This window comes from Dryobates pubescens, chromosome 4 (genome assembly GCF_014839835.1).
Source record: "Dryobates pubescens isolate bDryPub1 chromosome 4, bDryPub1.pri, whole genome shotgun sequence".
Classification (NCBI taxonomy): Eukaryota; Metazoa; Chordata; class Aves; order Piciformes; family Picidae; genus Dryobates; species Dryobates pubescens.
Window position 1 is genome coordinate 21178137 of NC_071615.1, and position 121923 is coordinate 21300059.

The 121923-nt window shown below is 44.8% G+C and overlaps 5 protein-coding genes across 7 annotated transcripts; 2 read left to right on the top strand and 3 right to left on the bottom strand.

Moving 5' to 3' along the window:
• The first annotated feature begins 3155 nt into the window (after positions 1–3155).
• On the top strand, positions 3156–25736 carry NPHP3 (nephrocystin 3). Its single transcript, XM_009898389.2, has 27 exons — positions 3156–3607; positions 3943–4068; positions 5273–5423; positions 6852–7004; positions 7461–7594; positions 7833–7993; positions 9932–10079; positions 10647–10721; positions 11262–11438; positions 11847–11950; positions 12650–12764; positions 13632–13775; positions 14859–14956; positions 15392–15494; positions 16023–16105; positions 17019–17157; positions 17658–17822; positions 17928–18025; positions 18790–18912; positions 19258–19447; positions 19588–19829; positions 20242–20317; positions 21390–21517; positions 22402–22642; positions 23198–23323; positions 24131–24246; positions 24405–25736. Exons 1-27 carry the CDS (start codon positions 3254–3256, stop codon positions 24583–24585), a joined length of 3951 nt encoding a protein of 1316 aa, XP_009896691.2. The 5' UTR covers positions 3156–3253; the 3' UTR covers positions 24586–25736.
• UBA5 (ubiquitin like modifier activating enzyme 5) lies at positions 25734–34265 on the bottom strand. Of its 3 annotated transcripts, XM_009898340.2 has the most exons (12): positions 34074–34265; positions 32860–32905; positions 32683–32772; positions 31490–31599; positions 30992–31078; positions 30232–30316; positions 29308–29412; positions 29020–29147; positions 27812–27947; positions 27284–27359; positions 26483–26589; positions 25734–25945 (listed from the first exon to the last, which is right to left on the bottom strand). In XM_009898340.2, exons 1-12 carry the CDS (start codon positions 34217–34219, stop codon positions 25862–25864), a joined length of 1200 nt encoding a protein of 399 aa, XP_009896642.2. In that variant the 5' UTR covers positions 34220–34265; the 3' UTR covers positions 25734–25861. The 3 variants fall into 3 exon arrangements, with proteins under 3 accessions (XP_009896642.2, XP_054016900.1, XP_054016901.1); XM_054160925.1 differs by lacking the exon at positions 25734–25945 and having other exon boundaries at positions 26407–26589; positions 34074–34264; XM_054160926.1 differs by lacking the exons at positions 25734–25945; positions 32860–32905 and having other exon boundaries at positions 26410–26589; positions 34074–34169.
• A 337-nt stretch (positions 34266–34602) lies between these two features.
• Positions 34603–56970, top strand: ACAD11 (acyl-CoA dehydrogenase family member 11). Its single transcript, XM_009898339.2, has 20 exons — positions 34603–34759; positions 37689–37788; positions 38022–38147; positions 39083–39244; positions 39666–39830; positions 40343–40490; positions 41011–41132; positions 42650–42756; positions 42898–43021; positions 43374–43451; positions 43820–43958; positions 44068–44175; positions 44661–44759; positions 51826–51892; positions 53426–53511; positions 53644–53715; positions 54310–54464; positions 55687–55803; positions 56090–56199; positions 56637–56970. The coding sequence occupies exons 1-20, from the start codon at positions 34623–34625 to the stop codon at positions 56749–56751; spliced, it is 2337 nt and encodes a 778-aa protein (XP_009896641.1). The 5' UTR covers positions 34603–34622; the 3' UTR covers positions 56752–56970.
• On the bottom strand, positions 45820–49953 carry ACKR4 (atypical chemokine receptor 4). The gene is made up of 2 exons (XM_009898338.2): positions 49808–49953; positions 45820–47055 (listed from the first exon to the last, which is right to left on the bottom strand). The coding sequence occupies exons 1-2, from the start codon at positions 49936–49938 to the stop codon at positions 45978–45980; spliced, it is 1209 nt and encodes a 402-aa protein (XP_009896640.2). The 5' UTR covers positions 49939–49953; the 3' UTR covers positions 45820–45977.
• Positions 56971–57664: 694 nt separating the features above from the next.
• DNAJC13 (DnaJ heat shock protein family (Hsp40) member C13) lies at positions 57665–106442 on the bottom strand. The gene is made up of 57 exons (XM_054160927.1): positions 106424–106442; positions 103065–103145; positions 100068–100143; positions 99464–99613; positions 99051–99092; positions 97772–97972; positions 93340–93546; positions 93152–93247; positions 92910–93001; positions 91858–92024; positions 91679–91758; positions 91430–91599; positions 90532–90631; positions 90174–90281; positions 89463–89618; positions 88700–88756; positions 87350–87471; positions 86128–86203; positions 85299–85394; positions 85003–85146; positions 83847–83861; positions 83297–83379; positions 82324–82477; positions 80149–80252; positions 79912–80071; positions 78838–78900; positions 78438–78539; positions 78180–78284; positions 77589–77791; positions 77091–77175; positions 76457–76611; positions 76027–76072; positions 75654–75808; positions 74860–75061; positions 74036–74151; positions 73097–73175; positions 72389–72524; positions 71684–71868; positions 70610–70684; positions 70318–70437; positions 69683–69862; positions 68984–69151; positions 68365–68478; positions 67928–68044; positions 67240–67417; positions 66381–66472; positions 65962–66061; positions 65482–65556; positions 65207–65319; positions 64877–65046; positions 64487–64529; positions 63271–63444; positions 62491–62670; positions 62148–62288; positions 61574–61717; positions 60772–60871; positions 57665–58474 (listed from the first exon to the last, which is right to left on the bottom strand). Exons 1-57 carry the CDS (start codon positions 106435–106437, stop codon positions 58377–58379), a joined length of 6765 nt encoding a protein of 2254 aa, XP_054016902.1. The 5' UTR covers positions 106438–106442; the 3' UTR covers positions 57665–58376.
• Positions 106443–121923: the final 15481 nt, after the last annotated feature.

Below are 121923 nucleotides of genomic sequence, written 5' to 3' on the forward strand. Positions count from 1 at the left end.
CAGTACTCGAGGTGCGGCCTAACCAGTGCAGTGTACAGGGGCAGAATGACCTCCCTGCTCCTGCTGGCCACACTGTTCCTGATGCAGGCCAGGATGCCATTGGCCCTCTTAGCTGCCTGGGCACACTGCAGGCTCATGTTCAGTCTACCGTCGACCAGCACCCCCAGGTCCCTCTCAGCCTGACTGCTCTCCAGCCACTCTGACCCCAGCCTGTAGCTCTGCATGGGGTTGCTGTGGCCAATGTGCAGAACCCGGCACTTGGATGTGTTAAATCTCATGCCGTTGGACTCTGCCCAACTGCCCAGCCTGTCGAGGTCCCTCTGCAGAGCCTCTCTACCCTCCAGCAGGTCAACTCCTGCGCCCAGCTTGGTGTCGTCAGCAAATTTACTGATGATGGACTCGATGCCCTCGTCCAGATCATCAATAAAGATGTTAAAGAGCATGGGGCCCAGCACTGATCCCTGGGGCACACCACTGGTGACTGGCTGCCAGCTGGATGTGGCACCATTCACTACCACTCTCTGGGCTCGGCCCTCCAGCCAGTTCCTAACCCATTGCAGTGTGGTCCCATCCAAGCCATGGGCTGACAGCTTGGCCAGGAGCTTGCTATGGGGAACGGTGTCAAAGGCCTTGCTGAGGTCCAGGTAGACTACATCCACAGGCCTCCCCACATCCACCAGGCGGGTCACCTGATCATAGAAGGAGATCAGGTTGGTCAGGCAGGACCTGCCCTTCCTAAACCCATGCTGGCTGGGCCTGATCCCTTGGCCATCCTCTAAGTGTTGTGTGATTGCACTCAGGATGACCTGCTCCATAATCTTTCCTGGTACTGAGGTCAGGCTGACAGGCCTGTAATTCCCTGGCTCATCCAACCGGCCCTTCTTGTGGATGGGTACCACGTTGGCCAGCTTCCAGTCAGCTGGGATCTCTCCAGTGAGCCAGGACTGATGAAAAATAATGGAGAGTGGTTTGGCCAGCTCATCTGCCAGCTCTCTCAGCACCCTAGGATGGATCCCATCTGGTCCCATGGACTTGTGGGGGTCCAAGCTGCTGAGGAGAGCTCCTATCACTTGCTCATGGAACAAAGGGAAACCATGCAGCTCCCTGGCTCCCTCTGCCAGTTCTGCAGGCCAGCTGTCTGGTAGACGTTCTTTCCAGGTAGTAAAAACTGAGGTAAAGAAGGTGTTAAGTACCTCTGCCTTTTCCTCATCCTGTGTTACAACATTTCCTTCTATGTCAACCAAGGAGTGGAGGTTGTCCCTGCCCTTCCTCTTGCTATTAATATATTTATAGAAGGACTTTTTGTTGTCCTTCACATCAGAGGCCAGTTTAAGTTCCAAATATGCTTTTGCCTCCCTAATTTTCCTCCTACATGCCCTAGCAACCTCTTTAAACATTCCATGGGTTGCCTCACCTTTCTTCCAAAGATGATACACCCTCTTTTTTTCCCTTAGTTCAATTAAAAGTTCATTACACAGCCAGGCGGGCCGTCTGCCCCGGCGGCTCCTCTTCCGGCACATTGGCACAGCCTGCTCCTGAGCCTTCATCAGCTCTTTCTTGAAGCAGGTCCAGCCCTCCTGGACCCCTTTATTTTTAAGGGCTTTCTCCCAAGGAACCCTTTGAATTATTTCCTTGAGCAACCTAAAGTCCGCCCTCTGGAAGTCCAGAGTGGAGGTCTTCTTGCTGCCCCTCTTAGTTTGACCAAATACCGAAAATTCTATTATTTCATGGTCACTGGCCCCTAAACAGCCTCCGACCACCACATCACCCACCAGCCCTTCCCTGGTGGTGAAGAGGAGGTCAAGCAAAGCCTTGCCCCTGGTAGGCTCACGCAGCACCTGGGATAAGAAGCTGTCCTCCATGCAGTCTAAGAACCTCCTAGACTGCCTCCTCTCCGCTGTGTTGAGATCCCAGCAGATGTCAGGCAGGTTGAAGTCGCCCATAAGGACAAGGTCAGGAGATCTTGAGACAGCCTTAAGCTGTCTATAGAATGCTTCATCGACATCATCCTCCTGGTTAGTTAAGGTAAAGAGCACATATCCCCAAAACTCTGAATTGTTACTTAGGGAAATGGTACTACACCTTTTCTCTGTTGTACACAAAAGTAATTTCACCCTCCAAGAGATTTTTTATTGTTATGAGTTCATGCTTGTATCATTGTATCTAAGCTGCTGGTGGTGGTGGGGTGTTTTGGTTTTGTCTTGTTTTTATTTTGTTTTGCTTTTTGTTATTTGTTTGCTTCCCCCCCCCCCCCCCCCTTCTGTTAACTGGAGATGGTTGCCTCAGTCATGCTAACAAACCTGGCACATATATGAGGGAAAACCTGCTTTAAAGTAGCAATATTTTTGTTATGCCAGTGGTAGGGCAGGTTCTGACCTTGGCAACAGAGCTCAGGGATCTTGAAGTCCCCAGCATGGGTGAAGGAAGCAGAGTAACACATGGGGTTTTCTTGAAGAGGCAGAGAAAGAAATGGCAGTAGGACAATTTAAGGCATAGCTAACCTATGACTGACTGATTTCTGAAAGGGAAGGCCTTCAAATAGAGAATTCATGAGCTTTGGGTGAAGCCTAGAGAAGCACAAGGTTCAGGCACTTCACTTGGGCATGATGTGTCACCTTTATCCTGCTTGCACTGCTGCGTGGACTCACTACCACCTCAGCCCTTCTTCCGAGTATGGCAACTGATCTCAAATGTCACAGTTCCTAGGGGGTTCGGGGCAGGTGTGGGGCTCTGCTCTCTAAGGAGAAAAGGGATGGTGCCAGTGGGAACGGGAGGGTTTGCCGTGCGCTCACGTTACTTTTTAACAACAAAAACCTAACAGTCTCCTCACTTTACCTCAGAGGAGCGGCTTCCTGCTCTCCGACGGCCTCCGCGGCCAGTCCCTCCCGCTCACCGCCGCCAGCGTCAGCGCCGGCTCCTGCCTCCCCTCCCGGGCTGCTCCAGCCGCGCTCCCTGGGGGGAGTCGCCGTAGGACGGAGCGAGAGGAGGGAGGCGGCCCGCGGGGCGGTTTCCTCCTGCTTTCCCTTCCTCGTCCGGCCGTCGCCGTCAGCGGACCGTGTCCCGCGGCCTCTTCGGCTCGGCCGGAGCCGGGGGTGCGGTGAGGGGTGCTGTGAGGGGTGCGGGCCGGGGCAAGGCGGGAGCAGCAGACCCTCGGCACGCGCCGCCTCAGGCATGTCCCCGCCGCCAGGGACCGCTGGCCGCCCCAGCTCCTCCTTTCGGTGTTAAAAGCTTCACACAACGGCATCCCCCTGCTATGGGGACGGCGTCGTCCCTGGTGAGCCCGGCGGGAGGGGTCGGGGAGGTGATCGAGGACACCTACGGCGGTGGCGGGGGCGAGGCCTGCGAGATCCCGGTGGAGGTGAAGCCCAAGGCCCGGCTGCTGCGCGGGTCCCTGCGGCGCGTGGGGGCCTCGCGGCCCGGCGGCCTCATCGGGGCCAGCTTCAAGTCGACGGCCTCGGTGCAGGAGCTGGAGTGCGTGGCCGAGTATGAGCGCCTGAAGAAGGAGTACGAGATCTTCCGTGTCAGCAAGAACAACGAGGTGGCCTCCATGGTGAAGAAGGAGGCCAAGCTGGACAGGGAGAACAAGCGGCTGCGTGCAGAGCTGCAGGTAGCTCCTCCTGCCCTCTCAAATAAGGGCTCTTGCAGCCAAGATGCGATGGGCTTGTCCTGCTTCCCAGGAAAGCTGTGACAGGGAGGTGGTGGGTGTGATGGCTGTGATGACTGTGCCTTCCCAGGAATGCCAGGTGCTGGGGAGGTGGTGCATGCCATCCTGATGAGCCGCTGCCTGTCATTGGTGTGTGCCAGGCTCGGGATGGGGACTGGCTGGTACGTGGCTGGAGAGATGCAGGGTGCTGGGATAATGTAGTTATACCTGGAAAATAATCTAAAACCTTTCAGCAGCGATTGCCTTCACTCAGAAAATGTTGTGGTAAATGTTTTCAGGCGCTTCAGAAAACTTACCAGAAAATCCTTCGAGAGAAGGAAAGTGCATTAGAAGCTAAATACCAAGCCATGGAGAGAGCTGCTACCTTTGAACATGACCGAGACAAGGTCAAAAGACAATTCAAGGTATGGCTTGACTTTTCCTGGGAAACTCACTAAAAAGAAGAGAACTGGCACTTGGTCACATTCCCCCAGTGAACTCTTCTCTGATAGCTTTCACGAGGACCCCTCCTTTTTAAAAAAAATATTGGGAGTATCATATTGGTATCTGACCCTTTTAAGATAATTCTACCAAGGCTGTTCTGTGAAACTACAAGAATAACTTTTTAAATATTAAAAGGAGAATATGCAGTGATGCCTCTTAAACTGCATTCCTGTATTATTTGAACACAGAAATGTGTTCATGTTTGAGAGTGACAGGACAACCTGGGCTGCAGCCTGACACATGCTGTAGAATTCCATTCTTTCTGAATAAATGCTGTATATAGCACTGTGATGTTGAACACTTTCACTTTGCCTTAAAGGTAAGTGTGTACTGCTACATCTCATCCAACTGCTAAAATATGGTAGCCAAAGACAAAAGCCTGTGCACTTTCTGGAGGGATGACTTGAAAGGCCAAGCTGATGCTTCTGCTTTTAGCTTGCTGCAGATATTGATACATCTGCCTTCCAAAACAGGGCAATAGGTTCTGGGTTTGCACTGCTTCCAAGATTCCTGATGTCTTTAATTGTAACTGGTGTTAATGTTTGGCAGAGATATAAAAAGAGGATGTGGTTTTGATCTTGTTTAGGAAAACGAGACTTGAAGATTTCATCTCCTCGAATTTAACTCTAGGCTTGTGTTTTCTTGCCCACATGATGGTAGTATTTTACAAACAGGACAGCTGGCAATGCTTCATCATTTTCTGTCTTAGGAAGTTTACATTTGCACAACAACAAAAAGTAAATGTGAGATTATATGTCTATGTAGAAATAGTACAGGGAAGAATAAAAGGGTACCTTGCATATGGTGATTTTAAAAGACAATAAACAATAAAGATTAAGAAAGTTATTTGCCATTTTTAAGAACTAAAATGCAGACTTCCATCTTTCAGAACAGCATACCAAGGGTTAAAATGGTAATGTTTTAAAAATACATAATTTTAACCTATATTTTCCTGCTCATTTGTAGGCTTCTGATGCCTTCTTGTGCATATTTTCATGCCTCTTCTGCTAGATGAATGCTAGAAACTTACTTTTCCAATTGAAAGTGGGTAACATGAATTCAGGAACGGATACTGAATTTTAAAAGATTTATGGTTTGCATTCCTTTTTTCTTTCCTGCTCATAGATTTTTAGAGAAACTAAAGAAAATGAGATTCAGGACTTACTGAGGGCCAAACGAGAGCTAGAAGCAAAACTTCAGAGACTCCAGGCCCAAGGAATCCAAGTGTTTGATCCTGAAGAGTCTGATTCTGATGACAACTGTACCGATGTTACGGGTGAGAATGTAATCTCTAGCATTTTCTGTTGACTTAAATCTCTGAACAGTAAACCAAAGACAAGTATGTTCTTTTGAAAAAAAAAATATTAATCCTAGTGAAGAGCAAAAAAAAAAAGTAGGCTACAAGGTAAAAGCAGCTGACGTGGTTTAGGTTGTAGGAATCCCATGTTTGTGGTCTTAAGAATAAACAGGCAAAGAAAATAGCACTGTCTAGACACAGTGATCTCAGCTTTCTTTTTTAATTGCTCCATGTTCAATTCTGATTCTTCTAGTCTTTTCTGATTTTTTTGATTCTAGATCTGAGAAACCATGTTCCAAAGGACCCTAAAAGTATACCTGAAGCTAGAGGGAATCTTAGACAGACTTACAGTCTATGGATGATGAAGTAAGCCAGTCTCAGCTCCTGTACTGCTCAGGATAGCGTAATTAGATGTTTAACAAACATCAATTGATCAAAACAGGCATTTTACTGAAGACATTTCTTTACAGGGAAGCCTTAGCAAAACTTTGTATAAGCTGTAAGAGGTATTTGATAGCATCAGAAGGATCCAGATAGGTGTGATCAGTCCATTGCCTTTGATTCAATGTGGAGCAGCAACTGTAGCAGACAGTAACTTACCATCATTGCTTCTCGCACCATGAAGGGCTGCTGAGGCAAAACTGCCAGCAAGTGCTGTTGCTTTCCCTCTGTTCTGCTCATTGAGGCACATCAACCATAGCATTGTGTCAGAAGTATAAATATGCACTCTTTAAAGGTAGAAAATACTGTTTCAAAATGCAGTGATTGGGTCTTTGTTAGTAATTATGCATTGGATGACATGTAGTGACACAGATAGGCTTGTTGTCTTGTATGTATTTTTTTCTGTTGTCTTTTGTGTTAATTTTTCTATTCATACTTACCTTTTTCTATGTCTTTTTAATTTCCTGATTTTCCTCCATGAAAGATTTATTTAGTGTCCTAAATGTTGTATACGGAATGGCAGAAATTCAACCCAAGCATATCATGAAGAGATACCGTGGAAGCTCTTCCACAGTGCAGTGTATTTCAGTCCTGACTTATAGCCCCTTTATGTTTTTTTAGTGCTGGAAAATTCCTGAAGAAAAGATGGCAGTTTTGTGACTGCAGCAGTACCATGAGCTGCTTTCCTGATTTGTGATGCAAGTCAGCATTTGAACCCAACAGACATGAGCAATCTAATTAATAACAAATATTAGCAGAAAGCCTCATCCTTCAGCAGCATGGCTGCTCATTCACTGGAGGCAGTTGCCATTTAGAACTGCAGCACACAAAGGTGTGAGCAAATCTGCTAAAAAAGAAACTGTGGCCAGTGTCATGTGGCAGTAGGTGTCCTCTGGAGTATTAAAGACTGATAATTTCACTTGTTTAGTAACAACAAAGAGGGTTTTCTTATTTTCCAATTCTCAGCTGCTGGGGCACAATCCGAATACTGGAATGGAGGAGCTCTGGGAAGTGAGCCATCCATGGGGAGCATGATGCAGCTTCAGCAGTCTTTCAGAGGGCCTGAATTTGCTCATAGTTCCATAGATGTTGAGGGGCCATTTGCAAATATAAACAGGGGTAAGTAGAGGTGGTTTGTTCTACTGGGATTATAGGTGTCTATGTCCTTTCTCTATCTACTCTTAAATAGTTTTGTTCTCTTTTAGATCCTTTTCTGTCTATTCTTGGGTAGTTTGACAAAAGGGTTATTTAGAATACTGTGCAAAAATAAAAGGAGCTGGAGCTGGAGCTGGAGCTGTACACCCTAAGTCACGTTCAGTGCATTTGGTGACCACAGTACGTGCAGCAGTGATTTTAGCAAGCAGCACGTATTGAGCGGTGCTTCAGGGTGGGCAAACCAAATACCATTTTGTTGCTTTCTCTAAATTCAAATAAATAAAACTGAAATAGTTAAGTAAAGGTGTTAATACTTCCTGAAATAAAATGTAGTATTCAAAGTAGTGTAGTGTGGAGAGGTGATGACTTACCTGTGGTGCAGTGCAATCAGGTTTTGTTTCGGATTTTTTTCATTGGCAGATGACTGGGATGCTGCTGTTGCCAGTTTATTACAGGTCACTCCTCTGTTTTCTCACTCTTTGTGGAGTAACACAGTGAGATGTTTTATTATTAGTACTGATGAGACTCGACCAGAAGTGGACATCTTCACTAGAGTGAGTACCTCACAAACTTACACACTGTTTTGTTTCCGCTGCGATGCTGCTTCAGAAACCTGTAATACATCTTGAAAGCTTTAGTAAGCGTAACCTAATCTCAGTGAATTCAGGGAAAGTGTTGTTAAGGACTTCAGGAAAGAGACGCCTTAGAGAAAAGAAACTGAGCTCTCTCTAGTAGGTGCTTGGTGCCCTGCAGCTTCAGTACTAAAGCTCCATTATTCAAATGTGCTTTCAGAACTACTCGCCCAAACTCCTCAGGGTCTGTGAAGCATTGGGCTACTTCTTTCAAGTTGTTCATTTTCCATCAGAGAGCGACAGGCCACTTAAAGATGTACGGAAATGGGAAATTGAAAAAAGTTCAGTGGTTCTTTTGCTCCTGCATTTAACCTTGCCAAGGTAAGTATTTATCAGACTGTAAAGCAAATAGAGACTGGTAACTTACGTGCAGTGCTTGGCTTAATAAAATGGATGTGATGCTTTGCTCAGTGCATTTCTGAAGCTAGTGTCTTCTAAGTGATACTCCTTCCAACTTTAGGTTTGCTAGTGCAGACAGTTAAAAGAATAGATCTGCTTTATGTCACTTCCTTCTGCTTGTCGCTACAGATTCCCTTAAAATAGAGCATTAAAGATCTCTTCATATTACAGAAATGCTTTGCTTTCCAAGAACAGTTCTGTGTATTGCTGGAGTCTTAGAAATCCAAGTTGGCTGGTGTGAATGTCCTTGATGGTTTTCATGTGCTTATCTAGGATTACACTTCTCTGTAGCATTTTGATTTTGATTCTGTCACATCATTTTCTGTCTTTGGCTGGTTTTTTGACTGATTTTGTGGTACCTTATGCTAGCTTTCTACAGCTTCATTCACTGAAGTCTTGATGCTTTATGACAAATGGTGTTGCAATGTGTTCTGTTTGTTCTGTGAGTAGCTTCCTAATCTTCTAGAAGAACAAACACAACTTAAAAAAGGAAAAATGCCAAGCTACAGATACTTTTAGAATCCTGTTAGAACTGGTTCTGTTAATTTGGGGCAGAAATTGTCTTTGTTGTTTAAGGGAGGAAGGGATGTCCTTTTGCTGAAGAAGAGAAAACATGGGATTAGATCTGTGAGGGTCACAGAGTGGTCATTCCAAAACATATGTGTGAATGTAAAAACCTGAAAATACTGGTATGCCTTAAGTTCCACACTGGGGGTAGATTCTGAACTCCAGGGATTTCACTGTTATGTTAGAGCTCTTGTATTTACAAGACCTCCTGTTTCTGTAAATAAAACATCTGTCTACAGAGAATTAAAGGCTTGTTTAAGATACTGGCTGCTAAGATTTACAGCAGTGGGGCGCTTCAGGGAGCAGACAGGTACCGCAGAAGATGTTGATTTGTTTTCAGAGAGGAATGCGACATTTTATGTTCTTGGAAAAACAGTGTCAGCCACTGCAGGTATATTGGCACTCCAAGGAGATACTGTTGCCAAATAACCCAGTTTTATGCATGTGGGTCACAAATGTTTGAAATACACACGGAAAAACATCCTGGAAGGAGTGTTCCTGCCAACAGTATTCACTTGGAGAGTGTCTCTTAGAAAAATTGTAATGAAAATTGTAGTGCTCACATAAAGAACAACATACCTGAGAGATCCTGTCTGCTGTTGTTAGAATCCCCAAGTTGTGGAGTTCCTTCTGTGGAACGACAGTTGATAGCTGGGAATGATGATCATGGATATCATTCGCATGTATAAATGCAAAGTACTTTTGATATTGGAGGTGGGTAATTCACCTGGTATAGGTGATCCGGCTTTGGCAGGGGGGTTGGGCTGGATGATCTCTCGCGGTCCCTTCCAGCCCGGAACATTCTGTGATTCTGCAATTCTCCTTTTCAATTACAATAAATTAAAAGACCGTCCTACATCCAACAAATACTGAAGGACTTCTAAAAATGGCAAGCAACAGAACAAAGTCTTCAAATAAGTGGTGGCAGAGCATGTTTGTTATGCTCTCTAATCAGCTGTGAATCCATGCTCTTTCCATGCAAGGCAGTTATCTTTCACTCTGCATATTGGTGTGGCAGGATGATCAATTTTTAAATTGAAAAGCAATAATCATAAAAAATAATAAATATTTTTAATGTTCTTGGTACAGGTAGTATAAATTTCTCTCTCAGCTTAAGATAAGCTTCAGAGCTTATCTTAAATTCTCTGCTGAAATATTTGCTAGCCCTTTGTTGTAAGTACCTATGACTTTTGCATTAGATTTTGCAGTGAAACCCCTCTTTGGAGCTTGTGTTGATTAAACTGTTTGCTACAGCAGTGTAATATAGCACAAGAATGCTGATTTCCAATCTAGTTGTTTGTTGGAGGACTGTGAAGAAGCTTTCTTGAGAAATCCAGAAGAAAAACCCCGACTGGTTTACCACAGAAAGGAGGATGGCAGAGTCAGTTCAGTTGCAGTGCAGCAGTTACTTGAACAGATTTCTTCTGTGAACAAAACAAAGGTATGGATTGCAAAGGTTGTTGGGTTTTAAATGTCTCACTTCCTGCCATAAAGAACGTTGAGTGTTGGTAGTAGTCCCAGACTTGAGGAGGATTTGCGCTGCACCCATTGCTCTGGACGCTCATTATATGAACCTGAAATTCATGAGTGCTATGAAATTTTCATTAGCAGGGGATGATAAAAGCCACTGCATTTTCACTGCAAAGAGACTCCCTGTGCTGTAAGGACAGAATTTCTCACCTGTTTTTAGCCATTTATGTGGCAGTTCTTTTATCTGAGGTCTATCTGTAGCCACTGAAGAGACAGCAGTACACCTCCAGAGTGATCCATCCCATCTGAAAATAATCAGTTGCCCTTTATTTCCCTCCAGAGAGGGAGGGAGAACAGCTGGCACTAGATGCCCAGCTTTTAAAACCTTAGGTAAAGCGAATACTACCTAAGGAGTGCAACAGAATGCAATTTAAATGTGTTTCAGAATGTTTGTTCTAAGTCCTAAATAGGCTCAGTACAGTGTTCCCTGTACTAGGCTCAGAGTTGCAGCATGCTTTGCTTTTCACTTTTTTTTCAGATGATTGATCATGTTGGAAGTGTGGAGGAAGGAGCATATGAAATCTATAATTGTGTGGAAAAGATAATTAAACAGGTAGGGTACATAGTGCAATTCAGCCTTTTTTGTTCCTGCTCTTGATTTATTATGTTAAATTATGTAACTGTGACTGCTTTATGCTGCTTAGATGTAATTCAAAGAATCTCTTTGTGTTTTGTCATTATTATCTGGCAAGCAAAGAAATCTGCAAGTAGAAAACAAAACTCAAAACTGGGCAGTGCTTTTATGCACAAAAGGAGAAATAACAGGGGAAAAGAATCTATTTGTGGTCTGAATTCTCTTAAATCCTCTTTATCCTTGTCCTGGGATAAGGAAAGACTCCATTCTGTCCTTATCCTTCCTCCTAGTGAGTTGCTTCCACTATGAGAAGACTAAAAGCAGTGTCTTTGAGACCTCTGCATTCAGAGCTATGTTGGTTTATCTACTTGCTAATGTATTTATGGTCTCTGCTAGCCTAAAAGGAAATGAACATACTGATGTTAGCACAGCTGCACTTGCATGCAGTAGAATTGAAACTAACACCAAATGTGCCTGCCCTGCTAAGAACTGGAGTTGTTCTTCATGTAATTTTCTTAGGATATATTGGGGTGTGAAGTGGCAGAACTAGAAGGCAGGGATTCTGGTAATAAGGAAGAGTCCACTGTTCCTGAAGAAGTTTTTGGTGATGCACTATGGGATGCACATGATGAACAAGAACAGATGGAAGCTTTCCAGCAAGCCTCAAGTTCAACATGTGAGCTGGGATTTGAGAAAGTGAGTACACTGCAAATGTATAGGGATGGAGAGAAAGTCAGGACTCATTTCCATCTCTTGTTGGGCAAGATGTACTTTTGCAGAAGATGCTTTGCCTAAGAGTATCCCTGAGGCTATTGCTTCTTGGGCTGCTGTCTCTTACACAGATGGCATATTTATTTCCTGGCAGAGATGCCAGTTTCTGTGTTGATGAAGAAGTAGTTGTTACTCCTGCACTGGAAAGAAGTGCTGTAACAGTTTCTGTGTTGATGAAGAAGTAGTTGTTATTCTTGCCCTGGAAAGAAGCACTGTAACAGTGTGCCAGAAGTGGGGTGTCCTCCTAGACTTCAGTTGTCAGTGGAGAAGGCTCTGAATATCTGAATATCTGTCTTGACACCTGTATTAGTAATGATTGTTTCCTTTTCATAGTATTTTGAACGTCTGAATGACCTGGTAGCAGCACCAGCACCAATTCCACCTCTGCTTGTATCAGGAGGACCAGGCTCTGGGAAATCTCTCCTTCTCTCAAAATGGTAGTTTAGTGTTTCTTTAGGTTCTTTCCTTTGTATGAATGAATTTTAAGAAAGACGTTTCAAACATTGTATTGGTTTAACTAGAGGTAAAATGGGAACATTGTTAAAGCACTGTAGTTACTGAGACATCTTGGAAGGATTTGTAATAATGGAACAGCATCTGGACTGCTTCTAACATCTCCCCCACTCCAATTTCAACACCCAACAGGTCTGTCTTTGCACAGCATTAATGAGCGGTTTCAGTAGCTCACTAGTGTTGCCCTTCTCTGATACACAAGACTGGTCCTTTGAAGCTTTTAAAATGAGATGAGGGAAAGATCAGACCTCTTAATTTGTCATAGAAATGCATTTTATTGTCACTTGTAGCAAATTTTCTCATAGCCTGGCATAAAAGATAAGTTGTCAGTGTCATTACTTCTTAACAGCTTAGTGAGGTGTGACTATGCAGTGCCAGGAAGGGCACCTGTTAATGGCATCAGCACTGGGGAGAGCAAAACTGGAATCTGACATTGCGAGTTCAGTTATAGCTCAGGAAATGTCTATCCTGTTCTGCAGGATAAGCATGGAACAGCTTTGGCTCAGGCACTTTCTTGGTGGAACTGATGGGTTTTGTTTGAGATCCATCTGCAGAATTACAGGCTATAATGTGCTGCTTTTTAAAATTTTTTTTCTTCTTTCTTTTCTTACTCCTCTCATTAGGATTCAGCTACAGCAGAAGCATTCACCAAGCACTCTAATTCTTTATCACTTTGTTGGGAGGCCCAGGTCTACTAGTTCTGAGTCTGCACTGATCATTAAACGCCTCACTTTGAAGGTATGGTGTCTTAGTGTGTAGTCCCTGGGAAGTGCCACTGGGTGTCTGTGTCACAGGAGAACATTTCCTATAGCTGTTACTACATCAGTTAAGAGTAACACAAATGTAAGGCATTATAGAATGGGGGCACTTTGATTCCTAACAGAAGTTGCAGATCAGTTAAATAGTGTCTCTGGGATTTTCAGAGCAGGTTGGGATTTACAGATATGCTTCTAATGACCCATATTGATGCTTTGTAGAACCCTATAAGCTCCTTCCAAAAGTTCCTGCCCTCTAGCCAGTGAGAGAGGCAGGTGGTACCTCTTTTGTCTTCATGTGTGGAAACCTGGCACTGTCTTCACCAGCTGGCACCATATTTTTCCTCTCTCCTATGTTAATTTGCAATTTAACTGTGTTAGATAAGTGGGGAGTAAATGAGGAGTAGTTTTGTACCAGAGCTTGAGTTTACTTCTTCACAGGGTGGCACTAAGGACCTCATAGGACCAAAACTTTAGCAAAAAGAAATCAGTTGTGCTCTCCTTGCCATTTTCTCTTGTGTTTTCTGAGTCTGCTTATTTAGTCTGTGCAACTTTTAAGCCCTTTAAATTTCCAAATTCTTTGGCCATTGTGTAAGCTCAAGTTACATTTCCAGGATTAACTCAGGTTCTCTCTCTAGAGTTTACACAATGTGTTCAAGAAATCCTCTTTGTTTTGCCAGCTTTCTGCAGATACTGGAAGGAAAGAATTCTGTGTGACCTTGACTAGAACAATTGTCCCAGAATAGTGTCTTTGCTTTGGGGTTTTCCTTCTTGTGTCTATAGGACTTATTTCAACCATCCTAGTTGATTTTTAAGGTAGGATTTGTTATACATGTTTATAATTTTTCAGCTCATGCAGCACTCTTGGTTAGTGTCACCTCTGACTTTGGATCCAGCTAAACTGCTGGAAGAGTTTCCACGCTGGTTGGAAAAGCTTTCTGCACGCCATCAGGGCAGCATTATTATCATCATTGACTCTATTGACCAAATCCAGGTATGTTTGCAAAACACTTGCCCATTTTCAGTCCAAAGGAAACTTCACCCTTTGTGATAGCTTCAGCCCTTTCTATGTAACAGAAACATTGTTTGCTTTGCTCTAAAGAGCACAGCCAGAAGTTCTGCAGAAAGTGTAGATGAGTTAAGTCTTTCAATCTAACACCTTTTGTTCCCTTCAATTTAAGAAAGATGTTGAGATGCTCAAATGTATCCAGAAGAGGGCACGTTGGGGTTGGACTGGATGATTTTCCAAGGTCCCTTCCACCCCCTGAAATTCTGTGATTGAACAAGGCTGGGGAGAGGTCTGGAGCACAAGCCCTGTGAGGAGAGGCTGAGGGAGCTGGGGTTGTTTTGCCTGGAGAAGAGGAGGCTCAGGGAGGACCTTATTGCTCCCTACAACTACCTGAAAGGAGGTTGTAGCCAGAAAGTGGTTGGTCTCTTCTCCCAGGCAACCAGTGGCAGAATGAGAGGACACAGTCTCAAGCTGTGCAAGGGGAAATTTAGGTTGAATGTTAGGAAAAAAATCTTCACAGGAAGAGTGATTGGCCATTGGTGTGGGCTGCTCGGGGAGGTGGTGGAGTCACCATCCCTGGAACTGTTTAAGAAAAGACTGGGTGAGGCACTCAGTGCCATGGTTTAGTGGATTAGAAGGTATTAGGTGATAGGTTGGACCTGATGATCTCAAAGGTCTTTTCCAACCTGGTTAATTCTGTGATTCTGTAACTTTTATAGATGAATTTTGGGTTGGGGTTTTTAGTTCTAAATTTATCTGAATTTTTTAGAGTCTAGATAGACTGTAAATCCAGAGAGCCAAGGTTGTGAGCTGACTTACTGGGCATGTAAGTAGCCTTGTCTTAAATTTGAACAGCAGTATTCTGTCTGGTTTATTCAATGCATAGTCATGCTGATACACAGCAATGGATCATTTAATACTGTGTCAGGAACCAGATCATCAACAATTTTTGAGGTCACTAGAGAATGTAAGCCTCTTTTCACTGAGCTATGCAGTTAGTGAAGTGTATCAGCTTTTGGCATTGTTTTGACTAACTTTTGTACTAAGTAATCAAAATTTGTTTTTAAGCAAGCTGAGAAGCACATGAAGTGGTTGATAGATCCACTGCCAGTGAACGTGAGAGTGATTGTATCAGTGAACGTGGAAACATGTCCACAGGCTTGGAGGTATGGTTCAAAGTAGCCTGGCTTAGCATTATTGGTTTAAATTGCAGTTACTGCTTGAAGAGCAGGCAGATTCTAATAGGATGAGGTTTTGCAATCACTGAGGACAGCAAAAGCTTCCCTGTTGTGTAGCTGGAATGAGGACAGCTAGTGGGAAAACAGAGTTTAGTGTTACTGTGATGTGTCTATTCACATGACTTTATGAAAGAGGATATTAAATGCAGTGAAATGCGCATCAAGAACTGCAGCACCATAATATAGATCTGGGCTGAGGCTGAAAGTGGGAATTTGACTTGTGATGATGAGAACTTGTTAGGGAATAGCTTCAATGACTGCTTTGATAGAAATCTTTGCAAAGCTCTTGAGCATTGATGTCTTTTTTCCTTTTCTATGCTAGTTAATAAGGTCTGAATATGATTTTGTTCTCTCTTACTGAAGGTTGTGGCCCACTCTTCATCTTGATCCACTGAATTCCAAAGATGTCAAATCTCTCATTAGTGCAGAATGTAACTCTGCAAATGTTAAGCTGACTAAAGAGCAGGTATGTCTGTTGCAGTTCTTCTGAAGCACCTTGCTCTGCTATAGCTTTGAGTGAAAGCATGGAAAGATCAAACCAGCCCTGCTGCCAGAAGAAAGCATTCTATTTAGGTAACTCAGGATAGAATGCAATTGGAGTATTTTTTCCACTGTGGCTTGTAGCACTGAAACCCAGATGGAACAGCTTCAATTATTAACACAAACCCAGTGCAGTTGTGCATATTGCTGTAAACATTCTTTTCTTTTAGAATGATGGAAGGTTTAATATTGCATCACACTGTAACAATGACTGGCAGAGGCGGGAAAGGTGTGTTTTACCTCTTTGCCTCATCTGGAAGGATCATTACTCTTTCCATCTTAAATGCAAAGGGGGACTTGGACTTGTGTGCTCTTAGAGCTAGAAAACCCTGCAGTGTTTTGTGCACACATTGTCATAGATGGAAGCCTATCTGGAATGTTTGTTTCTTGTCAAACATTTCATTGGTGTGGTTAACGTAATTTGGACTCACAGATTTTGTTTGCAATGTTACAGGAGAAGAAGCTGGAGAGACACTGTCGTTCTGCCACAACTTGCAATGCTTTGTATGTTACTCTTCTGGGCAAAACCATTGCTTGGTAAGTTGAGATGATGATGGTGATGATATTATTAGGCACACCACTAGGTTAGAAGGTTAGATAGCATTTCAAAATACATTCATTTAACACAAAGTGACTCTCAGCAATTAAGAACAGTGAAGCAGTACATAAAGCTTTCCCCCTTCACTGACAGTAAATGCAGTAGGAGGAAAAGTATGCAGTCATCATTTACAAACTGACTGGATCCAGATTGTTGTATCTGTCTGTCTTCAGCTCTTCTGTTCCTGTTTTGCCTTTCTGTTCTGCTTTCTGGGTATGCCAGTTGCTTCAGTGCTTTTTAAAGGTATTTGAGAATGTTGGTGTTGCTTTGTTAAACAGTTTCATTCAGCTCTGCTGTGTTTACTGATGTACCAGGTAGTTTGGCTCATAGGGTTTTAGGGCTTAAAGGAAGTGCAGAGACTGTTCAACAATTGAAGCTGTGTGTGGTACTTAGCCCTGTAATTTCTGCTGTGGAGAAATTACACTTCCCTCTTCTGCAAGAGAATACTTAATAGTTGCATTGGCTGTTACTAACCTAGACTTCATCTTGTTGAGGAAGATGCATTTTTGGTTTGGAGATGCCCACAAGATGATACACTGATTCATAATCAGTAACCTAGAGTGTCCTAGGGTGCTTCACTGCTCCTGAAAATGTGCTTTGTAAATGCAGTCAATGAAGCAGCAGCGTGTGGCTTTATCCAACCTGGCGTTCTTACTCTGTGCTCCTGCAGGAGAACAGGACACTGCCACTGCTGCAGTTACTGAGAAAAATCGGGCAATCTGTGTTTAATCTCAGCAGGTGCTCTGCACCTTTCACACCCAGTAAGAATTCAGAGCACTTCAATCTTTTCAACTTGTTTTACTCAGCCAGATTTGTTATGCTAACCCCTGACTTTTTTGTCCTTCTGCTCAGTGCTGGAAATACAGGAAATATTGATGAAACCCTTCAACAGTGTTTGCAGTGCCAAGACACAGTGTCACTGTACAGGCTTGTTCTGAGGTCAATTAGAGAATCATTGCAGAGTGATAAAGACAAAGGGCTTTTGAGAGAGGTAAGCAGAGAATGCATCATAATTTCTACAGGTAATATGTATTCTTTCCTCTTAAGAGTTCTTCTTAAGTTTAAAGTAAATATGAATTTCTTTTTGGTTCATAGATAAGATTCAGCAATTACTCTATTACTGGCATAGAAGGGATAATTTTGTTAATCTAATTTTACCTTTTTTGTAACTACAGAATATGAGACTGCTTTGTGTAAAATCTCAGCTAAGGCATTGTCTCACCAAAGAAAACAGAACTTTTCCACAATTAAATTCCAAGAAAAATACAGTGTATCATTGCTAAAACCCCACAACTGCCTGGACAAGCCTTTTCACTCTTCTGTGTTCAAAGAATAGTCTTCAGTGCTAATGCATTCATATTCTAATAAACTAACCACCAAATGGGACACTGGGACGAGCAAGTTGCTCCTTAGACTCTTGAGATTTCAGTGTAAGCAAGCTGTGCAGCAAACCTTGCTAGCTGTGTAATGTAATTTGTTTGCCTTCTATAGATACTTTGTGTCATTGGTGTTAGCCACAATGGGATGAGTGAGGCAGAGCTGATGGAACTTTATCCTGAACTGTCTTCTGCAGTGTTAGCCTCCTTCATTCACAGCCTGCACAAGATGTGTTTGCTGACATATGGCTGTGGTTTGCTGAAGTTCCAGCACCTCCAGGTAAACTTTGTCATTCCAAATGCATGCAAAGAAATCTTGCAGAGTGCCCTGTGTATTGACAGTACTTAATAAATTAAATGCTTTCTCTCAATTATACTCCTTCAGGCATGGGAGATGGTGAGGCTAGAGTACATGGAGGAAGGTGAAAGTGTTATTTCTGCCTATAGACAAAAACTAGTGGAGTATTTCACCATGCAGCTAAGGTAGGTCAGAATTCCTCAAGATGTGCTAAACTGCAGGCTTCATGCCTCCTGGATATTTCTGTTTTCTTCATATAGCTGCTTTGACTCAGCTTAGTAAGTTACTGTGGCAAAAAAGCTTCCCTACCCCCTAGCTGTAAGTTTAGCAGTTTGTCTTTAGAAAGATTGAGGACTGTGGAGGGGAATAGGTGTGTGTTAAAGTTATCATGGGAAAAGGTAGGGCAGGAATTTATGCCTCGTGAATTATTTTGTAGTAATTGACCCTAGTTGGGGTTTAACTCCCAGGAAACGCTAGGAAGTTGGAGATTGCTTGGAACTTCAGCAGAAGACCACTTGTGTTGAGCTAGCAATAAACATGTGCACAAGAGGAGGCCTAATAGAACAGCTCAACAAGCTCATACCCAGCTTGAAAACTGATTTGCATTTACAGTCATGATGTGATGTGTCCCAGCTGCTGGCTCCTGCTTACTGCTTCTCAGAGCATCTGCTGCTGGGTAGCAAAACGCCATGCGGGGCATGGTGTGCCAGGCAGGAGGGGCACAAAGGAGCAGCCCTTCTTGCAGGCACAGATTAACCCATATGGAGAGAGGAGCAGCTTCCTGTGGGGTGTCTGGGGGTTCCAGCACCCTCTGAGATGAAATCAAAGTGAAGATGTGAGAAAATGGAGTACATAGGTCTGTCTGGCAATTGTTTGCTTGGGTAGCTTTCACATCAAATTGACAAGTTCTGCTAGGCCTCTCAGCCTTGGTTTGCTTTTCTTTCAACAGTCGAGACCGAGTGACTTGGAGAAGTGCAGATGAACTTCCCTGGCTCTTCCAGCAGCAGGGTGATAAGCAAAAGCTACACAAGTGCCTTTTGAATCTGTTTGTGTCCCAAAACCTCTACAAAAGGTACAAAGGTAGCCGCCTCTTGGGTGGTTATAAACATTGCAAAGTAATTTTTGTCAATGTAAATCAGAAAACAACAGATCTAGATTAAAGGAACTCAAATAGCAGAGGCCAAAATGCTAAATGCTGTTGTATAAATCACCTACTTTTTCTGTTCTGTTACACCTGGGGGTTGGTAAAGGGACAAATACTGCTCTTCAACAGCATTGGTCTTCATGGGTTGTCTCTATTTACACTGTTGCATGAAGACAGAATTGGTGCATCTGGCCCTTTTCTTCTAAGCTAGCATCAGCCTGCATAGAGGGGTATTGGAGGTAAGATGAGCTTCTTATTTCCTTGTTAAAACAGGGGACATTTTGCAGAATTGCTGAGTTACTGGCAGCTGGTTGGGAAAGATAAGAGCTCTATGGCAGCTGAGTATTTTGACTCTCTGAAAGCATATGAAAAGAGCTGTGAGGGCGAGGAGAGTATGATCTGCCTGGCTGATCTTTATGAGACCCTGGGACGGTTCCTTAAGGACCTAGGTCTTCTCAGTCAGGTGAGTACATTTAGAGATTGTTCTAACAGCAAGGAGGCAAATTAAGCAGCGCTCAGTGTGTGCTTTGTGTTGCGGTTGCTAATGACTGTAGCATAGAGGATTCTGCCTGCTGCCATCATACCTGAGCTTCCTTGTTGCAGGCTGTGGCTCCTCTGCAGCGCTCTCTGGAGATTAGAGAGACTGCGCTGGATCCAGACCACCCAAGGGTGGCACAGTCCCTCCACCAACTTGCTGGGGTCTATGTGCAGTGGAAGAAGTTTGGCAATGCTGAGCAGCTGTACAAACAGGCACTGGAGATCTCTGAGAATGCCTATGGGGCTGAGCACCCACAGGTGGCCCGTGAGCTGGATGCACTTGCCACCTTGTACCAAAAACAGAACAAGTAAGCCCAGTGACACTGATACTGTTCTTTCTTCTGGAGGGGGTACAAAAGCAATGGCAAGGATTTTCTTGCTGAAGCCAGTATGGTTTTGTGGTTCTTTTTGAGCGTTTCATAACTTTTAATGCAACTATGAGCACCGCTCTGCGTTCCTTTAGCAGGCTGCCCAGTCAGGGCCAGCTTTTGTGCTTAGCTTTCAAAAAAATCTTTGAACAAGCTAGAGAGAAAGGAGCAGCATTGTTTGGTCTAAGCTTTTTGGATGTTCTTATCTTTGGCGAAATGTCTTTAGCAAAAAGTGTGAATTTCTTCAAGATTCTTAAATTTTCCTCAGCTTTGTATGTTCAGGTAACTTGGAAGCTTCCCAGAATACCCAGTGATGTGGCATTCTTTCTAACACTGTAAATACTGTTATCAGATATGAACAAGCTGAGCAGCTGAGGAAAAAGTCCTTCAAAATACGCCAAAAAGCAGCAAGAAGGAAAGGCAGCCTGGTAAGGAAATGGTGGGTGTTTAATGAAAATGCAGGGCATGCTGCAGCTCAGCTAATCTGATGCTCAGGTGCTTTTGATAATCGAGGGCTTAGGTAGTGAAGCAGCCTCGCAGCAGCCATGGTGGCTGCTCCTTCAGCTCTGCTGGAAGTGCAGATGGATCAGTACCACTGATGGCGTTGAGAGAGGTAGAGAGATGTAGAAGAGAGCTAAATGGATGTGTGTGTTTCAGGGGTGCAGAACTACTGCTGGTACCATTGGCTGTCAGAATGGCCATGGAAAAAGGAGGTCTCCAGAATAACTGACAAATGCTGCTGAGCACAGTGCTTACTGTGGTGCATAATCCCAGGAATATGAGGTGCCACACTGAGTTTTGCCTGTTTTCCTGTTGTGCCTTTCAGTCACAGAGTTCATGTTGCCATTTTTGAGCAAAGAGTTTGTTTGCTATGTCAAACCTGCACTGCAAGAGTTCAGACAGTGACTCCAGTGTACTTGTTGTGGATCCTGTGTGAAGCCAATCAATTATTGCTGTTGCCACAGTACTTAAAGAAAAATGACCTGAGCTCAGGAAGATTTTGTCCATTTTTGTGATGAGTTCCTCTGCAAAAATGTGGTTTTGTTTAGACTGCAATGGTTAAGAATAGGTGGAGTGTGCAACAACGGCAGCAGCTTTACTTGCCATTCACGGTGCACGTAAGCATGATCTTGGCAACCCGCTTCACAAAGATCCATGTGAAGCCCTGAATATTTATGTATGGCATTTAGGATAGGAGATTAATTGAATTTAGAGCTCATAAAGCTAGAAATTTGATCTGATTTGAGCTGTGGAATTTATGCAAGTTAGCATGTGTGACAGGGAGACCATAGCTGTGTGGCAGCACAGTAACTTCCGTTTCCTAGAAGCATGCTTGGTGAGGGGCATTGTAACTAAGCAGAGCACCTGAGTGCCCTTGAAAACAGAACTTGAGCAGGATTATTGTGCTCCTTTGGTGCCAAACTGAGTCTTCTGATTTTGTGTCTTCAGTTGTACACTTTAAAAGTGGTGGTGATGGAATTGCCTTGTGCTTTGCTGTAGTGCGGCTTCGCTCTCCTGCGTCAGAGAGCCCTGCAGTTGGAAGAGCTCACTCTGGGCAAGGATACACCAGATAATGCTCGAACTCTCAATGAGCTTGGAGTCCTCTACTACCTGCAGAATAATCTTGAGTAAGTTGCATTACATGTGACACATCCACTGTGTGTTCTCATAGATCTAGATGGAAGCAAAGAATTGAGAACTAGCACTGAATGTGGAAACGTGATCAAATCCTTATTAGTGCCACCCTAAGCTGACTGCTTGGGAGTAGTGTCACACAGAATTTGTGTCTGTCAGGATGACAAACCACCTGGTTACAATGGATGCTGCCAGTAGCATGTGGGGATCAGCCATTGTTTGTAATAGTCTGTAGTGTGCTACTCTGGTGAGATCAAATACACCCCTTTGATAGGGAGATGCTTGAAGGGTGGCATTACACAGAGCTTTTTCTACTTTGTTACTTCTCTGCTATGAGATTCTAGCTTATGACATCTATGTACCCCATCCCAGTCTCCCCACTTTTGGTATGAAAGGGGTCTGCTGAACCCTGTCATATGTTTTGGTTTTTTGGTTTTATTTTTTTTAAGTTACTTGAAAAGTATTCTGAACATTTGCCTCACATTCTACTCCTGCTCTATCTGTGGGAGTACATGACAGTGAGGTGTTCTGAACAAGAAAGGGTTAATTGCATAGCTGAAGGTGTGGGTTGAAGTAGAGAAGTGTAATGCTTGCTGAAATCTGCTAGCCTGGTGTTTCAGCCATTTACAAGGGGCTGCCAGTGTGCACAGGAAGGTATTAGCTGGCTCTCTGCATGCTGATGGTTAGCTGCCTCAGGCCTGCATCTGGGCTGTGTAAAGGAACTGAGCTGCCCTTTAGTTATGCTGAGGAGAGGCTATTACCAGAAGTCAGCACCCGTGCAGCATCCAAGGCTGAGTTTGTTCTGTTCCGAACAGCTATTTGAGCCTGTGCAGATGTTTCCAGCTGTAAAGCACTGCTGAACAAATGTGTTCTGTAGGACAGCAGAGTTGTTCCTGAAGCGCTCCTTGGAAATGAGAGAGAGAGTCCTGGGGCCCGAGCACCCAGACTGTGCCCAGTCCTTGAACAACCTGGCAGCCCTGTACAATGAGAAGAAGCATTATGACAAGGCAGAGGAGCTCTATGAAAGAGCTTTAGACATCAGGAGGAGAGCACTGGCTTCAGATCACCCCTCCTTGGCTTACACTGTGAAGCACCTGGCAGTACTCTACAAGAAGATGGTAAGCATGGGCCTGCTGCCTTTCTCTCCCCTGCAACTGACTGCTGTGCATTGTTAGTCCTCAGCCCAAAAGGAGTGAGGCACAGGAGTTCTGTCAGCTGCTGCTGTTCTACACACGTGTGTAAAGATTAGGTTGAGTGGCCTTAAATCTGTTTCAGTAAGCTCAGCAGCTTCCTCAGAACACACTGAGCTTGAGGAGAAGCTGTTCAGGAGTGGTGCCTTCAGTATCCTTCCTGTGTGCTCAGTGTTCACCACAGAGAATTTGTGGTTAGCTTAGAGCCAGTGTTCTGGCTGCATGGGAGTTCTCCACTGTTAATGAAAAAGAGAGGCCTAGGTGAGGCACACCTGAGCTGGGGCTTGAATGTGCTCAGTATTTGGGAAAACTAGGTTCTAAGGATGGTAAACACACAGGATAGAACCCCCTGTTCTGGAAGGGGTTACATTTTATCCAAGTAAAGTAGAAGTAGTTACATCTCCAAGGCTTTTTGTTTCCAGTAGATTTCATTGCTGGCATTTGGACACAAGGCAGCTGAATCCTTTTTCCTGGTCCCTCTAGGGCAAGCTTGAGAAGGCTGTTCCCCTGTACGAGCTGGCGGTGGAAATTCGGCAGAAATCCTTTGGCCCCAAGCACCCCAGTGTAGCAACTGCTCTGGTAAACCTGGCTGTGCTCTACTGCCAGATGGTGAGTTTGACGTGTCTGGCACCTTTCTTACTCCTGTCTTAGGGGGATTAGGATTTGTACTTAAAAGGTACTTTCTAGTCTGCAACTAATGCAAGATTCAAAGGTGATGCAATCAACTTACCAACTTGTTTGGGATCAGAACTACATGGATCTAATGCTGGGGACTTCTCTCCATGTCAAACATTGATCTTGGTTTTGAGTATTCTTTTCTGACCCTTCCCTCTTCTACTTGATGTGATGTTATAGTCAGAATTGGAATGAGAGTCACTGGCCACTCTCTTGGTTTTGTTTCCTGGGGTCTGTAAGTATTATTGGTTATGAGGTCTTGAGCAACCTAGACTAGTGGGAGGTGTCCCTGCCCATGGCAGGGGGGTTGGAACTACATGATCTTCAAGGTCCCTTCCAACCTAAATCATTCTGCAATTCTATGAACTTAGTGCATTCTTTGCTTGCCATCCACAAGGAGTGAGCTGTGTATTGTTTTTCTGCAATCGGCATTATCCGATTTTAAGCAGGGATTAAAAGTGCCTCAAGTGAAATTAATGAGCATTTGGAAACTCAAAACTTCCAGAACTGAGGTTTTCAAAACTGCCTAGGAAGTCCAAGTGGGAACTGCATTTGCAGGCAGAAGCCAATTGCTTTGACAATCTCAATATCATCCTCATCTGTCAACACTATCAAGAACTCAGAACAGCTTTCTGGTTAAATATGCATAGTGGTGCATTTAGACCACATTGATACTCTGGTGGAAAAAAGGAGAGCAAATGTAATGCACATCTCTGACAAACAACTTTCTGCTCCCTAAAGAAAAAGCAGATTGAAGCTTTGCCTCTGTATGAGCGTGCATTAAAGATTTATGAGGACAGCTTTGGACACATGCATCCTCGTGTGGGGGAAACTCTGAAGAACTTGGCAGTGCTAAGGTAAGGCTATCATGTGAGCCCTGTAAAAGCTAATTACTGACAGATTACTGCCTGAAACAAAGTACCCTGGAGCACTGATTGCACAGTGTGCATTTCAGTCTCAATGTATTGAGATTTGTTTCATTGGTTTTGACTTCGGTTTTTCCTCTTCTCCAAAGCTATGAAGGTGGAGACTTTGCAAAGGCAGCTGAGTTGTACAAGAGGGCTATGGAAATAAAAGAGGCAGAGACCCTGCTGATTGGTGGGAAAGCAGCTTCTCGGAACTCCTCAAGTGGAGATGCCTTCAGCTTGAAGAGCACACTGTCACCAAACAGCTTCCTGGAACGTGGGCCGAGGTGACCATCACTGCTCACAGCAGAGGCATTGTGCAGCAGGTGTAAGCTTGTTAAGACAAATGGTCTCTCCCAGGCTAGCAAACTGTTTTGGGGCTGACACCTGTCTTCAGTAACGACAGGGAAACAAATGGTTAAGCTGGAAATCCTTCCAGGGCAGCTTTTTGATGTGGAGCAAGCAGCTGTCACTGTGCACAGGTACACAGGGCAGGTACTAACTCGTTACAGCTGGTACCAAACCCTGCATTTGAGACCTCCCTTCCCAAGTGTCAGCACTACAAGTTCAATTGAGACAGCTGTGTATATTTCACAGGGTGGTTCTTTCTTCTGTGTTGTGATAGCATAGCTTAGAGGATTTGTGTGCCTTTGTTCCATCAACCCTTTCTGCCTTTTCAGAAGCTTTTGAAGGCTGTTTCTAAAGAAACAGTGATTTTGGAAAAGTCAAAGCAGGATGATTCCAGCTGCAGGCAAACTTGCATTCAAGGGACTTGTGCAAAAATCAGTGGTCTCCTCAGGAAGCTGATACATCCAAAGAGATCATTTCGGACAGGTAAAGCTGTTGTCAGATTCAGTTGTGTTCAGCAAAACGCTGTCAGTAAGGAACTGAAACAAGGTGACTGACCCAATGCCCTGCTGTTAACCCTTTAGCAATATTTTCACATTTAATATTACTGAATCCTTTAAAATACAAGAATGTTTTGTTTTAGCTGGAAAAAAACTAGTGATGCAAAATGGTTTGCCAGCAGTTGGCTTTGTTAGGTCGTAACACGAAAGCCAAACATTTCCTGTTATGCTTTACAGTTACAGATGCACTTGTACAAATGGCTATTTAATTAAAAACCCTTGTAAAGCTGCTTTTTAATGCTGTTTATTTTTTAATTGTTGTAGCCATTGGCACATAGAGTCAGCTCAATGTCTTTTCTGATTACTTGCAATTTTTCTTCTATATACAAATTGAAAGGCTGAACACAGCATGAGGACAGCCTCTGAGCTGTTCTCACACAATGCTGCCTGTAACAGGCTCTGCCTCCTTGGTTCTCTCATTTCCTGCTGAGTGGCTGGACTCTGCCACTGCTAGGAAACTGAAGTTTACAGCAGTGCAGTTCCCCATCCTAAAGAAGTGAACAGACAAAGCCAGGTTGTCTCCTGCCTGCCGCTCTGACACTTCCACTTAACCCAAAATGTAAAGATAAACTTCAGTGGAGGTTAAATAAAAATAATCTGGTCCTCTGATAGTCCAATGTCACTCAAACTCCCCAAAATCCTCTTCAGCACTTGTTTTGCTACATGTTTCTCATTTTGGCCATGAGTTCTTCTAGGCTTTCTTCAGCCTCTGCTGCCGTTTCCTCGGTTATCAAATTCTCTTCCTATTGGGAAGAAAAGAGTGGCAATAAAAAAAAAAAAACACACATAAGAACTCCACACAACAAAACTTTATTGCTGTGATACCAAACCAAGTGCTTGACTGCAAGATTACACTCAAGTGATCATAACCTGAACTTATTCTGGCTAGGATAAGGTCCTGGCTGCAGCACACAGGTGCTGTGATCCCTGGGTATGCTGACTGCTCTTTGACTACACAGAGCTCTTTGAATGCACTCATGGTAAAAATTCATGAGTTACCAAAACATCAACTGAGAAATTCCCATTGGTTGTCCTTCCCTACCTCTAACTGTAATCATTCCTGTCCCCTCAAACCCACAGCCACACTGGCATCACACCTAGAGATGGATGTCCTACAACCAGAAAGCAGAGAGCACTGGCTGGAGGTAACCTTGGGACAGGCTCACTGCAGTTGGTCAAGATGCAATCTTAGCTGAGATTTAAAGGCTCACCAAACTGGTGGGTATTGCAAGTTTAATCTGCAATATACTGCAAAACTGCATGGAGAAGAATCACCTCACCTTATTTGGGATAGTGTAGGCTACAGTAATTCCTTCGGGAAGCTCTGGCATGGGACCAGACGCAGCCTTCAGCTCTTCCTCCGAGGTTTCTGATACCAATTCGATGCCTTTGCATTAAAAGTAATCAAGGATTCCATTAACAAGTGGAAGAGAATGTTCTTTACTCACTGTTATCACAGTAACAGGAAAACAGCCTGTCTGAAACAATTAAAGACAGAAAGAGCTCCCACTGTCAGTGCCTCCATCCCAGTATCAATACAAAACTATTTTATAGTCTGAAATGGTTCTGTGCAGGTAACTTAGGAGCCAAACCAGCAGCTTTCCTTTGGCTTCCCTGCCCATGTACATCCCACCCTAAGGACATTTATCCCAGCAGTAAGCTGACTATCATGTCATAAACACAAGGTATACATCCATGATGAAGTGGTTCTATCAAACATGCTGACTGTTTCTGAAGGCAACTCCTGCTAATTTAAAGCCCTCAAAACAACACAAAACTCCATAGGCTGCCTTGGCACAGTGCTCATGGCAATGACAAAAGCCCTTTAGTAATGTATGTAAAAGGAACACATGGTGAACACATCTTTCTACATCCTTCACATCTTCCAACCATCTTCTGAGCAAGTTTCTTATTCTAAAACCCATCAAGTTGAAGTACCATTCTTGTCAGAAGCTGTGAAAAGGCAGCAGTAATTATGCAGTGTGAGGTACAAACCCCAGGAACCATAAGAAGTCCTTGTCCAACCCAAAACACACTGTAATTGAATCTGTCCTGGGAACATCCAGCCTCCAACTACTTACCCCAGTCATTGTCTTCATGGACTATTTCTTCTTCTTGGTCAATTACTTCTTGTTTTGGTCGAGCAGCTTCTTTTTGCTGAAGGAAAACCACCAAAGCTTCAAAACCATAATGTCTGCAATAGTCCCATTTCCAACAACAGCAAAGAAAGTCAGATCTGATATTCTCACTTCTTTTGGTATTTAAGGTATGGAGTCACCATTTATAACTTTGTTAGACATAAAAAGGCAGAATACCTGAATGTTAGAGAATCCCCAAGCCACTAACACTCAAAAATATGACTGCCAGACAGGCTGACCCAGCACTGCGGGAGAAAAAGTATGATCTACCCATTTGCAAGCCATCTGCCTACCCTTTGCTTAAGGGAACTTGCAAGTACTGCATTCTCAGACACAAATGCAACCTTCTGAAACCAAGGCTGCAGCAGCAATGGCATTTTTTTTCACTACAGATCTGTAGCTTGCTTTTTTCTAAAGACTTTAAGAAAGATTTAAAACAAAACCAAAAAAGCCAACCCCAAACATTTTTACCTTGTAATTTTCTTGCTGTTTCCTGCAGTTGTTGTCACTACATTGTGGATTTGGCTTCATAGACATAGTTGGAAAGAAATCCTGCATGGCGTTGTAACCAAGATAGTAGCTGACAGTGCCAAAATCTAACAGGTATCTAGAAACACAAACAGAGAAAGCAGCGCCTTACATCCAGCTGCAAGCCTAGAAACTCAGGTGCTGGAGGAGTTTTTCCTCAGTGAACTTTCAGAACACATTTTCACACCAGTGAAGTTGTAGAGTTACTCTAATCATCTTCAAGTAAGCTGTGGTCATCTGACAACAACCTAACTGCATCAAGGTGCCTGTGGTGCAGCTGCTTGAAACACTCAGGTGCCCTGTATTATGAAGGGAGAGTTTTCAACAGCCTATGAGAACCAGTTCAGCCATCTTTACTTCAGGGCCATATTGGCAAAGAAAAGAAAGATTTCATGAAGCTGCAATGTTTGCTTTTTTCATTAAAGGAAACCCCTGTTGCTGTGCAGTTTCACCCAGCCCACCTGTCTGCAGAGCTGAAATGGCACTGAGCTGTTTGCAGCCACCCCTCTAGACAGTATTTTTCTTCCTTGGAACTAGAAGTCTTTGGGTAACTGACAAAAGCAAGCTAAGGCTAAAAGCAGACTAAGATTGTATTCTCCAGGACCCTTGTGAAACACAGTGCATCATTTTGACATGGAGCCTAGCTGATGCGTGCAGTCTTAGCTGCTCTTTTAGCAGGGGGTCACGTCACAGTGCTTCTAGAAGATACTGAAGTACATCGTATTGCCACATCCCCGTCTGAATTCACCTCAGGTTTTCATGGAACAAACACTGCAAGAAAAATGCAGATTTGTGCTTTCTCCATGTGCAACATTGCAAAGTCAGCACTGCAGCACTTTCCTGTGTATAATTTAATGATGTCAAATGGGAGCACATTTAAATGTAGAACCAAAAAAACATGTTGTGTGTGTATGCAGTAAGATAAATTCTTAGGAAAACTCTGAAGGCTCTTCCTTACTCCTGAAAATCTCTGTTAAGACCAGCAGCTCCAAAGCAAGCCCACCATGATCCAAGCCCCGTGCCAGGACCTTTAGGCAACAGGCCACAAACATGTAACAACATATAAACCAGACCCATCATTAGGAAACGTTCCTTTAGGTGTCTTTCTCTTGTGGTGCTGTGCATCGAGAAGCAAGGAGGCGGTCACTTACTTGAGCACGTTCTGTACCAGAATCCCTGCCACGACCCCCATGGTTGTCGGCAGACTGGCTGCACAAACTCCCTCTCGCTTTAACGTCTTCTCGTCGATGTTTGCTGCAACTACAAGTGGAGGAGCACACTAAGGCAGAAACAAAGAAATGCAGTTTAAAAGAAGCAGTTAAAAAGAGCACATCACACTGAATTTTAAGCTACACCATCAGTATGCCAGGAGTGTTCAGCAGCCAGTTAGCTCCAGACTCCCCTTTGAAGGGTACACAATGGAGCCGAGCAGTGCGTACCGCGAAGCAGGCTGTCCCACCAGGGACTATCAGCTGGATGTGCCCCGACACCGCGTTCTCACTCACTCCAGACTCCATCCAGGTTTGTCCCAGTTCATTGCAGGCCTTACAAACACAGAAATACACCCATCAGCACTGCAGAAGTTCAATGAAAAGAACAAGACCAAACAATGTAAACAGAGTGATTAAATACCTTGGCCTTCCTGCTTTCAGACACAAAGGCTGTGCTCAGGAAGAGCAACATGAGAAGGCAGAACAGAAATTGTTTATCCAAGGACAAATTAAAGCTATCCTCATGATGCCAGCCCTTTGTGCTTTCCCCAGATGTTGGAACAAACTCAGGCTTTAGTTACCAAAGCAGTACAGAATCTAATTGCACAAAGCACTTCTAGAGGCACAGATACAGCCTATCTGTGGACCTTCAGTGCACGCTGTGGGTTGGATTTGCTGAGGGTAACAGAAAAGAGGCATTTGACACATAACCTAAAATGGCTGCTGCTATAGAGAAAACAGCTTGATCAGGTAACACAGGCTGAAGAAACTGTTAGTATACACAAAGTCCTGTGAAGTACACAACTGGCTTTAGTCTTCAAAAAAAGTTTGTAAGACCTAACATAGCAGGCTTAGAGAAAAGCTTTATAGAAACAAGATCACCTGAAGAGACAGAGAGTGACAGGAGTGACATTGCACTCCTTTTCTCACCATTAGCTGCTACTGACTTCAACATTCCATCCTTTGATTTGCACATGTAGGATATGATTTATAAGGAGCGGGTAAAAGCTCAGATTCTGTTTCCTTAAGTCAAGAAGGGAATTTCTGAAAGGGCTCCTGTTAAGCTCCTGCCTCTTCTCTAGGTCCCACAATGCCTAACATCAATAAAGGAGAGAAGTGCCTTCCACAGGCTGATGTTTTCCATGGCCTTACTGTGTTAATAGCCATGCGAGCTTCGAAGTTGTCCACGCAGCTGAGCACAAGATCCACAGGCTTCCCCTCCTCCAGGGCACCCTTACTGAAAGAAGAGGCACAGGTTGGCATGACATTGCCAGCAGAACAGAATGCCAATGTGGCAGTCAGCTTGCTGTGTTAGAGTGCAGGAGCACACAGGAAGTCTGTGTCTTTTAACAACACTTGTGCAAATGCACAACAGAACACAAGTGGCACTGCAGAGTTACAGGAGAAACAACAGCATACTGCAGCTGGGATTCAAATGCATGGGCACCTGGATTCAAGAGTTTTTGCATGGCATGCACTCACAGTACAAAGCATTGCAGAACTGTGCCTTTGTACAACAACACTGCAAATGGGAAAAGCTATTCCAGAACTTCCCTGTGATATCTGCTGGCAACTGTTTTCCTTCCTCATCTTACAAAGCACACCTGAAACTGCTCCACAGCAGTCTAACTAGGATCTGATCTGTGTTATACATAGGGAAAAGCCTGCAAGACCTGCAACTTTGGTTAGAAATCTGAAGACACTAATATGAAATATAAGTGTGAAACAGCAAAAATAAATGCCAACCCCAGAGAACAGCTCTAGGCAGGAATGCCTTCACATGTACACATTGCCACGGGCTTTCGACTAGAAGTCATCAAAGTGAAAATCAACCCAATAATAACAATGTAAAGCTGTGTCTGGAGCCACACAGCAGCAGAAGTCAGCCACTGTGTGCTCTGAGAGATTTTACCTTATTCTATCCATGAAGTGCTCAAAGTTGTCCAGTGTTGTGATGTTGTAGTTATGTACTTCAAACTGAACATCAGGGTTAATATTCCTTATGGAAGAAATAATTTCAGTCAATATTAAACACAGTAACTTCCATTCCACTCTTTGACTTCACAGGTGCTGCTACAATCTTATGCTTCCTGTCTGAAGTCTGGAATATACACAACTGGGAATACCCAACAGTACAGATGAATAGCCAACTGTACAGATCAGGTAAATAAAGCCCTACAATATATTGCTGTGGCACAGTTTACACTGATCTTGTGAGCTAGGTTAGCAACACTTGCAAAGCACACTCACATTAAAGCTTTGGCCAGTACAAAAATCTCCTTCAGTACAACCCATTCCCACTACTCTTCCATGCTCTGATTTCCAAATTAGATCATGCTACTTTGCAAGTGATGTTACTTTGCAGCATCTTAGGTAATTACATTTTCATCCCCACTTCTCTAAGTTATACCTCAGAGTATGCTCTGCTGCTTGCACTTTGCTTAATCCAGCTTGGTGAGGTTGGAAGAAGAGTCTGTTCATGTTTGCCAGTTCCACTTTGTCATAATCAAACAGAAGCAGCTACAATGAAGATTGTATTAACGGATGTGAATCTCCAAAGACTCTGCAGCCAGAGCACCACAAGGCAATCTAAACATCAAAACTCATTCTAAACCCAACAACATCCCCAGCAAACATCCCTCCCTGCTGTCCCATTTGGTTCAAAAGTACCAACATGGTATGGATGTGACAGATGAATTCCAAAGACCATTCACCAGGCACTGATTCCTTAAGCAAGAAAACCAATTAATAAACAGCACTCTCTTCAGTTCATAACCTAAGACTGTTCCACAGAGCATCTCCATGAATCCTGCTTGCTGTAAGGGCATGAACCAGTGATGTGCAATTGCTTTCCCTTGCCATGGCATGCAGACCTTCAAACACAATTCACTTATACCTACACAATATACAGGCACAATAGTTACTGTAAGTCTTGAATCAACTGTCCAGTGCCCTTTTCTGTGCTGGTCTTCAAGAAATACTCCTTCAGAGAAAGGGTGAGCAGACTTTGCCATCAAAATTTACATCACCTCTGTATTAAGAAATTTCTTAAAAGTTCTGAGAGAAAATGGAAATAGAAAGCATCTAAGCCGTTCCCCAGATTCTTCCTTTGAAGAAAAATCCTGTCTGTGAACTCTGGCAGCTCTTGTTATCTGTACATACATCAGATTATTTGTAACTGCTGCTGAATTTTCAGCTCTGACACATGATGAACTAATATTTGTGATGAAAACATCTGTTTGACATCTACCACTTCTCAATTTTGTATCAACTTGATCCATAATACAAGACTTGATATTCTATGCAAGTTACCCCCACCTTGTTCATTTGGTTTTCATTTTGCAGTCACCCAGTATGAAGGTTAGCTAGATGGGCTCATATGAAAGCAGAGAGAAGACCCATATCCAAGAAAGAATCATCCATCTGACACAGCATTAAGCCCTAAGTAAATCCATTTTGTGGTGTGTACACAAGTACTGTTCTTGAGTGCTTTCCTCATTGCACTTTTTCTTTCAGGCAAAATCAAGGGAGTGATAAGGAATCTAACTCTATGAAGAAGACTGGCCCACCTACTGTAAAGAGGCAGAAGAAAACTCTCATTACCTTACCAATGCCACACCTTGTCAACATCTCAGCAGTCACGCTGCCAACTCCACCTACACCTACCACCGCAACTGTGAAGGTACGGATTTTCTGCAGGAAGAAATAGAACAGCAGTGTATCAGAAGTGTCCTCCCAGGGACCACACACCAGGCTGGCTCAATGCAGGCAGAATCCTACCTCATAGTCTTTGACAATTCCCATCCTTTTTAAGGCCATCAAGCGACTAGGAAGAAAAACAGCAATGTTATACAGAAAATGCTCTCTACTTTCTAACAGCAAATTTGCTTTGCAGGTATTTAAAATCGCTTTTGCTTTACAAATAAGCGAGCACCAAACTCAAGCCTGCTGTTCTCACTGCAGTTGTGACTGCCAGCTAGATACAGTCTCAATAAGACAGCAGATGTTTTCCTACTAGCAACCGCAGCAGAGTACTGAGCCTGCAGAAACTCCTGTACTTTTTCAGATGGGCTGAGGAACATCAATGAAATGAGAAGGGGCCCACAGCTATCAGCTATTTTGTAAATGAAGCCCTGATTTACACAATGAAAGCCCACACATTTTTCTTTAACCAACCATATGGCAGCAGGCTGATGAAGACTCTTCCACCATTTTCTGATCCTGTTGGTTTGATCAATTTCAGTGTAACATTAGAAAACAAAAATTACAGAGTATCAGGTTGTGAGAGTAAACGGAAGAATTTTAAAGTAATATTTTTATCCTGCTATTGCATCGTGTTTTTCAGGGAAAGTATCGATTAAAGTAAGGTATCAGCTTGTACTAATGCAATTCATCCTGGGAAAACACCCAAAGCATCATATTTCTGCAGCCTCTGAACATTTCAAAGGGTCCCAGATGTCCAAGACTTCTGCATGCTTAAACTCTACAATAGGTAAGTCAGAGGAGTAAGACTGAATATAATACCAACACCTGTCCCATTTATTATCAACTTTGATGAAAAACCCAGTTTCCCCTTTGAAAATCTCAGAGCACCTCTCTTCCCCTCCCCACTGCCCACCTGCCTTCAGCATTGCCATGACACCCTCCCAGCCCCATTCCACCTCTGCACACCTTCTCCCCTTTACCCAGGGCCACTCCTCCCACCCACGGCCTGAGACCCCACGCCCGGGCTTCTTCAGAGCACCAGAACCGGTTGCCCAGAGAGTTTCTGGAGTACCCTTCTCTACAGATCTTCAAAACCCGCCTGGATGCGATTCTGGACAACCGACTACAGAGCCTACTTTAGCAGGGAGGCAGGCCTGGAAGATCTCCAGAGGTCCCTCCCAAGCCGTGCCATTCTGGGATTCCGTTATTCCCCACTCTCTATACCCTGAGTCCCCTCTGGCCCTCTCCCCACAACACAGTCTCTGTAAGGCGCCCTCCCCCCGCCGCACCTGTAGGGGTTGGTGTCCGTCACCTCCGGACTCATGGTCTCGATGCGGGCCCGCGGCGCCGCCCGGCCGCTCCTCTCCCGGGCCAGCTCCTCCTCCAGCTCCCGCACCCGCCGCTCCAGCCGCTCCAGCCGGCCCGGCTCCGCCATGACAGCGCCGCAGCGACACGTCTGCCGCCCGAACCAGCTTCCGGGAGCGCCAGGGAGCGCCGTCCCCGGCTCGCCCCGACGCTGCACGGAGCGTTCCCTTCGCCACGGGATCTCCCGCCACCCGACGGCGGGCAGCGTTACGGCCCTGGGATGGCTGAGTGCGAGCGTCGGCCGAGGCGGCAACTACCTCCCAGGAGAGGCTTTCCTCCAGGACAAGCCCCTGGCTGCGAGAGCCGTACTGGTCGGGCGCTGGGGACCTCTTTCCTTGACGGACCAAGGCCACTCCGGTTGCCGTGGCGACACCGGACGGGGCGGTACGGGGCGGGGCGGCTCCGTCATTAGCGTGGCGGCGCTGTGGGCAGGTGTGTGTTCTACGCTGCCGGCGCAGGGAGGTGTGAGCGGGATGTCGGCCGAACCGGGCACTAGCGAGGTGCGGTCACAGCACCGCTTTGACCAGGGGAGCTTGGAGCGGTACCTGTACAACCGGCTGCCCGGCTTCCCTCGGCAGCCCGCGGGGACCCTGCTTGTCAGGCAGTACAGGTAAAAGGCGGGCTGCTCTCCTGCTTCGACACTGCCTTGAGGGCTGAAGGGCGGCCTCCAGGGCGGCTATCGCCTGAGCCCTCGTCTGTGGGGCGTCCTGAGGTGCAGAGCCACAGCGAGGGCCCTAAGGGTGCCTGTGTGGGCTGAGGAGCGGAGCCGCGGCTTTGCTGGCTGCCCGGCGGGAATCATGACCGGACGTAGGGCCCGTTATCCCTGATGGCAGGCAGCAGCCGTCGAGGGAGCAGCTGGAGAAGTCAAAGTTCACGGTGGCGGTGAAGGTGACCTGTGGTCTGGCCAGACCTCGCGTCTGCACTTGTCTGTCCGCAGGCCTCTGCTAGGCGGACTTCAGGCCGTGCTCGAATGTACGTCTGGTCCTCTGTAGTGCACTCCGTTGGCGTATGCCGCAATAGAGTAAGGTTGTAAAAGACCTCAAAGATCATCAAGTTCAACCTGGCACCCAACACCTCATGACTACTAATAGTTTCATTGCCTGCTTGTAAAGCTCCCTTTACCAGGTTGATCATGAATTGCATAACAAGTAACATTCAGAAGCATGCATATGGCTTAAGTAACCCATTTCAAAGTCTGTAGGGTATTGCCACACAAGCAAATCTGTGAGAGCAGTGTGATACTGTGCTGAGATTCCCACGTTTGCCCCAAGAGCAAAGCACTGGCCAGTGAGATGCTGCACTGAGGCACCAAAGCCATTGTGCTGCACAGAACATCTTGTTTATTTGCATCAGCAGTTCAGCAGTGTGGCTCTGTGGCTTTAAATAGGGAGTGAATGATTATAAGTCACTAAAAATATGAATTCATTCCTTTGTAAGCATGACATCAACTGCTCTAGCTGCAGCTATCTCAAACAGAACAATTTTTCCATGTTGTCTGATGCAAATATAAACCATCCATTGAACCCTTAGCTGCATTCTTATCCTGTGTCTGCTTCAGTTGAGCAGCTAATAGTAAAATCTGCTGAAATATTGCCAATATTTATGCTTCCACTACTTGTCTTGCAGTTGTGCTTCAAGGCTTCAGCTCTGTTGTGCAAAGCGGAGTGTTTATACAGTGCATTTGTGAAACTATTACAGACTATGCCCTAGCTGCCTCAGAGGAAATGGAAGTGTTGTGGGGAGGATGAGGGCAAAAGTCTACTTGACTTCAATTTTCTGATAGTTTTCTAATCTTTTATTTGACCAAGTCAGAATGATCCAGAATGAGGAGAGGAAGGCATGTAGATAGCACTGAGCCTTGGGGAAAGTGAGTTGATGAGCTTGACTGGGGGAGTCCATGTTCTTGCCATAATGCCAGCCCTGTTTGATACCTGTCACAGGCTTGGAGAGGTGAATTGATTTGCCCAAGCTGCATTAGGATTAAGCATGAGGTGGCACTGATGAAAGATTAAATATTAAAACAGAAAGACACATTTCACACGACCAGGCTTTGGGGCTGGAGTGCTCAGCAGAAGAGCCTTTCAAACAGAGAAAAGAAGCAAGCAGACTTTCAAGTAGGGAACAAGGAGGTTCATCTGGTCCTGGGGCCAGAGACACCACAGGAGGTTTAGGCTGGGTGTTAGGAAGAAATTCTTCACAGAAAGAGTGATTTGCCATTGGAATGGGCTACCCAGGGAGGTGGTGGAGTCACCATCACTGGAAGTGTTTGAAAAGAGTCTGGATGAAGCACTTAGTGCCATGGTTTAATTAGATGGTGTTGGGTGATAAGTTGGACTTGATGAGCTGGAAGGTCTTTTCCATCCTGGTTAATACTGTATAAGCTTCTGTAAACTAGGTTGTCCTATTTTATGCATGTATGTGATTGGAATGTTCAATTTCTCTGATTCCTTGTCACTGTAATCATTCTTTAAAGCTGTAACATTTCTATAAGCAGTTCCTTAAGCATAGCCAGTGCCTGTAATGGTCAGGCTGGGATACAGCGGGACTTGTTACTAGAATGCATCAGTTATTTGGAGAGCTTCTTCTGTGCTTAGAGACAAATGCAGTTATGGGCTAGTGTGAATTCTGCTCTGTTTCATTTCCTCCAAACTGGAAAGCTTTGAAGTTTACATCTACTGCATACCTTGAGAACATGAATGATGCCTCTTTCGGGAGGAGAGATGATATTTCCATTTCACAGGAGAACAAGTTGAGTATCTGTGACCTTGCTACAGTGAAAGAAGACATCTTTAATAAATAGAATAGAACCTCTAGCTTCCACTTGCTATCACTTGCATCCTGTATTTTAAAAAAGCAAACCCAGACCAACCAGCTCTTAACCTTTTCTGTTGTCTTTTGCCACTTTATTCAGGCCAAGTGTGGTGGTTTTAGGCTATGCCTTTAAAATTTAGTTACAGATTTTGAGCAGAAAAGTAGAAAAATACAAACAAATCACTATTGTGTGTAAAAAGGAAAACAAAAGATTATTCTAAACAAATTCATGGGATAAATATCTGCCATGAAACAGGCTGTACCTAAACTACTGTTTCTTCTTTTCTGATGTCTCTGCCGTTTGCTTGGCTCAGGAGAGACTAATCTGCTTCTGGCTGACCTTGGTTTGGCTGCGTTGTTTAGTTAAGTCTAGCCTATTGCTTTTCTCTCTGCTTCTCTTCTCTCTTGGGACAGGGGGGTAGGGGAGGCAGTGGAACAGCTTCCCTGGTCTCTGACTAGGGGGTTTTTGTGTAGTTTGCTAATAGTAAATATCTGTATAATATTGTAAATCCTGTATATTTTGTACATATTCATTGCATTCCATTCTAGAGTGTAGTTTTTGCTTGTAAATACAGCTTCCACTTTGCTTCTGAGTTGGTCTTGGCAGAGTTAATGCTGGGGGGAAACTTCAACCCAGCACATCACGTCACAGTGTGTTCTACATTGTTTCTGTTCCAAGTTTGCAAGGATTTGAATTTAATAAGTAATTGCAGTTTTTCTCCTTGTAGCTCAGGCCAGTCAAATCCTACCTTTTACCTTCAGAAGGGTGAGCGGGCTTACGTGCTCAGGAAGAAGCCCCATGGCCCCCTTCTACCTGGAGCTCACAAGGTGAGTAACATTCTCCATCAAGCTCAGCCCCATTGTGTTGCAGGTGGCTGAATCCTGCACATGATGGTGCAGCACGCTGGTGAACGTGGCCAGAAATGCAGTGAGTTGCTGGAGCATTTCCAGTTTTCTGTGCTATATAGATAACTAAACATGCACAGAGTATGTTGTCATGTGTTGTACTCATGTATGTTTGGGGACTGTTCACTCAGACTAGGTTTCTGTGTTCTCTTCAGGTCGACAGGGAGTATCGTGTGCAGAAAGCCTTGTTTGCAGCTGGGTTTCCCGTGCCTGAGCCCCTGTTGTACTGCAGTGATGATTCTGTTATTGGAACAGAGTTTTATGTCATGCAGCACGTGCAGGTTGGTGTTCCAGTGGGAGAGATTCTTTCTTCTCTGTACTACAAGCTGCTTTTTATTGTTGAAAACCTTTCTGTTAGAGCTTATCCAGCATTTACTAAGTACCTTCTCTGGAAAACCAAGGTTTCAGGTCAAGCACTTATTTCATAAAGGACATGGCATAGCTCTGTGGTTCCTTACTCTGATTGTGCTGCAGCCAGATTGATACTGTTTCTGTTAGGTTTTGGAGATTCAAAGGCTGCTGTATCATGTTTGAATTCAGGCCTCTCCCCTTTCTTTGCCCCCTACCATATCATCAGTTTCACTGGGCAATTAGAGATTTAAGACTTTGTGGGCCAGTTCCTGTAGATTAAATTAACCTTCCTACAAAACCCATTAATCAATAGCAAGAAAATGTAAAAGCTATGAAGAATTACACTAATGTTGGAAATGTTTGCCTGGTTTTGACAAGAACAGAGTGATTCCTTTATACCAGCAGGAAGGCTTCTCATTTTCCCATTTCTAGGGCTGTGGATGTGTAATGTTTGTTCAGAGGTGGACAGTAGTGCACTTTTTGTAACTTGGAAAACAGTCACACATTTATTGTGTTGAATAAACATACCTTTTTTATTTTAAAATTTTCTTCATTGCTGTTTGATGTTTTTGGTACATCCAGGCTTGAGGATATCTGGATTGTGTGCTCTAACTCAGGTTTTCATCTGCTGGATGCATCTGTTGCTTTATTTACCTTCTAATGGATACATGGTGTACTAACAATCTGAGATTACTTTGAATCCTTCATCTGTCCTGGGCAAGAAATAAAGTAAATGAAGAAGGAAGTTTTGACTCCACAGGGAGCACTGGCTCACTGCATTTGCTTTTGTTCTTGACATGTATAGCTTTTCTTCTCTCATCTGGTGCCTGCATCCCACCAAACACCTGGTTTGTGATGTTTACAGGGTCGTGTCTTCCAAGACTTGTCACTGCCTGAAGTAGGCACAGCAGAGCGCTCAGCTTTGTACATTGCAATGATAGAAACTTTGGCCTTGCTGCATTCCTTTGATGTAAAGTCTCTAGGTCTCCAAGGATATGGTAGAGGACCAGGATACTGCAGGAGACAGGTACAGCCCTTCAAAAAATTCTTATTTCATCTCATCTTTGAGGATTTATTTGATTTGCAAGCTGGATGGTTAATGACTTTTGAAAGTAACCAAACCCACCTTCACTTCAGTTATCTGTGTGCAGTACGGAGTTACTGCTGCACTCATAATTCTGCAATGCTGTACTTGGGGAATTGTAATAGTTTGCCTTTAGAGTAGTAGATTGGGGCTGTGTAAGTAGGATTGAAATAGATAACAGAGGTAGTTTTTGTTACATCTTTTGATCTTATGTTTGCAAATGCAAAGGTGCTGGACTTGACTGAATTTATGGGTACTGGGGTAATAGTCAAAGCCTGGAAGCTTTGTGTGCTTCAGGATTTTGAGCTCTTGAAGAGGTTGTGAATCAGCTGGAAAACCCACTGCAGTGTTTGTATTTCTTTAGGTATCAACGTGGAGAAGACAGTATGAGGCAGCTGCTCAGGCAGACATTCCTGCCATGAACAAGCTGGCTGAGTGGCTGGCAAACAACTTGCCATCTGATGATAATGAAGAAAAACTGATTCATGGGGACTTCAGAATAGATAACATCATCTTCCATCCAACAGAGGTAATTGGAACCCCTGTGCATGTTTAGTGGGTTTTGGTTCTCTCTTTTTCTTTTTTTTTTTATGTGCTCCTACCACGTGATGGTACATTTGTGTGGGTATCGTAGTGCATGATGCATCTTTGAAAGGAACAGCAGAGAACTTCACTCTTCTTTGCACTCTCTATATGGTGTTAGGTACTGGGAGCAAAGCTCCAACTGCAATACTGCTGCTCTTTAGGGTATTTTAATTCAGCCATACTTGACTAGAAGAGTTTAGAAGTTTGTGACAGAGCCACTCAAATGTAAAATTTAATGAGATTTTGATTGCAAAGTGCCTGGCTTTCTGCCGCTAAATGAATGTGATTTCGTTGCAAATCCTGACATAGCACCAAGAGGAGCTGCTTTTGAGGATGGGTACAGCCTGTGTTTTGAAACACAGTAACCAAATAAAGCTGCTGGGTGCTAAGTGGGTTGTGCATTTGTAGATGGAGGGAATTTATCTTCCAGCATTCCAGCTTTTATTTCTATTTAAGGCTCGTGTCTTGGCAGTCCTGGACTGGGAGCTTTCAACTACTGGCCATCCACTAGCAGATTTAGCCTACGCCACTCTCTTCCACTTCTGGCCTCCAGCTGTTGGGGACCTAGGTGAAGGAACTTTCTTGGGTTTCAAAGGCACCATAGGTATGAAACTGTAATCTTTCTGTTGAATGCCAAGCTTGATTTCTATTTAGTATGTTACCTGTATGAGCAATAATAAGATTAATAAGCACATCATTTTACACTTGAAAAGAACTTGTCCATAGTTATCTTCACTGGTAGGGACTCCTAAGGCAGCCCTGTTTGAGGAAGCTGCAGCTTCTGTAGAGCTGTTGAACCTTTCTTGGAGATAATAGAAGAAAATGGAAACATAAATTTAAAAAAACCAAGCCAAAAACCCCCAACCAAAAGAAAAAAACCCAAACCCATGGTGAAGTTCATTTCCTGACTAGAGTGGAGGTGAGGAATGGGGGGAAGTGTTATGCTTATTTGCGATTCAGACAGCTCCTATTTCCTTTTGGTGTACCCATGATAAATCATGGGGTCTGTGATGTAAATGGAGCAGCTCATAAAGCTGAAAAGCTGTTGGACTGTTTGAAGAATAAAGTGGAAAGAATACAGCAAATGCTGAGTACTGTCAAATATTCTGTTGGTTTTTTTGTAGACACTCCCTCGTTTGAAGAGCTGGTTTCAGTGTACTGCCGCTGCCGGGGTATCAGCACTGCTTTACCCAACATCAATTTTTTCCTTGCTTTGTCTTACTTTAAGCTGGCAGCAATATCTCAGGTAATACTCTCATGTTTGCTGAAATGTCACCTTTTTGTGAAGAGTGTTTGTAGTTGGGGAGACTTGTTCAAAATCTGAACAACAGTGTAAAAATTACCTGGGACCATTCCATTTCAGCTGGTTCCTGCAGAAGCGATACCTTGGATTCTTATGGCTGATAACTGCCCAAGAACTCTTGCCACATTAAGCACATTGTGTTAGATACAGCCAGCTGCTTAGAGCAGCAGGATAAAACCAAAGAGAATGTGGATATAGAATAGAATAGGAATTAACCAGGTTGGAAAAGACTTTTGAGATCATCAAGTCCAGCCTATCATCCAACACCATCTAATCAACTAAACCATGGCACTGAGCACCCCATCCAGTCTCTTCCTAAACACCTCCAGTGATGGTGAATCCACCACCTCCCTGGGCAGCCCATTCCAATGGCAAATCACTTTTTCTGTGAAGAACTTCTTCCTAACATCCAGCCTAAACCTCCCCTGCGCAGCTTGAGACTGTGGCCTCTTGTTCTGGTGCTGGTTGCCTGGGAGAAGAGACCAACCCCCACCTGGCCACAGTCTCCCTTCAGGTAGTTGTAGAGAGCAATAATGTCTCCCCTGAGCCTCCTCTTCTCCAGGCTAAGCAACCCCAGCTCCCTCAGCCTCTCCTCAGAGAGCTTGTGCTCCAACCCCCTCCCCAGCTTTATTGCCCTTCCCTGGACACATTCCAGCAACTCAACATCTTTCCTAAGCTGAGGGGCCCAGAACTGGACACAGGACTCAAGGTGTGGCCTAACCAGTGCTGAGTACAGGGACACTCTTCCTGATGCTGGCCAGGATGCCATGGGCCTTCTTGGCCACCTGGGCACGCTGCTGTCTCACATTCAGCCCACTATCAACCAGTTGTTTATTTTCCCCTATGCAGGCAATTTTGTTGTTCCCTTTTTTGTGTTCCCTGGCTAGTTTAAATGGGGTATTACTAAGAATCAAAGGGTCTCTTCAGTTTCTGCACTCTTGTGAGGGCAGACAACAGAACAAATAAGATGCTGTTGGTACAGATGACAAAAGCTGTGTATTATGAACACTGGAGATGTGATTATAGGAAAAAAATAAACTTCCTTGATTCATTGTTAGTAGAAGGAACTCTTTAATAGATAATCAGCCACTGCAGGGCTCAAGTGTATTTTAATGAGTTGCTGCATGAAAGCAGCATACCAGATGTGGGCTAAGCCGTTGTGTGTTTTGGTTTGTTTTTCTTTTTTACCTCTTCCTTTCTCTTTGCCTTTATTTTGGCTTTGCTGGATTGTGTCTTGTGTTTCGCTTTGTTTCTGTTTTCTCCTGTGTGGGGAACATCTGCATTTTATCAGTAATAGACCAAACCCAACATTAACATGTGCCAGTAAAACCCAGGTGCTATTTTTATTTTAAGAATGTGTATTTAAGTGGTACTTTCATGACTGAGGAATTCACCAATCCACTGAAGACACAACTTTGAGTCCATAATTGTACCACAGACATCTTTCTCTTGATTTCCAGGGTGTATATGCTAGATACCTCCTTGGAAATGCTTCTGCAGAGAATAGTCATGCATTTGGTAAAGTTGTAGAGCCTTTGGCAGAGAGAGGCTTAGAGCTCTCAAAAAGGTAAGAATGGTCTAAATTACTGGTCAAAGGCAAACCAAAGCCTTTACAATGTCTTCACTTATTTAAATGCCTTGATAAGGCAGCTTACATTATTATGAGGGAGAATCTGGTCTTGTTATTGCCTTGAATGTTCTTTTCCAGGTCAGCTTTCAGCAGCACACATCACAGCAGTTCTGGAGAGCTGTTCCATCAAAGCAGGAAGGGCCAGGAAATGTTGCTGAAAGTCAAGCAGTTCATGAAGCAGCACATATATCCAGCTGAGAAGGTAAAAGCTTCTGTAAACCTATTTATGAATGGTTACTTGTGTCATCAGAAAACTTTAGCCTTCTACCATTATCATCACATATTTCAGACTATCCCAAATAATTTCCCTGTATGAATAAGGCACTGATTGGGGTCATCTCCATGATGCATTTAAAGTCTTGCAAAATGAATAGCTTGCAGTTGGATTTCCAATTGCATGTTTAATTCTATAATGCAGCCAACTGCATAATAAAAGCCTATGTCTGGTTTTGGAGTTTATTGGTGTGTAGGGCTGGAGAAGACAACACACTATTACTTGTGTGTGTTATATTTGTCCTTGATTTCAACAGCATGTGTTTGCTTGTTTCTCTAAGGAAATAATGGAATACTATGCTGGACATGGAAATGCAGAGAAAAAATGGAAGAAACCGCTTCTGCTTGAGAGACTGAAGGTATGAGACAGTAAATATTCATAACACTCCAGTAGTGAAAGAAACAGGCACTGACAGTGTTAAGAACATTTGGCCTGTTCTGCTGAGGAGTTACTCTGCATGGAAAGACACAGTGAAAGGAAAGGAAGGAGGAGTGTGCAAAAGGAGGTGAGGGAGACAAGAGAGGAGAGCAGCAAAAGTGAGTTGTAAGGGGTGTGTCTGACCTTGGGCAAAGGCTGCACCTAGTGAAAACAGCTGCTGGAGAAAAGGCATCAGGTATGGTGGATGGGATGTTAGGAAGGAAGAAAAGGCAGCAAGGCAGAATTCACTGATGATTATGTTTTTTTCTAAGAGGTTTTGCCAACATTTCTCTGTGATGCTTTCAACAGGAAATGGCCAAAGCAGAAGGTCTGTGGAACCTTTTTCTCCCAGATGTCAGTGGTCTCAGCCAGCTTGACTATGCGCTAATAGCTGAGGAGACTGGGAGGTGCTTCTTTGCTTCTGAGGTTTTCAACTGCCAGGCACCAGGTTGGCAACTCTGTCTTGCAGCTACAGCACTGAGAGCATTTAGAAGTTGGGCATCTGAAGCCTTACAAATTGTCTGGCTTGAAGTAAAGATGCTGCTGGTCTCTTACAGACACAGGAAACATGGAGGTCCTGCACATGTATGGCACTGAAGAGCAAAAGAAGAAGTGGCTGGAGCCTCTCCTAGAAGGGAAGATTAGTTCTTGCTTCTGCATGACAGGTAATTTGTTCTCCAGGAGAAAGTTAGAGGCAGCTGTCAGAAGTTTCCCGTGGCAGATGCAGAAAGTTCAGCGTGAATGCAAAGTGAAGCACCCTTACTGCCCTTCCCTGAGGGTTACACTAATTAGTATTTACTTTCTATTTATTTTCAGTACCAGTAAAATACATTGTGTTGTACCACACAATGGGTTTACCATAGAACTCGCACTTTTTTGTGATGGGGTTCTTCAGAACATAGAACTGGACACAAACATGGTGGTTGTGATTGAAGCTGTGTGATTTTGCAGCGGGTTGGAGGTGGAGGTTTCAAGACAGAACCTGGAAGTACCACGCACAACATTGTGTACTTGCTTCATGTCCTCTCAACATTCTGTTTGTGTGCAGTGTCAGTGGGGTGTATCTAGGTCCCAGTACTTGTGGGGGAGGCACTACCTGTGCACTTCATTCAGTGGTTTCAGTATTTGTATTGTTTTTCCTTTGACACAGAGCCGGATGTGGCTTCAAGTGATGCCACCAATATGCAATGCAGCATTGAGCGAGATGGAGACAGTTATGTGATCAATGGCAAGAAGTGGTGGAGCAGTGGTGAGTGTGGAAAATCTCAGTAAGAATGGTGAAGTCTCTACAGCTCTTTCCAAGAGCTCATAAACCCAAAATATTTATGTTCCATTTCTGAGATGGAAAATTGAATCTTCCTGAGTAAAGGCAATAGAATGCAAATAATGGAAAGAGCTGAACTCAGCTTTTGTTCTACGCAATGAAGTGCAAGACTCAAATCCAGTTTGGGCCCAGTCTTCAACCTCTATTTTGTTTACAGACTGAATGCTACTATTGTTGCTTGAAGTTGTCCTTATTAGGTAATTTATATGTCTATGGCCATAGCCTTTAAATTCTGGTTGTTATGAAGCTGGCTTTGGCAGCTAGTCTGTCAGGAGTGTGCTGTGTAGTTACAGTAACATTTGGCTGCTTTTCAAACCACCCTGTGATGCTTTGGGGCTGACCTTCCCAGAAAGATCAAGGGGTTCTACTGTCAGTGGCAAGTGTCTTTCATGTTGCAGTACTGTTCACTTCTTTACAGGATCACAGAATTAACCAGATTGGAAAAGAGCTTTGAGATGATCAAGTCCAATCACCCAGTACCTTCTAATCCACTAAACCATGGCACTGAGTGCCTCACCCAGTCTTTTTTTTTACCCATACCTGTGATGGCAGTTTGATGTGTATCTCTGAGGGTGGCACGTGCCTTTTGTAGGTGCTTGTGCAGTACCTACACTCAGCACAAGGTAGTGCTTGCTCTCCTTCTGCAACACTGACAGTAAAGGAGGCACCTTGGCTCTTGGCCTGAGAGTGTCTTCTCTGGGTCAGTTGCTCCCAGCTGGGCATCTCATTTCCTAAGGAAGTAGTGGAAAAGTCTGTAGGAGGTCACTTTAGGTACAAAAGTGCCTGTACTGGTGGTTTATTGCTGATGGTTTATTTTTTGGTCTTAATGAGATGTCCAGACACAGATTGTTTGTCACACAGTTATTTAATTGCCTAATACTGTGGTATTTTTAAACTTAAATCTTGGGAGTTTTGAGGTGTTTGGGTTTTGTGGGATTTTTTTAAAGCAAATGTTTCTAGGAATGTTAGTATTTAGTTCTTGCCTCATGTTCCACTTTGAAGAGCACTGTAGTGTCTTGGTGTGTCTGCAGGTTCAGAAACATGTCTGCAAGTTGTCTTAAAGAGGAAAAGCTCTGAAGCAATCCCCCCAGGATCAGTAAATAATTCCCATGGCTATATAATATAAGGAGGGTAATGGAGAGTCTATATAGTGAAGCTGGTGGTTTCTTCAGTATGGTCTTCATAATTCATGGACTCTTCTTCAAGCCTTCCCTTCTGCCGTTGCCTTCTCCAGTGTCCATAGTTTTTTGCAATTTTCATAATATGCATTTTGAAAGAGGCACCCAGGAAGGTGTAGAGAAGGGGGTTCAGGCAGGTGTGGAACAGAGCTATGCTCTTGGTGACCTGGAGTGCAATGTCTACAGTTTTGCTTGCATCACAGTCAGTGATCAGCATGTAGATGATGTCTATGGCTCGCCAGAACTTCACCACGTTGTAAGGCAGCTGGGTGACAATGAAAGCAGCCACTACTGCCAGCAGGACCAGGAAGGGTCTTCGTTGCTTGGCACTGGCAGACCTGAAGAGCGCTCGAGCAGTCGCTGAGTAGCAGATCAGCATGACCAGGAAGGGAAGCAGAAATTCCAGGGTGATTTCCAGGATTTGAATAGTTGCTTTTAAGAGTGTTTCCATGTTCATGGGAAATACAGGGAGGCATTCATTCCTGTCGTTGTGCTTCTTGACTTGATTAAACACCAGTTCAGGGATACTGAGGAAGATGGCAGAGAGCCAGACGCAGAGGCAAGTGACACTGCAGTGCTTGCCAGCTCTTCTCTGACCCTGGGGTTCAGCAGTGGCCCTGTATCTGTCCACACTGATACAGGCCAGGAACAGCATGCTGGAGCTGAAATTCATGGTGTACAGAGAGGAAGTGAGCTTGCACATGGAGTTCCCAAGCTCCCAGCCCCGCACTGCGTTGGCTGCCCAGAAGGGCAGTGTGAAGAGCAGGAGCAGGTCAGCAATGGCCAGCTGCATGATGTACACATCTGTCTTGCTCTTGGCTTTCTTGCAGTAGGCATAAATTGCCACCACCAGGGAATTCCCAGCCACTCCAAGGGTAAAAGACAGTGCATAGAACACTGGGGGGAATAACTTAATGAAATTCCTCACATCACTTTTTTCACAGAGGAGCTCATATGCATTGTAGTCTATAATAGAGTTGAGATCCTCCTCATCCTCAATCCAGTAATCACTTGAGTTATTTGTATCCCAGCCCATGGTAAAGCTGCAAGTCAAGAGGGGAAAAAAAAAGAAAGGAGGGAGAAGGGAGCAGCAGAGAAATAATACTGTTATTAACTCTTACAGTGCCTGTGGAAACAAACCCCTTTCTCAAGGCTGCTTGTACGCCTCAAGTTTGAAGAAGTTGGATATTGAAGATTCATTTGTAAATAATCCAAGCAGGCAGTGATGGAGGCAGGAGAGACCACCTCAAAGTCCTGCATGAAATGGGCTGTGTGCACTGCTAGTGGAAGGGGTTCAGCTGGAATGCAGGGAATTGCAGGCTGCCTGCAGTGCAACCTCACAGGTTTCCATGTTCAGCAGCTGAAGCAATGAGAGCTCCTCAGCTGCAGACTCAGTTGTGTTTGACAGTATGCCATTTAAAAATGAATTATTCTGCACCTTTACAGGGCTTACATGGCAGCTGCCTCCACAAAGCAAAGGAGTGCAAATGCTGTCATGAATGGGTGAGCAATGCTAACAGGTGAGCAGAGGTGCTTGCTGCCATGAATTCTGGCAAATATGGATGTAAGCGTAGCAGAGGGAGGCTGTGCTTGTTTCTCAGGCACACCTGCACATGCCCATTACACAAAGCACAGCACTGGAGGCTCTCAGCAGTGCTGGAATAGGCTTAGTTTAGTCTCCATTCCACACAGTGAGCCATGCTTATGTGGAACTGCTTACAGGATTGCTGTGGGTGCTCTGTACCCTGCAGCTGGAGGCTGCTCAGGGTGTTGTGACAAAGAACTGCCCACAGATAATCCAAACAGCTCAGAACCTCAGCTCTTTCTTCAGATGCTGTCTCCTGACAGATTTACACTGTAAACACTGTGGCTGTGTTCTCGCTGCCGGCTTAGGGTGGTAGTTGGAGTGTTCTTTTCCTACTGTATTTTCTTCTTCTGGAAGCATGTTCACCAACTTGCTGGAATGCTTTCTGTTGTGCACTACGGTCCTGCAGAACTCTGTTTCCTTTTGATACGCTGCTTGGTTGCATGGTTTAGTTGATTAGGTGGTGTTGGATGATAGGTTGGATGCAATGATCTTGAAGGTCTCCTCCTGCCTGGTCTGGTCTGGTCTGTTCTGTGCTATGCTATGCTATGCTATGCTATTTTATAAATGGCATGAGGGTTTCTGAACAGTAGTGGCAGAAAGTAGCTGAGAACAAAAAGCACTTCATCCTTGGTTAGCATCTGCAGTGTTTCAGAATGTGAGGCCAGTGCTACTGCCAGCAGATTATTATCTGATACTCTGCCCCATGGCTACAGTTTGGCTTTTTCAATCTGGAAAAAAACCTCCAAACACAGTTTGTGGTGTTCAGACCAGGGTTTAAATGAAGGTCTGCCAAACCTTTATTAGAAACACTATTTCTTAACTTTTTTTAATGTATTCTGTCTACCAGGAAAAATGTTACTGGTTGAGCTCATATTCAGCAATGCAAACCAACCCAGTAGGGAAAAATGAATCATTTCTGGGTTTGCTATTTGTGAATCTATCTACATTTGTTTTAAGTGTGTTACGAGCTGGTTTGGCCTCATTCTTAATGACTTTGGATTATTTTAGTAAAGTTTCAAAACACTTCCTGTTAAAATAGGAGTAATCAGTGGTTAAAAACTTGGTCTTGTGATGTGTCACTAAAGGATGTGTGCAGAATGGAAAAGTGCAGTAACTCTGTCTGTTACTTTGGCAGGGGATGCCTGCTCTCTGCCCTTCAGTCTGCTAGCAGGATCTTTTCAGCAGAGGCAATCTTTTGCAGCTGGAGAGAGGTTCAGACAGCAGCAGCAAATATATCTTGTTTGGATTGGGGTGGTTTTGGTAGAAGGAAACAGCTGCCAAGAGAGTTTACTCTGCTTGGCCAAGATGAGAAGCAAATTAACAATTCCACTGAAAAGATTTGGTTGTAGACTAAAGCACTTGTTACAGAACCCATCTGGGAATGCTTAATCAATGTGGATCACTGGCAAAGCTGCTTGAAAGCAAAGCAAGAAACATTTGAGTGCAGACTTCAGAAGCCTGTATCTCACAAAGGGGTTCAGCTGTGCCAAGCACTGTGCTCCACTGCCTGATATGCTTCTGGCTGATCTCAATTCTTGACAGAAACAGTGTCTGGAATGCAGCAGCTGATAGTTCTCCCTTTTCTGTGTAACAAACCTTTTCATACTTGCCTTTCCTGTCCATGCTGTTTCTCAGGCGCACTTGTACATGCCCATTACGTAAGGCAGAGCAGATCCAGTGCCCTGGGAGTCAGTCACTGAGCAGTGCTGGGACAGGATCAGTCTAGTCTCTGTCCCACACAGTAAGCCATGCCAGCATGGCACCATTTACAGGATTGCTATGGGTGCTGTGCACCCTGCAGCTGGAGACAACTGAGGGTATAATGACAAAGAACTGCCCACCGCTACCCAAAGGCTCAGAACCTCAGCTCCTCCTCAAGTGCTTGTTGCTAGGAAGTATGTTCATAGATCTCTTAGCAGGCAGCCTGGCATGTTCCCTTGCACAGCTATTGCAGCATTCCCTTTAGATGCACCTTCACCATTTCTGTGTGGTTAAACTTGGCAGGGATTGGACAAGTGTTGAATGAAGTTACTATCCCCAGCTTCAGCAGAATTAAGCAGTATTCTGTGCTTCTCCTGAACAAGTCTAATTTGAAGAGTGAAAATGAGCGCGGCTTAGTGCAATGATGTCTCACTAAAGCCAGCTTAACTACATAAGAAAGTATCACACTCAACATGCAGAGCAGTAAGTCAGAAAACCAAACTAACCTTTTGTCAGCAGATGAGCAGCTGGTTCGGCAGCTGGGATGCGCTTCAGTGAAGTGATTGGAGTTAGGCTGACACTTTGCATTTTGTCTTTGAGCACCACACCCTCCTCTGGAAGTCAGTTGCACTTTCATTTTGACTTGCCAGTTAAAAATAAACAAAATTCCTGCTTTCTTGGAAACTCTTCTCCTGTTGAACAGACTTCATGCCCCTGTCCCCCCACCCCTGGTTCCAACCAGAGTGTGAGTGGGTTTGGAACGTCAGGACTCTCTTACTTTTTCACTGAGGTGTTGGCTGGTTTATTCCTGAAAGTTCAAGTATTTCTTTTTGCATCATCAAAAGGCTTCTATCAAATCACACTTTTAAAAGATGAAAAAAGAGAGAAGAGTGGGATGCCTGCCTAGGGCAGTTACCTGGGGCACTGCTGTGCTTTTGGTGTCTGCCTATATCAGGTTTTACAAGATCCTTATGTCCCCTTCTTAAAGCAAGATTCCAGGGGATGCAGCAGAAGGATGAGTTTGCTTTTTGTAAGCTGGGGGAGTTTGCTCTTTTAGTATGTGGTACTGAACCAGACCAGGAGGGTGACAGAGAAGATGTGAAAACAAGTGGTAAATTGTTGGCCAGAGTATGACAGATAGTTCTGCACCCTGTGGGAGAGTTGCACTTGTGCAATTCTTTACCTTCCTTGGAAAGGAGTGAAATATCCCCGCAGATTCCAGCAGCTCTCTTTGCAGGGTAGCACAGTGCAGTGTACCCGATGTTATTGTGGGGTTGGTCACCCACTTGTGGCACTTGTCCATAGAAACCAACTACCTCAGATCTACCCTTTCTAATCAGGCTGATTTATTCTGCTCACCCCAACTTTTCACTCCTGTATTTTAGCTTTTTAGCATTGAACCACAAATATAACCCTGCTTGAAAGCAATGGATTCTGCAAAAGGGGGGAGTAAAGAGCACTCAAAGCAGGCAGTGGGTATCAGTACAAAGTCAGTCTCCTATTTCCTGGCATTGCAGTGGCTCCGAGGAGGAGGAAGTATTTCAGGTCAAAGCCAGGCATTGTCTGGAGCAGAGCCTCCCAAGCTTTGTGATAATGCCTGCCAGAGAAGATGAAGTCCCCTTTGTTTCTGATCTCAAAGCAAACCGAGTTGTACAGGTTAGAGCTTGAATTAACCCTCTCTAGAGTTCAACATCTGCATTGAGATGGCAAAGACGAAAGTAGAGATTGCTGCATCCCTCAGGTGTGATCCTGCCTGCTTTCCTCTGGCTTCATTGTTTGTGTGAGGAGTGAGAGTACCGAGAAACCTTGGGGGAAAAGGATAGGGAGAATTAAGGCTGCTAGAGATCAGCTGCTGTTGGCATTAACAGTGGAGTCTTCTTTAGGACCCCTCCACTGAAATGCTAAAGAGAAGGGTCTCAAACATTGTTATTGATGAAGTGTTAGCAGATTGTTTTCAGGTGATGGTTTCCACCCAGATATTCCCCTGAGGTGTGAACTAAAATCATTTGCATAAAGCAGAAAAAAACCTTTCATCCCAGAGAAGTTAATGAAGTAGCAGCAAAGTCATCACAGTTAACCTTTGAACTCTGATATGCATAATTAGTGTAGAACGTGGCCAGCATTTCATGCCCACCTAGGTCTTTGTGGTTTATGGAGCCTTAGTTCTGAAACAACAGCATCTCACCTTGAGGAGTCTTTTTGTATCGTGCTATTTGCTTAGCTGTGATGGAAACAGAAGTCATTAGGTTCTATTTCGAGTCCTCTCTTGTTCTCTTTTCACTGGAATAGATAGTGGAGCTGGATCCTGCAGGGTTTGGGTGTTTGGCTGTTCTTTGTTCCCCTCCCTTTAGGTGTTAGGCAATAGATGTTTTGTTTGTCTGATTACTCAGGGTATGAACAGGGAGGCTACTGCCTCTGCTGCAGCACAGAGGGGAGGGAGCAGGATTTGTGTGTATGAAACTTGATTTGATTCTACATTGAGGCTTTTATATTCAAAACTCTTCTTGTTTGTGACATTTTTAAGGTGCTGGTGACCCAAATTGCAAAGTTGCAATTGTCATGGGCAGAACCAGAAACTCCTCAGCATCCAGGTAAGGATTTCTGGGACATCCAAAGAGTTACCTAAGCTTATTTCCTGGAAGAGTCACTGCTTGCTAACATTGTTGCCTGAAACACCACTGATTGCCTTGATCAGCTGTGGTGAATTAGAGGGGAGTTTTAAACCTGTGCCTGTGTGTGTTGCTGCCCAAGCTGCCATTGTGCTGCCGGCCTCCTGCTCTCTTCACTGTTACCAGCTCAGATCTGTGCATTTCCTCCTCCTCATGGCACTGCCCTAGTCTGTGCAGCTGTGTGATCAGCTGGGGGTTTACTACCTTTAGCTTAGTCAGGCTAGTTTTAGTCTGGATGAGTTGTTCAAGCAACAGCTTGCTTCAATGCTAATAACCCTAGAACTGCCCTGAGCAGGGTGAGTCCAAGTGGCAGGCCAGAGACCTGCAGTTACCTACTGGGCTGATCCCAAAGTTGCCTGTAGGCCTAGAAAGCTGTTTGTGATGTGAAGCTATGAGAGCAGAGAGCACTGCACATCTCGAATAAGCAGACGGAACACTGCCTGGCTCATTCCCAAATGCAACTTGTGCAAGTGATGAATGCAGTGCTTCCTGACTGGGCCCACTGAAGGCGTGCAGCTAGTAAGGCAAAAGAATTGGAGCATTTATCTCCAGGTTGGATCTTAGCCCAGATTCCACTGAGAGGATATCTTATGTTCCATTAAGAAGTAAACAGTAACTTGCTTACAGCAGACAGGAAGGTTTGTCCAGCATCTGTGCAGACGGTGGCATCTCCTGAGCTTTTGGAAGCTAACAGGAGCTCATAAGAGGATTGTGTGATACTGAAGACTGACCCTAGGGCCCCGGGGTGTCACCTCCAGATCAGTCTGACTAATAACTGACCTTCCAGATTCTGAAGGAATTTAAACATGGGGATGTTTGTCCTAAGCTGTGGGCAAGCCAATGTGGTGATGATCAACATGTTTAGAGAACAAGAAGGAAAGGGGTGGGAGGGGGAAATGGACTGGGCGGTACAGAAGTGACAGAAGAAGCTTTTTTGATTGTGGTGTTTTAGATGCCAATGGTACATTTTTGCTTGTTGACTTATTCAGTGAGGCAGGAGATAGAGAGAGGGGATTCTGCCACTTTGCTCTGCTGAGACCTGCAGTCTTGCAGCCAGCTTTGGCTCAGCACGGGAAGGACATAAACCTGCTGGAGAGGATCCAGAAGAGGGCCACAAAAATGATCAGGGGCTGGAGCAGCTCTGCTGTGAGGATAGGCTGAGGGAGCTGGAGGTGTCCAGCCTGGAGAAGAAAAGGCTCCAGGCAGACCTAATAACAGCCTTCCAATATCTGAATGGGGCTACAAGAAGGCTGCAGAGGGACTGTTTGCAAAGGCCTATAGTGAGAAGATGAGGAGCAATATGCCACATGGCACAAGGCAGGATGGCTGCAACTGGTGGAGGTGAATCTTAGTGTTGGCTTTGTGCAAGTATTAGAGTGAGGACAGAGAAGTGGAGGGAAGGGACAGAAAGGAGACTCCAAGCTCATCCAGACTTGTTCTTTATGCCTTGATCAGGTACAAGCAGCACAGCATGATTATTGTTCCCATGGACACGCCAGGGCTGAGGCTGATCAGACCCCTCTCAGTGTTTGGCTACCTGGGTAGGTGACAGCGTTTCTCATGTGTTTGTCAGCTGTGTCAAGCTGCAGTAGTGCTAGAGACTGTGCATGAAATGCATCACCAAACTGCATGGACAGAGAAAGGCTCACGAACTGAGGTCTCTGTCTCTGTAGATGAGATCCATGGAGGACACTTTGAGATACACTTCAATGACGTGCGTGTGCCTGTCTCCAACATCATCCTGGGTGGGTTCCGTTTCATTCCTCTGGAGTGCATGCAGCAGGGAACCAAGCTTTAGGAGGTGGTGGTTTAGGTTCGCGTAGCCTTCTGCTGTAGTCATGGCCACCCAAGTCTGGGTGCTTGTAAAGTAAACAGAACTGAGAATTATTAATGAAAGAATGAGCAGGCCAGAACTGTGGCCTTCTGCAGGGACAGCTTTGCTCCTCTCACTTACTCCAAATCCTAATTGCTTCTATTTCCTCTCTGCTGTTTTCATTCCCTGAAAGCTTTCTCTCTTGGGCCTGGACTCCTCCAAGTCTTCCCTAGATTCTTATGCCAAAGTTCGTGGATAGATGTATCTTTCAATGTAAGATTGATGACATCTAAGTAAATCAAACCCTCTCTGAAACCTTCTCAGCATGTTTTGTGCTGCAGTATTATTACCAAACAGTATGTCAGGAGAGATCTGCTTGGAGTAGATAAGCACCAGCTCTGCAGAACAAACTTGTAAGAAGCTTGTTCCTGGCTCTGTGCCATGATGCCACTTCTGCTTAGAGCCACAGGTCCTGTCACGGAGGGAAGCATGGATTCTGCATGTGCCTGTTTGTCTTTCCAACCAGGTGAGGGCAGAGGGTTTGAGATAGCCCAAGGTCGGCTTGGGCCCGGCCGGATCCACCACTGCATGAGGTCCCTCGGTGCAGCTGAAGTTGCCCTGCAGCTCCTGTGCCAGCGTGCGGCGCAGAGGGAGACGTTTGGCAAGAAGCTGTACCAGCACGTGAGCACTGCCCTGGCCTCTGCTGCTCCAGCCAGCATCCTGCTAGTTCATGCAGCCTCTGGTGCTCTGAGAATGGACACTGGTAGAGCTGTGCCCCAGCCTTGGGTGGCAAGGGGACAATCAGTGTGAGGCTGCCCTCTGTCACTGTAACCTCTGGGATTTGAGGTTCTTTCCCTGCAGTGCTTCCTGCTCCTGTGCTGGATTTGATACAGGTTTTTGTGCTGTGGGTTTTTCTCTCAGGGTCAGTTCAGATAGGCAGCTTTTTAGAGCTGCAGCTTATGCTTCTCTGCTTACAACATGAATTCACCACGTTTCTGTTTCAGATTTGTCTCCTGCACATCTCTGCTTGTGCTTGCTAGAGACAGTGAAGGGTCTAAATTTGACTAAAACTTGGATTTCTCTCATAAGTAAACACAAAGAATTGATCAAAGCACAGACCAAAGCAAGACCCTATTAGGATATATGGCCTTGCTCTAGAAGGGAAATGTTTTGTGAGAGAGAGGTTTCTGGCATAACAAAAAGGTGACTATCCCCTTTTTATAGGGACCATCAGCATGTAGAGGTGGGGCTGTGACATGTGAGGCTGGCAGGACAATTTGGAAATGAGGCAACAGAAAGAGGAAACTGAATTAGGGTCTGGCAAGGGTTATGTTAATCTGTTTGTACAGAGCCAGAGGGAAGAGAGGGTGGGTGAGGCTTTGGATCAGGGGAGTTAACTCATTGATCATCACTGGGAGCAGGAAGCTGCAGCAGGCACCACCCTGCAGCTGCCTGCCTGGCTGTCTTGAACTATTGCTGGTGCTGTGTTGGCTAAACAGAACGAATTGCTCTCCCCTTTGACAGTCCAGTTGCTGTCTACTGGTGCCTGTGAGAGAGAGGGTTTGAGTCTGAGCAAGAGGCAATAAAAAACAGGATTTGAAGGTCTCCAGGAACAGGGTGAGCAGGTCTGACCAGGAAATGAAACCCTGCCAGAATCTGGGGGTATTTTTCCCCTATGTCCTCTTTCCTGCTAGGGAAAGAACGGCTCTTGCTTCAGGATTTCTGCAATCAAGTGGCATTTTTTTCCCTAGTAGAGTACACGCATGGTGTAGCTTTAATTTGCACAGGAGTCTTCCGGGAGTTGAATGTGCAGAGGGGGAGGAGCTGGGCTGTGGTCTTTAAGGCAGGTAGGCCAAGACACAGCAGGAGGCATTCACTGACTTGTTGGCTTGGGCTGCTGCAGGAGGTGATTGCCCACTGGATTGCTGAATGCCGCCTCAGCATCAACCAGGCTCGACTGCTCACCCTGCACACAGCCAGCAAGATCGATGCCTTGGGCAACAGGAAAGCAAGGAAAGAGGTAACTTCTGCTTGAGCTTTAGGCCGGGGCACAGGGGATACAGAATCTGTGCATTCACCTGGTTCAGATAAGCTAAACCATCTTGCCAAAGGTTATCCTGCTGACCCCGGAGCATAACTTTATGTTGAAAACAGCCTTAAGGTGAGCTTTTGATTGGCAGAAGACTGGAAACACTTTTACCTTAGCCAGAGAAAGCAGCATAGTGCAAGATCCTGAGCTGCCAGATAAATGTGTGCACTTGCTTAGGAAACTGCTCCTGCTAATACAAGTTCTCTTCCACCTGCAGGTAGCCATGACCAAAGTGGTTGTTCCTCGAGCTGTGGTCAAGGTGGTTGACACTGCAATCCAAGTGTATGGTGCAGCTGGTGTCTCCCAGGATTCGCCTCTGGCTTTCATGTGAGTAAAGGCAGAGCGAGCGGTAGTGAGCATGCCTGTTCAGTGATTTTTTGACAGCAGCAGGTGCTGTTAGCCCCCAGCTGTCACAGAGGGAAAGTCCACACACCTCCAAGCAACTGCTTTAATAACTCAACTGCAATGTCAGTGCATTGCTTGACCCTTACAAAGCACAGACCACACAAGGCAAGCCTGGCACTGGACCCACAAAGAGCTGATAGCAGCAGCAAGAAGATTCTTTTCTACAGCTCAATCTTACCCCTTGTGCCTCTGGGGAGAAGCTGCCTGTGTCCAGCCTATGCTTTTCAGCCCTACAGGGAAGCCCTCACTGCAGTAGCTTCTGTGCCTCCCTGCAGATGCCCATAGCCAAGGCTGCACAGAGCCCCTCCTGTGGGTGGTGCTCTTCAAAGGCTGCCCCTAATCCAGCTGTTGTGGCACAGGTATACCTACCTCCGGACACTGCGGCTGGCAGATGGGCCAGACGAAGTGCATCTGTCCAGCATTGCCAGGTGGGAGCTGCTTGACCAGGCCAAGCACCTAACTGCAAAGATGTAAGGGCAGCAGAATGCCAGCTTCAGGGGCTGAGAGCCTGAACCAAGGTTCTGCTCAGTGATGCACTCCAAGGAATGCTGGATGGATTCAAAGCCTTGATCCTAGCTTGAAGCAATGCACCTTCACTTATAATTCTGACACTGGCCCAGGGGCTGGCAGAATGCCCTGCAGACAGCAGAGTGTCTGAGGTCTAACACTAAATAAAATCAGTTTCCTAGCAGGCCTAAAGTGCTTTCTTTGCTCTTTTCACAGCCCTTTTATCCTCTATTGCAGGCAAAGTTCTTTCACCCCATTTCATTTACTGCCAGCGAGGCTAAACTTCGATTTTGTGATTAAATGCCAGCTAATCACTTAGGGCAGTGCCCTTCTCCTCAGGAAAAGCTGATCACAGGTCAACTTGATACAAGCTTTAAGTTCCATCCCTATCTTTCATGCTTAAAGAGAAGGTGCTGCCTTTGGCTCAGTCTGAGATGGGGCTGGAACTAGATGATCCTTGAGGTTCCTTCCAACCCTAACAATTCTGTGAGCAACCAGTCCCATCCTTGACCCTACAGCTGGATGTTCCACCTAAAGCCACTGAAGCCAGCCAGGCTGGGACATGCACTGCAGGGAACCTGGAGTGAGGAGCTTCTTACCTTGTATCAGTTCACTCTACCTAAACCCAAGATTATGGGAATGCAACAAGCAACTGTTTCCATCTTCCTCCATTTGCATCCTTCACCACTCCCTGGGAAGTGACAGTGGCAGCAGGGCAGTGGCTGAAGTGTCATGCTACTCCAGGCTGCTCAAGCCTGCACTGTGTTTTTCCAGGAACATGCAGAAGCCCTACCAAGCCCCACTCAAAGGAAGGTTTCTGCCTGCCCTCACCTCCCCCACCTTCAAAGAAGCTTTGCAAGAAGACCACCTTTAGCTCATTAACAAGGCTCTTAATTCCCTTTATTTTAAAATTTTCTGTACATATGAAGGATCTGTATAATGTACACAGGCTAGAAAGGTTTATATACTGGATCATGTATAGAACATCTCACAAGTACACTAATTCCTTACAGAACATCTCCAGGGGAAGGCTTTTTGCTGCAGCTCTGTCAATTTGGTCAAGCCAGTTACACAGATGAGTGTCTAATGCTGTCTGATCTCTGGTTGTGTTAATGATTAAGGACAGCAGTGAAGGGGTGGGGGACGAAACCCTCTGCAAGTCGTGTTCAGTGGGAGTTATCTCGGGGGGCTGGGAAGGGAGTGGATGCCCTTTAGTGAGGGGGGTGAGGTCAGAGTGATTTTTAGCCCCGCTCCTCTAGACTGTAGCTCAACTGCAGTCCTGCTAACTCAGCAAATATAAAAACTAGGAAAGGTTGATTCACAGTCTTGTAAACAAAGAGAAAGGAACAACATGTGCTTACGTACAGCAAGGAAAAGTTCCTGTGTACCCACTGCAGCTGATCAGAGTGCTTGGAGGCGCAGTGCCACAGCCGCTGCCGTTTCCTACAAAAGCAGCCAGCAGCTGTAGGAAAGGAACAACACTGTCCTGGAAAGGCTGGGAAGGCAGCGGGGTCCCTGCTGTGCGTGCCAGGACAGCGCTGCCCCTCAGCACGGCTGCTTGGCCTCTGCTCTTGCGCAGGCAGCTCCAGCCCTTAGCTGACGTCTCCCACCTCGTGGTCCACGGGGGGTGGTACGCTGGGCATTACAGAGGAGGTTGTCCCTGCAGTAAGGTAACCTGCGACTCCAGGGCCTTTGGGAAGAATACAGAGTAGCAGTGGTTAGTTTGTATCCAAAGAGCAACTGATAGGCTTCATTCCCCTCTGGTAAGACTCAAAGGCACCATCTAAGTCAACCTTGAACAAGAACATTCAAGAGTTTTGCTGAGATTCTGTGGACTCTGCAAACACTAGGAGTTAAGTCATCTTAGTCCACTAAGTGCAGCAGCTCCTGGAGGCCACTGCAGGGTTGCTCAGCACTTCCACCAGGGTTTTCTGACACCACAGCCTGGAGCCAGAGCACCAGAGCATGGTTTGTCTCCTTGCAAACCCTGCTGCACTGCCAGTGCAAGCAAGAGAGCAAAACAAGCAGTGTCTGTGATAAAAAACCAACCAAAATCCACACTGTGGCCTCAGACAGGAACCAGCTCGTCAGCGGCACCTGCGAACAGCCAGACCCAGTTTTGCATGCCCTAGTGTGAGAACTCCACTAGTTCTCTTGTCCCTCAAACTGCCGCTACGGAGGACTCCTAACACACTTGAGAAGTTAGTACCAGCAAGTGCCAGGCACTGCAGCAGTTCGATCCCTGCTCCTGTGTGTTGTTGAGGGCAGGTGTCGGTGCCGCATGTGGCCCCCGCGGTTGGTACAGCTCTGGGACATGCATCTACAGCTTGGCAAGCAGCATCTGCAAGGTGGTATCTACCTGCTTTAGGGAGCTACACAGAAGTTAGCAAGCTGCCTGGCAGAGCACATCTAAAGCCCACTTCTCAGGTGAAGGGGACTGCTGCCAGTTAGAAGGGAAGGAGAAGAGACACCTGAGGGAAGAGAAATAAGCAAGGGCAGTTTGGAGGGAAATGCAAATAGCAAAGCAATTTGAGGCACGACATAAGGCAGAATACAACATAAGGCAGGTTAAAACAAGGCTACTTCAGCTTCCATCTGTACTCTGCACTCGTGCAGCATCTTCACCCTATGTTTGCAAGCACTTCAACATCAGGCAATTGAAACGCAACACAGGCCCTCAGGCAGTTTAACTGCTGTACTGTCCCCAGCACCTGGTATAGCTCAGTTCTTAGCATTTACTCCATATTTCTGATTTACAGTTCTTATGAACTAGCAAGGAAACTTAGCACCAGCTGAAGCAAGTGTTCTGTGCCAAAGTGGCATAAATGGGGCAAAACCCAAAGCTCTAGTTCAGAGCTGAAGCAGCAGCTCTTTCCTGTGTGGAAAAAATGTATCAGGTGGTGCAATCCACCTGCTCTCAAGAATTAACCATCTGCTCCTGATTCCTGCCTGGAAAGGCTCCTGCTTCACACTCAATACACCTGCTAGTCCTTGCAGGAAACCTTCCTGCCTGTGTGGCCATCTGATTTACAGCTCCTTCAGTCTCTGCTCACAAGCTTTAGCAAGGCTACTGTCCTGGGTTACTGACAAAGGACCTCATATCCTTAGCAGGGAGGTTGAGCTTTTCAGACCCACTACTTGTTCAGCTGCTGGCTCCTGAGCAATCAGCTCAGCAGTTTGCACCATGCTTTGCTTCTGGAGTTTGCTATGCTGTCACTACACATAACATTTCAGAGAGAAGCCCTAGATCTGTGACAGTGAAGTTTTGGGTGGTGATACAGCAGAATGGGTCATTGGAGAGGAGTCTATCCAGTGCCACACACTGGATCTGCTATAAGGTGCTGCAAGGAAGCTGACAGTGGTTCTCTCCTTTGTGTGCACACAGCTGGAATGCTCACCCACACTGCTCCTGACTGCAGAGACTGCAGCAGCACCCTGGGCTGCCATTTCTGCCTTGGTGGCACCAGCAGGGATTCACCCAGGTGCATCCAAATACATGCCACAAGGCTCAAGCACAGGCAGGAGACCATTCCCACCCCTGCACCTTGAGCTATTAACATTCCCACTGCTCCCATGCTAACCCAGAGCAAACACGGCACAATTAATGCTGCCTAAGGTATTCTGAAGAAAGTTCAGTCCTTGTCCCAACCTTGCAAAGCAATCTGTGCTGGAGCTCAACCAACAGGAATGCTGCTGCTGTTCATTAGTGCCAGTTACATCTCTGTTTTAGCCCCACAGGGTACTTGCCAGCACCCAGGCTCCACTGCTCTGGCATTTTAGAAGTAGAGACAACAAAAGCTACCCAGAGAAATGCACTCTCAAGCACAAAACAGTCTGGTGCTTGCTAAGCTCACTGCATTGCGATAGCATTGGAGGTCAGGCCAGACAAGGGCAATAGATGCTGGGGATACACAGCACCCAGGGTCCAGGCTGCCAGCTAGCCAACACTGCAGTGCAGTTCAGCACAAGCAGGAAAGGGTTGCTCACCTGTGAGGTATCCTGCTGTTTGTGTCTCAGAAATGAACAAGTCATGTTTCTGATCCTTGAAGGCACTCCAGACAGAAGAACGAGACAGAATTTCATTCACCTGCAGTACATGAGGAGAGCAGCACAGTGAGCAGGTGGCATTTGTCATGTCTTAGGGGAACAAGCTTGTTTGCTGGAGCCAATCCACACTGAAGAGAACCCAACAGCATGGCAGTAGTTTAGGCTGCAACAAGGAATCACACATTTCCAAGGAGACTTGTTAGCAACTTGCTAACACCTGCACTGTGTAGCTGAATACACAAGGCAGAAAGCTCATAAAACTGTGAGACAGGAGCTTCACTTTTGCCCTCATTCCTCAAGTGACCAAAAATAAACAGATACCAACCCTGCAAGAAGCCACTTGCCATGCACCTAAACTGAGGCAGAACAGGACTCCACTGCAAGGCTGGAGGAAACACCCATCTCCAGTGTTGCTTCCAACACCAGGGCATGAGAAAAGCAGTTCCTGGGACAGATGCTACCAACTCAAAAGTGCATCCATCAGTGGTGGCCCACCACAGCAAGGTCCATTTGTGACAAGCTCTGAAGAGCTGTCTGCAGAACCTGACCAGCACACAAAACAGTTCTGCACTTGTGCTTTGTCTTTATCAGTGCTCTTCACATGCGTTGAGCCATGACTCCTCCTCAAGAGACAGCCCATGATTGTTTTGACATGAGACTATTGATGTTTTAGGTGGAATGGCACAGGGTTCACCAAGGGCTGCTCAGTTTGCTCTTCCCAGTGTCCAAGGCCAGCACTCACCTGCTCTCCATACTGCAGGCTGCGGGACATGGACTTGAGCGTTTTCACAATCTGAGCTTTTGTTGCAGATGGGCTTTCCAGGTTCTCAAGGCCAACACCTTCAAGCAGCTTTAGAAGGTAAGGGACCAAATCTGCTTTCAAAGCCTGCAAACATACCCAGATGAGTTACCTTAACATGCGCTAGGAAGTCCACACAAATGTTTTACATTACCAGCACTGACAGGAAGCAAAGTGCCACCAGCTGTTACTAGGTGTGCTCCAGCTGGTCAGCCTCCCCTGTGGAGCAGGAAGCAAAGACTGTCCAGCCACTCTGCTTTGGCTAGCTGTGAACTCAGCTGCATCTGCTGGCATTCCTGTGATGTGTTTTTCAACATCAGTGCTCAGGAAACATCCTTCAACAGGGCTGCATTTGGATAAGGGACTGATTTCTGACACCTCCACTGTGATAAATAACAGAGATGGCTTCTGTGAAGCCCCCTGGGCACTTAAGCTGTCCAGAAGAGCAGAGGCCCTGCTCAGCTGAGGTACTCAGCTATAAAGTGCCACATTTCTGGCCTGAGTATCTAGCACTTACCTGGGCCACCAGGTCACTCTGCTCTCTCTGGAACATGCGGTTAAGTGCTTCACAGGCTATGCCCACGATGTCCGACCTCTTCTTCATGCCGGTCATCAGGGGGCCAATGGTCTCTAGTGATGCCATCGCTCGGACACACAGCTGGAGGGAGAGAGACCTGGTGAGAGGGCTGCAGTTCACTTCCATGGCTATGCCAAAGGTGGCCAGCCAAGACCAAAAGTTTCTCATTCATTAACTCTAGGCCCCTGCTCATCTGGCACACAGGGTCTCTAGTAATGCCCCATTGGGAACACTGAGCAGGTGACTGCAGGGGTTCCTTCCTGCCTGAGCAGGGTGCCAGTACCTCATTGTCAGCCAGGATGTGCATGACACGAATGGCACTTTTGGGAACGGCGCTGTTCCTGTGGCTCATGGCTTGTATGATCTTGTGCAGGTGGCCCAGGGGGGGGACCTGGTCAGCCAGCTGGGGCTGCGCGCTGAACAGGCACACGGTCGCGGTGGTGATGGTTTCCAACGTCTCCCCCTGCGGAAAGCAAAGACCAGCAGAAAAGGGAACTCGGTAAAGCCTCACACATACCACAGCAGGAACAGCTCTCACCCGCTCTGCAGTGGGTATTTTCTCAAGGGGTGGAGTTTTAATGCTTGCATTTAAAAAGTGAAGTTCTTGGAGCTTGTGCAGCAGCACTCCCCACACCTGCTGCACTCTGATGCCCTCACAAACTGCTCTCACAGCATTTTGCTGGGTGGTGGCCTGGTCCAGGTCACAGTTTGCACCAGAGCAGGAGTACACAAGGTGGCAAGAGCTGAAAATGGTTAGGTTAGGCAGTGTAGAACGAGTACTGCTTTCTTAGGCTGGAATAATTGAAGACACTTCCATTTGTTAAACCTCATCTCTACTGCAGAGTAAGCCTCTAAGACTTACTGAGGCTAGTTCTGTGGCTTCAGGGACTTCAGGGCATTGACTTATGTTCAGAAACTGCCTAAACTTACCTCCATGTTTCTACCGTGAGTCAGAAAGCAGACAAATCATTCACATTGGGAAGAAAGTGTGAAAATCTGAGTTAACCAGAGGCTAAAAGACTGTTAAAGGAATTCCAAGAGCAGGATCAAAAGCTCATCTTACATGGGGGTTATTCTTCTCCAGTAGTTCCGTGAGCTTTTCCAGCAGGGCAATGAGGAATTCTCGTGGTTTCCGTAAAACCCAGGCCGGCTGGGCAATAAAAATCCTTAGGAAGACTCCCCCCACTGCAAGTTCACCTTCTGCTTCACCATACACCACAGCAAAGTCTTCAGGCAGCTGTTCAGTGGCAGAGCAGAAGAATTATTGGCAAGGGTGTTGTGAGCTGCATTTCTCTATCAGGAGTGTTAACAGTGGCAAGGGTCACTGAGCTGTGTTCCCCTAAACAGAGGTGGGCAAGGCCAAGAAACCCTCACCTTGAGGAAACAAGGTAAGGACAGAGAGAACAACCCTGGCAACACCACCAGTGAAACTTCCTTCAAGAGCACATGTAACTGAGCCTACAACTCTGCTTTTAAAAGTACCAGCAGTGAGGCTGATGACAGCCCTTTCCTTCCCTGGATACTGCAGGTTTCTCACCATCAATCCAGAGAAGCTTACATTTGCACCAAAGCAGCTGTCTGGCACGTGTTTGGAAGTTGTTTTACTGCTGAACTAGGCCCTGAGGGAAGTCAAGCCTGGCCTTCATCAAGCCCAAAACATCTCACTGACCTAATGTGATGGAATGGCTCAGGAGAGCCATCTGTGAGGCTCAGTGGCTTACTAATGCCTCTGATCATTTAGAATCATAGAATTGTTAGGGTTGGAAGGGACCTCAAGGATCATCTAGTTCCAACCTCCCTGCCATGAGCAGGGACCCCTCACACTGGATCAGGTTGCTCAGAGCCACATCCAGCCTGGCCTTAAAAACCTGCAGGGATGGGGCCTCTACCACCTCCCTGGGCAACCTGTTCCAGTGCTTCACCACCCTCATGGTGAAGAAATTCTCACCAAGCCCAGGTTTGCTACAGCCATGCGAGAGGTGACAGGACATTTTACAGCCAACCAGTATCCTCCTTGCTTGCTGACTTCTGGTAAGTTTTAGAGTGACCTGGACTGTAAGAAATGATGACTGGCAAACCCACTGACAACAGTGTCTGATTTTAAGGTACAAGTAGTAAGAAAATCATTGATTGAACATTAAACCAGTTATGTTAACGCAGCGTTAAGGTCCTCTTGGTATTTCAAGAGGAAGCCCTGTCAGAGCTTCACCCATGCATCTGTCACCAGCTGCCTTACAGGCCTCCTGGACACACTCAAAGCACAAATGGTGCACTCTTACCTTCCAGTTCGTCTCAGGGTTGTCCCTCTGCATTTTAAAGTGCCTTAAAAAAGAAAGGAAGTTTTAGTGAGCAGTAGAAGTAGTCACCTTCCCCAACTCACACCTCAGTCTGCCCCCATCATCAGCCAGTTGCAGTTTTTACAGCTCTTTTCTCCTTGTAACCCCCTCCCAACCCTTCCCACAGAGAGCAAAGCCCTGGGCACAGAGAGCACTGCCATGACTGAGGCCGGGTGCAACGTGCACAGCCAACACAGTGCTTGGTGCTGCCAGCTGGCTTGCACAGATCCTGCTTCACAGGCAGAGCTCCGACAGCTCCTCTGGGCAGCAGCTCTAGTTGGATGTCACCACAGGTGTCCAGGTAAGGAAACTTAGCCAGGAGTCTCCACATACTCAAGCATCATTTCTCGAACTGTTGTTGACACTCTCTCCCTGGAGCTATCATTCCAAATTAACTCAGGATTTTCATGAGTCCCCTCAAAGATATGAACAGCAGCTTCAGGGCTGTCTCTCATGGCATCCATGAAGACTCCAGGTAAAAATTTCATTAGTGTAATTCTGACCTGGAAAGGATGAACAGAATTGGCATTCAATACCCCACAAGACAGGCTGACAGCAAAATGGAGAACTGCGGGAAGCTCAAGTATTGGCAGCCCTGTCTTTAGAGAAAGGCAGGCAGGAAATCAAGGCAAGAGCTCCAAGGAGAGCTGCTACAGTTCTTACCTTTGGACCCACCAGCTTATCTGCAGTCATTTTGGCAAAGAGCTCAGCTGTTTGGGCTCGGACCTGGGGGTGAGTTGAGTTGCAAAACATATCCAGTAAGTAGATTAAAGCACCTGTACAGAGACAAGAAAGCATTCACTTTTTTTTCCTGGTCACAAGCGATATGAATTCGCCAAGTCCACATCAATAGCTCTGGAGGTGAGAGCAAGCTCTGGCCTCTGTATTCACATGAAGGCCATGATGCAGAGGCAGCTGCTTTCAGTGCAGTACTGTACCTTTTGCCATGGCCTCTTTGATGATCTTTGTGCTGGATGTCAACGCATACAAAGTCTCAAGGACGAGTTGCCGACCTGCCAAAACACAAAGCACGCAGAGCTTGGTGCCACAGATCAGAGAGGAGCTGAACTGCTAACTGAAAACTCTAGTAAGAGTGCCATAGAGCTTATGGGGATTCCTGGCTACATGGAGTTGGTTGAGGAATGTCCAATCACACACTTGCATGGCATGACTTCTCCACTGGGTGCTTACTATCTGCCTCCTCTACAAGAATCAGGCAACGAAATACCACAGCTCAGCCTGGCTGAACATCTGCAGTTCACCTTTCAGCTCACACTGAAGACAAACAGGTTATGCAGACCACCATTTACAGCCATGTCCACTGAAAGCTCAGTATTAAGCTCAGCCAGCTGGCACTGCAGTTAACTTCTGAACTGGAACCTTTGCCTGGCAAGGCTAAGAGTGACCACAGTACATACTTGAAGGTAAGGAATGCAGGAGTGCCAGCAAGTTAGCCAGGACCATTGACTCAGCAATGTTGTTAACACATTCCTGGTTACTGGTTACTATGTTCACTACCTGTAAAAGACCAGAAAACACTTGGTTATACCCCAACTGTTACAACACTGTCTAGAAGATCCAGTCAGCCTCCCTGGCCAATGTAGCTGACATTCACAATGGCTGCTCCTGACACCCAATTGACTTATCACCCCAGGGCACAAGGCAAGAAGGTAGCCCTTGCTCCTCCAGGCATCAACTGACACCTTGGAAGCCCCATCTTGATGCTTTTTGTGTGTGTCACTCAGAGTAGCACCATCAAGTTTGTCTGTATTGATTATGCAGGGCATCCATACAGGGGGGTACTTTGTTAGGAGCTTTCTCTTGGTTGGTTTGTTACCTCCAGAGCCAACTGCTGCACCTGGCCAGCTCCATGAACGCGCAGGAGGGAAAATATCAACTTAAAGTGCCCTATGCATTCACACTCAGAACCTGCAAGAGACAAAGTCAGTTATTGTCTTCATGTTAACCTGAAGGCCATCCCAAGCCCACATTTCACCACACAAAGGTGTTAAAGACTAGATGGTTACACACAGTCTGCCAGACTCATTGAAACAGCTCCTGCAGGACAAAGCCTGCTACAGAACTAGAAAACTAAAATCCTGTCTATTAATGTAGCTTCCACAGTCTCAATTCAACAGTGTTTCAAAGGCAGACCATACTACTTCACTCTTGGACTACACACCTACTTGCACTCTTACAAAGTAACTGAGAAGTTCAGTTATTTCTCATGGCCCATCAGCACTACTTGTCCCCAGACACACTGGCCTTTTATGGTTCTCCCAGTCCAGAGAAGGGCTGCTATCTGCAGCTGTGCAGTGCTCAGCTCTGCGAGGTTCTTTTTGATGCAAGAAGCTTAAAAATCAGCTGAAGATTCTTTGAAGGATTACTGAAAGCTTCATCAAAGAGCTTGAAGCCTTCCTAGCAACACCAGACCAGAAACAGTTAAACCCCAGTGTTTCAGCAATGCTTGGATTGCACCTAGAACTTCCATACATATCCTGGTAATGTCCCTCGGGAAAAGCAAACCCAAACAAACCACAACAGAACTCATGAGCCTGTATGGCTCAATCGGCTGTGCCACAGGCTGTCAGCCAGCAAGAGGGGCTTCTCTCTGGCTGCAAGATAAAGCCTGCAGAAGTCTGCATGTTTTGCTGCTGTCCACACAGCAGATCAGGGAAGTGAAGGCTCTGGCTTACCTGGGTTGTGCTTTATCACGTTTCTCAGAGCCTCCAGGGCCATCTCAACTCTCCGTAACCGATCTCCATGTTGATTAGACTCCACTTTCCCACTCTGTGTTATTGCCATTAGTGTATGAAGGTACTGGGCTTGTGAGCCTATGTAATCCAAGAGGCTTGCAGCAAATGCTTTAGGGAGCTTTGGAGAAGAGAGCATTGTTAGCTGTGTGACACCACAGTTTTCACACCAGAAGAAAGTGAGTCCAAGTAACTTGTCCTTCATTTCACACAGCCCTTTCTTCCAGATGGGAAACACTCCTGCTACAATCCCTGGAGCTCTTGGGGCACATTAAACCTATTTGTCTCTAAACACAGCCTTGGAGAGCCACCACCACTTCAACAGCACTTCCAAGGTATATCTTTGTCCATAGATACAAATGGACAGCAAAGCCACCAGAGAGAACCACTGCCTCCTGGAGGTACTGAGTCAGAGTGTCTGCAGTGCAAGCTTGCAGAGAACAGGCATTCAGACCTTTGAAACAGCAGGTCTGCCAACAAACACTCGGCTTTTAAACCTCTTCTGCTCCAGCAGAGAGATCCCATAACATGCTGATGGGGAAGGAAACTTCCCTAAGATTATGTGTTTGCACTGACAGGTACAGGTGAGGTAAAGACTAGATTCAAGAGGAAGGTTTTAGCCACAGCTCACCTCCAGCTGGAAGGTAGGGACCTCATTGTAGACCCTTACAAAAATCTCTCCCACAATAAGTTCCTTTGCGTGGTCACTGAAGACAAAGTCAGATCCATAGCTCTTGTCACAGTCACCCTTTAAGCAGAGATAAGCAGCACAAGCTCAGACAAAATTGGGTTGGATGTGTGAAGCTACAACTCAGTAATGAAGTGCACAACACTTGAACAGAAAACTGAAAGCTTCAGCAGAAGTCAGGAGTTCAAGACAGATTGAAATGTTACAAGAAACAAACAAGCAAACTGTTTAGGTTTTTTCCTTTAAGACTACTGCATGAAGAAAGTGACTCAGGAGCAGACAACAACAGAAACTCCTGTTAGCTATACCACTGCATTACCAGTGGATGCACCACAACAAACCAGTAAATGTGTGTTAGTGGGGTTTAAACAGCAGCTTACTCTCTTGATCATGCTGTCTTGCTGAGATTCCAAAAACTCAAGTAACTCAGCTCTTGTCCCGTTGTTCCAGATCAAGTAGGCATTCTCTGTGTTACTGTTAAGCATCTTCAGAGTCTAAAAAAATAAGGAATTTCCATGATGTCATGTTGACAGCAGTTTTGGAACACTCTGCACAGTCACTAGCATCTAATCCAGTCTCACAGACAAGACCAAATTCACACACACATTTGAAGTGCCACATTTCCCACCTAATGGAAGAGCAGCACTAGGCACAGCAAGTCTGCATTTTCATTTTCCTCTAGACTGTTTCAGGCCACACACTTCAGATTCTCCTGTGTTTGACAGTGAGCCACAACCACCTGCAGTGTGTCTTTAGAGATGACTTCCTTGGCACCACTCTAAAAGGAGAAGCTTAGCCTTTGCTCTCCAGTATATCCTCAGCGTTCAACAGTTAACTCCTTTGCTCCCACATCTGTGTTGCAATTATTATTCTACAGGGTACAGTTCCTGACTGCAGTGTTTGAGCCTAAACTGGTTACTCTTTGCTATTACTTCTGAAGAAGTGACCAGGTACCCCTTCCATAAATCACTAGAGAAAGTCTGGCCAGCAGATGTTTACCTCAGCAGGACTGAGCACAGCAAGTTTCCTTGCAACATAGGGTGTCAACATCCCAGCCAAGCTTTTCCTGATGGTTGGGTTTTCAGGTGTTGCTTGTTCTTCAGAGAGATACCCTCCAAGGCGACTCAAGGCCAGGAGACTAAGCTTAGCAAGGCTATTTGCTACCTCCTGAAAAATACAGACAGTTATGAAAACCCTAGAGCTTGGAGAAATACCACAAGAGCCAGAAAGCCAAAGGAGCTATTTAGTGAAACAGCTTCTAAGCAGGCAACACCTCCCAGCTAGCACCGACAGCTGTCAGCATGACAGTGCCATGACATTCTGTGGCAGCAACACAAAGACTGCTCAAAGCTCAGCTCATCCAGCAGCTGAGGAAGAAATGCCATGCTTGTGGGTGTCACCTTTGAGGAACAGTGAAGCCACTTGCAAAGCTGTGAGGCAAAAGGGACTACAGAGTCCTAAAAGAGACTTTTCAGGTAAATTCAGCTGAGCCTTGAGGTAAGACTACTTCTGTTAGCTCAGATTTGCTTTTTTACTGTTCACTGTAGAATATGAAAAAAAAAAAAGTCTCTTGCATTGTTTTAGAAGTTCCAGGTTTTGACAGCTTTAACAATTGAACTCAATACATGAGCTATTCTTTACTATATGTGAACACTACTTTTGTTGAGAGGTGGCATGCAGTGATCTTCCTCAGGTTACCTGCTGATTGGAATCCTCACTTTTCTGGATGCCGCTCTCCTCCAGTGTGTAGTCGTAGTTGAAGAGGTAACCTAGTAAGTACCAGAGGACTCCAGCTTGGAACAAGTGTGTTTGCAGCCAGTAATCCAAGGCAAAGGAGCTAACACACTCTACTCCCAAAGCAGCTACTCTTGGTATGTTCTGAGAAAGAGAAAAAAAAGTCTGCTTAGTATGAAGACAGCCAACTGGTTTCCTTTTCAAAAGCTTAAAGCCTAGACTTGCTACTTCTAGAATACTATCTAAGCAGCAGAGGGAAAAACTGAAGTGGACAGAACAACATCTACAGTTTGTCTGGTAGCCAAAACCCATGGTTAATTAGTCAGCACCCAAAGAAAGAGTATTTGAATAGTTCTTTCATACGATTAGTACAGTAAATCAATCAGCTAGACATGTTAGTGGAAAAAAATAACGGCAGCTGAATCTTCCTGGCGATTACATTTTAAGTCCACTAAACAGATTCAAATAGAGGTGCTGAGAACCAGGCAGAGAGTTGGACTCTCACTAGGGTTTGCTCTATCTCTGCAATCACCCTACCTCCATTCCCTTAACCATTTAGCAGTTAAACACCCATTCAAGCAAAGGACAGCAGCTCTTACCTTGCCATAATACAGCAGTCTGCAGAGGTCCTTAATGATGTTAGGCATTTCTGTAATCTTCTCTCTGCACTCCTCAAACTGAGCAGCCACACTGTAGCACTTACTGATGTATCCGCAGACCTGCACAGAGGAGGGTGTCAGTGGTTCCACAGGAACACACAACTCTGCATTTACTATCTCTACATCACTGTGTCAGTGGTTCACAGTCTGAACACCCATACTGACACCACCATATTGTATATACTATTTTTTCTTCTGAGAGACTGACCTAGTCCAAGCTGCTGCAGCTTACCTGCACAGACATATCGTCTGGTTTACTAGAACGAGTCAGCACTGCCACACAACGACTGAATGCTTCCTGCAACACCTGTAAGGAGGGGATGAAGCACAAGGTCAGTCACAGCAAAACCAGATAAAGGCTGGCAGAATGAAAACAGCAGCTGCTAAGCCTTTTGTAATGGCTGAAGCAAATGTGTGACAGAATGTGCTGCTTGATCAAACAGAATCCCTTGCAAGTTCTGGTACTAGCCTTTGGTGCTTTGACAGCATCTTCACACATGAGCTAACATCTCAAGTGTATTTGAAGACAGCCACAAGTTGGGTAGGACCATTCATCTGCTGGAGGATAGGAAGGCTTTAGAGAGGCATCTGGAGAGGCTAGGTCGATGGGCTGAGGCCAGTGGTATGAGGTTCAACAAGGCCAAGTGACTCAAGGGCAGGACCTGGAACAACAATCCCCTGAACACTACAGGCCTGGGGAAGAGTTCTTGGAAAGCTGCCCAATAGAAAAGGATGTGGGAATGTTGGTTGTCAGCCATCTGAATGAGACAGCAGTGTGCCCAGTTGGCTGAGAAGGCCAACAGCATCCTGGCTTGGATCATAAACAGTGTATCCAGGAGCAGAGAAGTGACTGTCCTCCTGCACTGGCAAGACCACACCTCAAATACCTTATTCAGTTTTGGGGCCCTCGCTGCAAGGACATGTGCTGAAACATGTCCACTCTAATGTCTGCAATAAAACCCTCTCCTGCTCGAGTGACTTGTTCACATTTGTCTATTCTTTCACACACAGAGTGCAGCAGCTATCATCAGGGGTTTGTGAACAGGCAGAGAAAGATCACACAGTTTGCTTTTCCAAGGTTCAACAGACAAGCCTAGGTCTAGAAAGAAGCATACTCTTCAAGAGGCTTCTTCTACTGCATCCAGAAAGGAGACAGTAAGAATGGACAAGTGTCTCAACAAGACCAAAAGTGATTCTCAATTGCATCTGATGTCCTGTGCACAGAAAAATCTACAATTTTTAGCTGTTGCAACGTCACACTAAAGAAACAAAACAACCTCTCTTCAGTAAGTTTCCTTCCATTTACCTCAATTCCATTTTCTCGTCTCAATTCTTCTGCATTTAATGCTGAGCAATTGACAGTGTGGAAAGCAAGCTCTGTAGCAGCAGGCAGGAGAGGAGATTCTTTGGAAAACAGAAGATCATCTGATGTTTCAATGGTGATAGTCTTTATCAGCATAGGGTAGCCTGCATACTTGTATGGCTTCAGCTCTGAAAAAGAATGTACAAGCTCACAGATATGCCAAGTCTACTTAATTATCAGTGAATTGGATAGATAAGGACTAGGATTCAAAGAAAGCCAACACCTGGAAACAGTGGAGCAAGACTGAGGAGAGGACTAATACTTGTCTGAGTTTCTGCAAGATTACACTCGCACAGCTGATAAAAAGGAGACCATCTCACCTGTACCCAGAGTCTGCCATCCAGGTGACCCAGCACTAAGTGAGGACACCTCTGCACAGACACAGCTGTAAGGCTAAGTTATGTGCAGAAGATGACTAACTGATTAGTATTGGAGCAGCCACTAATGCTTTTTTGAATTAAGTTTTACTGCAGCTGAATTTCTTTCATGGAAGAAAAGTTCCTGTTCTGAAGCCCTTTACCACAGCTATGTGCTGCTGTGCCAAATCAGAATCCAGAACAGAACACAGACTCGGGAAGAGAGGAGAAGAAAAATGACTGCAGTGGCCACTAAAGACATGACCATGGAGCACTCAGACAGCAAGTTTACCTTCCTTATGCCTGTTGAAGAGGATGCTTTGAGTTTTCAAGATCAAAATGATGTTTTCTGGGTCTGGCCCATCTATCACCTTGGCAGACTTTGTGCATAGAAACTCATAGGCTTTATTCACTTTCTCAAACATATCCTGCAAACAAAGAGGAACAGGGTTATGAGCTGCTAAAGACCCCCTTAGCACAGCAAGTCTCCTACATCAGTTCAGATGTAGGTATAAGAACACACCCCAGGTTATCAGCCACAGCACTAGTTTTGTTGCTTATTACACATCAGAAAATACTCCAAACAGGTTCTTTTTTGTCTCTAACTTCTCTGTAGGCAAGAAACTAAAAGTCAGTTCCACTGTGACAAAAGTGTCAGAGTGCAGCTGAGTTGACTAAGAACAGGCAGAGGATGCAGCCTTTGAAAAGAGAGCAATTTGCTCATTGAGGCCCCGTGGAAGTGTTTGCACCACACACCTTCTGCAACATGGGTCTGACCCAAACAAAAGTTCACTGTGAAATCTTTAAAATTCCTTGAGTGACACCAGTTAAAATGACTCATCTGTACTACAGATCTGTATTTTGGTATTGCCCCAGGGCATAGCTTTTAAAAGGCAGAAACAAAGACACAAATCTAAGTGAGCATTTCAGAGTTCTTAATGCACAGAGCAGCTGAATCTATCCTCGCTCCATTAACACCACAGATGTGTGCTGTACATACCCTGCCTTCTGGATTCTTGTCTGGGTGGTACTTTTGTGCCAGTCTGAAGTAAGCCTTCCTGATCTTGCTTTCATCATGCCTGCAAAAAACCCAAGCCCCATTACATTGAGTACTATTAAAAATCCAACCCTGGATTCTGCCAATAGCACTAACAGCAACTGCAATTAAGGGAAAACTACAATGCTGCTGTATCTCAATTCGAAACCCTTGCCTTCTCAGCTGACAGCAGATGGAAGTCATTGTGGCCACAGAATGGAAAGGAATTTTAGAAACCAAGTATTTCAGTACCTCTTGTACTCAATATACTAACCAGAGTATATTGCTTAGTGTGCCTGAACCTTCCTGGTGAAGGTTCCAAATGAGCTACAGGGGTATAAGTAGTTCATGACTTCCAGTAAGTGCCCTGTTATTGAAGGGTAAATACAAAGTGTTGTCAGTTCTCTTCTAGACGCCTGAAGTCAGAAATCAGTGGCAAGAGAGAAGAAGAGAGGAGCTACACATTCCTAATGATATAACCACCAAGAAAAGGACAATATTTGGAAGGGAGAAGAATGGTTAGAGAAACCAAGGTCCACTGGGAGCATATTCAAGTTCTGTCATTCTTTGCTCACTAGGGTTGAGTCTAATGCTTGTCCTGCACAACAGCTCAGTGAGTGCTTTGAAGCAGAGGTCAAAGCACGTTTTTCTCAGTTTCTCTGACACTTGGCCATTATTCTCTCAGACACTGGAGCTGGATTTTCAATCTCTGGGTTTTTTTTTTTTTTGTTTTGCTTTGGTTTTTTTGGTTTTTTTTTAGATAAAGCAAACTTCTACTGTGAAAGAAGCAGGTGCTACACATACCAGAACTGGTTCTGCTTAGTGGTTGCCAGTACCTCAGCTGCAGCCTATGGGGTTTATGTAAATGCAGTCATGTAACTTTAAATACTAAAACCAACTTACTGGCCTTGTCCTTTGGGAAGGTTAAGGACTTCATAAGCATCATCTATTGACATGGTAGGTGGCTTCTTTTCTACTTCCTTCTTCCAAGCTTCTAGTGTGTCTTTCAACAGCTTAACCTAAGCAGTTACAATTCATTAGTGTTTCATTTAAGCAGTACATCTGCTGCTTTATTAGTGAATTCCTGTCATGCATTACCCCAAGTTCAGACTTAGTCCTTTTACTTTTAGTAATGATGGTTTGACTCCACTTCCAGTCAGGGAGCACTTGAGACTTCACTGCAGTGCTACATTTTATTCAATATAAGAGCACCTCCAGATTAAAAGGTTTAATGTAAGAGTCACAGTAGAAGAGGGAGCCTCATTGGAGAACATCTAGTTCACATCTTGATACTGAAAGAGCTGCAACAGAGCTACATAATAAGCTGCTTAGGCAGGCCTAGACCATAGATTTGAACCAAGATCATCTCACCAGTTCAATGAAGTGATACTAAGTTAGCTCAGTTTCTTGTCCAGCAAGGACAAATAAGAAACCAAAAGGGATTTCCTGTACCCACCCCAAACCACCCATCATTTGAGGCTCACTGGTGTCCCAGATGCTCTGCTTTGCTTTCTCACTAGTAATCACTAGGAGGGGAGACTTCACCTGTGGCTGTTATATGGCATGAAGACTACTCTGCTTCAAATGTTTAACATACATGCTCATGAACATCAGGATCCATCAGTTACTGGTCATAAACCTAACATCTGATTTCTTCAATTTTCTTACAAATCCCACTTTCAGGACTGAAAGGTCAAGAACTGAGTCCTAACCCCCTCCTTACGCACCGGATCTTTAATGGGCCAGTCTGGAAATCGGAGTGTATCACAGAGGTGCTTGAGGTAATAAATATTGCAGAAGAGCTCATTTTCCAGCTGTGGGTAGTTGATGACTGGGATAGGGCAGTACTGGTAGAGCGCTCTTGTGTTGCTTTGAAGGCGAGGGGTGAAGTCAGCAAGATGAGCAGCAATCTTCTCTATCATAAGACGCCTGGAAGTGTAAGGTTGGTCAGTGGCCCTCAAGTCCCCAGTGACTGCACAAGTGTGATCACAGACCTCTTCTGAAAAGACCTGCCTTAGAAGTGCCCCCATGTTTCAGAAAGGATTCAGAACAGGATTTCGTCCTGCTCTGTTATAAAGCCATTTTCAATGCCATAAAAATGAGTGTATTAAGGACAAAGCAAAGTGACGTTTAGGCTTCCCTCAAGAGCTCCTGACTTCCTGGGAAACCTTGGAGCTGTACTGTAATATTAGACAGCTGCTACTAGTAAACAGGGGCAGTACACAGCAGTCCACAGAAACAGAGGAGCTTCCACCCATTGAAAGGAACTCAGTCATGATAGAGGCAGCTGTGAAGCATGAAGGGTGTCCAGGAAAACACACCCCTTCCTGCTGTCAGCTCTGCTCCCCCATCTCTGCTATTTCTGTGAGCAGCAAAGGGCAATGCAGGACACTGCCCAAGCAGAAGTCAAACAGAGGAAGTAAGGAGAAGACTGTTTCCAAAGAAATAGTTGGATTCTAAGACAAGACCTCTTCAGCATAAGATGCACCTCCAATTTGCCCCTCTGACAGAAAACAGTTACCTCATTTCATTGCTCCAAATTGCTTCTGGAGTGTCAAACTCTCCAAGGAATATCTCAGAAAATTTTTCTGGTTCATAGTTTTCTAAGTAACACACCATTGCTTCGGGAAGAACGTGTCCAAGTATACTTCTCTGAACGATATCTTGACCTTTAGTCTACAGAAAAGACCACACTGTCATCTCAGGTAATCTGAATTCTGCCTTGCCAAGCAACCTGAGATCTGAAAAACCCTCCCCCATTGTCCCTTACAGTTCTTAAACTGCAGCTCTTCAGAGCTTAGAAAAAAAAACAATCATGGGGTATTTCTAGCATTAACTACAGGTGGCCTGCAAGACTGTGTAAACAAAGGTAGCTACTTTTGCAATCTACTCACTTCTTCAGACTTGAAAGCTTGTTTTGTATGTGTGTATTTCAAAAACCTAGAAAAGAAACAGCAGTTATTTTTTGCTGAACTGATTCTTAAGGCAGCCCTGGAAGATAAGCAGGCCAGCACACTCCAGCTGGTGAGTCTCACACATTCGTTTTGAGATAAATGAATAACAGCAACAATTGAATAAATCTTTCTACAAAGTCCATCAGATCCTTGGGAACTCCACCAAGTTAAGCACCCCCATGTTACAAAGCTTGCTTGATGTTTATCATTTCAGTTTGAAAGTCCTGTTCCAAGATGCTTGATTTCTCCACATCAAAGAAAATGAACTGAAATGAAGCTGACTGACACAGAAAGCCCTTCCCTACACGCTCCCTGGAGCACTTTAAGCATCACTAGTCAAGAGGTATTTTCAGCCACTCTTTCTCCTCACCTTGCAATAGGCAGCACATTGGAACCTGTGTACATCATGATGAAGAAAAACACTCCACTCAGGTAAAACCTTGGCAGCTGAGGGTTGTCCTGCATGACATGGAGCAGCAATATAGCCACTTTCTCCACAAGGATGGGATCAAAGGTCAGCAGTAGCTAAAATCAGACACAAACATTTAGATGAGCTGCTCGAGCAGCATGAGGTAGCCAGCCAAAACTGAAGTTTTAACTAATGCAATACTGGGACAAGCCAGTGAACTGACAAGGATTTCAGTTACAGAGGATTTTGGTCCAAAAATAGGAGGTTTAGATCTAAGAATGTTTAAAAAAGGTAGGATCCTCCAGATATCACCATGTTGAATTCCCCTGTACAGGGACGAGGTCACTCACAGCTCGTTGCCAAGGGCCATGTCCAGATGGCTTTCAGTATCAACAAGAGTGGAAATACCTATTGATTAGATATTGGCTGAGACATGAAATTTGCAACAACAGCCAGGGAAATAAGCAACTGCTTGTCCAGAGGTCATCACTGATGGCATTTGGCATGTTTGTCTCACAAAGTATTCACATGGGGAAGCTGGCAGAGATAAGTCAGGCTTCTACTCATCTAGCTGCATCTTTGAAGAGTTTCTTACCTGAGTGATATGAGGAAGGCAGGTACTGTCTGACAACAGCCTTTTCACTCTAGGCAGAGGTCTTATGATAGCATTGTCTTGATCCCTAAAAAACAATAAAGTGGCACAGCAATAAGCACCCACACCTTTTCTCTGTCAGACTGAGCAAGCCAGAATTATCAGGCTCTTGACATCATATTCAGGGGCATTATTTTTTTAACTTCAAAGTTTGTTAGACTTGGTAAGTGTGGCTTACTGCCATGCATTAAAGCAGCTTCAAGTTAAATGCTGTGCACTAGAAACAGACACAGCTGGTGCTTTCACTCTTGCAGTCCCTTTCACATAGTGTTCTCATTCATGAACATCATTGGCTGGCAGAATTACTACTACATAAGGGGCTCACTGACACTCTTCCTTAAAGCATTACTTGGTTTCTAAGGAAAGGCTTTAAGACAGAACTTATGAGTTTATGCATGTGCCAGAGAAAGCTCACCATTTCTGCTGGGAATTAGTGTTTACCTGCTGGGAAAGTATCCACACATTGTGATGAGCATGTTGAGTACAAGCGTGGCAAGGTCAGTCTCATTCAACACAGGCTGCCCACTGGCCAGCAGGCACCACTTCAGCTGAGGGATGACCTGCAATGGTCGCCAGCCATCCATACCCTGGGCCCAGCAACGTGTTTTTGAAGTGATCTTGCCACTGTTCCATAGTTCCTGCATCTATTGCAAGATTAGAGACCAACTTCGTTAATGTGGCACTCAGAGCTACCTTTGCTCCTAAACATTCACACACAAGCTCTTCACTGCTGTATGACAGACTAGTACAGCTGCATGGAACTCCCATGTATTTATGACTCTGTCAGGAAACATGAAGTAAAAGCTGATAGATGAACTGCAGCACAGCTGGGGCATGGAGGGGCAGGCAGCATTACCAAAACCCCTGTGTTTTTTAGCACAGCAATAAGTCTCTTATCCAGCATTAATCCTTACTAGAGTTCCTTGGAGAATATGGTTTAGCACTACTTCTAGTTTTCCCTCTCACTGTTTGAAACTCCTGGTCCCCAGGATGGAATTAATTTGCCAGGTCTAAGAGTCTGAAAGCTGGTACCTCTTGAAAGCTGTAAGGCCCACTCCTCTCTTTGTCAGCATTCCCAAAGTACCACTCCTTCTCACTCTCCCTCTTCATATCAGGTGCTGCCTCAATCACGTTGCTCTAGAAGTTGATGTTGATAAGAACAGCTTTAGCTTCAAGTGCAAACATCATTTCTACAGAAAATGTGAAAAGGTCACTGATTCTTTTATTTTTTTTTGAATCAGTGTTTCTGGCAAAGCAACACATGCATAGGAAGAAACAAAGGCCACATACCTGCAGAGGGACTGTAGCTCTGCTTGTGTGAAGATGTGCCAGAGTAAGCAGATCCACAAGTATTCTAATGCCATTGGAATCCATCAGGTCCTTCACATTTTTCTGTCAGTGGATGAACTGAGTTAACACAAGCGTGTTCTAGGTAAGAGTTGTTACAAATAGTGAACACCTACTTAAAGTGACCAATAGAAGTCAAATCATTCTCAAGTGACCAGAACAATCACCATAGTATCTACACATTTCCCTCAGCTCTCTCACCTGCAATTAACTACCACATCCCAAACACATCAAACACTAAGACCTGAATTTTTGCTCAAGTTAACCTTGCAAAGCTAGTCAAGACCATTTTATACAGTTGAAAGACCAACAATAGCCTGTTCAATGGAGATGTCCACCCTACCTTGTTGAGGATCAGCTTGTTGAGAAACAGTATCAACCTGTCCCGCTCAAGCCTGTCAGTGCACTAGTGCAGCAGAAGAGAACAGATTAGTTTTTGACAGTACACAATAGAAGTTACCTGCAGAAGTCAATAGATGCACCTGCAGAGACCCATTCACTTTTTCCACATTCACGATAAAACTGCTGACATTTACTGTGTTCAGGTTTATGCACAGCTAATATAGACAACTTGCTGCCACTGAGGAGGAAAGGCCTTATTGCCCTCTGTCCTCTTGGTTGCTCAGGGTCTGACACTAAATCCACGTTTCTGCCAAGACTAGAGTTCTGAACTGACAGTGTTTGGATTCCCCAGTGACTTGGTTAACACAGATACAAGGGGAAAAGAGAATGGTTTCAGCCAGCAGACAAAAAAGGGTCTTTGATGCTACATCTCTGGTGAGACTCTGAGGACTCACAGCAAAACAAGAGACTGCACTTCCTCAGTTTTACTTACAACAGCCATATCCAGACCCTTTACTGATGTTAGCAAAGAACCCCTTCTTCAAACTGCATGAAAACGTGTTTTTGTGGGCTGTACCAGTTGTGAGACACAACAATTACTTAATAGGCAAACCAGATGCCATTAAAAATCATGTGCCCATCTAGGGCTACTACTGCATAGGTTGGGAGCTACTGCTGCTACTCAGTCAGTATTTTGAAATAATGTGAGATGGAACAAGGTTCTCCTCTTAAAAAGCTTTATGCTTCCCTGCTTTTCAAAAGCAAGCATGAGATAAGCTTCACACAAAGTTCCTTCACACTACTTTTGTTAGCCTCAATGGGTTCTCAGGCTGTACAGAAGGCAGATAAAGTCTCATTTGAAATACCTTTATGATCAGCAAGGTCAAAGAAATTTAACTGAATCAAGGTGAGATACCAGGAAAGCTTGGTGACAGCACAGTACAACAGTATGCATGCTTCAGCTTCACCTTCTGTAAAACCAGAACTCAGGTTTAATAGCAACATGAATGATCTGAATATAGTGGGACTAGAGGTATGTTAAGTACTATATCAAGTAATTCTAAACAATTCTTACCCTTTCCAACATCCCAACAATGTACTTGGTATCAGAAAATGGTCCTATCTCTTCATGACATCTTCCATAAACAATGGCCAGTGCTTGCAGACACAAGCATTTCATGTTCACTTTTGGGGTAAGCAAGAAGCGGTGGTAGAGCTCATTGAAGAATTCATATCTAGGGCAGAGAGGAGATCTTTAGTGAAGTAAACCTACCAGGCTTGGGAATGAGGGAAGACTTGAATTGTGTCTCACGATTTTTTGATTGCTCCACTTTCTTCAGTTTCATCTTCTTCCAGCAGCAGTCTTAGATAATAATCCCCTATCTTTATTTCCTCAGAAAGGCACTCATATTTTACCTGTAACAGAACAAATCAATTCGCATTAAATATTGCCTCTCCTTCACTTAGTTGTTGGTTGCGTAACAACATAGTGCTTGCATCCACAAACTCTGTGTAAGGTTAGCAACCCTTCCTGTAGTTTGAGCAGAATCAGCATCTGCAAGTCTGCTCTTAAAGGAGCATATGCCTACAAAACACATGCCATAAGCTATTGTTGCTCCCCAGAACAAAGTTTCTCATTGTACTGAATTCCTAGCTTCTAGCCCTTAAACCTTTCTAATATCAGCTGGTTAGATTACCTAAACTTGGTTAATACATGGTGTATTTAGTGATTCAAGCTTTAATAAGTAGTTATTCCCTTGCAACACTTCACTCAATGTTACTACAAGTAAGAAACACAAGCATGACTTAATTACTAAGCTCTACTTGCCATTATGCTGGGTAATAGAAGCCTAGAGGCATCAATGCATGCAGCAAGCAGCTGAAGTGAAATTGCACAATGAGAGCCATCATCAGCTTCAGAGCAATTACATTCAAGTTAACCACATGCCTCAGTGCTGGGTGGTTAAGCATTTGGCAAGCACCTCCTTTAGAGGTACCTCCAGCAGACCAAAGCTGCTCTGTGTAGTGCTTTTTTGCTTCAGTGGTTTGAAAGCCACTGTCATGAGGCTACAAACTGGTCCAGAGATTTGACCACAGCACATGATACAAAGACATCTCACTAACTAGTACACTTCTGAGCAACCTCAAGCCACCATCCCTCTTGGCAAAGGGACAGGTTCCACAGCCGGCAGAAAAGCCTGTGTCACAACTACATAGTTAGTTCAAATACTTACAGCATAGTCTAGTAAAATATTCCCTTATAAATTAGAAGCAAATCTGAGACAGAAGCTGCTCAAAGATCATGTTACAGAATGCCCCACAATCCAGGACCTGTGGGACTGCCAGGGATACATTCCAGCAGCACAAGCCATGCAGGAGCACAAAGCACAGGTGGGAAGTATGTACTACAAAGTTTCAGATCTGTACTTCTGATGTTTCCAGTCAGCACCTCTAAACCTCAGGCAGAACTGGGATAGCAAATACTGTGGCACCCAGAAGTCCTGTGCCTGACCCAGATGAGGAGAATTTAGCTAAATCCCAGTGCAAGAAATACCAATCCAATCTCTAAGGCAGCTATTTGCTGCATCAAGGCAAGAAGCCACCTGTAGTTGTATGACTCAGTTTTCTTCTAAAGCCTTAGCCCAGTGTTTTGCATTTCTTTCCCACTTTGCTGATCAGCAGAGAACCTCAAGAGCAGCAGCTCACACTTGTTTTCACTGGTAGTCTTCTGCTCAAGCTTCCACTAGAAAGCTGTGCTGTGACAAGGATGGCATGCGGCACATCTAATTACAACTTAGCTGAATTCATGTGTGGCCTTGTTTCATTTTGCTATTACACAATGAAAACTGTGAAACCCTACCAACACTGGAGATATAGAGCACAGGAACATGTTTATTAGCATCTGACTTGAAAACATCCTGCAAGTTATTTTGAGCAAGCTCATCAGGACCTTACCAGTTGCTTTATAGAAGCCTGAAAGGCTGCTTTGAGCTCAGGTACTGCTGTAAAATGTGAAAGCAGTATCCTCAATCCATAATTTGCAAAGCAGCATGGGTTTAGCCACATAACCTCTTACAGATTGGTAGCCCAGTATTTCACAGCCTTAGACATGAGGGAAACAAAGACAAGGGATTTGCTGTCAGGAAGAAGCAACCTGTGGAACTACCAGAAGGAACACACTGAAGAACAAGCACCACTCATCTTCACGAAAGTGTAACACCAAGTCTTTTAACATGGCAGCATATCAAGGGTTCTGATCCATCTTTTCTCTCTACAGTGTCAGGCTGAAGAGGTTTGGGGTTTGCAGTGACACTGGACAGTATCTACTCCCAGCCTCAAGCCTCAGCAGTTAATTCCATAACCCCAAAAGAACTGCAGCTGGTAGACAGGGATTATCAACACCAAACACACTCATGTAGAGAAAGACAAGGTGACACTTGAAGCAGACATTTCACACATGCAGTTTCTCCTACAGTGGGTCATTTACCTCAAACTCCTGATGGTTCCACGAGATAACATTAGCACTGCCAAGTTCTCTGTCAATATTAAATGCTCTCATCTCAGACTCAAGAGTGTCTCTCAGCTCTTCCCGCGTTTTGAAGTTCCAAATCAAGTTTGATCTAGCATGATCCTGAAGAAACCTAAGAAAGTAGTAACAGTTTAAAGCCCTCCAAACATTACCTGAAAGGCAGACAAGACTCAGCTGGCAAGATTAGCAGGAGTAGATCTGAATTAGAAGGCACCAAGCAGTGGTCTCTAGATCATTCAGAAATGGTTAATCACCTGCACACTGCTTGCACAACCATGGAGGCCAGCCTAGACTAAACCAGGTCTGCTGTTATCCCTTTCGGCTCCAGTCATTATTTGCACATAGCTGATGACCAGGGGACCTGCAAGCTCTTCCTATCTACTTTATTAGCCCATTTAATACAGCACCCCAGCCCAAATCAAGTGCTAATGCTTTTTACAGATAGAGACCTTTCCTTTGTAGGCTCTGACAGGTAAGCAACCTGCATTTAGGCCCCGGGGCACTATCTGAAACCCAGTATCCATGTTTCTCTTTGCCTGCCTTGAACTCATTTTTATTCCAGTTAAAGTTAGAGCATCTTGAGTAGCTTATAGGTTGACACCAGCACACTGCAATGGTTCTCTACTCTGCTTAGCCTTCAACGTCATGCAGATCTGCACCTGCAGTTTGTTATTCACTCTTGGTGCAAGGGAAAAACGGATGAAGTTTAACATTTGAGAAGCTTGCCAAATTCCTCCCTTTCCCAAATGCAAACTAAATCTGTAAGAATATCTTGGGAGTTAATCTTTCCTAAGTGCCTGTTACAAAGCACTTGTACTGTTTCAAGGCAGGCAGAAATTGTAACGAAGCCAAAGCAACCCAGAAGATACTAAGCAATACCCAGCCCAGTAATAACTTGTACCCGACAGCCACATTCCTGGGGGTGTTTTACCTGTAGTAGAAGAGATCCCAGTTTGCTTCAATTTTTATTCTTTGGCGTCGTTTCCTCAATATCACTGGCTTCTGAAGAACATTCTGCAAAACAGCCACCTTTCACAAGTTAGAAGGGGATGATGGGGAGTATCTGTTTCTACTAAGTAAAAAGCTAAGCTTTCTCACTCCTTCAAAGCCACACTAAGTTAAGCCTGGTAAGTAAGATCTCTTTTCTAGCAAGTAATAGCAACAGACTCCCACAAGTGTTATTTACACCAAGTTAAATCATGCCAGGGAAGCTTTCAGCTGTTTAACAAGTCATTCTTTTTGAAGCTAGTTACCAGTGAGAAAAGCTTGCTCCCATCACCATAAGCACTCATCAGCTCCCCTCTTTGCTCTTGAGAGGAAATAACCAGAGCAAGTCACACAAGCCAGCCACAAACCTGTCTTGGACACTGAAAGGTTCCTTAGTTTGATCAAGCATGAAATCAATCTACTCTACATGAGGTACCACATGCAAGCACAAGTCTGAGCAACACAATCCACACAAGAAGCAGAAACAGACTCACCATATTGTTTCTGTCCTGGTTGTGATGGAAAGGTGGAAGAGAAAGAGAAGGTACATTTAACAAGCCACAGCCACTGCAGCAATTCCAAGTGGTAATACCAAACTTGCTACCTTTTCTGAGTTACACTTGAGTACATTTGCTGTGAAATCAAACAGCTCAGAACTCCGGAGAGAGAAGTGATGTGATGTTTTTAAACCATCTAGAGCAGATTTTAAAGTGCAATCTGCCTTTCCACTACTCTTTCCCAGAGTTCTCCATAGGTGCTTTGTTTTGAACCTAGTTTGCCATTATTCCAGAATTTTGTGCCACAGTCTACAAACTTGAGCTAGATTTTACTAAGTCAAGGCTCTCTCAGGTTACAGCTTATTGTTACATCAGATCAAGTATGAAAATGGACATTTTCAACACTGAATTGCACTGCTCTTTTCATCCTTCCTTGCATATATAGTTTGTTTCATTCCCACAATGCACAAAAACCAGCTTAGTCAAGAGACTAAAGAAAGTTAAGGGAAACACCTCATGATTCCACTTTGTCATACAGAACACAACAATGAAATTAAAGGAGGCCAACTGTAAGAACCCAAGCAGTGCCTGAGCTATCCTTTAATAATTTCAGATCAAAGCAAATCACTTATCACTCTGTGGGTTTATGTACAGTCTTATATTGCAATTTAAGCACTCATCTATATTCAAGCCTCCTCAAGCAGGTTCCATAACTAAAATATCACTAGCATGAATATGGAATTTTGGATACAAAGACTATTTCATAGTTTCTGCCAAAAGTAGTTTAAAGATTGGTTTTGTCACATTTCAAAGAATTTCCTATTCTCCTGTATACTTCTCTTGGAAGAAACACAGGTAAGCCATAGGCCAGATTGATAAGGCTGGCTAAAGCAAGAACAAGCTAAAGCTTAATACATATGCTGAAGGAATCCATTCACCTGTGAATCTGTGAAACCTGCTTTCCATTCTCCATGGAAACCATTTCAAACCCAAGATAAAAAGTAGTAAGAGGCAGGTTTGCTAAAAGGAGACACAACTATAAGGTTTTCTGCATTTCTACCCTTCTGATGATGTCATACTCCTGATTTCATGGATTGGTAGGTGTTCCTCTCTACTCTTAAGTCAAGTGGCAAAGAGTTCCAAACACATTTACCTCTTTTTGAGCTATGCCCATTCTGTCTCTCCAGTGCATCAAGACCAGATCCACCTTCTCTTTGGCAAATTTTTCAACTTCTTTTGCAGCTTTTCCAGCCAGTCTCTGCCACTCTGGCACCTTATTAAACTTGCCATACTGATCCTGCAGGATAAAGCCTATTAGTCACTTGCAGCTGCAGGTCTGCCAGCTTGTCTGATTGCAGGGCAGTGCAACAGTCAAGCATCTGCATGAGGCCAGTCATCTAGTGGCTGCAACTCCACATAATGGGAGGTGAGACAGCTACATTTACTTACAGTTGCAATTTTTAAGTTATCTCTAACGTGCATCCTGTCAGCATCTTTCTCAGGAACCGGATCAGCACTGTCAAGGTACGCCAGCAGACCTGGTGGCTAAAGAAGTTTTAAACCAGTGTTAGCATATGTGTGGCTAACAGAACAGAAGCCATCACATTAGGTAATGAGACAATCCTTTAAAGCTGTCAAAAAAGAATTTCTGTTCACCTCTAAGCAAGTAAGTAAAAGCTATAACAGCTTTTTGCTTTTGTTTATGAAGTGCTACCACCCAACAGAACCAGCCACCAGAGGCACATCATTAGGCAACCAGCACCAGAACAAGGGGACACAGTCTCAAGCTGTGCCAGGGGAGGTTTAGACTTGAAGTGGGGAGAAAGTTCTTCACTGAGCGAGTCGTTCGTCATTGGAATGTGCTGCCCAGGGAGGTGGTGGAGTCACCGTCCCTGGAGGCGTTCAAGAGGAGATTGGACGTGGCACTTGGTGCCGTGGTCTAGTTATGAGGTCTGTGGAGACAGGTTGGACTCGATGATCCTTGGGGTCTCTTCCAACCTTAGTTTTACTGCGATACTGTGATTAGCTTCAGTACAGCAGAGCTCCTGCCTGTATTCTGTTACTTAAAGGAGCACTTAAGGACTGCATGAAGAAGAGAGCTGATCCCACGGCCACCAATATCCTTTAAACAGCATATGCCAGGGTTCTGGTCTCCCAGTCTAGGCATGCCTCTTGCAGGGGAAAGGGGATATTTGCTATACAGACTGCCCTAAGTTCTCCAGTATTGCAGGCTCTCAGATGCTATTTTTTCCCTACTCCATATCCTACGTTTACTCACCAAAATACGTTTCAACAAGTTCATAGCAGTTCTGTTCTCAGCTGTCCAGAGGCCGACCAAATGTCTACTTAACTGCCTGAAAAAGCAATTGAAATTAGCAAACCACATGTTCATTTTAAATAGTTTTAACCACTAAGCTGACACCCTTACCATGCTGGTGAAATGAAGATAAGCAAGAGCTTCGTGCTCTTGGGTAAGAGCACAAAGCATTATATTATTCTAGTTCAAAAATTGGCTTAGCATGCTTTAAAGTGTTGCCTTTAAGAAGTTCCAGTGAAGTTAGTGGAACAGCAGCAGCACATGCTTTTGGATCTAGACCTCAAAAGAACACTTGAGCAATAGAGCAAAAGCTAATCATCTAATAACCAAGTTTATCCAGTCTTAAGTTAGAGTTAAGAGTCCAAAAGCCAACAAAGAACTGTTAACTGCTCTTCTTGAAGCTCTTCATACCAGTTATTGGCTAGGAAAGCCTTTTTGGGAGCCTGCCTTCTATGCCAACTGACTTTCTGCCAGCATTCATCACTAGGCTTCCACTGCATTGAACTGAATCATTGCTTACAAGTGAGTTGTCAGTGTTAGCTGCAAAACAGAACTAGCATGACAGAAGGTTTCATACTAGCTGTCCCTTGGACGACATACAGTGACAACAAGTTCCACTTGTTACACTGCTAAGCAACTCTTAAAGCACTTCAGAAACACACAGCTGAAACTTCTGTAACCTTATATTTGGGTGGAAATAATGCAATTCTCATGTGTCCACCCCAGCACGTGCTAAGGCTCAGTGCTCAGTTCTGAATTCAGGGAATCCTTTCTGTATGAGATCTCTCTCATACAGGATGGGTGATGCTAACTGCAGGCAAGATGCCTGGGGTGTGCACACCAGGATTTACAGTCATGTAATACAAGTTGAACTTCTTTACAAGTTCTAGACCTGCTACTTGTCTTTTCTTTCCCTGAAGGTTTTCAGAGGGGAAAAAAAATACTCAAAAAGAGCCTTTAATGAGCAAACAACCAAAGTTTCATTTTGCTTCAAAAAAAACCACCTGAAATCAAAGGTTTGTTAAGTGGCTGCAGCCTCAGCTGGAGCTTAAATGCATATCAGCTACTGCAGAAAATACTCTCCTGAAGAACTGCATGCTCTCTTCCTTAACCTCCCAATGTCTCAATGCTAGCTAGGCCACTTAAGACTTTTTAAGCATAATATTAGGTGAGACTGACATACCTATTGGTAAGCATCCTCTGATCTGTGCTTATTGTAAACATAGCAGTGTGCAAGTGACGAGGTAAGGCACCTTCACTGAGGGCAAGGTCTTGCATTTTGGTAGCAATCTCTTTGTCACCTTCCTTTGGAAACAGGGCAAGATGATTACTAAAGAATCTTAGTTAAGCTGCTTTTATCTTAGTTTACAGTTCCAAGGCCTTCTTGACCATCAGTTACATCAACTAAAATCCAAAAAGCCAGAAGCTACAATATAATGGGCTTGAAGTGCAAGTTCTCAACAGCAACTGACCAAAGAAGTAGCAAAGCCATGGAGCAGATCATCAGTAGTTACACCTGTGAGGAAAGTAACTGGATAGGGTAAGATGCATGTCCCCCCTCACAGACCAGGAGGTTGACAGCACAAGTACCATTTCCACACAACAACAAGTTAAAGGTAAACAAAGCACTGGTTGCTTGACTTAGGTCAACAGGGATCATTTAAGGGTGCTGTTCAGACAGTCACACAGGTAAGGCAGTCTCTCAGTCAAGATACATCAGCTGCAGTGAGTAATTAAGAAAGAGCTTTCACTGCATTTTTAGTTGCCCATGTCCCACTACAGCTCAGATGACAGGAGTTGTAATCAACAGCACAGCAACTTTTAGTTGATGTTACCATGTGCATCGATGGAAACTTGCAGATTTCTAATGCCTCTATTGCAAGTGTTCACTCCCTTCCTTCCAGGCAAGTACCAGATGCATTTGAGATGCATAAGCCACTAGGATACAGCGAGGCACTAATCTAAGCCCTGAATTTCAACACAGGAAGTGTTGGGAGTCAGTTAGCAAGGTCACCCTACAACAACCATGAGCACTCCCTGAGCAGTACGGGCTTGGCCCATACCTCTTGCAGTATGGAAGCTAACAAAGCCAGATCATTCTTTGGTGAAGCAGGAAGAAAAGAGGCTGGCATCACTAGCCTGCTCTGAGCCATCACTGGCTGCTAATCTCAGTCATGTTCCATCTGATGGTGCGTTGCAGCACACATGGCCTCTCCCCCTTGGCAGGCCCTCTTTAACATGCAGGACAAGTCTGGTGACTGAGCTACACACAACATTGACAGCCAGATCTTGACTGCAATATGAAAACATGCAAGGCACTGCCTAACATCCCAATTCACATGCTCCCCAACCCCCAAGTGTCAGAGAAAGCAAGGTGCTATATTAAACCCCTCATAACAAAGCAACTTCCCCACTTTGCCACTGCCCCAAGAGAAGCTAATATAACAAACTTCTGCTGGGAAGCAACTGCCCTTCCAAAACAGCCAACACACATTAAGTATGCTGTGCCAGGGAACACTGGTAAAGCTCTCACCTCTATTATTGCCTTCATTACCAAACCTGCTCCTTTCACAATTGCCATGGAAGGGTGCTAGAAAAGAACATGGACAAAATGATCCAAGTGCAAGATTTGGAGGTTAGATCACCTGCAATTCAGTTTAACTCATCCATGTAGCTGTTCTGCCTCTAATTCTGGGCAAAAGATAGCCCCAGGAAGAGTTCCTATCCTACACCTTATACAAGAGTCCATCATGCAGCTCTCAGATGGCCTCCTTGGCACTGCACAGCAGTATACACAGAGAAGCTGCAGTAATGCTGGAGAAACTCTGACGTCAGCTGACACTAGCCAAGAGAAATATATTGTTTTTATGGAAAGAAAACATTGAGCTCTTAGCTAAAAATCCTAGAATTCTTGCAGGCTCCCTACTGAGAAGGATGCTACACTTGATTTGTAACTCGTCACACTCCTCCTACTGAGAGACAAAACCAGAGTCAGCCTCTCATAAGAGAGGAAGACCTGGGCATCTGCTGAATCCAGCTAATATTTAACTGGTATTTTAAAGTGATTCTAAGAAAAATGTCTTAGGCAGTTTTTTCTACAGTGATTTGGCACATCATTCACTACAGAATAGCCACCTCACTGACATCTGAAATTAAAGCAGATGTCACTAAAGTTGAGGCACACTAACCAGCTGAACAGGAGGCAAATTTGTCTTTCAAGAGAGCAAGAAAAAAAATTCATGTTCACTGACTACCTAAGGCCTCTAATAATGGTAAAAAAGCCGATGCAGTCTTACCTGGAAGAGCTTAAATAGTGTTCTTCCATTAGATGCCACCATTTCCAACAGCATGTCAAACTGCTGCCCCTCAGTAGTCTCGCTATATGGAGCACACAGGGCAAACGTCAGGAAGTCCAGGAGCGAGCTAATTACTAGGGCACCTGTCCCATGATCCTGGAGTCAGGAAAACAAGTATGTCACAGGAATAGTGTTTCTCCCCTGTCAAAGAGCATGCATGCAGATTTCACTCAGTACTCATGATGCTGAAGGTGCTCTTCCTTTCATGGCATGAGATAGTCTGCAAATGAAAATCCCAAGTTTCCAAGAGTGCCATTAGCCTGATTACAGCAATGCTCTGGTGAAGCCCTGGCTCCTACAGCACATGGGAGACTCATGAGCTCACACACAGCAGTACAGTACACTACCTTTTCTAATTTACTAAGTAACAGCATACACTACTCTTAGTTAGGCAGTACACCCAGATTCCATAGTGAACATGGAAGCATTCACTGCATGACACTCCAGTTCTGCAGAACAGACAGCTCCACTCTAACCTGTCAAGACCTAAACCTATTTAGAATAAGCCTCAGTGCCAGAGACTGCTGTATTGTCTGTGCTTCAACTGCAGCTATAAATACACTCCAAGTACATTTCAGTATGACAAAAATGTTTTCCCAGCAATTAAGAAAAGCACTTAAAGAAGGTATCCGTTTTCAAAATCTGACTTACCACATGGGAATTGAACTTTTCTAGTAGATTTTCTAGAAACTTCTTTGAAGAAAGAAGGGAAGCTTTGTTCAACTGCTCCTGCCTCAAGTCATAGTCATCGTGCATGGGCTACAAAAAAGTGAAAGTATTCACTATGCAGTCACGCTTCAACCCTCTCTTCTTAACAGCTGTAGTCAAAGTCACATTCTGAACCAGTAACTAGCACATCCTACTTCAACTTCAGCAGGAAGCCACCAGAGGACAGGTTATTTCATGTTTTAGCACACTACAGTTTGAAAGGCAGTGCCTGTGCCTGCTAGTTTCAGTAGATTAAAGCCCACATACGCCAAAAGGAAAGAATCTGCAGTTCAGTACTTACACACATGAGAGCACAAAGCATGTCAATAGAGGCATGGGTTACTCCATCATTGTTCCTTTTCAGAGCTTTCACAACCTTCACTCCTAATCGTTCGCGAAATCTTTTGAAAGGAAGAGAAACCACCAAGATCAGAGGGGAAACAGAAACTTAAAACTAAGATGAAATGTCCAGGAAGGGACCCAAGGTGACCTGCTCCCACTGCACTGGGCAAGCCAGTACCTTAACATATCCATAAATTGGGAATTCCTTGGTAGAAAAAGCTTGACTTTTATCTTTAGCTGAGTGTGCTCTCATCACACTCAGGCCATTTTTGTGGTTACAGGACAGTGACGGTACAGGACACCGCCCACAGAAGTAAAGGACTTCACACAGTTTTCGGCTGAGTCCATACGCCATTCCTTATAGCATTCAGCTGCCCCACAGTCCAGAGTCAGAAACACTCCAAAGAATTATTTCATTTTTCAAAGAACATCGGGCAGTTTTTCTGCTTCCTTATGTTACCCAGCTCAGACACAAACTCCAAGTGGCCTGCACTTACTGCAGGACTCGAGCTCACCTTCCTAACATGAACTTTTGGTGTGTACCGATGGAAGCAGCGGCCTCAACAAAGAATGAGACTGTCTACTTCAAGGACAGATGAAGGTGCATGCTAGAAGTTTTTACACTGGGAAAGACATTGTATTGGACTCAAGGCAGAGAGCACTGAGCAAAAAGAAACCAAAAGAAACCAGCTTTGGGATCACTGGGGATTGTCAGGTAACTCTACAGCCTGATGTCAGTCTCATACTGCTGAAGTAATGATGCTTCTGTCTGTACAGGCTGCCAGGCTTTCAGAAGTGATGCCTAACTCCAGTTCTCAGTTTTAAGGATAATACATCATCAACAGCTTCTGACTTACTTTGGGAGCTGAGTGAAGGCAAGGAAGCCTGCTTTTGAAGCCACTAGTCTTCTTACTGCTTGGAACTGGCTTTCAAGCTCTGCATTAGACGCTGCCACATCTCCCTCCTGTGAGAGCAGTGCCGTTATGGCATTATTGATGAGCTTCTCCTTGTTCTCTGAGAACAGACCCTGGTTCAGAAATAACAATCATTAATATCCTTATGCACTAACAACATCTTAAAGGGATGGGCAGAGGATTTATTCTTACATCTTGTGTAACTGCATGTAGCACCCCACTGTAGGAAATGTTAGCATTGAACCGGAACACAGCATCTGCAAAGTTACCATCTGGAAGAGGACATAACAAAAGTTAAGCACAATGTTCCTGACTACATCCCTGGGTGCTCTGAAGAGCACTACAAAAACTTGTAAGAGGCATTAGCTTACTTGGAGGAGCAGCTAAAAATCTCAGATGGAGGCTCTCTACTTCTTCATCTACCGGCATGCTGAGCAATCCCCAGCGCTGGCCTTTTTGTGTGGAGGTCATTTTCACACAGACATCTCTGTTACCAGAAGCTCTCACTCCATCTAACAAGCTAGCCAGGAGAGAATCTCTGTGTTTGGGGGGAAAAAAACCCATATAATTTACATCAGAAAAGGGATGCCAAAGACCCAGGTTAAGACAGACAGGGGAAAAAAAAAGGAACAGAATGAAAGGCAGCAACACCTGGAATCTGTTATTAATCCTGGTGCTGAGAGCTACACCTCTGGAGACGTTCAGGAAGAGACTGGATGGGGCACTTGTTGCCATGGTTTAGTTGATTAGATGGTGTTGGATGATAGGTTGGACTCAATCTCAAAGGTCTCTTCCAACCTGCTTTATTCTATTCTATTCTGCAGAAGTCACTACCTTCCAAGTGCCCCTGTATTCATGGTAAAGACAGAGCTGTCCTGTACACACTATAGCCAGCTGTAGCCTTTCACTAAACCCCAGATTATCTGTTAATGAGTTACATGCTGCAAGCCAATTCAGCCGTGTGCGTGCTGAGCAGGATTAGGCTGCATTACTACTGCAAGTGCACTCAGGGACTGCTCTGTCTTGGTTGATTCTATTTGAAAGAGCTAACAATCTCAAGCAGAGAGCTTGAAAGGCTGTCAGAGCTTTACATTTCCATATCACTTAAACCATTCTTTCTTTCCTTGTCTCAGCTGTACTGCTTAATCAAGTATGACACACAGAACAAAACCGCTTTGCAGAAACAGGCTGTGTCCAGCTGCCCAACACCCTTACGTGTCCTTCAGAAACCTTCTGGACAGACTTGCCTAACACTGGGGTGAAAGTAAAGGGTAGAGATTTAGATCCTGTAACAAATCTAAGTCTGTAGGGGGCAGACTGCTTTGAGTTAATTCCAGGGATCAGAGTTTGCAGAAACTGAGAACCTGCAAGGAACACAATGGGAACTTCCACTTGGAAGTTTAACCCCAAGAGCCCCAGTTACCTTTCTGTTGAAGAGTATTTCCGAATTTGCCCTTTGATAAACTCAATGGTAAAAAGCTGAGGGTTTTCACAGTCACACACTATAGCAAACACCTAAAAATAAGAGAGAACGTTCACATTCATGAAGCCATATTTTGTACTCTACAAATTAAGGCCATGTTATGTGCATTCCCAAATTCCTACTACCATCACCTTCTAGAACTTGTACGTGAAGAAGTGACACTGAGAAGGGTTGCCTCTTACCTCGCCTAATGGCTTCAAAGTTGCAATGTTATAGGTAGCTGGATCCCGCTCAACTAAGCAAGCTTCCGTAAGAGCTAGCACTCTTTTCACAGGCTCCTTAAAAAAAACCAACAAACCCAACAGGCACATTAGGACAGAGAATTCTCAGCACTCCAGAGGAACAAGGTCAGTTCAGGGGGTACCCTTACCATGTGTCGAGGTGTTATTTTCTGAACAACAAACTCTGCTAACGATGTCACAGATTCGTCATTGCTGTACTTCCCAAAGCGAAGGTTCAAGTACTGCTCGAACTCCAGGGCCTCTTTCCTTACCCGCAGAGAGATACCAATGAAGTTGCCAGCATGCTCTATTGCACTTTTGATAATTTCCTCCCTCTGCTCAGATGCAAACAGGTGCTGCAAATTTTGACAAGAAAAAACCCAACAAAACCCAGGTTAAAAAACCCATGACATAGCTCAAGAAATCACTTCCACAAATAATCACAGAATCAATAAGGTTGGAAAAGACCTCAGAGATCATCAAGTCCAACCTGTCATCCAACACCTCATGACTAACTCAAAATCCTCCATCTAGCAACAGACAACCCTTCCAGCAGCCTTTTTAAGTGCATGATACAAAGAAAAGCAGTATTTGCTACACAAGAGATCCACTACTGAGCTCACATTTGCCTTTCAAAAACAAACCCTACAGCAGCTATTGCTAAAAGATACCCTGCTACACACCAGTGTGTCTGCATGATATGCTTGCCCATCCTTGGCAGCAGATCCTCACAGCCTGGGAGGAGTGGGGAGCTAAAGAACCACAGTGGTAGCCCCAGCTGCTATTTGTGAGGGCTGTTCTCCAGCCCTGCAAGGCAAGGTTGGAGCAGCTCTGGAGGATCAGTCATATACTACTAGTTTTATGCTAGAGAAAAGCATGCTGCAGTACAAAAGACAGGGAACCCCAAATTTAGACACCAGAAGCCTGTTTTGTTCACAGTGCCTGAGGTAGCTGCATCCACATCAGTAAATATGAGCTAATTCCTAAAGATCCATTTCAGCTGCTTGCAGTATAGTCCACAGAAACCCTTCCAGGATTTTGAAACCAGCATTACATTGCAGTAGTTGCCAAGCAATGCCACCGAGCATCAATCCACAGGCTAAAAAGGTAGCAGCATCTCTGCTCAATCTATTTCTGATGGACTCCATCAGAGATGAGTAACACTGCCTGTCACCTCTGTAACTTTGAGAAGTGCCAGGAAGCTCCATGTCCACCTCACAGTATAGTCACTAATCCAAACAGAAATAACTAGATGTTTTATACTCTGTACTTACGGTATCACAGTATAACTAAGGTTGGAAAAGACCCCAAGGATCATTGAGTCCAACCTGTCACCACAGACCACATGACTAGACCATGGCACCAAGTGCCATGTCCAACCCCCTCTTGAACATCTCCAGGGATAGTGACTCCACCACCTCCCTGGGCAGCACATTCCAATGACGAATGACTCACGCAGTGAAGAACTTTCTCCTCACTTCGAGTCTAAACCTCCCCTGGTGCAGCTTGAGACTGTGTCCCCTTGTTCTGGTGCTGGTTGCTAGAAAGAAGAGACCAACCCCTTCCTGGCTACATCCACCTTTCAGGTAGTTGTAGAGGGCAATGAGGTCACCCCTGAGCCTCCTCATCTCCAGGCTAAACAATCCCAGCTCCCTCAGCCTCTCCTCACAGGGCTTGTGCTCAAGGCCTCTCACCAGCCTTGTTGCCCTTCTTTGGACACGTTCAAGTGTCTCGATGTTCTTAAACTGAGTGGCCCAGAACTGGATACAGTACTCAAGGTGCGGCCTAACCAGTGCAGAGTACAGGGGCACAATGACCTCCCTGCTCCTGCTGGCCACACTATTCCTAATGCAGGCCAAGATGCCATTGGCCCTCTTGGCCACCTGGGCACACTGCTGGCTCATGTTTAGGTGGCTGTCAATCAGTACCCCCAGGTCCCTCTCTGTTTGGCAGCTCTCCAGCCACTCTGACCCCAGCCTGTAGCTCTGCATGGGGTTGCCGTGGCCAAAGTGCAGCACCCGGCACTTGGACTTGTTGAATGCCATCCCATTGGACTCTGCCCATCTGTCCAGTCGGTTGAGGTCCCTCTGCAGAGCCTTTCAACCCTCTCACTGACCAACATCTGTTCCTAACTTGGTGTCATCTGCAAACTTGCTGATGACTGACTCAACCCCCTCATCCAGATCATCAATGAAGATGTTAAAGAGGATGGGACTCAGCTGGATGGCCACCAGCTGGATGTGGCACCATTCACCACCACTCTCTGGGCTCGGCCCTCCAGCCAGTTCCCAACACAGTACAGAGTGCTGCTGTCCAAGCCACGAGCTGACAGCTTACCCAGCAGTTTACTGTGGGGGACAGTGTCGAAGGCCTTGCTGAAGTCCAGGTAGACCACATCCACAGGCCTCCCCACGTCCACCAGACGGGTCACCTGATCATAGAAGGAGATCAGGTTGGAGAGGCAGGACCTGCCCTTCCTAAATCCATGCTGGCTGGACCTGAGCCCTTGGCCATCCTTCAGGTGCGCAGTTATTGCCGCCAGGATAATCTGCTCCATCACTTTCCCTGGCACTGAGGTCAGGTTGACTGGCCTGTAGTTTTCAGGTTCCTCCATCTGACCCTTCTTGTGGATGGGGACCACATTGGCCAGTTTCCAGTCATCTGGGACCTCTCCAGTGAGCCAGGACTGGAGGAAAATGGAGAGCGGCTTGGCCAGCTCATCTGCCAGCTCTCTCGGCACCCTAGGATGGATCCCATCCGGTCCCATGGACTTATGAGTGTCCAAGTGGCTCAGCAGGTCCCGAACTAATTCCTCATGGATTTCCAGGGCATCACACTGCTCCCCGACCCTATTTACCCAGCTCAGGAGGCCACTCATCCTGGACTCCTGCCTTGCTGTTAAACACTGAGGCAAAGAAGGCGTTCAGGACCTCAGCCTTTTCCTCATCTTCGGTCACCGTGTTCCCCTCCAGGTCCAGTAAGGAGTGGAGGCTCTTCTTGCCCTTCTTTTTAGTGTTGATATATTTGTAAAAATGCTTTTTATTTTCTTTCACAGAGGTTGCCAGCTTCAGTTCCAACTGGGCCTTTGCCTCTCTAACTTTATTTCTACATAATCTAACCACTTCCTTGAACATACCTCGAGAAGCCTTCCCCTCCTTCCAAAGGTGATACAGCCTCTTTTTTTCCCCTTAAATCCTCCAGGAGCTGCTTGCTCATCCAGGCCGGTCGCCTTCCCCGCCGGCTCATCTTTCGGCACATGGGGACCGCCAGTTCCTGTGCCTTCAAGAGCTCCTGTTTGAAGTAGGTCCAACCCTCCTGGACCCCTTGGTTCATGAGGGTTGGTACCCAGGGAACTTTACAAATAAGTTTCTTAAAGAGGCTAAAGTTTGCCCTCCGGAAGTCCAAGGTGAAGGTTCTGTTGGTGCTCCTCTCTATCTCCCTGCATATTGAAAACTTCACTATCTCGTGGTCACTGCACCCTAGGCAGCCTCCCACGGTCACATCTCCCACCAGCCCTTCCCTATTGGAGAACAGCAGGTCAAGCAGAGCCTGTCCCCTGGTAGGCTCACTTAACAGCTGCATCAGGAAGCAGTCCTCCATTCGCTCCAGGAATCTTCTGGACTGCCTCCTCTCTGCTGAATTAATTTCCCAGCAGATATCTGGCAGGTTGAAGTCCCCCACGAGGACAAGATCTGATGATCTTGAGACAGCCTCCAGTTGTTTGTAGAATAATTCATCAGCCTCTTCATCCTGGTTGGGTGGTCTATAACAGACTCCAACCAGGATGTCAGATTTGTTAGGCTGCCCTCTGATTTTAACCCACAGGCTCTCAATTCCCTCATCTTCCACCTCAAGACCTGTGGCAGAAAGTGACTCCCTAATATACAAAGCCACCCCTCCTCCTCTTCTCCCTTGCCTATCCCTCCTAAAGAGCCTGTAGCCCCCCAGTGTAGCACTCCAATCGTGCCTGTTGTCCCACCAAGTTTCTGAGATGGCAACTACATCATAGTCGCCCTGGTGGACCAGGACCTCCAGCTCATCTTGCTTATTGCCCAGGCTGCGTGCATTGGTGTACATGCACTGCAGCTGGGCTCCCAACCTCTCAATTGACCCTACCTTGTGCCCTACTCTTTCCTCTGCAGAGGGACCTATATCCTCACCCACTCCCTTCAGACCTAGTTTAAAGCCCTCCTAATGAGCCCTGCCAACTCTAGTGCTAGGACTCTTACCCCTTCTAGATAAATGCACCCCATCAGGACCCAGCAGGTCGGGTGCAGTAAAAGTTGTCCCGTGATCAAAGAAGCTAAAGTTCCGCTGCTGCTACTTCCAAATATGAAAAAAGTAACCAGACAAAAACCCCAACCAATCAAAACAAAAAACCATCCAAGCATTGCCCTCCAATGTTTTGAACTGATTTTCTGTGGAAAAGGCTTTAAAACCCACTAACAAACCCTGAGGCTCCACAGCCAGATCCCAAAGCTGCACATACTTGTATGCCCAGACGATGGTGAAGCCTCATGTTAAATACACAGCTATAAACACATTAAGCACCATACCAAGATGTTTTGGTTTAGTACTCACCAATCTACTAAATCCCCCATAGAGGATACAGAAGCCTCCCTGATAGCCAGTAATATCAACAAAGCCTTCAAAGTTTCTGTAGTCATAGGAGCACAGGACTTTGTTTGTTGCAGGATCTATTTGGTCAATACCTCCAGGAGTCACTTCCAGAATCACAGGCTTCCTTGTATCACTCCAGTGATGTTTGTAGCAGTTATACCTCTGCAGGGAGAGCTACTTTTAGACATGTGGACACATACTACTACACAGCAACAGTTCTTTCACAATCCAGTAAGCAGAGTGGGTGTAAAGTTCACAAATGGTATCATCTCCCTTAATGCTCTTTTCTATGTTAAGAACATGTTGAATCAAAGGAAAGGAGCTGTCAACTGACAAGGAAGTCATAGCTTCAACAATGCATCCTTAAAAGAGAACAGCAAACTCCAAACAGCCACTCCAGAAGGAGTAACTTTCTCTTGCTGCAGAAGGTGGTCTGCGCAGACTATGTGCACTGCAGGTAGACAAGGAAACAGTGAATGCAGCAGAGGCTGTTACTCAGCTAATCAAGTTAAACCTAATCACCACAGTGCACATTTTTCATCTCCTGCAGTCATATTCCATTACAGACTAAATGAAAGCAGGAAAAATTAGAGGTCTGTTCTAAAGCACAGTAAGACAAAGGGGACCTCCATATCCCAGTATTGTTACCATGCTCATCACTGAAGATTTATTATGCAATGCTTTAAGTTACTGTAAATGCTACCTTCTGTGACCAGCAGACATGAACCCAAACAAAGTCCAGCTCTGTATAAGCCTTGCTCATTACTGTATCACCAAAATTCTTTAAATGGCAATCTCATCTTCAATCTGACCTACAGAAACCCTTCCAGGAAACAATATTCCCACATCAAATGTCCAGGGTGTTACACAGAAAAATATTTAGAGTTAGAAGTAAAGTGCTGGAAGTAGTAAAGATTAAAACATAAGCTTGGATTCATTACTCAGTTCTTTCTTCTCTCCAAATGAGAGCTGCAGACAGCAACGCCTTTACTTCAGCAGCAACACCGATTCTGTATGTGTACCACTAAGGCTCAGGCCAAGTGAAGAGAACTGGGATACTCTACTGCTGAAAAGGTTCCCATTGCTTTTGGACAGACTTCCAATTTTCTCTTCTCAATGCAAGGCTTCAGGCCCAAATCTACAAAAGCTATTTCAGGTAGTGCCTGTAGCACAAGCATTAACAGAAGTCTTGAGATCATTTCACTGAACCACACACGATCCAGCCAAGCCAGACACTTACCCGTCCTGTGATTTTGCCTTCCGAGAAGTCTGTCCTGAATCTCTGTTTGTAGAAGAAGTCAAGAATAAATGCAAATATCACAGCAGTTCTGTTCAGAAAGTCTCTGTTTAAGCTGACCTCGATTTAAGGGACTCGGACTAAACCTCACCATTCCACTGCAGTTTAACATACTCAGAATTTGTAGCTTTACTCACTAGTTAAGAATCATCCATTAGTTGCTGCAACTGATGCTAGATCAAGCTCATTAACAGAACAGCTCAAATGACAGCTTACTTTCCTACTTTTTCTGTAATTCCTCAGAAGGCATAGGAAACATAGGAAGCTACCACAAATGGTAATGATAACCAAGTACTTACTGCTTGTTTGAAGATAAAACCCCTCCCACCAAAGCAAAGCCAAGCCCCAGACCTTACCAGTGCCTCAGTAAGGAGTTCTGTTCTGTGTTCTGTGGAGAACTTCAGAGTTTCAGACTTTTTCCCGCTCCCCTTGCGAAAAGTGAGACTAAATTCTGTTCCTTGTCCTTTTCCAACAGGAGAAATACTACAGATATCTCCATAAGGCCACTAGAGAATTGAAAATAATTAGGTTATCCTGCTAGTAGTTCCAAAGCTACATCTCCTCCCCTCCAAACCCTTAGCACTGATAACAAGTTGCTGTCATGAGACAATAGCTAGTATGCCACATGACAGCTTGAGTTGCCTATCTGATGCTCTTCAAAGTGTGTGTGTGTCAAGTCCCCGCAGGGACATAGTCTTACAGTGATCAAACTTACCCCAGTTCATTCAGAATGCACACCCAAAAGCAAACCACTGCTTATTGGCCAATAAAGACAAGCTGCCTAAAAGCACAAAACCCACAGAGTATTGGCAACACCACCTTTCTGTCACGTGAGCTGTTGTAGCAGCTACCATACCTTCAGGTTTTGCTGAAAACTTGTCAGACTATAGTTTTTGAAGGCTGAATGCTACTCTGGATGGTTAAGGTGACTAAAAAATCAACTCCAAAAGTGCTAGTTACCTGATTTGTAACTTCTAGCGTGTTGGGATTGTAGGTGGTGATGGCGTGAGTTCCGACAGAAAACACTCGCTTGTACCTAGAATGCAGAAGACTGTCAGTTTCTGCAGCCACAGGAGAACCCTGTGGGGCTGCAAAAATGATGCCAAGAAGCTGTAAACAGGCCACTGTTACACAACGGATGGGGAATTCTCTCTGTTGTTAGTCTGAACTTTTCCCTTATAGTATGTTAAGCTACTCTACCCATAAAGAGGACATAAAAGTGAAATACTACTGAACATTTCCGTATGCATATCTTCTCCTACATTACTGGCTACCTTGGGGCCAAAGACTCTTGGAGCCTGCACTGGAAGGTACTACCAGACCAAAATAAATTCTAGAAAACACTAGCAGACAGGAAAAAACATTACTGCAATACTCTAAAGCACCTGTCTGAAGCTCAGACAACAGCTGCAACAAAATAATCCACTTTACATGCCTGGTCACAACGCTGTCACTAGTCAGTGTTACTATGGCTAAATCTTATTTTTCCTCAAGCTGAAAAAAATTAGGCTACTAAACTCAGCAAGCCTGAGATGACTGTGTGCAGTCCATCACACAACCAGTCACTGTGCATAGACATCACAGATATGTTAACTGCCTCAGTGCCTGAAGAGAAGCTGGAGAAAGGTTGCTGCTAGCTTCTCAGGCATGTCAAAACCAAGCAGCAGGGAGCTAAAGCTAAGACATCCAGATGCAGCAAGTGCAAAACGGAAGCTCTACCATGGTTTCATTTCCTAGATAACCTTCACAACAGATCCTGAATCAAGTCTTATATAAAGTCTATTTACATATTTCTGAATCAGAAGGTTTTGCAACTGAACTACCCAGAATTTGAAACAGTACATTATGACTAATCCCCTACTACTAGTACCAACTGTGTTCTAGGGTGCTTCACTCTGAAAGCAGTCCTGCCCAGAATCTCAAGCCTAACCTGAACCAGCATTCTCTGAAGAAAACCAGAATCTGAACACGGATGCCTTTCTTCAACCAAACCAACACACTCTGGCTAGCCCTTCACATTGAAACTGACTCAGTGTAAGGATTTCAGTTTCAGTTCTGGGTGAACTGTGGGTTTGCTGGGTGAAGAGCAGATGGCTGATGGCTGAGCTGGATGCCTGCCAGATTAGACACTTCATCCAGCAGCAGGTTATTTCTTCCTTCTCCTTCTGTATTCTTGTATTGTAATCTCTTCTCTCTCACTTGCCAGGTCTGCAGCACAAGCTATCATTTCTGCATGAGGTCAGACTTTGCATAGGCTTCAGATACACTCAGGGCTGCTCCCTCACGTTGTCTTCTCTCATAATAGCAAGGCCAAGGATATCAATCTCCTCCCCTACCATTTCCCATTATTATTCAAACAAGCTGGTGCAATAATTCTACTATATTAAGCCTGCCACAAAGCAGTCCAGTTCTTGGATCATAATAAAATCCTTTCAACAAGCCAACTGCTCCCTATGCTCTTGTTGCACAGTTTGGGTGGGTATTCTGCCTTTTATAGGATTTACAAATAAGGTATGTTTATGCTGCTCTGAAGAACTTCTCACAAGTCTTGAAGCACTTCTTCACTTTAGGTCTTGTGGCAAAATAAGAATCTGCCACCATCACAGTTAAAAACACAGCTTCCAAATAGCAGAGCTCCTTCCTTTTCTCACATTCCAGCCAGCATCTCAATATCTGGAAGTACATTTATCATCCAGCATTCCTAATATGCTATCTGACAAGGAACATGAGGCAGAACAGCAGATGTGCTGAGCTAGCATGTCCTGCATTGCCTCTCCCTAGACAAACTCAGGAGACCAAGTCTTGTTGCACAGGGGAGACTCAAGTCACTTCCTACATTTCCTAAATATCTCTTGCCCAAAACTTCACCTCTAAATATGTATTAGAGCAGTTATAACTAAGCCTTGAAGACACAAAATCAAACATCAGGATCTTAACTCAGGTGAGACTCAATTCACTCATCAGCCAGAACCCTAAAACTGAACTATTTACTTCAAGTGAACCACGAACCTGTCTTGGTAGACAGAAGCTTTTACCCTCAGGCAGTTGCTCAGTCCACTGTGGACTCTGAACTACCTAGGACTTTAACTTTTGCTGACAAAAAGGCAGGAAGCTCTTTGATTAGACGCTGAAGCAATCTTCATGGTTCTTCAGAGCACATCTGAGAAAGATCTGTGGCTACCATTCCTTGCAATCCCATCCTCCTTCCCTTCCTAATCTTACATACTTGATTAATTCTTCCTATCAATCAGCAAACAACCAAAAAAAGAAGGCAGTTTCAACTTATCGGTCAAAAAAAACAGATTCAGACATCACCTCTCAGTATGATCATTACAAAGAGGCAGCACTCATGCTCCTGGGGAGCAGACAACATGCCCTCTTTGCTCAGTTTGTTTAGGCAGAAAGGAAAAATGCTAGTTCCACAGTGCTACTATGTGTGTAAGAAGGGACAGTGAGCAAGGACACCAACCAAAGTCCTGGGAAGCTTTGAGAAATATGCACAGCTGCTGACTCTAAACACAGAACAGCAGAGACCAGCTATAACAGTTCAACAGTTTCAATGGAAGTTCCTTCAGCTTCTGCAGACAGAAGCATCACTGGAAAGTCTTTTTTTGATCCAGAATTCCCACCAGCGATAAAGTGTATTTCTAGCAACAGAAGTCTTCAAACAATCTTGCTGAGCAGTTTAACAGATAATCTATTACACAACTTAAGTCTGTGTGGACTAGTGACCCTCATCTATTACAGTACAGGAGCCACTACTCCTCCAAGAAGCTGTTCTGAGGCTAAAGCACAACTTTAAAACCCAGACTGACTCTAGTGAAGATACATTAAAGGCTGAGTAGTAGGAGACTTTAGTGCAATTTTCATCTCTCAACACAGGAACTGTCATTAAATCACACAATGGAGAGGAAAAATGTCACAAAACATAAAACCTCCAAACTTTAAACTACTTACTTTCCCCTCCATGAATGTTTTGTTGTGTAGAAACAAGCAAGATCTCTGTTTTCTCTAATTATATTCATTCTGTGCCAAGACCTGAAAACAGAAAAGCCATCCTGTTAGTAGTCATGATTTTAATTTAAAACCAAAGCTTACTAATCATCAATATGCTTCAAGACAAAAAAAGGTTTTGTTTTTAAACACTCAAGTCTCTGCTTTTGTCAGTGACACACAAAATCAGGGATACTTATGTTTACCAAACAATACACAGACTAAGTTACACATGGAGTTGAACAATTTGTTTCCTCACTAATTTTGTTACACACTGCTCTTTAGCAGTACCAGATGGCAGTAATTTGTGCCCCACTATTTGCTACATATATCGCAAGTCACACACCTGCTGCTGCACCTTTGCACATGTGCATCCAAGTGTATTTTACACCACTGCCATAACACTTAACTCCTGAGGATTTTATAGGATGAAAATGATGAGTGCCCTGCTGCCCTCCAGCTAAGCCACATCAATTGCCATTTCAGAAAACCAAAAGCAAAAGCAAACAAAACCCACAAAGCCAACCAACAATTAAAAAAACCCCCAAACAAAACTCCCAACCAAACCAAACAAAAACAAACTCCCCAAACAAAGCAGCAGGGTGGAGTCTGGATAGCTAGAACAGCTTATTTTTCCAGTCTGAAATGGAATTTGCAGTTAAGAAACTTACTTATTAGCCAAGCACTGTGATTAAGGAGCTAAGTGAGTACCCTGTGTTGTAAAAGTTTAAGCAATCCCACCACTGAAGTCACACATGAATACTTATTCCCTAAACTGCAGGAATTCAGTCAAACTTACTCACAGCTGCTGGACTAGATCACAGCTTTAGGAACTGCCAAGATCTCAGGAGTGCTTCTGAACACTGAAGGCTACCTTCCATGGTTGAAAACAACCATGTTGAGGACTTGGGACTCACTTTTATTTCCCTTTGCTGTTACTACACACAAGGCATTTCAGTGGACATTCCCTAACTGGCAAGAGTGGAACTGTCACTCTCAGTTTACTGCTAGAGTGTTATTTTCCTTTTTTAATGTGCCAAAACAGGCTTCCCTGCTCTTGATCACTTACTGCTCTCAGTTTCACAACCTTAAATGTGGCATCCCCAAAATATCACACACTTAAGAAGCTCTTCTGCAAGAATTCACATTAGTAGCTCGCCTGAAGCAATGCTGAAGTAATCCAGCCCCAGTCAGGATCCAGCTGAATTCAGACAACCCCAGTTCCCTTTTTACACTCAGCTAGCTCTCTATGATTTGGTAAAGGAAGGTTTCTCATTTAGAGATGGATGACCTGTAACATCAACTCATGGCTAATTTCTTTCCTGTACAACTTCAGGCTATTTTCTTTCTGAGCAAAGACTTAACAGTTACGTAGTCATGAAAATGAAGAATGGACAGTCAGCTGCAATGAGCTTAAGAATTCATTCCCTCAGGTGAAGCACCAGCACAATCACCACCACCTACTGCAGAGAACTTGTGGTACTGCCTCTGGAAAAAAACAAAAGCAGCATTTATACATTTCAGTGACTCAAACTTGGAGTCAGGTCTTCAGAGTTAATACCCCTTTGAGTTGTTGCCAGTTAAATTCCCTAAATCCAGTCTTTGGAAGGGAAGCTTCACAAGATAAGATATTTAACAGCATTATTCCTGAAGTTCTCCATTTTGCCTGGTTTAAAAACTATGTGGATAAGCATCAAAACAGTACATTGTTTGTCCAAACTACACAGATTTACTGCATAATGGCACATTTCAGCTCTGATTGATTTTGAAGATAACTCTAAACCACAAAACTAAGAGCCACAAACTCAGTCTTCAGACCTCCTTTAAATAATTTTCTTGACATTGACTAACGTATTAGTAAAAAGAAAAGACTTATTACAAGACAAGCTCCACCGTGTATGGTGTAAGACTTATTTACCTCTAATTCCAGTTCAGCCAACACCAGAGTCCTCTGACAAACTCTACTGAGTCTCCCAGACCTAACCACCACCGTGCACACATGTAGTCTTAATACAACGCTGAGAAACACTGCTTTGTGAACTAGCAGTGGCTCCCACCAGTTTCAACACCAGCAGCTAACTGCCTTCAGGACACTGATTCATGGAATGCCCACACGCAGTGCAAGTGACAAATACACTAGGCTGCTTCTTTGTTTGCATTAAACTACTGAAGCCATCAAGCTTCCCTGCTTTACGCACTGAGCTTCAGGACAGTGACTGTAGCTGTCTCTCCCACTCAGGAGGCCAGCATAGAGGCAGCATGTGCCAAAATCTAGTAACAATTCATTCTTGTACACGTGTGCCTGCATTTCAACAGAGAACAGGCTAACAATAGCATAGTGTTCCCAGCTGTGACGTTGAAGACCAGCAATCATTTTCCTGTTGCCTGTAGTTCTATCGTAAGAGTAAGATGAAAACAAAATAGTTCATGCCAAAGGCAAAGACATTTCGGAACAAGTTCCCTTCAGTCCCTGCTGCAAAATCAGTGTGGCATCACTCTTACCATACTACCTACAGTGGGATACACTCCCATTTTAGTGCCTGAGATAGTACAACCCTTGACTTCCCATCAGCTTTTGTTAGGAATATAGTTCAGTCTTTTTGCCAGTGTAAGCTACAGGGACCTGCTAAGCCATCTCTCTTAGGAACTTCCCCAGGTAAGATCACATTGTCACCTTTACCACCTTCTCCTGTATGTAAGACTCCTTTAGAAGGCTGACTGCCTTGACACAAACTTGGGAGTTATTCTTCAGTTCGCCCATAAAAGCATCCACGACAGTAAGACCCTGATTTTAATGATCATCTTAGTGTCCTGGGGGACACGCTACAGAAAATCACAACTCCAAAGGTTCTTTCGAGCATAGTGTGGTACAGCCATTAGATATTGCATAATGCTCTCAAAGGTTAATACTGGAGAAACACCTAGTTCAGTTCTATTTCTACGAGAGCAGAGGCAAGGACTCATTGAAAAGAACTGTTTATAAACATGTTCCATCTGGTTGATAGAGAGAGCACACTGCAAAGTCGAGTCACATCATCAAGCTCCTGCAGGGAAAACATAGTCCTTGACTTGCAGCTTTGGTTGAGAGTCTAACTAAAGCACTCCCCCCAATACCTGGACAATTTAATTAGCTTTCTCACAAGGCAGAAGCACAGAAACACTTTCCTATTTCATTCTCGTAGTACTGTAAGAAGCAGTAAAACAGCCTTTGAGGAAAGAATTGAAACCAAACCACTTTTGTGTGTGCTGCACATACCAGAAACAGCAGCACCTAAAGGACCTGACCTGCTGTCAGGACTCTCTCTGCTTCAGATGGAACCTACATGGACAGGTACATTACACAGGCTGCACTCAACCTGCATACACTTCCCACTTTTCCAGGATTTCACATTCTTCAGATAAAATTGCCATCTGGAAAAACAGAATCTATTTCAGGAAGCAGAGACAAGTCAGTCTCAAACTAACACTTTACATAGAGTTAGAAGCTAAGCTGTGACCTTGCAAGCATCAAAGCAACAGGCATAGCTGTAATCAAACCCAAAGCCAGAAGTTTGGAGACAGATTCAAAGTTTAGTGCAGAACTCAGATTGACTTTACTCCTGATCATATTACTCCTCTACTATCACAAAGCTGTATACTGAAGTGCATGTTTAACCTCAAGTGCTCAGGTAGAACTTCAGAGCCCCACACAGGACTATGATTCTGTTCCACTGAGGTGAGGAGGAAGAGAAGTGCTGATAAGAAACTGAAATTTCAGGGCAAAGGGGAGGGAGGGAGTGAAGACAAATGCTGATAAACTGAGATTTCTTTCTAAAACTTTATTCCAGCAATGCTAACACACAAGTTAAAGTTCCTGGAAAATCTATACTACACAGGAATAGATACTCACATCAAGCTCAAGGGTCACTTTTCTGAGAGAGAAGACATATGAAGAGGATAAAAACAGGGACCAAATGGAAAGAAACAAGAGCAAAGCACTGAAAGAAAACCAAAGCAAGATTCTGTTAATCTGTGGTTCTTCACACCCCCATTTTAGCTTAAAGGTCTGAAGCCTGATTTCCAGACATCTGATCATCTGCAGCTTTAAAGGCACTATTTAAATTAGTTTTTCTGCACTGAAATGTTTCAGCTGTCCAGGTTTCCTCTGCCTCTTTCATTGCTGTGTGCTAACTGGAAGAGTTAACACTGAACTTTTTGCTCTGCCCTGAACAGCATTCTGTTCTTAAAGTGCTATAGCCTAGTTAGTGGTGGAAACAGACCAAGAACTCTTTTGCACAGGAACTTACAGCCCTTTTTGCAAGGGAAAGGGGCAAGACCCACCAGATCCTTAGAAGAGGATCAGTGTAGCCTGCCTCAGAGATAGCAGGATTGCCACTTTCAGTAGTCCAGGATACAAACAGGGTGAGAATTTCAACCTTACCACTACCAGAAATGGTGACATCAGTGTCTAGCCTCCTTTGAGGGCCAGTACAGAAGATAAAGACAAAAGTGGAAAATTCTGTTTATTTGCCATCTACATTTGCATTCTGCTGTATCAATAAACCAGTATGATCCACCAGCGAGACAGGTATGAGCATAAGAGGGTTTACTCACTAATGGGAGGAGGGAGAAAAGCTCTCCTTACAGACATAGTTTAGCCAGCTTGTCACATTTCCTCAGAATGTTGTTCCAATTTCAGTTTTATTAGTGAGGAAGTAGAATTGTTAATTTGGGTTTTGGCATGAAAAGAGGTTTTTGGAAGCAAATTGAGAGGTTAAACAGTTGAAAGTTAGCACTTCAAGATATAGCTGAATGCCAGCTGAAAAATTATTAAGTCAGTAAGCTTTACTTACTGAGCTTCAAACACAAGTAATAAGAAAAATAGCCTGCTCAGTCTGGAACACATATCTGGATCTTAAGAGCAATCCCCAGCACACTGCCTAAAATCTGGAAACAGTGTGATTCAGTGCCTCAAGACAAATGAATGTTTGGAAATTATGAAAACCACCACATGACACTCAGGAAAGCAAGCAATACATATGAAATAGATCTTCAGAAATTTATTCCAGTAAGGCTGAAATACATGGTAGAGTTCCTGGAAAGCTTATGCTACACAGGGACATACTCACCTCCGACTGTCCACACACTTAGAAACTTGTTGCATGTGGGAAAAAACATCAGCAGTAATGAGGAGTCAGACATTTCTGGGTAACCATAGAAGGCAGCAATTAGACCAAGATGTGTATTTACAGACTGCATTGGGCTAGAGCCAAACAGAGGTTTTACATCTGTACTACTGGTCCTGTTATTTTGAATTAAGCTGTGGAAGACTGAAAAGGAAGATTGAATTGAGTCTTCCTAACTCAATTCAAAGATGAAATGTGAGTCACCAAGCAGGCCCTCCAACAGTGTTCCTCCTTTTTTTTGTATCTCACTACAAGCAAGTAGTCCATCCAGGCAATTTTCTAATTATCAAGGCTTCATCTTCAAAGAACTTAAATTGTAAAACAAGGAATACTTTCTGGAAAATACTATTATTTAATTAGTTCTAAGTAACAGGAAACAGTGCAGCTCTCTACTCAACTTCAACTTCTCAAACTCCTCACCACAGACTGTACTTGTGAAAGGGAAAACACATTTCAGATGACATTAGCTTCAAAGGCAGCTACAGAGCAGAGAGTAAGTGCATTAACAGGAACGCTCCAAATAAACTTCTATGTTTGTGCTTCCCCCCAAGCAGTCTACTCAAATGTTCCCTCAGTTTGAGAGCACCAAGCTGACAACATCCAAAAGCCCTCCACCCCAAAACTGACACACTAAGACAAGGCTTTGTGCGGCCCAGAGCCTGGCCCTTGGTATAAATGCAGCTACCAAGGTGCAAGCTCCACACTATCTGACAGCAAAGTCTATCCCAGACTGCCGGCAGCCCATCGCAGACAGGAAAGCACCAAGCATGCCTCCTTGTTCTGACTTTCAGAAAACAAAAACCAACTGAAAAGCATCCATGGGAGAGATTAAAAAAAAAAAAAAGCCGTTAGAAAAATGAGCACATTAAGGGTAGCTTTTCTAAGATGCATTTAGTTCTGCTCATGCCCTTTAGTCATCCCATTACCACTCAAAAAATAAACAAAATCTCTCTGAGAGCAAGCCTCCTCATCTCTCCTACTCCTTATAAATTATTTCCCAAAGCATCTCACGATGGATATGTTTTGACCTGATGCCAAGAGGCAAGCATACGAGCGTTTTGTTAATGGACACGCTAGAGCTCCTCCAGAGAAGAGGAGCAGCTCTGCCCCGTGGCTACAAAAGCGGCATCAGCTGCAGGAAAGCACCAGGCAGGCTGAGGCTAGAGACAAGCCCAGCCTCTCCTCTGCTGTGAGGTACAAGAAGAGAAGGGCAGGAAAGTGGCTTGTAAGAAAAGAGGTCCCACACTCGGAGCTCAGGCCCGCAGGGGACGCTTGCTCGTCGCCTCAGGCCCCAGTGGCCCCCCGATGCCCGCCCTCCATGGCTGGGGCAAGGAGTTAGGGGGCTTTGTCGGCCAAAGCATCCGTCTCCAGGCAGTACCGAGCGTTATTCCAGCCCTGCTCCGCTCCCTCACATCCAGCCGTCGGGGAACCCCCGCCCGCACGGCTTCAAGCCGCGCCTCGGTGCCGAACGGCCCCGCCTGGGGCTGTGGCAGGAGGCGGGGGCCGCCACCGGGATTTACCTGTCCGGGGAGCCTGCGCTGCCCGGAGCCGCCCCCACCAGCGCTGCACTTCCCGCCGATGCCGGCGACAAGGCTGAAGAGCCAGTGAGCGGAGCCCGAGCCCTCCTCCAGCTGGCCAGGCAGCAGCCGCTCTCCCTCTCTAACTCCCTCAGAGCCGGGCGCTGGAGGCCGCCATCTTAGCTCCGGCGCCCAGACCAAGCCTCTCGGCGCAGCCGCCGTGCGGCCGGGGCCGTCACTTGGCGCGGTCAGCTGATGTACGCCCGCCCTCCGCTGCTCCCGGCCGGCCGCGCCCTCCCAGCTCGCTCGCTGCTGCCGGCCCTTGCCGGGAACCGGGGCGGAGGGCAGGGGCGGGGTGCGGTGAGGCGGTTCCGCGCGCAGGCGCCAGGCTGAGAGCTGTGAGGAGAATGCCCGAGGGCGGGGATCGGGGCAGTCTCTGGTCTGCGTTAACGTGGCTTAGACCATTTGTCTGGACTAAATCAGCTAGTGTGGGGCTAGTTAGGAGCTGCGGAGGTGCCCAGCTCCCGGAGGCTTGGAGCTCTGGGCTCACGGACAGCGGCAGTGCCGCCAGTTTTCCCGCCTCCAGCACATCCCGGCGCGCTCCAGAGGCCTGGTGCTGGTCTGTGCTTGTCAGGGCAATAGGCAGTAAGAGGGGCTTTAAGTACGTGCATCGTGTTAGCAGCCTGTAGTCTCCTTCTGAGAGAGCACGTCACCAGACCGCGAAGGACACAGCAAGAGAAGCACACTTCTTAACGATGCCTGTCGGTGGTGTGATAACAAAGTTAACGTGAAATCCCACCTCGATGGTTCATGTGGCTGGGTAACCACCCTCTCAAGCTCTCCATTGACTTCTGTACTCTGCACCAGACATAGGATTTGCTCCAAATTCTGTAAAGTACAGCAGCAGTGTAGCAGCCCGCCACGTTCTCCCTAAAATGCCTAAAGACTGGTGTAAGTAGTTCCGTAGACTCGTAGAATGGTGTAGTTTGGAAAGGGACCTTCAAGCTCATCTAGTTCCAGCCCCCTCACACTTCTTCGGGTGCAGTCGAGCATACAGCTCCTTTCTGGGCTGCTGGTGGCCATTGCTGGCTTATGGGTGCTGACACCCCCAAGGCCACCTCCTCCAGACTGCTCTTGAGCCACTCCTCACCTAGCCTGGACTTGAGTTTGGGATTTCCCTGACTCAGATGCAGGATCTTGCACGTGGCCTTGTTGAACTTCATGAGGTTGGCTTGGGCTGACCTCTCTAGCCTGGCTGAGTCCCTCTGGATGGATCCCTCTCCTCCAGCCCGTCAACTGCACCACGCAGCTTGGTGTCACCTCCAAGCTTGCTGAGTGTGCGCTCAATTCCACTCAATTCAGAACCATGTCTTTCCTTTAAAACAGTATTCTCACAGTCTGCAAATGAAGACAGAATGGAGGAGCAAACTGTAACTAGTTATCTGGTAGAAAAAAAACAAGATTAAAATCACAGGCAGTGTATTGCTATTTTTTAAAATCTCCTTTTCCATCTCATAAGCTATCCTTTATGTCTTATGTTTTACATAAGATAGTTAAATACTAATAAGGCACTCTTTTCATAATTCTAGTCCTCTCTACCACAGTAAAATGGCACTAATGGGAAAATAACCTTACTCTGAGGAAGCTGATAAATCACTTTTGGCCACAGAGCTCTAAGGGGCAAAAGGAGATGTAATGTTTTATTCACATGCTAGAAATTGCAGAAGTCTAATTTCAGAGGGAGATGATGTGATTCAGAAGAGTTACTCTGAGTGCATGGAATAGTTTTTGGAAGGGCTTGAAGAGGTTTTTTTTTTCTGTTCTGGTTGATTAGTTGTCTTGGAGGATTTGTTTTGTAGAGAAGGGTTGTATTTTGTCTCAAGACTTTTTAATGTTAGTAATACAGGTAGGTAAAACACAGCAAATAAAGCAGCAGCTTGTTAGATGTTTATTATTTGAGACTGGAGAATGACATTTACATAAACAAAGTGGTCTTAACAAAGTAGGAAAAAATATTTTCATAGCCAGATTTTAATCAGACAACAGAGATTGTATTTCATCATATTTATTCATCTCAAGCTAGTGTTTGAGTAATAAGTTCTGGTTCCTTTATGCATTTTGTCTGTTTTTGGACATGCTGTCATGTAAGTGGCAACATTAACTTTGATTACTGTGCAGAACAATAAAGGGAAGGGAGGATGCAGGTTAAGAGTGAGAAAATGTGACAGGAAGTGAAAGAATCAACCTGAAGTTATTCAGAGAAAAAGCAAACAAAAAAGATAGCAGATCAGGCAGGAAGTTATGGAGATGATAACAGATCTCTCAGAAACTAAAGCAGACCAGGGTTCCATAACTGTTGAATTGTAAAGTCTGTGTGAGATACTTGTGCCTGGACAACAGCGGTCATGAGATGATACTGCTTGTTATCTGTAGAGATACAACTTTGTTTTTTCCATTTACCTAGAGTTTGTGGAAAGCCTAGAATACAAAAGCTGTAATTTTATCACCATCTTCCAATGCTAAAGTTTACAACTGTATCATCAGAAGCTTTGAAAAAGCAGGTGAACAAAATCCTTTCTCCATTAAAATCAGTGGCAGTTTTGCTGTTAGCTGTGACACAGGCAGTGTTTCACCTCTAGTTTCCCCAGTCACAGACACAGGAGTCCTATTGGAGCCATCCTTATTATTAAAATAACAAAACACAGTTTTGATGCCTTCCTGAAAGATAAAGTATTGCATTGCTTTGATCCACTTTGAAGAAGTGAACTTATCTTCATTGCTTCCAGATCTTTCACCTGGAGAAGTCAGTCTGACCTTGGAGTTTGAACACTGTCATTTGCTACCTCCAGTTCAGGCTACCTCCAGTCTGGAGAGCAAGATCTCTCCTTCCTATGCAATTATTGAAATCCGGAAGGAATGGAGAGTTCCAGCCCACTACTAAATAATTAACACTCCTCTGACTATTTCTGTGATCAGCACATCAGCTGAAAGGCTCTGCTTTAGGGTGGCTGAATTCTGCCAGCACACAGAGACAGATTCTCTGCAGCAGCAAACACAATGGTTATAAATACAACCCACAGCAGCAGAGCTCCTGGTATTTTAAAAACAGATAGACTGTGGTTTACAGCAGTAACAAAGAGAAGGTTTCCACTTACCCTACACACAGCGAGCAAAGGACAAATTAACTCCTGTCTGCCATGATCGGGCATCTACTGTCTGTGTTAGCTTGCTGGAGACAGGATAGATTCCTCCACCACCTTCTCTGTTTTATAAGAGCAGAAGTTTGTAGAGTTAGGATTAGCTACTGGGCCTTCTTACTTACAATGTCACAACATCATAGGAGGGTGCAGCACCATTCCCTCTTGAGAACTGTTTTTCTGCCATAAAGTGATGGGGAGCTATCCAGTCTTCTTAAAGATTGTATCCAAGTAGTTCACCACAGCTTAGTGTAAATTTAGGGTAGTTAAGAGGGATATATGCTTAATAGTTGTATTTTTAGGTCACCAGATAATAACAACAATAATGCTTTTATGCCTTATTACAGGCCTTGTCTGATAGAGGATAATGGAAAGCATTTTGAAGGGCCAAGGGAGAGGTAAGTGTCCAAGTCCCATCTGAAACTACTGAAGTAAGATGCATTTGAAAACTGCTCACAAATTTTGCTTCTGTTGCTCCAAATAAGTTGCAGATGCCAAAACACAGGTTACACAGAGGGCCACAAAGGAACCAAACCCATATGGCTGCATAAGTCTTTACCCCAAAGGTCCATTAAGATTGTGCTGGCAATTTGCCCTCAGGTCAAAGCCCACAGCAAATTTTATGTACCCTGATATATTTTGTCTAAAAATAAATGCAGTTAATATTGATGGTTTATCTTCTCTGTGAGATTAATTAAATGTAACTTCTGGATGTTCCCTATTGATGTAGGAATATATTAATGACACTTAAGGTAAATATATATCAGGAAATACGGAGATATTTCCTGATGGACTCGTTCAATGATAACTTGTTTGGTGTCTCAGCTCATAGCTTGATAATAACTGCAGCCTAAGCTAATTAGCATCATGGTACTGTTACTGATTTTTGTTGAATTATTAATAAGGATCATCTTCAGTGATTCATGCTAAGCTGTATTCATATTCATTCCATTCCTCTTGGCTGCAGCAGGCCCTTCTCTTCTGTTTGGGTAATCCTTTCATTTTGGCATTGATATCCCCCATTATAGGTGGATGATTTCCTCATCCACCTATAGCCTTCCATAACTCAGTGTGTTTGCTGCATCTTTTGAAGACAATCTACAGGTTATCTTTTAACTCTTTTTCCTCCCAGTAGATAGTTGCAATCCAGTCTTAATCGTTTATGTGGGCACATCTGATGTAAGCACAGTGACTAGGAGAGATTTATTTGATCTCAGGTGTCATTCATAGTACAAGTCTCTTCATGGAACTTGATAGCTGCGGAGGATGATGTAACAGAATGACATTGTTTAAAAATGTGTGGCTGTATTTTTTATAGGAAAAAAAAAGAATACAGCAACCACTAACTCCCTTCTCATTTGATTGCACACACCTGAGAAGACTCTCGTCACACTTTGCAGTGGAAACCTTGAGAAAATATGGCAATGAAAAGTTCCAAATACTTCTCTAATTAGGACAACTTCCCTCTTCTTGTCAGTGGAGAGTGTAGAGGCTGGCAAGAAGAACCTGTGGCATTGTGATTCCAGTATGTTCTACAGTTGTTCTATCACACTTGTGTTCTCCATATCATGCTACATCATTCTTCTAAATCATAATCCAGCAATGTCAAATGGCTTCAAACAAGTCAATCTGGTATTAGAACATTAAGTTCCCTGCTATCTCGGACCTATTGGATGGACTAGAGACTGTAGGCTAGGACAGGCAACCACCAAATGTCCCTGGTAGTACAGGGCCTACCATCTTGGTGATGAGGTCATCAGTCTCCTTGTTCCTGGAGCACCAAGGAGACCTGGAGCAAGCAGAGCTGAGTGGCTGCTGTCCTCTGGGCAGTGCACTGAGGAGACTCTTTGTTGAACCATGGACCAAATCATTCAGCTTGGTGGGAAAAGGCAGCAGACTAAAATGAGACATCTGGGACACTGGCAGGTGAATCATTGCTGGTGCTCATGGATATGGTGAAGGTGGATTCACTGGTGTTCCCTAGAGGCATGTGTTCTCACCCTTGTTGCATTCAGGCAAGAGGCCTGGTCATTCATACGATGAATGTGTTAAGCTTACTGAGCAACAGCAGTGATCACTAGTGCTGGTCTGAATGAAGCTGCAGGCAGCACACCCTGCCCTTGGAAGAAGGCTCAGAGGAATGGGCTCAGTGCTGTGGTTATGAAGCTCATGTTAGGAGCTATTTACAGTGATACTCAGATTGTGTCCATGCTGACAGCAGCAGCAGAGTGCACTGCAAACTGTGGACACAGAGAAGTGAATTGTTTGCCTTCCCCCTGCTATTGAGTGACGTCTGCACTGTAAGAATGCCAGGCACAGTGAGTCATAAAAAGAGCATCAGTCAGCATAATTTTCCGGCTCTTTCCCTTTTTCTTTAAGAAGCAGAAGCAGGACTTTGGACATCCCTGTGATCTTTTGGGTTGGTAGATTTGTTTCTTTAACTCTCTACAGTTTCACCTTTGCTTTCCTCATGCCGTTGCTGGTTTTGGTTTTCTCCTTATGCCCTAATCATTGAGTCCCTTGCCAGTTTCTCATTATGGCAGGCACAGCAACTTCTCAGCTCTCTGATGACAAAAATGTACCACACCTCTCATAGCCTTCCAGTTGTCTGTAATCAAGTGACAGGGCCACTTGGCTGAAAATGACAACAAAAGCACAGGAATCTGAGAAGCAGAAGCAGCAAGGCAGAGATGCCCACAGCGGGCTGGCACCACTAGAAGCACCCACTCCTAGCAGTCCAATATCCATCTAGTGCCAGTGGTAGCACCCACTCCAGGCAGTGCAGTATCCATCCAGCACCAGCTGTAGCACCCACTCTAGGCAGTGCAGTATCCATCCAGCACCAGCTGTAGTACCCACTCCAGGCAGTGCATCATCCATCCAGCACCAGCTGTAGTACCCACTCCAGGCAGTGCATCATCCACCCAGCACCAGCTGTAGCACCCACTCCAGGCAGTGCAGTATCCATCCAGCACCAGCTGTAGCTCCCACTCCAGGCAGTGCAGTATCCATCCAGCACCAGCTGTAGCTCCCACTCCAGGCAGTGCAGTATCCACATTGCCTTCCCACGCCTCCTGCTCTGCTGTGGCCCAGATCGTGACCATCTCAGGCTATATAAGGCACAGGCTGTTGTTCTCAAGGAGAAGCATATGGATACTTATGCAATCTTGTTTAGTGCTAGTTTGCAATGATACTTTAGGTTTGGGGCCAAATTTCCCTGAACTTCTGTTGCCCCATTTTTAGTATAGAGCAGAAAGGCGTGTCAGGAAAAAAGTTCCACTGTAATTCTGTTTACAGCTCTGTGTTTCTGGGAGATACTACATCATTACTGTGCTGTACTGATAAACCAGGTTTGGGTTACATGTATGAATTAGTTATTTGATAGATTTGATTGTTGTTTTTCTCTCTGACCAGTGCTCAGAGATCTGAGGCACTCCTGTGTTTTAGGAACACTAGCAGAGCTTTGGACACAAGCACACAGTGATGACTTGGCACTTGGCAAGTAAAAGACAAACTGTTCAGTCGTGGCCCTAAACTAATTTCAGTTCAACCAGTCAACAGTGGTGCAGCATGGACTGTGCTGATTAAAAGCAAAACTGAAAAACTGAAGCTAGGTTTGACAATGTTCCAGCTTGGAACAAGCTCATCATATGGGAGTCTGTCTCCTTTTACATTCAGTTCCTGATAGCATTGGGTCTCAGGCATCCTGCTGCCTGTTTTGTTGTGGGTTTCTTATTTTCCCTAAAGGGAATTTATTTCCTTTTCTCAGCTTCCTAGAGAGACTTAATGCCCCTGTCCCAAATCTGAGATGTTTTCATCTTAGTAGCTGTGTTACCTGCTCATGCTTTTACTCTCTGGGAGAACCTACCTCTGCAAGTCTTTGCTTATAGCAACACTCTCCGTGTGAGCAAGCAGTCAGTGGAACATGCACAGTTAAATCCATAGTGAAGAGTACTCACAAAGGTGAGGACTTCCAGCAGGTGGCTCCAACTATACTACATAGCTTCACATTCTCTTGGTTGTTTTTGTCTCAGGTATACTCTTACATGTCTTCTTCATGTGTGGGCTTGTAGCTTTGCTCTGTTCTACAAAAGGCAACACAAAGGTGGTAATCGGTTTCTCATCTAATGATGAGAAATTAATCTACCTCATGAAATGCCTTTTTTACTGTGATTACTACTATTACAAGTCACACAAATTTGTTGCAACAGTGAAGTGCCTTTCAGTAGGTCATCATTTTCAGCTGTTATGCCATGAGACATTTCTCTAGATTTTCCCAAAATAAGAGAATGACAAAGTTTCAAGCTTTCTAGGCCAGAAAAATCTGTTTATAGAACAAGAATCTCTTTCACTGACTTCTGCTGGAAAGCTTGCATCTGTGTGTGACAACAGCACTTAGCTTCAGGTGACAAAATGCTGAAAAAAATCCCCAGCTGCAATTTCCAGTGTCATACCACATCTGCTGGGATGGAGTGTCACTGTAATCAGCAAGAAATGAGAAAATACTGGTGGGAAGTCAGTGGCTGGCATGGAGATTAAATACAAAGTTAAGCCTGTAACCAGAAGCTAAACTCTGATTCAGGACAATCCTCCTGTTTTTGTGGACTGTGGCATTAGCTGATGAGAGGTATTGAGCAGTTTGACTTGAGATATTTTCCTTTTCCTACTTACTGCCACCAGTAATGGAATGCAGTTGGTTGGCTAACAAGGTTCCTCATGATAGCTTTCAGATGTGAAGTTATTGATCACATTAAACAATTATCTAAGACTGGTGCTACTGATTGCAGCCAAATGCTGTTGAGCTGGTAGTTCACATACTTGTCTTACAGTATTCCATGCTTTTGTTTTACTCAAAATAAACACCAAACCAAACAAAAAAAAACTAAAAGGAAAAATAAAAAAAAAGGGGGGGGGGGTGTGGAATAAATAAAAAAGGAGCTATGCTATCCATAGAACTTGTCAGAAAAAGTAACTGAAGAAAATCACCCCTACCTCAGCAGGTAGAGGATACCCAAAAGGTAAGATAGAGAAACAGGGAGATACTGATCTAGCAGGCACAAAGTCATTATTCTTGCCTTTTACATGACACAGATTAACAGAAGGCCAGAAAAAATGTAATCATCCTCTGCAGTTCAGCCATTAAATATGACTGCACAGGAGGTTTTGTCTGGGAGGAACATTTCAGGCTAATCCTTGAACCAAGGCATAGTGAAGCCTTGTTTTCTGAGGCAGCAAGATCTGTTCTTTTGACCCTAACCTCCCTCTCCATTCCCTGCATACATTGTCTATAAGAAAATTGTTTACAATCTGCTTTCTGCTCCTTTAAACAAGAGGTAAGTTCTGACAGGCCAGAACTGCCCTTTAACACCCAAGGTGAGTTTGCCTCCTGATTCATAGCTATCAAAGTGGGCTAAATCCCATTCAAAGCAAGCTTTCTTCCAGAGTTTGGGTGGATAACTTGGAGCACAGTGAGCTTATCTAGGCAGTAGATGGCAGACTGTTCCCAGGAATGGCGAAGGGACTGTGACTCAAATCTTTGTTAATGCCCATGGGGCTGCAATTAAAGGTGATGTAAAGGTGGAGAGACTCCCAGGGTTCAAACAGACTAGCTGCTTTCGTAAAGCATGCCAGGAATACTCTGGTGAGATGAGGAGAGAGGATGCCATATCTGTGCACCCTGCACTATCAGTTTCTGAAGGAACTGTGTCAGCTTACCCTGCCCCGCAGCAGCTGGGTGCCCTTGGTCTTGCTTTGGGGGACTTGCCACTGCTGCTGGTGTGTTAGTGCTCTCATGGCTTTGCCACCCCTGCAGAACAACATGCCTGTATTTTATGCAGTACTCATAAATTCCTCTTAAGGCCAGATACCTTGAAGCTTTTTCTAATCAAGCAGAGTTTAACACATGGACTATTACATCTGAAGATGTCTACAGATAACTGAAGGCATCCATTGCTCCCTACATACCTGTAACATTAGTGGTGTGGCTAAAGCAGTCTCCAAGAGGCCTATTGAAACTGCTGCTGGACAGTAGTGGAAAAGCTGAGATACAGTCATTGGACAAAGGTGGGGTTCACACTTGCCCTTCTCTGGACCAAATCTTTTCTCTATTTAGCAGATATTTTTTCCATGCTTGAATTCACCTTGAGGCATTCCCACAATGCTCTGTTGCTAATAATTAATGCACTTAGGGAAATGTCTTGTCCCTTAGCTTGTGTCTGATGTGTTTCATCACAGGGGAAGCTTGTGGTGCTTCCACAAACTGTCTCTCCTACATGATGTTTTTCATGGCAATATTGTGCTGTCTGCCAAAGGCTCCATCTAGTATATACTGACATTTCATTACTCACCTAGGACTAGGCCATGGTGTCAAAGCAGGAGACTGCTTAAAGATTGATGAAAACCACTCAGTGCAAGGGTTGCTAAACACTTGGGGGAGCTGCCCATCCACTGTGTTAAAAGGGTTAGAAGTAGTGCTGTCACCAGGCAAGATTTAAAAGCAAAAGAATCTATAGACAGAGGAATTTTTGTAATGGGAAAACCATTATAAAGCTACCCTCCCCACCCTCACTGTAAAGAATTTCTTCCTAATCTCCAATCTAAATCTCCCCTCCTCAAGCTTCAATCCATTCCCTCTCATTCTGTCACTACAAGCCCTTGTAGAAAATCCCTTCCTGGGTTTCTTGTAGCCTCCTTTCAGGTACCAGAAGGCTGCTCTAAGGTCTCCCTGGAGCCTTCTCTTCTCCAGGGTGAATAGCCCCAACTCTCACCCTGTCCCCACAGGGAAGGTTCTCCAGCCCTCTGATCATCTTTGTGACCTCCTCTGGACCTGCTCCAACAGCTCCATGTCCCTCATGGTGGGGGCCCCAGAACTGGAGGCAATGCTGCAGGTGGGGTCTGAGCAGAGCAGAGGGGCAGAATCCCCATCTTGCCCTGTGGCTCTCATTGCTTTGGATGCAGCCCAGCACTGGCTGCCTTCTGGAGTCCCAAGGACAATTGCTGGCTCATGGTGAAATAAAGCAGAAGTTGGTTTAGAGTGCTTTGTCTGCTTCTGTTATGCAAGCTCTGGTCATGAAAGTCTCCCTGCATTTCATCAGGTGAATAGTTACCAAGTAATTGCACTCTTGTCTGTAGTTCTGTGGGAAGTAGGATTCTGTTTAGGCTGCAAGTGTGACTGTCAGCAATGACAGCAGCACTTCGTGGTGGAGAGTGGTGTTCACTGCAGTGAAGTGGTATTCAAATCATAATGGAACATCAGCCAAACAACCGGGCCACCAAAGACAGCTGCAGCTGAGCTAATGGCCTTTTCACAATCTTGCTCTTGCTGAAGGTGTGGTCAGAAAGCGAGAGAGAGCAATCAACAGAGACGGTGTTTTGGCACATGCACTAAGGCCGAGTGTGGCAGTTAAAACGGAGAGCTGAGGAGATTGCAGACCCATTTGGGTCACATCTGTGGCCAGGTAATTTCTGTGGTTAAAGCACGAAAGTAAGAAACAACAACTTGTGTTGCTTACTACAGTTTAATGTATTTGTTGCCACATTTGTTGTCCTTCACCTCCAGCCTATGAGCAGTTTAGAGGTGAGTGCAAATAGCCATGTAGAAGACAACACAGTGATTGTGCTGGAATCATAGAATCAATAAGGTTGGAAAAGACCTCAGAGATTATCAAGTCCAGCTGGTCACGCATCACTTCATGGCTAACTAAACCATGGCTTCAGATTGTCTGCTCACCACAGTGTGCTGAAACTCCCATCTTCCCGGGAAGGGAAGGGAAAGCCTTCATTTATCAGAAGTTTTTCATTTGCTTATTGGGAGGGTCTCAACTTACAGACCACGGTGGGTTTTGATCCACATCTTCCTTTACCAAGAGTCTTTATTTCCTGTGCATAAGTGATTGATAAATATTTATTCCAGGAGGATATCACAGAGGATAGACAAGGTTCTCCTGAAGGGCTGCTTACATCAGTAGCAAATGCTCTCATTTCTTTACCAGAGTAAGAGGCTATGTTTGAGTTGTTCATTAAAGTCTTCTGCCCTGGAGGAGGTGTTCTGTACTGTAAAAGTACTTCTATATTAATGTCACAAATTAAGAAACTGTCTTACAACAAACAGCAATTTAATAATCATATGCATTTTGATCTTGAGTCCATCTGAACAAAAAGTAGGCTTCAGATCTGCTTCAGCTCTTGCTGCTTCCTGAAGAGCAGCCAGGAGAAGCTCTGGGAATACCTTAAAACACAAAGAATGGAAGTGCTCTGCTTCTAAGAAGTGCCACAAATGTCCTCAGTCAGCTCAAGAGTTGTGGGTATTACAGAGTTTTGCTAATCTTCCTGTAATGCTTGCTCCAGATGCTGCCAGCACTAACATTTAGAGAGTGCAGAATATGTGCTTACCTATTGGGGCCTTAAGTAGCAAGTTTTTACATCTGCCTATGTTTTTAATTCTCATCTTCCTAAACAAAAGGCTTTATGAGCAGCCTGCACCTGTGAATCTTTGTGCTTCCTTGTAGACTAGAATTTTATCAGTTTTTGTTTTAGGGGAAACAAAAACATAACCTTTGTCTGTTGAGGCTTAATCCAAACTCAAGGGGTTTTGAACTGAACAGATTCATTTTTTCAGTATTGTATTAGTTACTCTGGTTTCTGTATCTCACCACCCCTAAGACAATGCATGTAGGTGTGAAGAAATGATGCCTTGTGGATCGAATGTCCCTGCATGACGTCTACAAAAGCAGGGAGCCTCCATCACTCTGCAGGTCAGAGGAGCTGTGCAGTGTTGACACAGTGCCTGCAGCATTCAGGGCTTTGAAAAAGCAAGTTCCAGAATGAGATCAGTTCCATCTGAGGAGGTTGCTGACTGAGGTAGAAAGTGCTGTGTATGCACCAGAAAACCTTACTCCAGAGCTTCTAGTTGCTACCATAATTACCTTAGAGGGTGATGTCACTG

What these genes read in the sequence shown, in the direction of transcription:
- NPHP3 (XM_009898389.2), top strand. Translation starts at nt 3,254, where the DNA reads ATGGGGACGGCGTCGTCCCTGGTGAGCCCGGCGGGAGGGGTCGGGGAG. An exon ending in TGGAAAAGATAATTAAACAG is followed by an intron (nt 10,722 to 11,261) that starts GTAGGGTACATA and finishes TAATTTTCTTAG; the next exon opens with GATATATTGGGGTGTGAAGT. An exon ending in TCCCAAAACCTCTACAAAAG is followed by an intron (nt 18,913 to 19,257) that starts GTACAAAGGTAG and finishes TTGTTAAAACAG; the next exon opens with GGGACATTTTGCAGAATTGC.
- UBA5 (XM_009898340.2), bottom strand. Translation starts at nt 34,219, where the DNA reads ATGGCGGAGCCGGGCCGGCTGGAGCGGCTGGAGCGGCGGGTGCGGGAG. An exon ending in GAATTGTCAAAGACTATGAG is followed by an intron (nt 32,773 to 32,859) that starts GTAGGATTCTGC and finishes TTCTTCCTGCAG; the next exon opens with AAAATCCGTACCTTCACAGT. An exon ending in CTCGCATGGCTATTAACACA is followed by an intron (nt 29,413 to 30,231) that starts GTAAGGCCATGG and finishes TGTGTTTGTAAG; the next exon opens with GCCTGCAATGAACTGGGACA.
- ACAD11 (XM_009898339.2), top strand. Translation starts at nt 34,623, where the DNA reads ATGTCGGCCGAACCGGGCACTAGCGAGGTGCGGTCACAGCACCGCTTT. An exon ending in GGGTTTCAAAGGCACCATAG is followed by an intron (nt 40,491 to 41,010) that starts GTATGAAACTGT and finishes GTTTTTTTGTAG; the next exon opens with ACACTCCCTCGTTTGAAGAG. An exon ending in TGTCTCCAACATCATCCTGG is followed by an intron (nt 53,716 to 54,309) that starts GTGGGTTCCGTT and finishes CTTTCCAACCAG; the next exon opens with GTGAGGGCAGAGGGTTTGAG.
- ACKR4 (XM_009898338.2), bottom strand. Translation starts at nt 49,938, where the DNA reads ATGAAAGTGCAACTGACTTCCAGAGGAGGGTGTGGTGCTCAAAGACAA. An exon ending in TGCTCATCTGCTGACAAAAG is followed by an intron (nt 47,056 to 49,807) that starts GTTAGTTTGGTT and finishes CTTGACTTGCAG; the next exon opens with CTTTACCATGGGCTGGGATA.
- DNAJC13 (XM_054160927.1), bottom strand. An exon ending in CTTCAACAGGCATAAGGAAG is followed by an intron (nt 71,869 to 72,388) that starts GTAAACTTGCTG and finishes ATTCTTTTTCAG; the next exon opens with AGCTGAAGCCATACAAGTAT. An exon ending in GACTGCTGTATTATGGCAAG is followed by an intron (nt 69,863 to 70,317) that starts GTAAGAGCTGCT and finishes TCTCTTTCTCAG; the next exon opens with AACATACCAAGAGTAGCTGC.